General features: G+C 29.5%; 15 protein-coding genes across 29 annotated transcripts in view; 8 read left to right on the forward strand and 7 right to left on the reverse strand.

Moving 5' to 3' along the window:
- The first annotated feature begins 14,140 nt into the window (after positions 1-14,140).
- On the forward strand, positions 14,141-15,877 carry LOC105254054 (splicing factor 3A subunit 3). The gene is made up of 2 exons (XM_011262527.3): positions 14,141-14,353; positions 14,430-15,877. Exons 1-2 carry the CDS (start codon positions 14,141-14,143, stop codon positions 15,717-15,719), a joined length of 1,503 nt encoding a protein of 500 aa, XP_011260829.1. The 3' UTR covers positions 15,720-15,877.
- A 2,973-nt stretch (positions 15,878-18,850) lies between these two features.
- LOC105254053 (glycine, alanine and asparagine-rich protein) lies at positions 18,851-25,421 on the reverse strand. 2 transcript variants are annotated; one of them, XR_002192680.2, is made up of 5 exons: positions 25,139-25,421; positions 21,283-21,807; positions 20,680-21,186; positions 19,262-19,710; positions 18,851-18,961 (listed from the first exon to the last, which is right to left on the reverse strand). XR_002192680.2 is itself a non-coding variant. In XM_011262526.3 (4 exons), the coding sequence occupies exons 2-4, from the start codon at positions 21,666-21,668 to the stop codon at positions 19,410-19,412; spliced, it is 1,194 nt and encodes a 397-aa protein (XP_011260828.1). In that variant the 5' UTR covers positions 21,669-21,807; positions 25,139-25,421; the 3' UTR covers positions 19,051-19,409. The 2 variants fall into 2 exon arrangements, 1 of the variants encoding a protein (XP_011260828.1); XM_011262526.3 differs by lacking the exon at positions 18,851-18,961 and having other exon boundaries at positions 19,051-19,710.
- Positions 25,422-27,194: 1,773 nt separating this feature from the next.
- On the forward strand, positions 27,195-49,991 carry LOC105254052 (janus kinase and microtubule-interacting protein 3). 4 transcript variants are annotated; one of them, XM_025412258.1, is made up of 13 exons: positions 27,195-27,285; positions 28,488-28,677; positions 29,109-29,465; positions 29,701-29,980; positions 30,266-30,379; positions 33,552-33,641; positions 44,202-44,297; positions 44,521-44,643; positions 44,839-45,165; positions 45,405-45,629; positions 45,765-46,586; positions 47,906-48,440; positions 49,852-49,991. In XM_025412258.1, exons 2-12 carry the CDS (start codon positions 28,493-28,495, stop codon positions 48,152-48,154), a joined length of 2,868 nt encoding a protein of 955 aa, XP_025268043.1. In that variant the 5' UTR covers positions 27,195-27,285; positions 28,488-28,492; the 3' UTR covers positions 48,155-48,440; positions 49,852-49,991. The 4 variants fall into 4 exon arrangements, with proteins under 4 accessions (XP_025268043.1, XP_025268044.1, XP_025268042.1 ...); XM_025412259.1 differs by having other exon boundaries at positions 27,202-27,333; positions 47,906-48,500; XM_025412257.1 differs by having other exon boundaries at positions 27,202-27,333.
- A 5,009-nt stretch (positions 49,992-55,000) lies between these two features.
- Positions 55,001-57,665, forward strand: LOC105254050. The gene is made up of 6 exons (XM_011262517.3): positions 55,001-55,150; positions 55,257-55,396; positions 56,163-56,260; positions 56,854-57,128; positions 57,260-57,419; positions 57,489-57,665. Exons 1-6 carry the CDS (start codon positions 55,021-55,023, stop codon positions 57,538-57,540), a joined length of 855 nt encoding a protein of 284 aa, XP_011260819.2. The 5' UTR covers positions 55,001-55,020; the 3' UTR covers positions 57,541-57,665.
- Positions 57,373-59,096, reverse strand: LOC112639174. Its single transcript, XM_025412385.1, has 2 exons — positions 59,011-59,096; positions 57,373-58,832 (listed from the first exon to the last, which is right to left on the reverse strand). The coding sequence occupies exons 1-2, from the start codon at positions 59,089-59,091 to the stop codon at positions 57,723-57,725; spliced, it is 1,191 nt and encodes a 396-aa protein (XP_025268170.1). The 5' UTR covers positions 59,092-59,096; the 3' UTR covers positions 57,373-57,722.
- Positions 59,097-59,908: 812 nt separating this feature from the next.
- LOC105254049 (solute carrier organic anion transporter family member 4A1) lies at positions 59,909-81,834 on the reverse strand. 4 transcript variants are annotated; one of them, XM_025412333.1, is made up of 13 exons: positions 81,584-81,834; positions 76,456-76,508; positions 69,113-69,332; positions 67,576-67,744; positions 66,235-66,373; positions 65,715-65,892; positions 65,453-65,555; positions 62,917-63,038; positions 62,530-62,793; positions 61,750-61,951; positions 61,438-61,588; positions 60,938-61,320; positions 59,909-60,874 (listed from the first exon to the last, which is right to left on the reverse strand). In XM_025412333.1, exons 2-13 carry the CDS (start codon positions 76,498-76,500, stop codon positions 60,688-60,690), a joined length of 2,163 nt encoding a protein of 720 aa, XP_025268118.1. In that variant the 5' UTR covers positions 76,501-76,508; positions 81,584-81,834; the 3' UTR covers positions 59,909-60,687. The 4 variants fall into 4 exon arrangements, with proteins under 4 accessions (XP_025268118.1, XP_011260814.1, XP_011260813.1 ...); XM_011262512.3 differs by lacking the exons at positions 76,456-76,508; positions 81,584-81,834 and adding exons at positions 69,726-69,834; positions 70,483-70,898; XM_011262511.3 differs by lacking the exons at positions 76,456-76,508; positions 81,584-81,834 and adding exons at positions 69,726-69,834; positions 70,374-70,898.
- A 1,357-nt stretch (positions 81,835-83,191) lies between these two features.
- Positions 83,192-86,958, reverse strand: LOC105254062 (dynein assembly factor with WDR repeat domains 1). Its single transcript, XM_025412357.1, has 9 exons — positions 86,919-86,958; positions 86,224-86,296; positions 85,821-86,024; positions 85,440-85,562; positions 85,083-85,267; positions 84,403-84,532; positions 83,762-84,060; positions 83,465-83,676; positions 83,192-83,358 (listed from the first exon to the last, which is right to left on the reverse strand). Exons 1-8 carry the CDS (start codon positions 86,956-86,958, stop codon positions 83,480-83,482), a joined length of 1,251 nt encoding a protein of 416 aa, XP_025268142.1. The 3' UTR covers positions 83,192-83,358; positions 83,465-83,479.
- Positions 86,959-88,626: 1,668 nt separating this feature from the next.
- LOC105254048 (nucleoside diphosphate kinase 7) lies at positions 88,627-91,132 on the reverse strand. 5 transcript variants are annotated; one of them, XM_011262508.3, is made up of 11 exons: positions 91,054-91,132; positions 90,683-90,778; positions 90,455-90,587; positions 90,197-90,363; positions 89,955-90,113; positions 89,641-89,848; positions 89,445-89,562; positions 89,186-89,310; positions 89,000-89,113; positions 88,821-88,928; positions 88,627-88,755 (listed from the first exon to the last, which is right to left on the reverse strand). In XM_011262508.3, exons 3-11 carry the CDS (start codon positions 90,569-90,571, stop codon positions 88,723-88,725), a joined length of 1,149 nt encoding a protein of 382 aa, XP_011260810.1. In that variant the 5' UTR covers positions 90,572-90,587; positions 90,683-90,778; positions 91,054-91,132; the 3' UTR covers positions 88,627-88,722. The 5 variants fall into 5 exon arrangements, with proteins under 5 accessions (XP_011260810.1, XP_019883917.1, XP_025268138.1 ...); XM_020028358.2 differs by lacking the exon at positions 91,054-91,132 and adding an exon at positions 90,850-90,940; XM_025412353.1 differs by lacking the exon at positions 91,054-91,132 and having other exon boundaries at positions 90,455-90,571; positions 90,683-90,942.
- A 197-nt stretch (positions 91,133-91,329) lies between these two features.
- LOC105254047 lies at positions 91,330-101,166 on the forward strand. The gene is made up of 13 exons (XM_011262505.3): positions 91,330-91,416; positions 92,101-92,202; positions 93,301-93,509; positions 93,637-93,791; positions 94,036-94,250; positions 95,176-95,320; positions 96,869-97,099; positions 97,313-97,703; positions 97,947-98,127; positions 98,434-98,597; positions 98,833-99,036; positions 99,129-99,296; positions 100,275-101,166. The coding sequence occupies exons 3-13, from the start codon at positions 93,416-93,418 to the stop codon at positions 100,595-100,597; spliced, it is 2,271 nt and encodes a 756-aa protein (XP_011260807.1). The 5' UTR covers positions 91,330-91,416; positions 92,101-92,202; positions 93,301-93,415; the 3' UTR covers positions 100,598-101,166.
- An 881-nt stretch (positions 101,167-102,047) lies between these two features.
- Positions 102,048-103,942, forward strand: LOC105254046. The gene is made up of 4 exons (XM_011262504.3): positions 102,048-102,247; positions 102,375-102,524; positions 102,621-102,915; positions 103,342-103,942. The coding sequence occupies exons 1-4, from the start codon at positions 102,111-102,113 to the stop codon at positions 103,852-103,854; spliced, it is 1,095 nt and encodes a 364-aa protein (XP_011260806.1). The 5' UTR covers positions 102,048-102,110; the 3' UTR covers positions 103,855-103,942.
- A 1,128-nt stretch (positions 103,943-105,070) lies between these two features.
- Positions 105,071-106,567, forward strand: LOC105254061. The gene is made up of 4 exons (XM_020028340.2): positions 105,071-105,188; positions 105,474-105,636; positions 105,836-106,046; positions 106,127-106,567. Exons 1-4 carry the CDS (start codon positions 105,071-105,073, stop codon positions 106,415-106,417), a joined length of 783 nt encoding a protein of 260 aa, XP_019883899.2. The 3' UTR covers positions 106,418-106,567.
- Positions 106,568-107,550: 983 nt separating this feature from the next.
- LOC105254045 (transferrin) lies at positions 107,551-114,279 on the reverse strand. The gene is made up of 9 exons (XM_011262502.3): positions 114,094-114,279; positions 111,699-111,935; positions 110,877-111,173; positions 110,074-110,234; positions 109,799-109,908; positions 108,966-109,370; positions 108,368-108,834; positions 108,106-108,221; positions 107,551-107,967 (listed from the first exon to the last, which is right to left on the reverse strand). Exons 1-9 carry the CDS (start codon positions 114,152-114,154, stop codon positions 107,644-107,646), a joined length of 2,178 nt encoding a protein of 725 aa, XP_011260804.1. The 5' UTR covers positions 114,155-114,279; the 3' UTR covers positions 107,551-107,643.
- A 1,467-nt stretch (positions 114,280-115,746) lies between these two features.
- LOC105254044 (modular serine protease-like) lies at positions 115,747-120,735 on the forward strand. The gene is made up of 10 exons (XM_020028354.2): positions 115,747-115,771; positions 115,892-116,057; positions 116,428-116,624; positions 116,942-117,158; positions 117,262-117,381; positions 117,611-117,939; positions 118,350-118,472; positions 118,844-119,275; positions 119,791-120,095; positions 120,437-120,735. The coding sequence occupies exons 1-10, from the start codon at positions 115,747-115,749 to the stop codon at positions 120,539-120,541; spliced, it is 2,019 nt and encodes a 672-aa protein (XP_019883913.2). The 3' UTR covers positions 120,542-120,735.
- Positions 120,736-132,447: 11,712 nt separating this feature from the next.
- LOC105254059 (cilia- and flagella-associated protein 47-like) lies at positions 132,448-137,741 on the forward strand. Its single transcript, XM_020028339.2, has 8 exons — positions 132,448-132,804; positions 133,646-133,804; positions 133,987-134,200; positions 134,398-134,616; positions 135,184-135,380; positions 135,583-135,808; positions 136,071-136,232; positions 137,488-137,741. The coding sequence occupies exons 1-8, from the start codon at positions 132,448-132,450 to the stop codon at positions 137,628-137,630; spliced, it is 1,677 nt and encodes a 558-aa protein (XP_019883898.2). The 3' UTR covers positions 137,631-137,741.
- A 1,726-nt stretch (positions 137,742-139,467) lies between these two features.
- LOC105254042 (micronuclear linker histone polyprotein) overlaps positions 139,468-144,179 on the reverse strand; it is a 10,284-nt gene continuing 5,572 nt past the window's right edge. For 2 of the 4 annotated variants that reach the window (XM_011262495.3, XM_011262497.3), the window contains exons 10-15: positions 143,305-144,179; positions 142,001-142,507; positions 141,216-141,350; positions 140,536-140,721; positions 140,298-140,443; positions 139,468-140,200 (exon numbers count right to left, since the gene is read on the reverse strand). The exon at positions 143,305-144,179 is cut by the window's right edge and continues 38 nt beyond it. In XM_011262495.3, coding sequence (XP_011260797.1) covers positions 140,088-140,200; positions 140,298-140,443; positions 140,536-140,721; positions 141,216-141,350; positions 142,001-142,507; positions 143,305-144,179 — 1,962 coding nt within the window. In that variant the 3' untranslated portion in view covers positions 139,468-140,087. The remainder of the gene's footprint in view (positions 140,201-140,297; positions 140,444-140,535; positions 140,722-141,215; positions 141,351-142,000; positions 142,508-143,304) is intronic. The other 2 variants (XM_011262496.3, XM_011262498.3) reach the window with 2 other exon arrangements.

Raw genomic sequence — 144,179 nt, forward strand, 5'->3', positions numbered from 1 at the left:
CTGACCAATCCTGACCAATCCTGACCAATCCTGACCAATCCTGACCAATCCTGACCAATCCTGACCAATCCTGACCAATCCTGACCAATCCTGACCAATCCTGACCAATCCTGACCAATCCTGACCAATCCTGACCAATCCTGACCAATCCTGACCAATCCTGACCAATCCTGACCAATCCTGACCAATCCTGACCAATCCTGACCAATCCTGACCAATCCTGACCAATCCTGACCAATCCTGACCAATCCTGACCAATCCTGACCAATCCTGACCAATCCTGACCAATCCTGACCAATCCTGACCAATCCTGACCAATCCTGACCAATCCTGACCAATCCTGACCAATCCTGACCAATCCTGACCAATCCTGACCAATCCTGACCAATCCTGACCAATCCTGACCAATCCTGACCAATCCTGACCAATCCTGACCAATCCTGACCAATCCTGACCAATCCTGACCAATCCTGACCAATCCTGACCAATCCTGACCAATCCTGACCAATCCTGACCAATCCTGACCAATCCTGACCAATCCTGACCAATCCTGACCAATCCTGACCAATCCTGACCAATCCTGACCAATCCTGACCAATCCTGACCAATCCTGACCAATCCTGACCAATCCTGACCAATCCTGACCAATCCTGACCAATCCTGACCAATCCTGACCAATCCTGACCAATCCTGACCAATCCTGACCAATCCTGACCAATCCTGACCAATCCTGACCAATCCTGACCAATCCTGACCAATCCTGACCAATCCTGACCAATCCTGACCAATCCTGACCAATCCTGACCAATCCTGACCAATCCTGACCAATCCTGACCAATCCTGACCAATCCTGACCAATCCTGACCAATCCTGACCAATCCTGACCAATCCTGACCAATCCTGACCAATCCTGACCAATCCTGACCAATCCTGACCAATCCTGACCAATCCTGACCAATCCTGACCAATCCTGACCAATCCTGACCAATCCTGACCAATCCTGACCAATCCTGACCAATCCTGACCAATCCTGACCAATCCTGACCAATCCTGACCAATCCTGACCAATCCTGACCAATCCTGACCAATCCTGACCAATCCTGACCAATCCTGACCAATCCTGACCAATCCTGACCAATCCTGACCAATCCTGACCAATCCTGACCAATCCTGACCAATCCTGACCAATCCTGACCAATCCTGACCAATCCTGACCAATCCTGACCAATCCTGACCAATCCTGACCAATCCTGACCAATCCTGACCAATCCTGACCAATCCTGACCAATCCTGACCAATCCTGACCAATCCTGACCAATCCTGACCAATCCTGACCAATCCTGACCAATCCTGACCAATCCTGACCAATCCTGACCAATCCTGACCAATCCTGACCAATCCTGACCAATCCTGACCAATCCTGACCAATCCTGACCAATCCTGACCAATCCTGACCAATCCTGACCAATCCTGACCAATCCTGACCAATCCTGACCAATCCTGACCAATCCTGACCAATCCTGACCAATCCTGACCAATCCTGACCAATCCTGACCAATCCTGACCAATCCTGACCAATCCTGACCAATCCTGACCAATCCTGACCAATCCTGACCAATCCTGACCAATCCTGACCAATCCTGACCAATCCTGACCAATCCTGACCAATCCTGACCAATCCTGACCAATCCTGACCAATCCTGACCAATCCTGACCAATCCTGACCAATCCTGACCAATCCTGACCAATCCTGACCAATCCTGACCAATCCTGACCAATCCTGACCAATCCTGACCAATCCTGACCAATCCTGACCAATCCTGACCAATCCTGACCAATCCTGACCAATCCTGACCAATCCTGACCAATCCTGACCAATCCTGACCAATCCTGACCAATCCTGACCAATCCTGACCAATCCTGACCAATCCTGACCAATCCTGACCAATCCTGACCAATCCTGACCAATCCTGACCAATCCTGACCAATCCTGACCAATCCTGACCAATCCTGACCAATCCTGACCAATCCTGACCAATCCTGACCAATCCTGACCAATCCTGACAATCCTGACCAATCCTGACCAATCCTGACCAATCCTGACCAATCCTGACCAATCCTGACCGAATCCTGACCAATCCTGACCAATCCTGACCAATCCTGACCATCCTGACCAATCCTGACCAAAATCCTGACCAATCTGACCAATCCTGACCAATCCTGACCAATCCTGACCAATCCTGACCTAATCCTGACCAATCCTGACCAATCCTGACCAATCCTGACCAATCCTGACCAATCCCTGACCAATCCTGACCAATCCTGACCAATCCTGACCAATCTGACCAATCCTGACCAATCCTGACCAATCCTGACCAATCCTGACCAATCCTGACCAATCCTGACCAATCCTGACCAATCCTGACCAATCCTGACCAATCCTGACCAATCCTGACCAATCCTGACCAATCCTGACCAATCCTGACCAATCCTGACCAATCCTGACCAATCCTGACCATCCTGACCAATCCTGACCAATCCTGACCAATCCTGACCAATCCTGACCAATCCTGACCAATCCTGACCAATCCTGACCAATCCTGACCAATCCTGACCAATCCTGACCAATCCTGACCAATCCTGACCAATCCTGACCAATCCTGACCAATCCTGACCAATCCTGACCAATCCTGACCAATCCTGACCAATCCTGACCAATCCTGACCAATCCTGACCAATCCTGACCAATCCTGACCAATCCTGACCAATCCTGACCAATCCACGTGAGAAGGCTGGCGCGCACGAGCGAAGACTCCCAATCACTTGCGAAGACTGCCGCGCATGTGAGAAGACTTCCTATGACGCGCGAAGAGTATCATGCATGCGCGAAGACTCCCTATCACGTGCGAAGACAGTCGCGCATGAGCGTAGAATTCCAATCAGGTGCGAAGACTACAGCACATTCGGGAATGCTCGTAATGACGCGCGAAAGCTATCACGCATGCGCGAAGACACCCAATCACGTGCGTAGGCTACCAAACACGCGCGAAGGCACCCAAACATGTGCGAAAATTGTCGCGCGTGCGAGTAGTCTTCCAATGACGCGCGAAGGCTATCACGCATGCGCGGAGACTCTCAATCACGTACGTATGCTGCCGAACACGCGCGAAGACTCCCAATCACGTGCGAAGATTGCCGCGCATGCGAGAAAACTCCCAATGACACGCGAAGGCTATCACGTATGCGCGAAGACTCCCAATCACATTCGAAGACTGACGCGCATGCGAGAAGACTCCCAATGACGCGCGAATGCTATAACGTATGCGCGAAGACTCACAATCACGTGCAAAGACTGCCGCGCATACGAGAAGACTCCCAATCACGTGCGATGACTGCCGCGCATGTGAGAAGACTCCCAATCACGTACGAAGACTGCCGCGCATGCGAGAAGACTCCCAATCACGTGCGAAGGCTGCCGCGCATGCGTGAAGACTCCCAATCACTTGCGAAGACTGCAGCGCATACGAGAAGACTCCCAATCACTTGCGAAGACTGCCGCGCATGCGAGAAGACACCCAGTGACGCGCGAAGACTTCCGCGCACGCGCGAAGACACCCAATCACATGCGAAGACTGCCGCGCACGCGCGAAGACTCCCAATCACGTGCGAAAACTGCCGCGCACGCGCGATGACTCCCAATCACGTGAGAAGGTTGCCGCGCACGCCCGATGACGCCCAATCACGTGCGAAGACTGCCGCGCATGCAAGAAGACACCCAATGATGCGCGAAGACTTCCGCGCACGCGCGAAGACTCCCAATCACGTGCGAAGGCTATCTCACAAGCGCGAAGACTCCCAATCACGTGCGAAGACTGCACCGCACGCGCGATGACTCCCAATCACGTGCGAAGGCTATCTCGCATGCGCGAAGACTCCCAATCACGTGCGAAGACTGCACCGCACGCGCGATGACTCCCAATCACGTGCGAAGACTGCAGAGCATACGAGAAGACTCCCATTCACGTGCAAAGACTGCGGCGCACACTCGAAGTCTCCCAATCACGTGCGAAGACTGCCGCGCATGCGAGAATACACCCAGTGACGCGCGAAGACTTCCGCGCACGCGCGATTACTCACAATCACGTGCGATGACTGCAGCGAATACGAGAAGACCCCCATTCACGTGCCAAGACTGCGGCGCACGCGATAAGACTCCCAATCACGTGAGAAGGTTGCCGCGCATGCGAGAATACTACCAATCACGTGCGAAGACTGCCGCGCATGCGAGAATACTCCCAATCACGTGCGAAGACTGCTGCGCATACGAGAAGACTCCCATTCACGTGCAAAGATTGCCGCGCACGCGCGAAGACTCTCAATCAGATGAGTAGGTTACCGCGAACGCGGGAGAACTCCCAATCACGCGGGAAGGCTGCCGCGCACGCGCGAAGGCTCCCAATCACGTGCGAAGACTGCCGCATATGCGTGATAACTACCATTGATGTGTGAAGGCTACCACGCATGCGCGAAGACACGAAGGGTCCTCAAAGACCTTCGCGAAGAATCCTTCGCGGCTCCGCAGCGAAGGTCTTTAAGGACCCGAAGTTCGCGTTACTAACGATCACAGGAGAACCTTAATAACGTTTTCGCGTTATTAGCGATCACGGGAGAACGTTAATAACGTATTCGCGTTATCAGCGATCACGGGAGAACGTTAATAACGTTTTCGCGTTATGGGCGATCACGGAAGAACCTTAATAATGTTTTCGCGTATTAACGATCACGGGAGAACCTTAATAACGTTTTCGCGCTATTAGCCATCACGGGAGAACGTTAATAACGTTTTCGCGTTATTGGCGATCACAGGAGTACCTTAATAACGTTTTCGCAATATTAGCGATCACGGGAGAACTTTAATAACGTTTTCGCGTTATTAGCAATCACGGGAGAACGTTAATAACGTTTCCGCGTTATTAACGATCACGGGAGAACCTTTATAATGTTTTCGCGTTATTAGCGATCACTGGAGATCGTTAATAACGTTTTCGCATTATTAGCGATCACGGGAGAACGTTAATAACTTTTTTCGCGTTATTAGCAATCACGGGAAATCCTTAATAACGTTTCCGCGTTATTAGCGATCACGGGAGAACGTTAATAATGTTTTCGCGTTATTGGCGATCACGCGAGAACCTTAATAAAGTTTTCGCGTTATTAGCGGTCACGGGAGAACGTTAATAATGTTTTCGCGTTATTAGCTGTCACGAGAGAACGTTAATAACGTTTTCGCGTTATCAGCGATCACGGGAGAACGTTAATAATGTTTTCGCGCTACTAGCGATCACGGGAGAACGTTAATAACGTTTTCGCGTTATTAGCGATCACAGGAGTTCGTTAATAACGTTTTCGCGTTACTGGCGATCACGGGAGAACCTTAATAACGTTTTCGCCTTATTAGCGATCACGGGAGAACGATAATAACGTTTTCGCCTAATGAGCGATCACGGGAGATTCTTAATAACGTTTTCGCTTAATTAGCGATCACGGGAGAACCTAAATAACGTTTTCGCGTTATTAGCGATCACGGTAGAACCTTAATAACGTTTTCGCTTTACTAACGATCACGGGAGATACTTAATAACGTTTTCGCGTTATTGGCGATCACGGAAGAACCTTAATAACGTTTCCGCGTTATTAGCGATCACGGGAGAACGTTAATAATGTTTTCGCGTTATTAGCGATCACGGGAGAACGTTAATAACGTTTTCGCGTTATTGGCGATCACGGAAGAACCTTAATAACGTTTTCGCGTTATTAGCGATCACGGGAGGACGTTAATAACGTTTTCGCGTTATTGGCGATCGCGGGAGAACCTTAATAACGTTTTCGCGTTATTTGCGGACATGTTTGAACGTTAATAACGTTCTCGCCTTATTAACGATCACGGGAGAACGTTAATAACGCTTTCGCGTTAGTAGCGATCACGGGAGAACGTTAATAACGTTTTCGCGTTATTGGTGATCACGGAAGAACCTTAATAACGTTTTCGCGTTATTAGCGATCACGGGAGGACGTTAATAACGTTTTCGCGTTATTGGCGATCGCGGGAGAACCTTAATAACGTTTTCGCGTTATTTGCGGACATATTTGAACGTTAATAACGTTCTCGCCTTATTAACGATCACGGGAGAACGTTAATAACGCTTTCGCGTTATTAGCGATCACGGGAGGACGTTAATAACGTTTTCGCGTTATTGGCGATCGCGGGAGAACCTTAATAACGTTTTCGCGTTATTTGCGGACATGTTTGAACGTTAATAACGTTCTCGCCTTATTAACGATCACGGGAGAACGTTAATAACGCTTTCGCGTTATTAGCGATCACGGGAGAACGTTAATAACGTTTTCGCGTTATTGGTGATCACGGAAGAACCTTAATAACGTTTTCGCGTTATTGGCGATCACGGAAGAACCTTAATAACGTTTCCGCGTTATTAGCGATCACGGGAGAACGTTAATAACGTTTTCGCGTTATTAGCGATCACGGGAGAACGTTAATAACGTTTTCGCCTTATTAGGGATTACGCGAGAACCATAATAATGTTTTCGCCTTATTAGCGATCACGGGAGAACCTTAATAACGTTCTCGCCTTATTAACGATCACGGGAGAACGTTAATAACGCTTTCGCGTTATTAGCGATCACGGGAGAACGTTAATAACGTTTTCGCGTTATTGGCGATCACGGGAGAACGTTAATAACATATTCGCGTTATTAGCGATCACGGGAGAACCTTAAGAACGTTTTCGCGTTATTAGCGATCACGGGAGAACCTTAATAACGTTTTCGCGTTATTAGGGATCACGGGAGAACCTTAATAACGTTTTCGCGTTATTAGCGATCACGGGAGAACGTTAATAACGTTTTCGCGTCGTTAACGATCACGGGAGAACGTTAATAACGTTTTCGCGTCGTTAACGATCACGGGAGAACGTTAATAACGTTTTCGCGTTATTAGCGATTACGGGAGTACATTAATAACGTTTTCGCTTTATTAGCGATCACGGAAGAACGTTAATAACGTTTTCGCGTTATTGGCGATCACGAGAGAACCTTAATAACGTTTTCGAGTTATTAGCGACAACGGGAGATCCTAAATAACGTTATCGCGTTATTAGCGATCACGGGAGAACGTTAATAACGTTTTCGCGTTATTGGCGATCACGGGAAAAACTTAATAACGTTTTCGCGTTATGAGCGATCAAGGGAGAAACTTAATAACGTTTTCGCCTATTTAGCGAACACGGGAGAACCTTAATAACGTTTTCGCCTAATTAGCGAACACGGGAGAACCATAATAACGTTTCCGCTTTATTAGTGATCACGGGAGAACCTTAATAACGTTTCCGCCTTATTAGCGAACACGGGAAAACGATAATAACGTTTCCGCTTTATTAGCGATCACGGGAGAACCTTAATAACGTTTTCGCGTTATTAGTGATCACGGGAGTACTTTAATAACGTTTTCGCGTCATTAACGATCACGGGAGAACGTTAATAACGTTTTCGCGTTATTGTCGATCACGGGAGAACGATAATAACGTTTCCGCTTTATTAGCGATCACGGGAGAACCTTAATAACGTTTTCGCGTTATTAGCGATCACGGGAGTACTTTAATAACGTTTTCGCTTTATTAGCGATCACGGGAGAACGTTAATAACGTTTTCGCGTTATTGGCGATCACGGGAGAACGTTAATAACTTATTCGCGTTATTAGCGATCACGGGAGAACCTTAATAACGTTTTCGCGTTATTAGCGATCACAGGATAACATTAATAACGTTTTCGCGTTATTAGCGATCACGGGAGAACGTTAATAACGTTTTCGCGTCGTTAAAGATCACGGGAGAACGATAATAACGTTTTCGCGTTATTGGCGATCACGGGAGAACCTTAATAACGTTTTCGAGTTATTAGCGACAACGGGAGAACGTTAATAACGTTTTCGCGTCGTTAAAGATCACGGGAGAACGTTAATAACGTTTTCGCGTTATTAGGGAGCACGGGAGAACCTTAATATCGTATTCGCGTTATTAGCGATCACGGGATAACGTTAATAAGGTTTTCGTGTTATTAGCGTTCACGGCAGGACCTTAATAACGTTTTCGCGTTATTAGCGATCACGGGAAAACATTAATAACGTTTTCGCGTTATTAGCGATCACGGGAAAACGTTAATAACGTTTTCGCGTCGTTAAAGATCACGGGAGAACGTTAATAACGTTTTCGCGTTATTGGCGATCACGGGAGAGCCTTAATAACGTTTTCGAGTTATTAGCGACAACGGGAGATCCTTAATAACGTTATCGCGTTATTAGCGATCACGGGAGAACGTTAATAACGTTTTCGCGTTATTGGCGATCACGGGAGAAACTTAATAACGTTTTCGCGTTATGAGCGATCACGGGAGAACCTTAATAACGTTTTCGCCTAATTAGCGAACACGGGAAAACCTTAATAACGTTTCCGCTTTATTAGTGATCACGGGCGAACCTTAATAACGTTTTCGCGTTATTAGCGATCACGGGAGTACCTTAATAACGTTTTCGCCTTATTAACGATCACGGGAGAACGATAATAACGTTTTCGACTTATTAGTGATCACGGGAGAACCTTAATAACGTTTTCGCATTATTGGCGATCACGGGAGAATCTTAATAACGTTTACGCGTTATTAGCGATCACAGGAGAACGTTAATAACGTTTCCGCCTTATTAGCGAACACGGGAGAACGATAATAACGTTTCCGCTTTATTAGCGAACACGGGAGAACGATAATAACGTTTGCGCTTTATTAGCGATCACGGGAGAACCTTAATAATGTTTTCGCATTATAACGGGTCCCGGGAGAACCTTAATAAGGTTTTCGCCTTATTACGGGTCCCGGCAGAACCTTAATAAGGTTTTCGCCTTATTACGGGTCCCGGGTGAACCTTAATAAGGTTTTCCCCTTATTACGGGTCTCGGGAGAACCTTAATAAGGTTTTCGCCTTATTACGGGTCCCGGGAGAACCTTAATAAGGTTTCCGCCTTATTAAGGGTCTCGGGAGAACTTTAATAAGGTTTTCGCCTTATTAAGGGTCTCCGGAGAACCTTAATAAGGTTTTCGCTTTATTGAGGGTCTCGGGAGAACCTTAATAAGGTTTTCGCCTTATTAAGGGTCTCGGGAGAATCTTAATAAGATTTTCACCTTATTAAGGGCCTCGGGAGAACCTTAATAAGGTTTTCGCTTTATTAAGGATCTCGGTAGAACCTTAGTATGGTTTTCGATTTATTAAGGATCTCGGTAGAACCTTAGTAAGGTTTTCGATTTATTAAGGTTCTCGGGAGAACCTTAATGAGGTTTTCGCCTTATTAAGGGTCTCAGGAGAACCTTAGTAAGGTTTTCGCTTTATTAAGGGTCTCGGGCGAACCTTAATAAGGTTTTCGCTTTATTAAGGGTCTCGGGAGAACCTTAATAAGGTTTTCGCTTTATTAAGGGTCCCGGGAGAACCTTAATAAGGTTTTCGCTTTATTGCGGGTCCCGGGAGAACCTTAATAAAGTTTTCGCCTTATTGCGGGTCCCGGGAGAACCTATATAAATTTTTAGCCTTATTACGGGTCCCTGGAAAATCTTAATAAGGTTCTCGCTTTATTACGGGTCTCGGGAGAACCTTAATAAGGTTTTCGACTTATTACGGGTCTCGGGAGAACCTTAATAAGGTTTTCGTCTTATTAAGGTTCTCCCGAGACCCGTAATAAGGCGAGAACCTTATTAAGGTTCTCCCGGAAGCCGTAATAAAGCGAAAACTTTATTAAGGTTCTCCCGAGAACCGTAATAATGCGGAAACCTTCTTAAGATTCACCCGGGACCCATAATAAGGCGAAAACTTTATTATGGTTTTCCCGTGACCCGTAATAATGCGAAAACCTTATTAAGGTTCTCCCGGGAACCGTAATAAAGCAAAAACCTTATTAAGGTTCTCACGGGACCCGTAATAAAGCGAAAACCTTATTAAGGTTCTCCTGGGATCCGTAATAAGGCGAAAACCTTATTAAGGTTCTCCCGGGACCCGTAATAAGGGGAAAACCTTATTAAGGATCTCCCGGTACCCGTAATAAGGCGAAAACCTTATGAAGGTTCTCCAGGGACCCGTAACAAGGCGAAAACCTTATTAAGGTTCTCCTGGGATCCGTAATAAAGCAAAAACCTTATTAAGATTCTCACGGGACCCGTAATAAAGCGAAAACCTTATTAAGGTTCTCCTGGGATCCGTAATAAGGCGAAAACCTTATTAAGGTTCTCCCGGGACCCGTAATAAGGCGAAAACCTTATTAAGGTTTTCCCGGGACCCGTAATAATGCGAAAACATTAAGGTTCTCCAGAGACCATTAATAAAGTTTTAGCATTATTAAGGATCTCCCGAGACCCTTAATAAGGTTTTCGCTTTATTAAAGGTCTCGTGAGAACCTTAATAAAGTTTTAGCTTTATTGATGGTCTCGGGAGAACCTTAATAAGGTTTCCGCCTTATTAAGGGTCTCGGGAGAACTTTAATAAGGTTTTCGCTTTATTAAGGGTCTCCGGAGAATCTTAATAAGGTTTTCGCTTTATTGAGGGTCTCGGGAGAACTTTAATAAGGTTTCCGCCTTATTAAGGGTCTCGGGTGAACCTTCATAAGGTTTTCGCTTTATTAAGGGTCTCGGGAGAACCATAATAAGGTTTTCGCTTTATTGAGGGTCTCGGGAGAACCTTAGTAAGGTTTCCGCTTTATTAAGGGTCTCGGGAGAACCTTAATAAGATTTCGCTTTATTAAGGGTCTCAGGAGAACCTTAATGAGGTTTTCGCTTTATTGAGGGTCTCGGGAGAACCTTGATAAGATTTCCGCCTTATTAAGGGTCTCGGGAGAACCTTAATAAGGTTTTCGCCTTATTAAGGGTCTCGGGAGAACCTTAATAAGGTTTTCGCTTTATTAAGGGTCCCGGGAGAACCTTAGTAATCTTTTCGCTTTATTGCGGGTCCCGGGAGAACCTTAATAAGGTTTTCGCCTTATTGCGGATTCCGGGAGAACCTTAATAAAGTTTTCGCCTTATTATGGGTCTCGGGTGAACCTTAATAAGGTTCTCGCCTTATTACGGGTCCCTGGAAAATCTTAATAAGGTTCTCGCCTTATTACGGGTCTCGGGAGAACCTTAATAAGGTTTTCGCCTTATTACGGGTCTCAGGACGATCTTAATAAGGTTTTCGCATTATTAAGGTTCTCGCGAGACCCGTAATAAGGCGAAAACCTTATTAAGATTCTCCCGGGACCCGTAATAAGGCGAAAACCTTATTAAGATTTTCCCGGGACACGTAATAAGGCGAAAACCTTATTATGGTTCTCCCGGGACCCGTAATAAGGCGAAAACCTTATTAAGATTCTCCCGGGAACCGTAATAAAGCGAGAACCTTATTAAGATTCTCCCGGGAACCGTAATAAAGCGAGAACCTTATTAAGGTTCTCACGGGACCCGTAATAAGGCGGGAACCTTATTAAGGTTCTCACGGGACCCGTAATAAGGCGAAAACCTTATTAAGGTTCTTCCGGGACCCTTAATAAGGCGAAAACCTTATTAAGATTCTCCCGAGACCCGTAATAAGGCGAAAACCTTATTAAGGTTCTCCAGGGACCCGTAACAAGGCGAGAACCTTATTAAGGTTCTCCTGGGATCCGTAATAAGGCGAAAACCTTATTAAGGTTCTCCCGGGTCCCGTAATAAGGCGAAAACCTTATTAAGGTTTTCCTGGGATCCTTAATAAGGCGAAAACCTTATTAAAATTCTTCCGGGACCCGTAATAGGGCGAAAACCTTATTGAGGTTCTCACGGGACCCGTAATAATGCGAAAACCTTGTTAAGGTTCTCCCGGGATCCGTAATAAGGCGAAAACCTTATTAGGTTCTCCCGGGACCCGTAATAAGGCGAAAACTTTATTAAGGTTCTCCCGAGACCCTCAATAAAGCGAAAACCTTATTAAGGTTCTCCGGAGACCCTTAATAAGGCGAAAACCTTATTAAAGTTCTCCCGAGACCCGTAATAAGGCGAAAACCTTACTGAGGTTCTCCCGGGACCCGTAATAAGGCGAAAACCTTATTAAGGTTCTTCCGAGACTCTTAATAAGGCGAAAACTTTATTAAGGTTCTCCCGAGACTTTTAATAAGGCGAAAACCTTATTAAAGATCTCGGGAGAACCTTATTAAGGCAAAAACCTTATTAAGGGTACCGGGAGATCCTTAATAAGGCTAAAACCTTATTAATGGTCTCTGGAGAACCTTAATAAGGTTTTCGCCTTATTACGGGTCGCGGGAGAATCTTAATAAGGTTTTCACCTTATTAAGGATCTCGGGAGAACCTTAATAAGGTTTTCGCCTTATTAAGGGTTTCGGGAGAACCTTAATAAGGTTTTCGCCTTATTAAGAATCCCCCGGAGACCTTAATAAGGTTTTCGCTTTATTAAGGGTCTTCCAAAGACCTTAATAAGGGTCGCCGAAGGTCTTTAAAGACCTTAATAAAGTTTTCGCCTTATTAAGGTCTTTAAAGACCTTCCTTAACACTTCCCCCGCGTAAGCGTGATCGAAGTTATCCCACGCGTGCGTAAAAGTTTGCTCATGACCTAAAAGATTCCCGCACGTGTACTGAAATCTACATATTCTCAAAAGGACTCCCGCTCATGAGCAGAAATTTGCACAGGCACGTTAATTCTCACGATCGTACGCAGAAGATCGGGCATTCGTGAAAAGACTCCTGCGTGTACGCAGAATGTCGGGTATAATTTAGAAGACTTGCGCGTGCGCAGACGTATCCGCCACTCATTCGCCAATGCGCAGACAAATCCGTAAATTGTAAATGCGTTGCCTTTTATGCATGCGCATGTGTATTCGCATACTCATTTGCTCGCTTATACGTATGCGGATGCGCAGACGCTTGTGCATTCGCCAACTTTCGCGCATCTGTAAAGGCTCTCGTACAATGCTAAGAAACAAGCAATAATAAATAGAATAGTAGAAACTATTCATCTATATGTACGGAATAGAAAATATACGCCAACGGGATCAGATAATAGATATCAGGTAATAGATACTATTTCTGTTCTTATTGGCTATTGTTTAGCATTATGCAAGGGCCTTATACGTACGTGCATGCGCAGTCGTTTGCGCGTGTACCAACTCACGTACATGTGCAAGCTCACGCGGATTTGCAGATGTACACTGCGCGACAACGATTCGTTCCCTGGCCCCTCTCTCGCGGGGCAAGGGGAGTGTTGAAGTGACCAATCAACTGGCAGCGTGGCAATGGCTGATTGGTTAGAGGCTACGCTCCCCTTGCCTCGCGAGAGGGATCACGGAACGAATCGTTGGAGCGCAATGTACATGCAAACACATGTGCCATATATATATATTTGACGCATGCGCAAAAGTGTTACAGTCGGCTAACCGTGCGAGAGAGAAGCTCGTCTGCACCGTAATGCTTTTGCTCATATTCCTCCTAGAGAACTTGCAATATAGGAGTACTATATATATGACCGAGCGTCAAAGTTGAACTCAATCTAACTTTTGTGTTGGCTCATCGTATCGTCTTCCGCCGCGCGGCAAGTGTTGCCGCATCCTGTGTGCAGGAGCCCTCAGTAAATATCAGTCACAGCCTAGATTTTTCAATGTAATTCGACGCTGATTGGTCGAATCTGAAAGTAGAAACCAATCATATTTGATTGCTACGTAACGGTTGATTCTGCTAAATGCGGACTTTTACTTATCTAGGTTACGTTCCAAAACGCAACCTAGGAAAATTTTATTCGACGGCTGATTTGAACCAATCGGAAACGCTAAAAGAGTTTCGAAACGGCTATCGAAAAAAATTTTCCTCGGAGAGTACGTTTTGGAACGTACTCCTAGTGACTTTATATTCTGAGACGAAATATAGAAGTTAACTATCTATTTTCTTGCACTATCTATGGATTAAATTACTGTGGATACATATATATACATATTGTACAGTCACAGTATAAGAGTGCTGTAGTATGTTTGAGGCAACGTGAAAATAGATTAAATTTATAACAAAATAAAGATGGAAACGATATTGGAACAACAACGACGATATCACGAAGAGAGGGAACGATTGATGGATGCAATGGTGAAAGAGATGTTGCACAGAAAGACAGGTCATCGCGAAAATATCAATTCGGAACATCGTCTAAAAATGTTACTGGATCAATATATGGATAGTACAATGCATTTACAGGATTTATATGAGGATAAAGATGGACAAAGGAAAGAAGAGGTACGTTCATATAAAATTGTGTATATTTCTGCTTTCGATTAAATCATTCAAATATTTTATTAATCTGATGTTTTAGGTTCAAGCACTCTCTGGTCCAAATGAATTCTCAGAATTTTACTCGCGTTTAAAATCGATAAAGGAATTTTATCGGCGACATCCTAATGAAATCAGTGTCCCTATGTCTGTTGAATTTGAGGAATTAGCTAAGATGAGAGAAAACCCAACGGAAGAATTGTCCAATCTTGTTGAATTTACAGATGAAGAAGGTTATGGGAAATATCTTGATCTTCATGAATGTTACCAAAAATACATTAATCTTAAAGGAATAGAAAAAATAGATTATATAACTTATCTGTCAACCTTTGATCATCTATTTGATATTCCTAGAGAGAGAAAGAATGCCGAGTATCAAAGATATGTTGAATCTTTACTAGGATATTTGACAGATTACCTAAGCAGAGTGAGACCTCTGCTAGATATTAATACAGAGATTGCAGAAGCTAATAAAGATTTTCAGACTCATTGGGAAAAGAGCACATTCACTGGTTGGCCCAAGGAAGCTGGAAGTGCTTTGACTCATGTAGGAGCACACTTGGAGTTATCTGCATTCTCGTCATGGGAAGAATTAGCGTCTCTTGGTTTAGACAGATTAAAATCGGCTTTAATGGCTTTAGGACTGAAGTGTGGAGGTACACTTGAGGAACGAGCACAAAGACTTTTCAGTACGAAAGGTGAAGCCTCTTTAGATCCCAATTTATTAGCTAAGAATCGGAAGGGAAAGTCAGCTAAAACTAGAGATTCTGAAAAGCAAAAGGAAATTGCACGTTTTGAAGCTCATGTGTATAGACTCGCTGAACTAATATCTAGTCAACGAGTAGCCACAAAGGAAAATGTACAAAGAAAACAAGCAAGAACTGAGGGTGAAAGAGGTGATTCTGATGCAGAGGCAAGCGCGAGTGAATCAGAGGAAGAGGATGACAATGAGGTTCCGTATAATCCAAAAAATTTACCCTTGGGCTGGGATGGAAAACCTATTCCTTATTGGTTGTATAAACTGCATGGTTTAAATATCAGCTACAATTGTGAAATTTGTGGCAATTTCACATATAAAGGTCCAAAAGCATTTCAGAGACACTTTGCGGAATGGAGACATGCCCATGGCATGCGCTGTCTTGGCATTCCTAACACAGCACACTTTGCGAATGTCACTCAAATTGAAGATGCCCTTGCGTTGTGGGAAAAACTCAAAGCACAAAAACAAGCAGAGCGTTGGCAACCTGAACAGGAGGAAGAATTTGAAGACTCGCTTGGCAATGTAGTCAATCGTAAAACATATGAGGATCTTAAAAGACAAGGCCTGCTATAAAATAAAATATACAATAAATTTTATTACAATGTTTAATCATCTGTATCGCCAGTTTTTATAAAAACTTTTTTTTCATTAAAGTGTTTTTTGCCATAAAGACATTTTTTCATCCGTTTGTCTTGAAACCTATTAAATTATGTTAATATCACATTTGAAACTTTACGCATTACATACACTCATATATACATGTACTTTTCATTTTTTAATGTGCTTTGTGTTTTATGATCTTTATTTAATTTTAACATAATTATTCTTGATTTATGACTTTTCGAAATTTTAGGTAATAAAAGTTTGTTTCCTTAAAATCTAATATATAATATTAGATTCAAATTCTGATACTAAATTTTGATGTTACAAACAAGAAAAATTTATATGAATCTTTTTTTCTCGCATAATACGTTAAAACCAGTCAATTTTTTAATTATTTTGCACTTTTAATGGAATTAAATTGAAAAAATATATTTTTTTATCTTTTTTCTGTTTGTGTATTAATAAATAGCTAGTAAATTTTAATCGATATAAAATTTATTTTCATTGGAAATATACGATATTTGTAAATAAGCTGTGCATAAGGTGTGCAGAATGATAAAAGAAAAAGTTTTTGCTACACTCAATCAGTTCATATTATCGAATATGCATGAAAAATGTAATCAATTTTGACGTATATATTTCACATATATAAAAAAAATAATTCCAGCAATAAAACTCTTGATTTAATATGGCTAAAATAAGTAATAAATGGAAATGTTTAAAATAAGTTTAAGGAACGTTTAAAAGATATCTAATGCGTTAATATTTAATAGAGAAATATATATTATTAATTTACTATGTATAAAAGCCATCTATTTAATTAATACTTTAAAAGTGATACAAACTGTTAGAAAACATTTGATAAAAAGTTATATAACAATTTCTCAAAGTTTCACACAGCTTTCTTTTTTTTCTTGTCAGTTATTAATAATCGATAGAAATACATAACTAATTGTCATGCTTCTATCTATTTCATTTTCTTATTCATATTTTATCATAAAGATAAAGACAAGGTATGTGTATGGACACATGTAATATTTAATAAATCTTATTTATTCAATCTCTCTGCATTAAATAGTATTGCGATGAATATTATATGTGGAAGGAACATTTAATGTACATGAAAGCGCAATAATTATGATCGCACATTAATTTAAATATCCAAAATCACTTGTCTCATGATCATAGCACGTAATATAAGCTACTGTATTTCTGACAATACTGTATTTCTACAGTCAGAAAGTATAAAAGTAATTATTTCAAATTTACTATTTTTTCATACTGAACAATTAAGGATTTTTTAAGGAATACGTATCATAGAATTAAATATCTTTTATGCATATATTTCTAAATGTCAAAGTAAATTCCGGCATATCTCAAGCTCTTATAACATCTAAACGAAATATGATATGGAAATAAATGAAATTTTACAGAGTTAGTTTTTGCTCAATTGCGCATATCATTGTTTTATATTTCAAGTAGAACTTCTCGCGCATTGTGTCTCACATATGATCTTTATATACTATTCAAATGTTGTTAATACTAGTTCCATACTCAAAATGTAAAACATTGCAAAAAATTTTTGCTCTACAATTACTAAAATTTCATTGATACGTTTACACATATGTTCCATTAATTAAATTTTCTTCAATATGTATTTAATATAATAAGTGTGTAACAGAAAACACACGTTCTTTCAGTTTATGTTTATGCATTTTCTACGTATAATCATTGCTACAGAATCATATATCGCATTATTAAATAATGGGTTATTAAAATTAATCTCTAAATTTATATTCCACTAAATTGTTTAGTAACTGAATTTATGAGCGTCAAATTTTGAGTTTTTATTTAAAATTCTCATCTAAAATTTCGCGCAAAAATATATTTTGATATCGTAGATTAATATCGTAATTAATCATCACTTTTCATTATATTTCTAATTTCAAACGTTGTTTTAAACTAGCCAGTATAAACTAATATGGATAAAAAATATTCCTATCAATAATAAAAGATTTTATAATTAGTAGCGTTTAAAGAGTACATTCATGCAAAAATGTATACTTTCTATATTCCATTAAGAATATTCCCAAGTTGAATAATTCGTCAATAACGAATTTAATTACCCACATTATTCCATATTGATGTATATGTATTATATATATATATATATATATATATATATATATATATATATATGTGTGTGTGTGTGTATATTTACAGTTTGTTATATATAGTTTTATAAAAAAAAAATGCAATAACAAATATAAAAGCAGTTTTATATATCGACAAAATATCTAACGATATATTCTGTTAAATAACATCACAATATTTTGGAAATTGAAAAAAAGAGGAATATTTATTAATTAAGATGCTTATATATGTTTCCACACTTGAATGAACTTATATTTTGTATCTTAGATGCAGCTTTTAATGCACTAGTGCAAGATAATCAAGCATTTAAATTCGTTATAAAATATACATTGCATGCATGAATGTTTTGTATATAACTGATGAAACTGTCATTTTATACAAGAAGCTTTGGATACACGCATTACAGCAACATCAATGTTGCTTTAGAAGGGACGGATGTCTTATTTTAATTTCTTTAATTTTTAATATATATATATATATATATATATATATATATATATATATATATAGAGAGAGAGAGAGAGAGAGAGAGAGAGAGAGAGAGAAAGTCCCTGATTTGTTCTTGCAGCTGTATTAGATTCTAACATCAAATGTGGAATCATACCATATGATATGAAATCATATCATATACTGCAATATTTTATATAGAAATAATTTACTCTTGCAATATAGTTGTAATAAATTAGCTTTTTCACATGCTATTGTTTGTATTCGATAAAATAAGTTTGTGGAATATGCCGGATTCTTTCTTTGATTAAAAAAAAATAAATTAAAATTCCTATATCCTCACTGCAGTTATATTGGATTATGAAGAAATCATATGTTCATAATTCAATATGGTTATAATGAGGACATACAAGTTTTAATAGGTAGATGTAAATCTTAATTTTAATCTTAATTAATCATGAGATACTTATTTTCATTAGAAACATAGATTACATATAGACTAGATTACACAGCCATTTATTAATCCTCACATGATGGATACATGTTTTTGCTGAATGCCAAAGGATAAATCGTCATTTTAGCCTTTTCCTTCGTTGCCCCTTTCTAATTGCCTAAAAAATATAATTTATAAATGCCAAGGAGAGATAAAACTAGCGAATGTTTAAATAGTTCATATTCAGCAGTAAATAAATCCGGTGCATCCAAATAAATCCAGTATTTATTAGACAGAGGAAAGCTATAAGAAAAGTCTTCAATGTATTTTATTGTTTTTATCGAATACCATTAGGAGTATACAAAAAGAAACTAATTTATTTCAATGAATAGTGCAAGAAAAGATTCTCGTATAATCTTCCGCTGTAGATATCATAATAATTCAATAGTAACACTACTAATAATTTCCGAAGTCTTACAAATTAACGGTATCCTCCAAGATGCGATAGTATGGTGGGCCGTATCAATGAAGTGTCTTCTCGATAAAATACTATCGAAGAAAAAAGGACTTAGGCACGATAAATCGCATGTTGTCGAAGTTGCAAGAAACAATGACTTTTTTGTTTCTTATTCGACGCTGTCTACAACTGCATTGTCATCTAGAGTGTGAAGCCAATTGAAGATCATCATGTTCCTTTCGTACTTGGACAACTGATTTCCACGTTCTCTTTCAACATCCCGGACTGTCAATGCGTGATTTCGCTCCTTTCGCCCTATCAAAGAAGTATTAGGAATCCGCGCGGCTGTTCCGGGCACCAGTAAAGTAGTTCCATGAGAAGTTTGCGCCGCGGTAGCCGCTGCTTCTAATTGATCTAAATTAAATTCACTCTGCGAGAGACGTTCCAAAGCGCGATATGTGGTAAGTAATCTAAAATAATGCAAATAAAGCATCATTAATATATTATATTAAAATAAAGATGTAACAGCATAATTTTAAGAAACGCATTTCCAGTTATATTTATATCATTCAAATAAGTCAAATATACATGAAACCTCATAATAACAAATCTCGAAATGTAGCACGCAAAAACATTTCTATATATGCTAAGCTAAATTAGGTAAATATAAGATGCAGCGTGAATAGAAGTGCTCGATACAATCGCACAATATGCGCATTTGTGAGCGCTATTGGGTGCTTTTCATTTAGCGACACAAGTCGACATTCTTTTTTCAGTGAATAGCAAAAATAGAATGACACTTGGTGTCGACTTGTGTCGCTAAATGGAAAGCACCCATTGACATCTGACATCTGAATATATTATCTGAACACATTCAGATGTCAATGAGCGTATTAATAGGCTGATGGCAGAGAATGAGACGTAAGCACTTACATCTATCGCAGTCGTGGACGTAAAGTAAGACAAAGGAAAACGTATACGTAAATTGCATAAATATACGTTTTTCTCTGCCTTACTTTACGTCCATGACTACGACAGGCATAAGCGCTTCATCTCGTTTTCCGTCGTCAATCTTTTAATGTTATATTAAGTCCTTTCCCAGCGATGTGCGATTAGAAAGTAATGTATAAATGAGATCACAGACGATTCCTTGAATTTCATGATTTTGAAAGTAAAGTGAGAAATAAATTCACTTGTTACAACCCTGAACCGCGCGCTATTGAGAAGTTCCAAAATGTAATTTAATTAAAGAAACAGATAAGTTAATATAGTTTATCATAAATATAAAAGAATTAAAAAATTGTTAATAAATTTTAATTTTGCGTACTTGATAGAAAGCTCGCATGTATAAACATTTTATTTCCAAAAAATATAAATAAAAAGGTATACATATTTTGAACATAATAAAAGGAGAAGAAACAATATTATCAGTTACTAACCTTCGTCGTATATAATTTTGTCGGACTTTCTTATTGACGGACCTAACTAGATCCGCTCCTGTAAAGGGCACAGGTGGTGGCGGCGGTGCCGATGGTTGCGGCGGCAATTGCGATACCGATTGAGCGTTCGAGGAAGATTGTTGTTGCGCCTGTTGCGGTTGCGATAATTGCTGTTGCTGTTCTTGCGCAGCTCCACCATGTGGACTAGGAAGCTGAGATGTACTTGCTACAGGTTCACCTACAGCGACCCAAGTGCTGCAAGATCTTGAAGCATGATCAAGTCTAGCATGCTCCAGCAATAGCGTATTGCGCTGGACGGTGTCAAGAGCCAGAGCAGATACTGCCGTTCGAAGATTACCGGCTCCGGCGGCGTCTGGACTCGGAAGCTGCGATACATCGCTCGTGCTGAAGCTCTTGCGCAATCCCAATGCTGATGAAAGAACTCCACAACTACGTATTAGCTCGTTTTCTTCTTCGAACCAAAGAATTTCAGGAATATCCGCTGGTCTATCAGGATGCACATAGTTGAATAAACATGGAATAATCTCTTTCTGTGCGATAATAAAAGTATAATATAAAATAACACGTAAACATAGTACGAACCTGTTACCCTGAATCTGTCGAGAGTCCGGTTTCGGAGAGGGTCCTCGTGCGGCAAGCTGCGCGTCACTATAGGATTTAAAAGTGACCAATCTATTGGCACCGCGCAAATCGCTTGCGATTGACGAAACGCTGAAGAGTGACAAGTCAGTAGTAACGCTCTCATGACTCGGCGAGCGCAGCATTCGTGAAGTAACTTGCAAGGCTGAACATTGCGTAGTCATTAGACTATCGCTACCACTGCCGCTGCCGCCGCCACCGCCACCACTTCCTCCTCCTCCTCCTCCTCCTCCTTTTCCACTGCCACCGCTACTGCTACAGCATTGCGCGCACATAACTGTGGGTATTGGCGAAGCTGACTTTATTTCACTCTCGGACATTTCGTGCATTCGCTTCCCCGTTTCTATTTATTTCCGTTTCCGTTATGTGCGCTTCGATTATTCTAATTTCTTCCAATGCAGAATAGGTTACACTGACGAATTTGGGTCATGCTGAGCATCCAACGTTTCTTCTCCGTTTTCAGTGCAACTATTATACATGATATATATGATATTTTAGAAATAGAAGGATTAATCGAGATAAATGAAATTAATTCTTAAATGAGAAAAAGCTTTTCAAAGAAGTTTAACTTAAGATTTTTGTTTTATTGTGTTCTCAATATTTGATTATATAACGTCACAAGAAAGAAGTATTACAAATATTTTGTGATGTATTATACGAATAAATCAGTTTTTCACATATGTAAAAGAATAGATAGGTAAAATATAAATTTTAATTTTCATCAATAAATAATCATATTTCATTCAAGGATATCTTAAATTATCTATTTAATCTTATGATAATTGTGCTTAAAAGTTATAATTATTAATTTACGAAACGAAAAAGATATTGTAGCCTATGTCGCAAACTTATTCCATCAATCATAAATAACAAAAGGTGTGCTATCAAATTTATTTCGATATTCATTTAAAAAAATATGATATTGCTTCTTTCACACACGTTATTCACATGCAATATAATAAAGTATCAAAGTAAAACATATAATTCTTGTGAGAGACAATATATTTTGTGTAATTTTCTATTTTCCAAATATATATCTAATAGAGAAATAATTATGTTAAGTATAATTTATTGAGAAGGAAAGTGCATATGTAAAAATGAATGATACACAAAACTAAATATTAAAATATTAGACTTTATCAATTTCAATGATTTTAAAATATATTATAGAGGGAAGATAATTGTGAATATCTTTTAAATATCTCTACATGTCATTTACTTCTAGTATAGTTCTTTTGGAGAGAGAGAAAGAGAGAAAATTTAAATATCAAAATCCGTACTGCTCTGTGCTTCAGAAACAAGATATAAAAACAAGATATCATATTTTTATTTTATTTTCTGCACTAGATGATATGGACTTTACTTTGTAAAATTGTATTGTGTAAAAACTTATATAACTTATATAAAATTACATTTGTAAATTTCGTTTTACATCCGCAACAGCGATGTAAGAAGAATTTCATTTTATATGGACAATTGAAAATATATATGCAAAACTGTACATTTTTACTCGTACAACTCTAACAATAATTTTCAAGCATAATCCATTTTTTAAAAATACACTTTCAAAAAGGAATTAAGTAACTATATGTGTATTATATAAACTTATATATAAACTTTAAAGAATAATGCCAAAATATTTTGTTTTTAAGCTTAATTCATTAACTAAAATTTAAAATAAAAACGTACACATATATTTTTTTCTATATACAGCTTTCTGTCAGATTACAATAATAATATTGTTTTAAACTTTTGAGAGCAAGTAGATTTTTTATTAAAGGAATTTAAATTGAGATCACAAATCGATCTCTAAAAAATTGATATGTATGTTGTGTGTGTGTGTGTGTGTGTGTGCGTGTGCGTGTGCGTGTGTGTGCGTGTGTGTGTGTGTGTGTGTGTGTGCGTGTGTGTGTGCGCGCGCGCGTGCGTGTGCGTGCGTGTGCGTGCGTGTGTGTGTGCGCGTGCGTGCGCGCGCGCGCGCACGTGCATTAAAAAGCACACAAACAATAAAAATATGAAAAACTACAATAAATTATCATATTATACAAATTAAGTAAATTAAAAGTTATAAAAGTTATAAAAATACAGTTTTTATTTATTTTAACAGATTAATGTGCTTTGCAAATATTCTTTCTATTCTTTAAAATTAAAATATTTAACACGGAAAATTTAATATGAAAAATTGTTTATGCAAGACACATTGTTTATGCAAGACACATTTAAAATAGAAAGTAACGTAACAAATATAATTGAAAAATCAGATAATCACATATTCTTTAAATTAACTTCAGATTATATCAATGTATAAAACAGAGAATATATATATATATATATATATATATATATATATATATATATATTAGTCTACGAACATTCTAATCTAATCTTTTTAATTGTGCCGTGAGAAAAACAATATAAATAAAAACAAAAATAAAATCTTTTAAAATCTACTATGTAGAAAAAGTAATATTATGAAAAAAGCATTCACCATTAAATCAAAAGAAAAAAGCTTTCAAGAACTCGATAGAAATTTATCTTTTAAACAAGCAATAATAAATACACAGACAGCTTTTAATGATTAAACTGACTGAGAAGATATAAGTCAGTTCTGATAAAATGCAATATTTAATTGCTAAAAAATGGAGGTAAAAAATGATCAGTTTAATATGTCATGTTGATTTTGTTACCTTTGTTCTGTTATGGAATTAAAATTTAAATAGTAATTATTAAAATTGAATTATAATTATTAAAATATCAATATTCAATAATTTAGGAAATTGCAACAGATAATGATCTTGAAAATTTTTTCCTTTCTTTTAAGTTGTGAAATAGACTAATTCGTATAATAATGAAATATTATTGTAATCGGTATACAGACAATATGGATATGACTATGTAATCGAGAATTATGTATTCTCTGAAATCAAGGTTCAACTTTTCCTGAGATTGGCGTTTGCGCATCTCCTTCTTATATTTCAATCATTTTTTACTTTTTCAATCATTTAGTGTGTCACGCGTGACACGCAATTGAAATTGAATAAAATATCGCAAAATATTTTCTCTAATGTTAAATTAAGGATGTTCTGAAAATTAATATTCTTGAAAAAGTATTATGTAAAGAAAAATTATATGAAAAACAAGAATTATATTTAAAGCAAATATGAATAATAAAAGATATTCGGTATTCTTTGCGTTTTTTTAAATTTGCGAAAAAAATATCACATATTTAATAAAATATACAAATTACTAAAATCTTTTTACATTTTGACACAAAATTAAAAATGGAATTATTTAAATCTGATCCAGTATTCAAATGGATCTCTTTTTTTTCTTTTTTCTTAATACATTTTTATTAAATTATGTGAAGGGTGTTGGAAGTTTTTATATTTGTCTCTTTCCAATTTTTTTCGATTTTTTAATGATAGCTATATTAACTTCCACTTCATAATTAAATTTTATGATAACAATTAGTTGTCATTTGTTATCATTAATAAAAATATGCAAGTAATTATGCTTGCTTCCGTAATGATTTTTGTAAACATAACAATTAGAAATTAACTGGTGATAATCGCAATTAAAGTGTTACATTTAATTAAACCGGACTAACATGCATGACAATACATGCATTCAGTCAATTTATATTAACTGCGTCAGAAAGGTGCTTTTTTAAATTCTTTCTTATCGTAATATTATGAATATTGTCGCAAAATTATCGCCGCTGGCAGAAGATTCCGAGGTCATGTATGAAGCTGGAGCAGTTCTATAAATACGCACAAATATTTTAATATCACTTTCGCACCTAGTATATCTCGCATTGTCAGCCACATGATGACGCGTTTCGTCGTGCCAAAAATGCCGTTGCTACGAACGGCGTGTTCAACAACTGTTTACGTGGCCAATAGAGTCGAGGAAGATTCCTCGCTCGGAACGAAAGAAATACACTGGCAGAAGCACGTGAAAAGGAACAACACTGATAACACCGTCCTTATATTCGGTCGAAGGTAGACTACGACGGGACGATGCAATTGTTTCGCCTGGGCACTATGGTCGTTGATCGTAGCTCAGACTTGCTCACTGCACAGGCGTCGCTATCGATCGATAGCTTACTCTTCTCGAGTCTCGGAGTTTTGCCGCGCCCCAAACGACTTGGGGACATTTCTTTCATAAGCTATTAACGATTTACTACGTCCTTTTCTAATTTCTTATCAATAGTATTGGATGTAAATACGGACTTATATGTTTAGGCCTACGAATTTTTTGAATCGCTTGATTTGGCTGGCCACTTATGTAAAATCAATCTTCATTTTTTCTTTAATATGTATATACTTCTCTTTTGATATATACATACAGGAATGCTTTGACACATAAATTTAGGCGTAGGACTAAATACAAGGCATGTATGAGAGAAAATATATTTTCAATTAAATACATAAATTCATGTATTAAAATATTTCTATTCCAGTATGTATACAATTTATTTTTTACTTTATAGTGTTAACATCTAGTAACGTTTATTTAAAGAATGCTGATTAATATTAAAAAAAGAAATATTTTGTAGAAAAAATAGTCTATAATTACATCTGGAATGTGTTCACGCATACACGTGCGCACGCACGCACGCACGCAGGCACGCATGCATACGTTCAATTATAGAATTTATATTATATTTATTGTTATATTTATAACTAGAATTTTATAAAACACTATATTAGTAACTCTGGTTTTTCGTAACATTGTGTAAAGTGGACTAAGAAAAAGGTTTACAAATTTTTTTATCAATAATTCTAAATAAAATAAAAGATAATAGACTTTTTAAATAATTACTTTATTTAGATTCTTGGAATTCTTGGAAATTATGTATGCAATATATTGCTACACATAAACTACGCAATTGTGAACATGTTATTATAGAAGTGGTCGAATCTTCAAGCACAATTTATTTTTGAATATTCTTCATTAAGCGTGCAATTTATATATGGTCAAATTTTGACATATGTACCATATATCTGTCACTGAATCATACTCCTTAAATGCTGCAATTAATCTACAAATTATAATTTTGTTTGGCACGTTCTATCGATATTTCAGTTTTCTGAGAACTGTCGTAATTAAACATTGATAATATGTCTTTACAATAAATACATATTATTAAATCATACAGCTTTCAATTATCATCTTTTCACTATTGCACTTTTCAAATGTTGAATTATAATTGATAGAAACATGCTAATATAAAAATTGCAGGCACATAAAGTTGTAGACTTTTTTTATCTATCTCGTATATGCGTGAATATGTTTTAGAGTATTTTATTTGGCCTATATATATATTATTTTATATTCCTTGGCTATTATCAATATAAAATGGTTTTATCAATGCTTAAAGAAAAAAATGTTAATCTTAAAAAAAATTTTATCTTAACATCTCTAACATATCCTCGTATTTTGTTTCTCTTTAGTTTTAATTTCTTTCTTTTATTCAACGATGTTCACTGAGAGGTTTGATTGAAAATAGTAAATTTGCTTAATTTTTACCCGAGAATTTCAATGCGTATACTATTTATGCTACGAATGCTATATTCGTTATGACATATAGAGTACTACATAATAGATTATTTCCGTTCGTGTATCTATACATTAGCGAGAGAATTAACTTATGTTAAAATGTTATAAATTTTTCTTGTGATCGAGATACGTTGATAATGACTACGACTAAGTCTATGCAAATAAAAGCGGACGCGAATAAGCACTCAAACTTAGCGTAGATGAACAGTGAAGAGAGGGAAGAGATGAGAGTTAAATAGAGCCAAAGAGATGACGTAGTTGACATATATAGCAATTACAAGCTGTGGTGTAGCTTGGGCTCTCGGTCTCTTTTAGTTGGCGACAGTGTTCCTTCTGAGGAGGGTCTCCTTCACTCTGTCCATATTGGATTCAATAATATATCTCGTGAGTCCAACAGGTCGATTAAGATATTCTTACGTTCTTACAAAAACGGTAAATTTTTTTTTCATTGTGTATTCCTCATTCTTCAATTACGTATCTTTGACACTTTACAGTTCAATAAAAAAATTTTTCTCGAAAATTTTTCAACTCAAATTCCATAAACTATAACGTTTTGCCTACAAAACACTTTTTTTTTAATTTTCGTACGATTTTTTTTGACCGAGCTACATGACTTCGAAACCAACATTCTTCATTACGTAATTTTAAGGAACAAAAAACGATGTTCTTTTTTAAAGCACAGAACAAAGAAGGTAAAAAGATTAAAGAAATTAACGATAACGCGTTAGAGACAAAAAATAAAAAAAGCTTTAAAAAAGAATACACTATTCAGTTCTTTAAAATTATGTACTTTTAATACGCTGCAACATGATAAAAAAATTTTTCTCGAGAAATTTAATTCAAATTCCATAAACTACAACATTTTGCCTATAAAACGCTGTTTTTTAAATTTTCCTATGATTTTTTTTGACTGAATAATACGATTTTAAAAATAAACCAGTACTTTTTAGATATGACATAGTATTTCAAAATACTTTTTTTTGAAATTTCAAAATACTTTTTTTATTTTTTGTCTACGATGATTTTTCGCTGAATATTGACATCATATCTAAAAAGTACTGGTTTATTTTTTAAATCGTATTATTCAGTCAAAAAAAATCGTAGGAAAATTTAAAAAACAGCGTTTTATAGGCAAAATGTTGTAGTTTATGGAATTTGAATTAAATTTCTCGAGAAAAATTTTTTTATCATGTTGCAGCGTGTTAAAAGTACATAATTTTAAAGAACTGAACAGTGTATTCTTTTTTGAAGCGTAAAATAAGGAAGATGAAAAAATTTTTGAAAATCACCAACTTCATGTTAAAGTTGAAACTTCAAGCTTAAAATGCTTCTTTAATTTTTTGTCTACGATGATTTTTCGACAAGTTTTAGCGGTTTGGAAAATAGCCCAATTTTTAGGGTTCAAAAAGTGTTCCCTATTTTCTTTATTAGTGCATTTCATTTTTTTCATATAAATTAATCAATTACAAAATAAGAAATTTTTGTTGATCTATCCTATTATATATATATATATATATATATATATATATATATATATATACATGTATATAATAAATACTTTAATAAGTTTATAAATACGATTCCAGTGACGATGGCAAGCTCCTCAAAGGAACATACTGTCAAGCCAACAAACACGAACAAATTAACAACGACTGAAATTAATCTTCTTATATCCATGAAAGGTGTAAGAAAACGAAGACGATTAGAATCTCTGACAACGAACTCGGAAATCCCCAAGAAAACGCAACGACGCGACGAATCATGCAATTGCAATTTGTAAGAATATTTATCAAAATTTAACAGTTGTATGTATTATAAAAGAAGTACATATTCATTAGCAAAAAACTCAAAGATATAGTTAAAAAAATTTTCATTGCATTGTCATTTGAATATTTTCATATTTTAGAATTTGTTAATATACCTCCATAATCTTTTACACATTTGAAATATTTTTATGCAATGTATTCTATTTTAAATATCAAAAACATAATATTAATATAAGCAAAATAATAGTTTAACGATCAGTACAATATTTTTTTAATAATGCCCATTCAATTGATTTTGTAATTTAAAAAGGTGTAAAAAGAATGTAATATCTTAACTCCACCATCAGAAATATTATCTTGAATTATAACACATAACACACACACTCAATTATAATATACACATTCTAATACATAATTTAATTTATATTTTATCTGTCGCAGCGCGATACTGAAAGAAAAAAATATTGAAGGCATAGAAGATAGAAAAATCTCATCATTGCCATGTTTGAGAAAAAAATGTAATCAGACTGTGTCAGTGAACTCACAGGACACAAAAACATCACGGTCTTGCGAAATAGACGTGAAAAGAAGTGATGTTCCTAGATTGAGAAAAACAATACAATGGTTAGAGGAGGGAGCGCGAAATCTACGCGAAGATTTGGCGAATGTACGAACAGAGCTACATGAGCAACGAAAAGCAGCGAAAATTGCCAAGAGGGAATTCGAAGCAGCCCTCAGGGAAGCTAGAATCGCTGAGGCTGCCAAGTATCAATTTATCGTAACCGAACTGAAGACTAGGTAAGTACATTTTGAACAAAATACTTTATCTACAATGAAGATAAATATTTCTATATCTTAAATTTTTAATTTCTTATTTATCTTATTATTACTTATTTTCGAGAGTTTAAAACTCTAAAAAATTAAAGAATTGGAAATTTGTATCAAAATAATGAAATAATCAATTTGTAACTTAGAATTTTGAAGACTATTTAGAATAAAAATGTGTGTGCTGAAAGCAATATTTTTTATTCAGAATCGCTCATTTCGCGCCGCCATTTTCATCGCTGTTGCCGTTGCCGTTTAAATCGGATTCCGTGAAAGACGAGAATCATGTGCGTGAATTATCGATTCTAAGAAAAAACTTATCTGAAGCTGGAAGTACGATACAAAGATTCGAGTGGCAATTTATGAAATCACGAACGAACACCTCTCGCAAAGCCAATGATACTTCTTCCTACAACGATGTACGCCGTCTAGAAGTAAAAATACGAAATCTTCACGCCGAAAACGAAAAACTCGAAGAAAAATTGCGTGTAAGAAAATTCTCCATTAAATTCTTAAATTTAAAAATAATATATTTTATTATAGAAGATATAGGAATATCTGCAATTTTCCAATTTATTGATAAATGTGAGGGGTTTACTCTTCTTTATTAAAAAAATTTAATTGAATAAAGATTTCTTTTCGCTAAAAAAATTCTTATAATATCAAATAAATTCTCTTTAAGTATCACTTTTTTAAGATTTGTTAGTAATTTACTACGTTCACAATATATTAGATCGCATCTTGTTTTTTTTCAAAGTTATTTTTATATTTAGATTGCTCTAAATGCCGAAAAGATTCGTATTGTTGAAACACGAGTTCAACGAGAGAATCATGAAACAGAGCTTTCCGCACTACGAAAATTGCATCGCAACGAAACTATAAAAATGGTAAGTACATAATGTTTAAATATCAGAAATAACATCGTTAAACAATTTAATAGTTCCTCATAATTATGTGATCATAATGTTGCCTCAAGCAAAAGTAGTAATTTCGCTCTGGGAATAACCTATCTCTTAGGCATGTAAAAATATCCTTCTGAAACACGAGCATCAGCGCGAGACTGTTCCAAGATGCTTATAAAAAAATTATATCCTCCGATATTAGTCTACACAACTAGAAAAGAGCCTGTTTAGAATGCAATCTGATCTAGTCTCATAATGGACAAAAGTTTTACTAACACAGTGAATGTATTTAGCGTACAACATCGATGAAAAAGATGAATATCTTTGCCGTGAAATTACCCAAAATGATCATGATTTTCTCACGCTATTCGTGTGCTCTGGAATTTTGTGTGATTCATTCAGTTTGGAAATAGCAAAGCTCTCTATATGGATATAGGAAATTATCTCTCTTTTCTCAAAATATATTTTTCTCAAAATATATTAGTTTAAATAATTAATTTCTAATTCAATCTTTTCGATATCGCGAAGCGATTATCATTAACTATCAATTTTATATACATTTTTTACTTTATCTTTTTTTATTATATCACATTTTGTACTATATCTTAAGTAGAGTAGATAAATACACACACACACACACACACACACACACACACACACACAAAAGTAAACTCTAAATCTATTTAAGTTAACTCTTGTCTTTAATCTATTTCAACTTGTTGACTTAATTATATTCCAAGTGAACAAAAGAGATATAATGTATAATATACATATAAAGAATATTGCAAATTTCTCATATAAATATAATATAAGTTTACGTGGAGTAAAATTAATTAAATATAATTACGTATATTAATGGTAATTAAATATATGTATTACAATATATATAATTATTATGTAGAGTATTTAAATAATCATAAATAATCAAAAAAATAGAAGAAAAGGGACAAAATATCTAATATTATTTATGTTTACTATCTCATCATATATTATAAAGATTTCTTCTTTTTCGATATTTTCAAGATCATTTCGTATAATTTTATCTTGTATTTTTTCGTGTATTTACTTTTGCTCGTAAATTAGTTATATTATCAATTATTATCAATTCGATGCAGAAATAGTATTTACTTCCTAATAATTTATTTTAAATTATTTTTATTGCTTTTATGTTTACTCGCATCAGATTCTATATTTAATTCAAAATGCTTGTTCGCATTGATTGTGTGTAAAGTCGGTATGTAGAGTCTCAAGAGGTATAAGAAAGACTTTGCGCTTCTTAACATTACTACATTTACGATTGAAATCGTATAGTAAGTGTTCGACGAAATTATCTGCCACATTACCGACGTAAACTCATAGTCATCTTATTCTTTAGCAACGAGCCAAATGCCGAAGAAATGCTGTAACGAAAAAAGATTGAGCTGATTTAGTATATGGAGCAACCGAAAAAAATAAAATAGAATTTTCATGAATTTAATTTGTTGAATGAGATCTTAATGAGAATAAATTTAAATATCATTAGTTTAAACATTATTATAAAAGTATATAAGGTAAAAGATTATATTACTGACAGTATCCATATTACTTTGATCAAAATTTAAATTTTTGGTTTTTAAAATATGAAAATTATAATGTTATATAATTTTAACAAATTTCAATAAAATTTTTAACAAATATAATTATTGTTAACGTAAGTAAATAAAAATTAAATCCAAAATATTAAATCCATTTTTATTAAGAAAATAGGTAAAAGGTACCTACAAAGAGATCGATTAAAGGCAAATTTTATACTGTAAGTTTTACTAAAATGTATTTTTTTGTTAATATAAGATTAAAATTAAACAGGAAAAAATACAATATTAAATAATTTATTTAATGTATTTATGCTAATTATTAATGCTAATAATATGTTTTCGGTAATTATACGGTCTCTTTTGTTAGAAGTCTGTCTTCAGATAATATGATCTTCCGAAAAAATCAATATGGTGGATCAAAATACAATAGATCAAATACGCTTAAAGACACGTGTTGCAATATATTGTTGTCAATTGTAGTGTTCCTTAACTGTTTAATATTGCAATACGTGTCTTCAAACGTATTTGATTTATCATATTTTAACGTCTAGATGACGTTACTAACGTTGGTACAAATTCTAACAAGGGAGTTTACAAACACTGACCTCGATTTTATAAGATGATAAGGATGATGCTTCCCATTCTATTAAATTCTATTTATTGCTCTTTTGCAAAACCGAAAATGCGAATGTTGCTGATACTTGACCAAAGCTTTGCAAAATGCACATACTTTGAAACTCGATAGATCAGCTTCTAGACATAATAGAAAAGCGAAGAAATTTTCCGACTTAAAATTTATGTAATGACATCTTTTTACCTATCTCTGTTTTTTCCATAGAAGGCTATAAAGTTGTGAAATTTTTAAGATTTTTGCACAATCTGATTTTAGTCTTGGAAAAAGACAATTCGATGGGAAGTAAAATGTACCCTTTGAGGCACTTAAAAAAAAGTCGAAGTTTTATTTTTTAAAACGCACCTTTTAAAAACTGTCTTGTAATTAATTGTGACATGCAGTTTCTTAAAAATTAAAACTCGCAAATTTTAAAATTAATTGTATTAATGTAATTAATTAATTAATGTGTTTTGAGTAAAATATAGTGATAATTATTAGTTACAAGTAAACAATAATGTTATTAGTAAACAATAATGAAGAGCCGTTTTAAGAAATACTTTTTTCATTCACCTGTAAAAACAGCTATCACGAGCTTCGTGAAATCGCGCGATTTCTGTGATCGAAACGCAAAATGCATGCTCGTATACCGTTCATCGTATACGTATGAACATTCAAAAGATGGAAGCGCATGACTCGTAATGTGGCGTTTTTCTCATTTTACTTATACAGACAAGATAAAAGCAAAAGGCCCCTGAGGCCTAACAAGCCTGGCTTACACGATGAGACGAGGTGAGAGCTCGAAAGCGGTACGAAAGGGACCAATCGTTGCCCCTCCTCTCTTCATCATTGCTGTGTATCCCATTCTTCCTTATGATTGCCGGCAATGTTAATTTTTCTCATTGCAACTTTCGCCACACGTAGTCGCGCAAGAAATCTGCCGCATTCAAACGAGTTTTGTGAATTTTTGCAGATGGGTGAACTACGAAGCAAGAATCGGGAGATTGAAAAGTTGTCAAAACTCTTAAAACGTGAAAAGTTGACACCGATGGAGTACAATACGGTGAGTAATTATATTTATTAACATCTCTATTTCCGCAAAAAATGTTATATATATGTAAGATATAAAATTTTTAATGATGTTCTAAAGATATTCTTAATATTTTTGGCTTGAAATATATATATATATATATATATATATATATATATATATATTATAATACTTTTTCACTCAGAATATTAATAATGTTGTTTTGAATGTTTTAATAATTAAGTTGTTTCATTATTCAGTTACAACATTAAGAATTGTTTTAACTTTCTCCCTCCCCCCCCTCTCTCTCTCTCTCATTCTCTATCTATCTATCTATCTATCTATCTATCTATCGATTTATTTCCCTCTGTGTGTGCGCGCGCGCTCGTCATTGAATTACGCACGTTGAATGAAATAAAAAAATAATATCAATGCTTATCTCTTTGCTTCGCCGTTTTTCCCATATGTTTTGCTCTTAATTCTTCCTTATTTTCTTTGCTCTCAAATACCGGCGATGATAGTAAGCCGTCGTGCGAACAATTCAACGGTTCATCCTGGGGACCGTACCGGTGCATGGGATTATCATATCGTGCGACTTCCGGTGTAAGTTTACACAGTATATTTTCTTAGAAGTCATTTCAACGTTGAACTTGTTTAAAATTAAAATCAATGATTTACACTTATCTTTATCTCAAATTTAATACATTACATTAATCTTTACACTGAAAGTAATAATTTTTTTTAAGAACATATTTTTTTAATCAAAATTTTTCTATACAATCTTAATGGACGATTTCTTGATTATTAATTTTTTTAAATCAAGAATGTTTGATTTATCATGGTATTTCAGCAAGTTACAAAATTAATAGAAGCATTTGTTGTGTCTTTATTATATGTAAAAATAAATATGGTACTTATTGATATATAAAAGGTTAATAAACCACTTTGTTTTTGAAAAACGATATAACCTGAAATTGGTAAATATATTTTCGAAAAAAGTGTTTAATATTATGTGTAATATGTGTAAAGTTTCGTATATAAGATTGTAGCAAGGAGAGAGAGAGAGAGAGAGAGAGAGAGAGAGAGAAAGAGAGAGAGAGAGAGAGATTGAATTTATAGCTTTTACCAGATAATTTGTTATTTAATAACAATGTGTAAAGAGTATTCTTTATTAAAAATTTCTTTCTCATCAACTGCTTCAACTTTGCAAGATATTATGTTCTCTCTTATAATTCTTACCATATAGTTCTTACGCTTGATATTTTTCGTATTAATAAATGCTTTTTTTTGGAAACCAATAATGATTCTTATATAGACATTACTTTAATATATTAATATATCTCATTGAAAATATAAGTAGCTAAGTTTTTAACTATTTTAATCGTTGCTGATTTGTAATATAAACATTTAAAAACATAAGTGTCTAAATTAATGCGTTAAAATTTTCGTAGTTATTTTAGACACACACAAACATAAATATAATTTTCTAATCACTTTTTTTTTAAATAAGTATGTGTTTATTGAAAACTGAAATGCCTAATTACTAAAAAAATTACTAAAAAAAGTAGTAACCTAATTCATATAAGTCATAATTGAATCATTCATACAATGATAAATTTGCAATAAATTTCTACTTTTTATTTAATGTTTTCTCTTTATATCTTAAGATTGATATATTACATCCATTTTGCACAGGACGAGAAAATATTAATTAATATAATGCTTTTGATAGTAGTTATTTAGAAATATTTGAATTTCAAAGGCTACATATAAATAGTGAAAGAGAGAGAGAGAGAGAGAGAGAGAGAGAGAGGGAGAGAGAGAACGAAAGAGAAAATAATAATGTATACATACAATCCAAATATCGACTGTTTGAAGAAAAATAAAGACTCAGGAATAGGTGCGGGCGTATGTACACTTATTTTTATCTAAACGCTACTTTCTAAAGTGATATAGCTTTCTAAATTTTTTTAATTTGACTAAAATGTTTAAATTTTATTTTTAAAGCTTTAAACTCTCCAGAAAAATGCACTACAAAAATTAATTTTTTTAGTCCAAAAAATCAAAACCCGATTTAGATCGATAAGTTATATTCAAGATATTTTGAATGGTCGGACATGCTTCAAAAAATGCGCTGACAATTCGATTGGTGGTTTTTTAAACAGTACTTTCATCAAAACGTGTAACGATTCAAAGAAGCAATTACGAATCGTCGAAACCAATGGGCAGACACTTTCGACGAGCGCGTATCTTGACGATTTGCTTTTAGTCGAAGGTGTTCGGATAACGCGATATCACCGGGTTAATGTATCGAGCTACACCGTAAGACATGCCGCGCGGGCGCGCATTGCGCATTGCACGTCTTCGTCATCTCAAAGGAACTTAAAGGCCATGCGAGCGAACGAGCGGTCGCAGCTAAAAGGTTGTATGTAGTTACGTGCCGCATAATATAATTGCCACCCTTTCTCATTTTATCGCCGCTTAATCGAGCTAACGGTAATGCAGAGTCTACAGTAAAAGCGTGAAAATATCTCGTTCTCTGCCAACGGAGAACTTTTTCATAAACTCTGATCTAAAAAGAAGAAACACGAAAACTATTTCAGTTTTTCGCAAAGTTGTCCAATTTCTCGACATTAATTTCGATCACATACTAAGTATACTCTATATATACATAAATCTTTTTAAAAAAAAAAACATAAAAAATTATTATTGATAATTTTTGTGAAGAATCTATTTAAATATTGCTTTTATAATATAAAAAAATTTTTCAATAATAATAGTTCAATAATTAATTTGCTCTTTTTCACATTTATGATTTTAATATAAAGATGATAATATATTAACTCAAATACGGACCACATTGTGTCGCGTATAGGAATAGAAGGAAAAGCACAATCCTATTCTTAAATTTGTGTCTCAAATCTGATTGTAAATTTCTATCAGCTCAGCAGATTATAGATTCGTCCGTAACTTTCCGAATGGAATGAAAGGAACGGATCCGTTCACGATTCCACAGGCAAGTAGTGTGGAAGGCTTCACATTCGTTGAAAGTGCTCGCGCTTCAGTCTGGTCTAGACGTCGACCGTGTACGTACCGGCTCTGTCTGACGTGTTATGTGCTTTCCCGTGAATGCTCGAGTGTGATATATGATTAAAGTTATAAGATTCGTATCGTTACAGATATATGTATATATGATTTAATGATATACATATATTTCGCTTCTTTTTTTCTCATACTCCTTATATGAATTCTCAAAATCGATCCGTTTATGGGGTTCGTATGGAACGAGGTAAGGATGATGACATTATTATATAGAATTTATATACCATATATTTTATATAGAATTCTGGAAAATCCTTCTGTGATGCTGATTTTATCATGTTTATAATTGTGGCTCGCCAACTGTATGCATGATTACATTAAAGTATCATTTAAATGAAAAAATAAAGGATATTGATATATGTAATATGTATTATGTAATATGTATTATGTAATTATTATATAATTTTAAAAATTATATATTTATTATATAAGTGTAATGTTTAACTTTTTACTATAGTAGTTTACTGTAATATTTTTATCATACGTTTCTTAAACGGAGTATTAAAGAAGTATGTATTTCATTTCTTATGCATTATATACATATATATACATAACTTTTAACGACAGATTTTTCAGAATGTATTTGAAACAGATTTTAAAAAAATTAAATTTAAATTGATCAAAGACTATATTTTACATACATATATACGCATTTTTAAACAGCAAAATAAATTATAGAATTATTTTATTTTATTTAATTTTTGAAATATGTAATTTACTTTAAAAAAATATAATTTAAAATTTATATTAGTTATATATAAAAATACATACTAGTACTATAGATTCTGGACAACCGTAACAAGTGATGATCTCTAATTTTTTTGTTAAGAATCACTAAAAAAATTTTAGTAGTTTCTCTATCAATTTATAAAAATTTATGCAAAAATCTATGTAAATATCTATGCAGAAAAAGTTACGCTGAAAAATTTAATTGTGATACAGTTGTATAAATTTCAACTTTACATGAAGAAGAGAGTATAATTTTTCACAAAACATCATTCGTATAATAATATTGCCACTCGTCAGGAAGGTTAACCGACAGTTAATCTAAATACACATACACACGTGCGCATGTGTATCTTTTAGATTTTTATCATATTATTTTAATATATAGAGATTTCTTCATATTACTTTATTTCAGCTAAATAATTGATTATATAATAGCTCCCTCCCATTTATTTGCTTCGTTAGCTTTCAAAATTAAATATTCTCACGTATCTACTGTAATTTTATCGACGCCTTCTCTTGTCCCTGAATAGAGCGCGATGTTAAAGCGTGGAGTTGATCGTATTCTCTGGGAAATCGAGTTGCACGTCGTCGATGTACCGTGAGAACAATCTCGCTATACTACTGTGAAAAATATGACAAAAAATATGAATGTCATGCGAACGAATGCAACAATGCTTTCTGTAATTAATTTATTTTGTAAAATTATTATAAATGCGCATATAATAAAAATGGATTTAATTGTTGAGAATTTATCAAATATTGTTCAAATTTAAAGCTTTTTTTTTCAAATCACTGAATATGAAAATTATTTAATTATATTAAAATTATATAAAATTATAATTATATTAAAATTGGCAAGTTCAAAAATAATATAAAAGATACCAAAAAGATTCATAAATAACTCATATTTTTTCTTGGCTTCATTATTTATAAACTTCATTATTTGAAATTTATTATTTTTAACATCTTTGTACTAGACTAGAAAATCGTTAAGCTTAATTAAAAATAATTGAAAAGTATTTGTTAGAACTTTAATGGCTTAAGCCACAACTTTCTCACAGGAAATTCCATTATTTAATGAATTTCTTATTACTATAATAATTTATAATAAATTTCTTTTGAAAACTGAAAGTCTTAATAATATATGATTAATTATGATTAGAATAACAATTCTTCAATACGTTATATATTGTAATAATAACATAGCAAGTTATTTTAAGTAATATTTTACAAATTAATTTTTACAAATGAAAATAAATTGTAAAATAAAAATATAATTAGAAAGATTTTATCCATCGAGATTTTCGATGATTTTGAAATTTAAAAATTTGTGTTAGTACGGAGAATGTAACTGGAAATAGCTTTACAGGTTAAAGGTGAAGTAACAAAAGAGAATAAAATAACTAATCAACAAAAATAAATATACTAAGAGAATATATTTTAATTTTTTACGTTTTAACTTTTTTTCTATAACCGTGCTATATTTAAATTTGAAATAGCACGATCTCATATTAGCCAAATCGGCTGACAATAAGTAACAACATTAGGAACGGAATAATATATTAGCAATAAAAGGTATAATTGTAATTAAATATGAGACTACATATTAGTTTAATAAACATATATTAAATAATCCAGGACATTCTTATATAAGGATGTCTATGTGCGTATACATGCGTATGCACGAACTTGCATGGTATAGCATGCTCTCCCTACATTTTCGTAGCAGTTGTTAATTTGTTCATTACATAGATATGTATTAACTTCCATATTCACATATAGTACTTGTACCTGTAAAGCTATGTATATGGTGTCACTATGTATATCACTAAAATTTTTTATTGTACACATCAAAACATCAAGACATAGCAATTTATTTTATCGTTAAATTATTAACATAAATCTTAATCAATTTTTCATTAATTTATAAAATTGTATACAAATATGAATTGATTTATATGAAGTAAAATATATACATATAACATTATTATATTCTAAAATTTTCTGACAAAAATTTTTCCCTCAAGTAAATTAATATTTTGCTATTGCTTGGAGAAATAGCCCTTTTCAATCTAATTACGTTGAAAAGATTAAGATTAATTAAAATGGAAAAACGGTTTCACGAGATTGAAATAATAACGTTTGATTGATACTATTTTAGGACGAAGAAACAATAAGCAATTGATAATTAAAATTATAGATTCAAATACACATAAATTCATAGTAAATTTACTAATTACTTAGAAAATATATTTGTAAGTACGAGGGTGTATATCATAGAGGAATATCTGCATATATCGTGATATGCATATAGGCACAAACGGATACATAAGTATGCCTTAAGCATTTAACTTATCTTTCATTGTGTCCTCCTTCGAAGCAGTATTCGGGATGAATTTCAATGAACTCTACGGCGCGTGAAAGAAGGCGAAGAGAGAAAGGCGGCAGTAATCCTTTTAGAACTTTAAACGGAATTGTTATTTCGCCGGATGCGCTTCCTTTTCGTCTCGATTGCAAGTGGAACGGCCATACATTCTTCCTTCGATTCTATCTCGAGTTTTTCTTGAGGATCGATAGAACTTCAGGGATACAGCGCGCGACGTATCAGTAGCCAAGTACCCTCTCGACATATCATGACGCCACCGCTTTCGATGAGCTACTTCTTGAAAGAAAGTTCTCAATTTCACAATATAGAGATACGAATATGTATATGATATAAACGTACATATTAATGGGCAACATCAAAGTCATGGCCACGATATCAGATTGAATTAGCTTGCCAGAGAATCACTATTCGGTAATTTTTCTACATGTCTAACAATAGCTTCAATTTTGTTTCGTTTAGCCTTGGTTTATTGAACAGAAATTCCCGCAAATAGATTAGTAAATAAAATAATCGACATTATTTCGACGAATCTTTTATTTACGAAGCTATTTTTTATTTTACAAGAAACTATAATAAAAGCAAAGCATTCATAAAATTACATAGTTATATTTCGGTTAATTGATCTCTTCATGATGCCTCATATGTACATATATACATATAAATATGAGAAATATGCCAATAACTTATAACACATTTAGCTGCCCAATCTATATATTCTGCTCAATAGATGTGGTTCTTATGTCACTTTTAATATTGCTTTTAGCGATCTAGTATTATATATAAAAGTCTGTAAGTAATTATAAATAACCTTCAAAGTCCTATCTTACACTCTATTTGATAAAAATATAGCATTATGGATGTTTTTTTATCTTTATTACAAAAAATTATTGTTGTGTATGTATACACATATACACAACATATGTAGAACAAATATCACTGAAAGAAGAATGCATCACGCAGATCTTCAAGTTCATAATCAAGTCACATGATATGCCTCAGGCAACATCTCTATACAGGTACGAAACGCAGCTACCGCAGCTTTATGTGGGAGAATAATGCTTACGTAGTCACACGTCTTCCATCATGAGATGCTATATAATTTCAATCCAATCATTGCGGTTGCATTATTAATAATATGTGAGCAACGCGCGCGCGATAGACACGTATCACTAATTAATAATTTCTTTTTTTAGCGTAACGAGAATGAACAGAAAAAGAATAATCTTGTAGAAAGAATAATGTTATTTACGCGCTTTTATTATCTGACATGTTCTTTAGATATGCAAATATATTTTGATTTTATATGTTGAAATATATACAAACATATAAAAACTAATAATAAAAATAAAACTGACGCTTTAAGTGCGATAAACAGTATACAATAGTTCTGATTAATAATAAATAGTTCTGATTAATAAGAGACGAGTAATTGCTATTGACAATGCAAAATAATTGTTTTCCAGAAATTTTTTTTTCTATTCTTATTTTATGCATTCTCTAATTGTGCCACCTCTAAATTAATAAAATACAAAAGTTTTACTTATTATTTATATAAAAAATATTTTCAGCATTAGACCACGACTTAGATTCACATTTTCACATAGAAAAAAAATATATACGAAAAACAAATAAATATATATTGATAATTTAAATTTTTACAAAATTTAATTTTGATATTTTAATCAATATCACAGAGAGCTGATAATATCTATGTTGCTTTATTTCACTCCAATTAATTTTACCTTTAATAACATTTATTTACCTTTAATAACATTTATTAATAACATTTATACCAAAGTTAAAATATAGATGAATATTCAAAAGATTAATATCGAAAAAGGATATTCTCTCTTCTAATCTTTATTCCCTATTGTTTTAATCATATTAAAAAGCTGTTAATTCATATTTTACAATAAAAATATGAAACATGAATCTTTATCATAAATCAATTTAAAAATCGAAAAATATAATTGCATTCTTAAAGAAGTTTCACTGATTCTCAATAAATGATAGTATATTAGAAATACACGAGCCATTCGAGAAACGCACAGTCGCGATTGTTGAAGATTGTAAGCGGGGGCGAAAAACGATCGGTGAAAGTGAGACGAGAGACCACATACTGAGAATGGTATGGGTCAAGATGCCACATGTGCGAGACTCTTCAATGAAAAAGAGACATAATTTTTCAAAAATTTAATCTATAAATAGAAAAAATTATTAAATTTTATATAAATGGTAAAATCGCGGCGCAGATTCTAAATATAGACATGTTCGTGTCATCTTATAGATATATTATTCCTCTTAGAAATATCATATTTACAAGCTAAAGAGCACCTGTGCATAAAATTCTTAATAATAATTCTTGATTTAAAAAGAATTTTATGAGATCTTATGCATTATACATGGTGTGTGTCAAAAGTTGTCGAATATGAAATAATGATATAAATCAATAAAAATAACATATATAAAATGAATTATATATGTATATATATTTAATTATATATATATATATATATATATATATATATATATATATGTATATCTCGAATTGTTAATGGTAAAAAAGGGTAATTGAAAGCGTAAAATATAACGATTATCATAGTTTCCATAAAATATAAATAATATACCTATATATATATACATATATATATATATATATATATATATATAGGTATATTATTTATGGAAACTATGATATATATATATATATAAAATAATATATTATATATATAATTTATTATTTACATTTTATGGAAACTATGATATATGATCGTTATATTTTACGCTTTCAATTACACTTTTTTATTATTAACAATTCGATTTAGACAAAGAAAAAGTTGTTTGCATTCATCAATTATTCACTATCACAAACAAAAAATACTTTTCAAGAATTAAAATTTTTATAGTTAAAAAAATATGAAACAAATCTTTATTTAGGTAAGAGATAGAATTATCTAACATATGATACATAAAATACATATGATATACATATGATGTATGTAAGTGTGGGAGTATATATGTATATATGAATGGGTCATTATTGGAATTATATGTACTCTGTTACTATTATATTTTATATTTATGTGAAATTTCTCTTGTAGAATCCGAATATAATTTTTTTACGGGCATGTTTATTAGTAAAATTCATTTCACGCAGTTTTATCATTTTCGTAGTTTTGTAAAGTAGCCTTAAAATAATATTACTTTTGCGCTCACATTGAATTCGCTAATTATTTTTAGCGTCAATTCCAATAACTGTACAAATGTCAGATAAATATAAGATAACGTCGAGACACGCAAAATGAGATGAGATGAGCGGCGAAACACAGATAACGGTAATGCATGACGCGCTCGTTTCACCTGTCCTAATATGTCTTATATCCGATATAGTCAATCCGGCCCCGAAGAGAGGAGAAACTCTGATACAACGAGCACGTGTGTCCTACGATTTACATATATGGCGCAAAGTGCATCATCACGTGCAACGCGGCTAGCAAGTGTGTAAGGTGCAATCGTTTCTCGGCGCATCTCTTACGTACACATGCTACAGGTTGATATTACCTGAAGAGGAAGGAAGCTGAAAGAAAGAGAGGGAGAGAGTGAGAAACGAGAGGAGAAGAAAAAGACTATGGCTGTATGTCAGGGGGCCAAGTTAACGGTCCAGTCAGGCTTTTAAAACTCTCTCGTAACCCATTGCAGTATGCGATTCGTCTGCTTTTCTTTCCTCTCTCCTCTTACGGTCTTTTCCGTCTTGTTGCATACATCGCGTTGGATCATGATATTAACCCGGAAGACCGTAAATTGCTGAAACATTTACGATACATTTCTACTACTTCTGACAAAAATACTAAGAAGCGTCACATAAATTCAAAAGAAAATTATAATAAATTGTTTTTCTCTATAAATTTATTAATTACTTATTTGGCAAATTGTTTTATAAATGATTAAAATAATATTTTCATCATTAAACAAAACATTGAGAAATAATTATAATTGTTAAGGTAAGAAAATATGACCTTTCTTATCAATGTCACCAAATATTATTATTTTTTATTGATTGAATGATTTTTCGTCTGGAATATCTTGCGAAATTTAATTATGCAATTATACTTTTTATTTGAAGTTTGATGTATATTTATAACTATATATATATATATATTCTATAATATATATATATATATATATATATATATATATATATAGAATATATATATATATATATATATATATATATATTCTGTAAAAATTAATTTGTTCAGATTGTTTTTCAGATTCTTTATATAACGCAGAGAAATACAGAATATTTTTTCATTTGCAGAAGCAGTTATCGTATCAAAATGTCCTGTTAAGAATTAATTATTTTTATAATGTTACAGATGCGGAAATTACGGGAAAATGAAAGAAACCGACCAATACAATCGACCAATGCATCTTACATGAAAAAGAAAATTTTCCCAGACGATGGCCATACGGTATGAGATTGTCGTTAATAGGTATCATTTTTACAAGTAGTTTCTCTGATGTACGTACTTATGCAAAATTTATATTTGTAGCATCAATTATTTCTGTAAGATTGTTATTTTTATATTAATATTTCTAATATTATTTTTTAATGACTATTTACATATCTATTATTACAATAAAAATGTTTAATGACATAAACTACTAAGATATGGTATGTTATTTAATTGTAAGGTGGAGTCATATATTCGGGCAGTAGAATCTGATAAAGCCATAAATGAAATCGAAGTCGAACGTCTTCGTGAACTTGCACTTGAACAGCAGGAAATCATCGAAAAACTTAAACAGACAATTAAGGTAATGGATTTTTCTTAAGAGAGTTGATACAAATTAAAAATTTGAAGAAAATATTATTTTTGATTTATACAAAATAAGATTTTGAAAAAAAAGAAATAAATAAAATAGTTAATATTCACATAATTAAATAATGTCAGACATCTCTCTCGAAATAATGTTTGGAAAATATAAAAACCAAGTATTTTTTCTGTTAAGGAAAAAGAAAGAAAATTAGAGCAATTATCAAACAAGAAAAAGAAGGAGGAGTTTTATAAACAATGGCTTGAATTGGAACCAGTTGCCGAAGTCGATGACGAAGAAGATCATGAAGATGACGACAGTGCTTTGTCCAGTGCCCCATCTTCGATGTCACCGCAGCCTGGAGGCTACGGTCAATGGCAGAATAATGGTATTACTAAAGAAGCATACGAGGCCATTCTTGTCGAGATCGAAGAGTTACAGTCAAAATTTCTTAAAGAGCAACGGGAATTTTCGTATGCCAAGATTCAAATTTGTGACTTGGAGAAAGCACTCTTACAAGAGGTACAAATTATTTAAATACATCATATCTTTTTAGTTATTTGCTTTTAAGATCATAATACATGATTAATTATTACCCGAGAACATGTTAAATATTTTCTCTTCAGTAACACAAATTGTTAGAAATTGATTCTTATTATTACTTCTACGTTTGTTCAATTTGTATCATTGCGCGTAGATTAAATAGTTGCTATATCTGAAAGGTTCTTGTAAAAAAAATCTGTATTCTTTTTTTTTTACAGAGATGTGTTGATCGTAATAAGGAGGTGAGCGAGCTGAATGATAAACTTCGAGCTGCTGAGGAACGAGAAGCAACACTTTTAGTAGAGCTTTCAGAAATACGAGAGCAAAATGAGCTCTTGGAATTTCGATTGCTCGAATTAGAAGAAACATCTGTGCGTAAAGATAGTCTTGATCACGCAGTGGACAGCGGCATCATTTCGCCGGAACCTGTTCACGCAAACAAAGTAAGTTTGAGCGAAAGTTTGTTTCGAGTTATCTGAAAAATTTAAATTAATTAATATAAATCATACAATAATTAGGTATTTAAATAGAATATTTATAGCTTATTGCAAAATTTTTTGTATTTTTTACAATTTCAGACTCATCTAACAAACCAACAGAGAAATCGCGCTGTGGCGACTGTAATACCTTATACAAACAACACTACATTAGTGAACTCTGTGAAATCCGCGTCACCCGTGTTACCGTGCAAGCCTCCACTTACTCTTCAGGAGAGCGGTATTTTTGAGGAAGAGGAACATGAAGACGAAAAAAGCTTACTCGAAGTTGAGTTTACCGATCGTAGCACTCAAACGAATGTACCATCCGGCGAACTTCTTCAGGAAGTGCAGCGTCTCCAGGAGTTAAGAGCTCGAATTCAGGAACGTGCGGCTAAGATTACAACATCGATTTTTCATCCAATTGATTCATCTAAGATCTATTTCGATGTATCGGCAGTGGATTCAATAGTTCAGTTGACTTCCTATCAGGAACGCATTCGCGACCTCGAAGAGAGACTTGAGATTTACAAGAAAACCGAAATGGATGGAGAAAGAGAGAAGCAACTGTCGAAACAAAGAGAAGAGGAGTTGCTGGATGAAAATTATAGACTTACAGAAAAGATATATTGGTTGGAGAATGAGTTACGAAACATCGCGAAGTCTAAGTTCAGGGAAAATGGACATAAAGATGGAAAACCTATTACGGAACAAATAAAAAATATGGAGCATAATAGATATCAAATTCCAGAAACTTTAGAGAATTTGGAAGATGTACAAAATCGGCTGAAAAATATAAATTGCACGCGATCTACTCAAACCGTAGAAACATGGATGAATATGATTGTGTCTCGATGCCAAGATCAGGATAACGTGGATAATTTCGATCAGCGGAGTGTCTTGGGAGCGCAGTGCAATGTCACGGTATGTAATTTACATCAATTCTATATTTAACTCGATTGTATAATTCTTTTTTGATTCCTCGAAAATTAACGTTTTTATTTAAATAATTTTCGTGAGATTTTTCAATTCTATGTGCCAATCTGCTAAATTTAACACATTGCCGATTGTTCAGGTAGATCTATTCGTTTTATGGCGCATCACTGAATGACAAGTTTAAAATATATTTTTCGCACCTTAATCCGCAATAAGCACTTAATATAAACATGATAAGCGTCAAGATTTTATTATTTAATCTCTATCATTCTATATTTGCAATTATCAATTTACACATATCTGGATACCATCATTAGCTGCCAATGAGCGAAGAGGCATATTTGATTTCCTACATAAAGAGGACAAGTTAGCAAATCACTGATAATTTTCATAATCGTATTACTTTCTTCGACACCTAATTGTCTATGAGAATAACCTCTCAAAGTGAGGATTATCCTCGATCAAGCCGCTTGAGCATATCATCCTTGATTTTGGATTGTTTGTCCTGGTGAATGTCTGTGGGGGTGCGATTTTCAGTCAAGCATGTTTAGGTATCGCAGCCGGAGTCCCACTTCCCTCAGTCCAGGAAAGCAGCCTCAAAGAGAGCGGTTTGGACTTTAGTAGTTTCCCTCTCTCTCTGAAGCTGCTTTTTACTCGTATAGCAATGTCCAGCCACTCGACTATATTTAACTCGGGTTTTGGATCGGTCTCTAATTGAGCCCGAGTTTGATTCTTCCGGTCGTTCGCTCTTCTAGAGAAGCCACGCCCTGGAGTACTTTATTTAAATCAGAGCTTTTGGTTTTTATTTTTCTTTCGATCGTGTCTATGTTAATCCCACAAGTACCGCGGATGTGTGTTCTCACCCAGCGAATGTCGCGAATAGCTGGAGCTTGGCCATATACACCCGGAAGATGCCCGATATCCGAGGGGACATTCGCGATGCAGCATCTCCTGCGCCACGCAGTCGTCGGCATGATCACAAATACTTTAGCTTAGGAGATCTCTCTCTTCGTTTGTCACACTCAATACCATCTCTGAACGAGTGGCTCCGATGCGATCCTAAGTCCCTCCACCACGCCAAGACGGAGATCCTTTTGAATTTTCATATTATAAGAGTTATACAAATTTAAATTCATGTCAGATATGTTTTGCACCGGCTTTTGTGTTTAATCAGGCGTAATTCGAACAGTTGGCAAAGTGTTATTTATATATATATATATATATATATATATATATATAACGAAGAATAGACTGTTTAATTTAAAATAAGTAATAAATAAATTGTATATATTGTATTTGTCTTGTAGCTTGTATCCCTAGAAAAGAAGAAGAAAGAAGATAAAGTGAAATTACCTGAAATCGAAGAACCGATCGTTATTGATTCCGAATCGCTTACCAAAAACGATTCGGAAAAGAAGGTTAGACGAAGGCGAATTAAAAATAATGAAATACGACCCGCGAAAACAGCGAGAATGACAAATGTCAGATTTACTCGTGATGTTTCTTTCGAACGAAAAAGTTATCCGTTAGTCTTATATCAAGAAATTTGCGTGTAACTGTTATGGCCGTGTTGTGTCGAATTTTTAATAATGAACTATAATAAAATGGGCATGATTTAGAAAATTCGATAATGTTTAGTGAGTTTTTACTGTAATTTCATTTTCACATTGAAAAAAGTTAGGCTTGCGTTGTAAATGAAAACTAGTGCTTGCCCGAATTGATGTATAGTTTTGAAGAGAAGATGGAAACTTTTTCGCGCGATAGAGGAACAACGGCTCCCAGAAAATAATGTCAAACATGAAGAAGACCGAGGTCGTGGAAAAAAGTGTGGATGATGAGGAGGTGAGGGGAAGAAGGAGAAGAAAAGTTAACCAACCATATATCTACTTTACGTCTTTGAACGTACATATATATATATATACACACACACATATGAGACAGACGACCAATGAATTTATTTGTATTCGATTCGAAAATGTCGAAAAGAGTATGTGTGTATGTATATGTGTATGTATGTATGTATGTATGTGTGTATGTATGTATGTATGTGTGTATGTATGTATGTATGTATGTATGTATGTATGTATGTATGTATGTATGTATGTATGTATATATTCATTGATTTGTGAAAATTCTGAACAGTGCGAGGATTATGCTGTATTAAAGTAATATAATTATATTATGTTAAAACGTGATTATTACTCGACAAACTTTTTATTTAATTATGATGTCTATAGTTAAATAAAGAATAATAAAGTAAAGTAAAGAATAATAAAGTAAAATAAAGTAATATTATATTTTTAAAGCTTTATATTTTTATCTTAAAAATCAAGTTCTATAACATTAATATTCTCAAAAATAAAACGATAATAATTATGATTATTTTCAAAATTATTAAGTTTAATATGCTTTTTACAATCTTTTGTGTATCTAGTTTATCGAAACTTTTAAAATTATTTAAAAATTATCAATTTATATTTAAAATTATTAATTATTTGGATTATAATAGTACTGTATACATGTTTCTGTTTATATGATATTATATATTGTACGCTTAATATTAGTTGGTGATGGTAATGATTATGCTTCTCTTCTCCTATTTTTTTCATCTATCTCATGCGGAATTGATCGTTATGGCATGGATATGTTTACGGAAAAGTAATAGTATTAATAGTCGATAATAATATAGTGTTAATAATCGATATTAATTTTGTTTTGAATTAAAATTGCATTGCTTTGCTTTGAGAAAAGAATATGCATCAAAGTTTAACATTTAATGGTATTGTTTAATCTTTTCATTACATTTGGTCATAATACATTAGTATTGTATTGCAAATTCCAATTAAAAACACCAGTTTTATAGCAATTATGATTGTTTTTAATGTAGATATAATATAATGAATATATATATATATATATATATATATAATGAATATTTAAGAATATGTACAATCTATCTCTTTAATACAACAAAAGAGTTAAGATCCATACAACACAAAAAGATTCCAAAAAACATTATAAAAATATTTTATTGTAAGATTGCGCAATGTATTACATTATATGTCTACAATATTTTTAAAATATTTCTGCAACATTATTACAATCTCGTTGAGATTTTGCAATTTCATGCTTTTACAATGTTTCTTCAGCATATATATTATACTATACAAAATTACTATAATATAGTTATAGGTAAAAGATCTTATGTTGTACGGGAAACAAAATATCGTTTCATCATATGTATATTTTACAGCAAGTGATCTACTTTCGTTGGAGATAAAAATGAGAAAAAGCTTTCCTTCGTCTTTCATCGTTCCAAATTCCGTTTATTTATCCGACGAGTTCCACGGAAGAAACAATAAACCCATAGATATGCCCTCGTGGCACGAATGAGGTAAATTAAATCTTTTAAATATTTATTAAAATGTTAATAAAGCCCAAATTGTGTAATTAGTTTTGTTGGCATTTTGAAATACGGACTTTAAATAAATTTGAATAATAATGTCAATTTAAATGCAATAATATCTAGAATAATATGAATTTAAATCTATAAAGCGATATCACATTTATAAATAAAATAAAGGCATGTAGAATAAGAAGCATGTTATTTATTATATTATAGTATACATAATTGATATTACTGATCTAATAATTTTTCAATTCTTATTATTTACAACTATAGTTTATCGCGGTGTATTTCCATGTCAAAGATTTTTTTCTTATTTTTAGGACAATACGGCTGGCGCTGCTTGGTGTGCCCAAGTAACGATCAGAAATGGTACGTTCTAAAAAGAAACAAGGGCGCTTGCGAATGATCCTCGGTTTGACGTATTTCATCCCCTCATATATCACGATCAACAGTTTTGTACAAGCTGTGAAATCAAGTGCCAAATAAGCCGTAGATTACTCTCTTCCACGCGAGCGTAAATTAAAGCATTTTTGCGAAATAATCTTACACGTTTCAAAATATATGTAATAATAAAAAATCATATTCATAATAGAGATACGCCAAGAGAAGAATCAGATTGACAATAAATACTCTAAACAGATATGTTCTTGTGTCGATGTATCTCTAAATATGTAATTTATTTTTTACATATTAAAGTTTAAATATGCGTCTCTCGATGCAAATTTAAATTTAAAATGACAAAAAATATATTATGTAGGAACAAGTACAAAATGACATATACTGCAATATATTACAAATTAATACGCAATTAATAATCCGATTAATACGTATTGAGCAATCAACAAAAACATGTCTGTGTCATTTGCACTGAAAATTCTGTTTTATCTATAGTCTATATATCTTAAGAATCTATATATCAAAAATTATATATCAAAGAATTGTTTAATTAGTCGTATAATTATGTATATATCACAGAGAATATATTTTCTCAACAAATTAGTTTACTTTCCTTGATATCTTTTTTTAATTATTTTCTAAAATTGTCTCACCAATATATAATGAAAAATATAAAATATATATATCGAATATAGCGGAATAATCATAAAACCATTGAAATTATCGAATGTCGTGAATTTTAATGAAATCTTATAAAATTATGTTCAGTTTGCGTGTGTCTTTATATGTATAAAAAAATATGTATATGTGCCTGTTTATATATTTAACTTATATTTAATTATATATGTATATATATATATATATATATATATATATATATACATAAGTATGCATAATAGGTCATCATGCCTCAGCAATTTTTTCATCCAATATTTTAAGTATGTAGGGGATTGTTGTTTTGAATAATTTGAGTAGACTCGCACATATACATATTCTTCAAACAGGATTATACACACATACTACACACATACACACACACACACACACACACACACACACACACTATATATATATATATATATATATATTGTATATATATAATTGCGATATATATAATAAAACGTGTCTCTAGTCTTCTATTTTTTTGTTAAATCGTTAAACATATTACGTGTTTCAACATATGACCGTAGACAAGTTTAATGTTTTATAAGATATATATATATATATATATATATATATATATATATGCGCGCTTACTGTATTTAAATCCGTAATCTGTAAATTTTTAAAGTGGAAATGATTTCGAGTCTGATCAAGCGCTATGATTCACTTCTTTCAGGATCGTTATATCATAAAATTGATTTTATCTCTCATACGTGTGTCTCTAAGAAACATAATCTCAAATAAAATTGTTTATTTGTTTTTACGTCCATTCCCTTTCTTATTATTAAAAATTATTAATCTTTAAAGTAATTATATAAATTAAATATTGTTTTTATATATATGCAAGCGAAGAAGTTTTAATAATCCGACAAAATAAAGTGCATATATAACGAAAGATATAAATAATTATATATAAAATGTTTTTTTTCTCTTATATAATCTCTCTGTGTATATATGAGAAGGATAAATTTTTATATAATATATATGAACAAAAATTATATTCTTATTTTTTTATACATATGTACAGATATTATAGAGACATAAAAAAAGAAGATATGTATATGGATATATTTTTCATAATTTTACATATATATATATATATATATATATATATATTCACATTTGATTATACATTATATACAGATCTTTTTTGTGGGAGTGTGGATGTATAGACAAAAAATATACCATGAAATTAGATGTTGTTATATTATATACGTTGTTAGAAAAAACTGATATATGTAAACGATAATATGAATTTAAATATGTTTTGACGAAAGATATTAATCCAACGTCCATTTAGTGTTGTTTATTTTGAATCAAAAGCACCTCTTCTCGTTTCGAGACAGATGTTGTCCTCCCGCGAAATAGAATCGAAATGGACGAAATATTACCTACTAATATAGCAGCGTCAAATAGTAATGAAGCAATTGACTCGATATTCGGACGCAGGGAGAATCTTCTCGAATTTATATATGACGGGAATTCGAAATCGCACTCTCACACTGCAATTTATCGGAAGAGTCCTTTACTCAGAAAATTTGGGAGATTATTACCTCGAATCGGATCGACTACGGCTATCCTCTCTGACCACCATATTTTTCGATAGTTCGCAATAAAGATTTATTTCTCATTATTTACGTTAGAATTATACTCTTGCTTTTCTACCTGACCATCCCACGTGGATCACTGTTTACAATATATATGTGAAAAATTATATGGTAAAATGAAAATAATATAAATTTTAGTTGACTATGTTATTATTATGGCATTTATATGTACTTACATACATATATGCTACTAGATTTATATTTCGTTTTAGGCAAATGTGTTACTTGCTTCCTTTTTATTACCAGTTCCTTTTTATTTACAGTTGTCTCGTTCTCTGTAATGCTTTGTTAAACTATTAAGTTTTTTGAGCGGTGGATTTGGACGTGTTTTCAAGGATTCTCGATTGTTCATCGAAAATTTTTCGTTTACTATAAACGGCAGATGCAGCGGCGCTCACTAATAAAAATGGCAACGTACATTCTATGAAACGTATTCTTTCGACGAGTGCGCTGCGTTTTCTCTCCAATGACGCGTTTCTTTTTTCGTAGCTTTTTAACATTTGCTTCCAATAACTCATTTTATTAGATTTATTAATTTTATTCGCAGATATATTTACATCGCTTCTTATTGTAGCAACTACTTGTTTTTGTGAGAAATCAGTCATGATTTACAAAGATTTTGAAATTGAGACTAGGTTAATAATAATGTAAATAATCATATTATGAAATTTGCCACTAACGTCGAAAATGAAACTCGACGAGTTTCAAATTTCATGCTGACACAACTGGAAAGAATTGGTATCAAAAACATGACATAATATGAAATTGTACAAAAATGGCTCGATGTTATCAGGAATCATCACTGATCACTGTTCCTTTGAAAGCAAACTACCATATATATTATGCCGCTATTATTTCAGATTAGGTTGTATTTACATCAGATTATAAGAACGATGGAAATGACACATGTGTGTGATGTTGCAAAAGATATCGCAAGGCATAATTCTTTCATGATTGGAATTCCATCAAAACAAAACATTATGCTGATGAATCATGATTCAGCAACGGATTCGTTATCTAAAATACAATTTTGTCCTGCATATCGCTTTTGCAGAGAATTAGATAGACCTTATTGTTTATCTAATATTTTAGATGACAATCATGTTCAAGTAGGTGACATTTTCTTGTATGTACATATACAAATATTTCCAATATATATACATACAGATTTCCAATATAAAATATTATTAAGTTGTTTGTACAAAACTTCTTCCTAACTTTTATATATTAATTTAAAAAAACATATTACAGTTATTATTAAACACTAGTTTAATAATTATAAAATATTGTTATAGAAAGATGACAATGTAAATATATATTAAGTTTGCTTCAAATGTACAAATTTGTAAATTGTTTTAATGAAAAAATATGTCTTTCACATTTTCTGTATACAATTAATATATAACTCCTTTTATCGTTATAACATGTCAAATAATAAAGAATTAAAGTTATTATATTAAGTATGTAAGTTAACATAAATAATGACTACTTTTTGAACATTAAAAATTATATAATGTTATTAAAAATAATAATATTGTAAAAAATCTTTTTTTTAATATTCCTATAGGACAATATTTGTGCCAATTTTTGCGTATTAATAAGTATTACATAAAATGATAATTAGTTTTTTATTATTTAATTGTTTAATTGTATTATTTAATTTATTTAATATTTAATTTATAATATTACTTGATATTACCCTGCATTAAAGGAAAATAATAAATTGCTAACATAGATTACGATATTTCACGACTTACTGCAAACAGTTAAGAAATCCACGATAAGATTGATACAGTTGATCGTAAATGATATAGAGGAACGATGGAAGAGAGGTTCTCAAATGCGCTATCCCGAATCAGAGCAATACAAAGGAAGTGATCAAGTAATGAATGCTTTATTCTAAAATACATCTGTGTGTGCTACATGCGCGACAAAGATAGAATATAATTGAAAGAAATCAATAATAATTAAAAATAATTATTATTAGCAACGGAATAAATCAAAATTAAACCTCGCGACCACACCCTCCTCGGTTTGTGCACTTTGTGGCGTTGCGCTTCACCTAAAGAATTCTTTAGAAGAATCGGAAGAGTTTGATAGAAAAAGAAAAGACTATCATAATTGCGATTATAACATCACGTTAAAGGCATTTAATAATACGTTTCTTAAAATAGCCCCCTATAAAGCTACTTTGTCTGCTGAAAAAGAAAAAAGTAGTGTAATAATTTCTTTATAACTTCTTCTTGAAAATATTTTTGAAACTATTTTTCTTCCAAAAAAATTAAGTAATATAATAACATTCATAAAAGGACATCAAGAAATTATTTCGAAAACCCAATCGATTGATATGGATCGGAGCGGATTAAAATCAAAATTATTGTTTATAAGACGAATTTCTTCTGACCAAACCACTTGTCCAATATGTCAAACTGAATCTCAAAGGCATGATAATATAACTCAAGTGCTAAAACATGTTGGTAAGTTAAAAAAATAGACTTTACTTTATAAGTGATAAAATATCAACAGACTATCAATCAATATAATAGATTTATCCCTGATTTATGACTGTTATACTCAATATAGATAGTAAACGTGAACATAATGTCAGCAAGATGTTAAAATCAACAAAGTTAACACAGCAAAATTCGAGAACTACAACGCCCAATCCTTCTCAATCCACAATTTCTTTTACTCAAAATGCATCGACGCTTACTCGCGAAATGGTAATCTTAATTTATTATTCGTTATGCTAAGAAAAACGTTCGAGAAAATAATGCTTAACTGTTGTTTTTTAACATTAATGAAAATTAGATAAGATATAATAAAATTATATTTTAATAAAATATAATTTTATGATATATATATATGTGTGTGTGTGTGTGTGTGTGTGTGTGTGTGTGTGTGTGTGTGTGTGTGTGTGTGTGTGTGTGTGTGTGTGTGTGTGTGTGTGTGTGTACACACACACATAAATATATATGTATATATGTATATTGTAATATACTGTGATAAGTGCTGATTTTTTAAAGCCATAGTATTAAGTTAATTATTTCTCGCTCTCTCTTTTTGGCATATATTTAATGTTAAATATTGTTAATTAGTTAATAGTGTTAATTAAAGTCCTTGAATTATGTAATTGTCAAGAAGAAGAAAAATAATGCGTTATTTATATTATATATTTGCCGTTAAAAAATAATAATAAAAGCGTAATAATAGCTTAAATAATAACATAAAGCTTAAATAATTTGTAAAAGCTCTTTATTCGTAAAAAATATTGGTGACTCAATTCACTTTGATAAAAGAAAATATAATCGAAAATAGTAGAGACTTAAAAATAGTCAAAAGTCACTATAAAAGTGAAATATATAGATATAGTATAAAAAATCTTTTGTGAAACTTATATTGCATATTGCATATATCAGTCTAGATAAAGCGCAAGAAATAGTTATAGGAAAACAAAATTCCGTATAATTATATGAAATTATTTATCAGTTCTGCCCATGCGCATGCGGATTGCTTGTGAAAGACGAAACCAAAAGCGAAGTCTCCATGATATCATTGCCTATAGAGAAAGAAAAGCATACCAAAAGGTATTAAAAATATTGTTTAAATATAGAAATTTTATTCTTTTTATTAAGTCAAGCCTTAACATAAATATCAATATTTTCAATTTTAAGCCAACAAGCACTATGTATTATTTTTGCCCAGTTATTATTGTCCAAATTGTTATAAAATTATGTCAAAACATAACTATTTATTTTTGTAAAATGACAGTCATAATGAACATATTTATTTAATTGCATTTTATCATATAATTATATAATTTTAATTATATCATATATAAATATGAATTTTCCAATGAATGTAATTTTCCAATGAATTTTTAAAGATGATGCAAACATATAAAAATTTTCATTTCCTCATAGAGAGAAGAATATGACAGTTGTAAAATATATTATATATGTATATACATATCAAATGTATATTACACATACACACATGAGTATATACATAAATATATATATATATATATATATATATATATATAATACTTAACTACTTAATATAGTGCCTGTAAAATTATTATGTAGCATAAAGCATTCATCGATATTCTTATAATATATTTTTAAAATAAACGGCTACAATTACCCAAAAAGACATTTACATTGCACATATTTTCCAGTAAACTCGAAGAACTAAGTTTCTATTTGAATTCAAATCAGACGATGCATAAGAAGATACATGACGACGATATCCAAGATTTGAAAAAAGAAAATATTGAACGCTGGAGGGAAGAAGTCATACAACTACAGTTGCAAGCGCAAGTTAAGGAATTGCAAAAAAATATTCAATTTTTCAAACAAGAGAATGAATATATTCGATATCTTATAGAAAAATGTCGCTGTTCGTTGAAAACAAAATTTTGGCAAGAATTACTAACAATCACTACATATTCTGGTGAGAATTTAATCTAGAATATTAACTTTGTAATTCTTCCGTAGTTTCTTTCTTTCTGTAATTTTATAATTTCGTATATATCATTTTTAGAACGTGTATTGTATTTATATAATATAAATAATTACTTTTAGAACTCACTTCAGCGATTAAACGCTTACAAACAAAATATTACAATAAAAATGGAATAATGACTACATTAATTAAAATATTTCGAGGTTCAATAAACATTCAGCAAATTGCAGGGAAATTTTTAACACCATTCATAAATCATTGGCATCAGAATTCAAGCAGGTGATGCATCAATAATAACATCAGTAATATAACGTAATTAAATTTTTCATATGAAATAATTTCTTTCAGCATAGTAACAACTCGTTTGCCATCTGCTTTAAGAGATGAAAATTCTTTTTGAATCGCCCCGAATTCCAACATTCAATATTTGTTAGATCACTTTTAGGTATTAAAATAAATCGCAAACAATATATTATTAACGCACACACATCAGACGAATACAATACACAATTTATTTTGCAACGCAGTAAAGCAATTTAAACTTCTTTCACATATAACATTTTAAATATGAAGATTGAGTAATTAACGGTGCATCGATTTAATGTTTGCGCGCGGGATATAAAAAAATTTTCGGCGATCGACCAAATCCTCTAAAGTATTCAGATCGGGCAGTATAGATGGAATTTCGAAAAAATTAGGGTGCACGATTATCGGTGGCGTCTGGTTGGAAAGACGAACGCTATTGACCTTATTACTATTGCTGGGTGTGTAATATGCCTCAGTAGACGTCGGTTCTTTGGGATAGTAGGGATCGTATTCCAATTCATTTGGCACTAACGGCTTTAAGGAGAGCGTTAAAGCATGTACGGGTATTTCCGTGGTGGACTTTATATTGAGCGTATGAGCGTTAGCCTGGATCGACCTCAAAGTTTCTGAATATGGATGATAGTCACTATTGTAATTCAAGGAAGAAGATTCTTTATGCAGAACAGACAAAGGCTGATTAGCTTCTGATATCATTTTCACGAGCGAAGAATTAGCGATCGAGTCGAACGAACGATACGCGGTACTTTTGTCTCGCGCGAAAGCGCGAGTCTCCGATAACGATAAAGGTAATGACTGTCTTGGCGGAATTGATTTATCGTTACGTGAATTCCAAGAATTAATCTGTTCTGTAAGCGATCGAGAAGTGGAAATTATCATGCGATTCTTCGAATTAGTATTGCATGTTGTACAAGTATCGGTGATTTGTTCAGTTTGATTTTGTATCTTATCTCTTAAGAATAGACTTGCACTGAACACAAAGCCAGATTGGGCTTTATTTATTTCAGATTTCATTTTATCCGGTTGTTGAATTACTCTGAAGGAACGTGAAAATGAGTGTCGATGATTATCAAGCGAATCGATTGGTGATCTTGTCAAATGCATCGTGTGCGCATTTTCCTTATCGGCGTTTTCATTTTGAAGTTGTGTTGACAGATAAGTGATTGCTCGGCAATCAACGAGATGAACGTGGTCACATATTAAGGCGTCCTGGCGAAAAGCCGTTTCTTCGGGACATCGGTAACTAAATTTATTTCCATGATCATCGCACGTGTGATATACTTTGCAATTTGCTTCGACGTCGGCATAAAATCCCATAGGCCGATTAAAACAAGAAAAATTCGTTGAAACATTTGACAGTATGGTTTTCTGTGAACAATAATAATTGAATTATACATTTTGAAAAAAGTATGTTTCATAATTTTTGAAAATTAAGATAACGTAATATATTCCATAAATTTATATAGTTTCTCGTTTCTGATGTCATTGATATATAAAAAAATCAGATCTAAATATTGCGTAATAATATTTAAGTTTTCTTACTTACAGAAATTTCTTCAGTATAAACACTGACGACCAATAGTGTGCATAATAGAAAATAAGATTGCAAAAGCCAATAAAATGCCATTTTTAGTAAAATAGTCGAATTGCTAAAGAATATTCAAATTCGATTGTATGTTTCTTCCGTAAAATGTATAAGAGTACCGTTCTCAGAGTCTAGAAGATCTCTATATGGCGATAGAAGGAGTTCAAGTGAAAGTACCGTGAAGACGAGTCTATGGTTTCTCTAGATCTCCCTTCTCTTTTTCCTGTCATTCTTTAACTCCCTCTCTTTATCTTTTTGCCTAACAATCAATGATATGTGATATATCCTACGCATCCTGTTCTATTAACTATTGCTATATGCAAATATACGTGCACGCGATCAAGCCATGTTGCAAATTGGAACCGATAAGAAATCGAATTATTGCGATTATATGTCAACACACATACACACACGCACACAACTCAATATGCACGATATATTTATCTTAAACTTTAAAAAATTTAAAATCTGATATTAAACCTCTTTCTCTCTCAAATATTGCGCAAATTAGTTAATTATTTCAAAATTTCGGAGACACTGGTAATTCTATTATTATATTATATTATGCAATGTGTGTTAATTTTATTTTCATTATTTGTTATGTACTATCCAATTTACTCGTGAGAAATACATATCTTTGATGGGAAACTAATATGTTTTTAATATTTATATAATATTTAGTAATTTCAATTCAGAATTACAAGTTTTTTTTTTAAGAACATTCGTAGAAAAAGAAAAAGTGAAATTCTTACACGCGCGCGCGCTCGCGCACACACGCACATTGCACACGCACACATACACACACACACACACATATATATATATAAAATAAAAATTAATCTATATAATACATCTCAATAGTTTTTTATTTATTAATGTATAAATACTCTAGGCATATTGGCATTTCTTCCATTTAACAAAAATAATTATAGTAAAAAATTTGTTATTAAATCGATGATATAAGACAACCACCAAAGCATTGATATATTGGCAGAAATGTCTCTTCGAAATTTATGTAAATTGCGCTTTCTTTTTTGAATATTTATCCATATTTATTATCAATATTTGTTATTATAGGGAATATAAGGCTAACTAACTAGTTTTTAATTGTGCGGCAAACGTTACGATTATAAAAATTTATTATAAATAAGGCTCGGAAGTTTTTTTTAGCTGCATAAATTGTAATTGATAAATAGCAATTGCATTTCTATGCGCTTATGAAAAGTACAGCGATTTTATTCGTTATAGAAAAGGAAAATGTAAAATTTTGGATTTTGTAGGATTTTTATCACGATAATTAGGATATAGGATTTTAATATCTTTTGATTGACTTCCAAACCTTAAGTATGAAATATTATCAAAAATTTGTTACATTTTTAACGCAGAGAAATATCTATACTTCCATTCTTTTGTGCACTTTATCATATAAGCATTTATCTCATCTTAATATTTGTTAATGCATTTGTGATAACATTTGTTGTACATTGGAATTATTTTATGACTCAGAGTTTGTCTTACTAGAAACAGATATGTTGAGACATTTCTTTGTCCATGTAATATAATTGCAATTATGTCTATCATTTTTATAAAGTAATAGTTCTAAGAGAATAATTTCCTACGAAACAAAGTAACCCGAATTTATGCTATAGTGGTTGATACTATTTGAACTTCTTGAGATGTGTTGCTTAGTGTTAAAGTAGCGGTAGCTTGCTGTCGGGAATTTTGACCGATGCCTCTACTTCCTGGTGGGATATATGTCCACCATGCTAAAAAAAAGAAAAGAAGCGAAGCTGCCTTTCCTATAAATGCCAGGGCAAGCATGTATCTGAAAAATATATGTATGTGAGCACACAAATCAAACAAGTTACCATCTATATAATTTGCTTACCTGCTCATATAATAATTGTCGTATACGAGACATGCTCCTCTACCGTCGCACGTTTCGTTCCACAAGATACAAGTATCATCTATAAGAGCGCCAAATACCATCGGTGCTGGTATTGTTCCCAAAATTCGAACTTTAATCCATTGTATGCCTAAAGCAAATGATCTCTGATCGTCTCGCACGACTCGCAGTGTAGACGAAAGTGCTGGCATCGTGCATAAAAAGGTCATAAACATATTGCAAAATGCCAAAACGATAAATAACCATAGGTACGAGCACGTGCTTTCACAAGTGGTATTAATAGCTTGATAACGAACAATATCACCACTATCATCGGTTGTTAAATTCATCGCCGGTGAATCTATACAACTACAATCCGTGTATATCTATATGTAGAAAAATAAATGCCATAAAATTTATTTTTACAAAGAAGTAAGATAACATCCATTCGCGAAATATAAATGTAATAATTAATTTAGAAAAATAAAATTCAATACACTAACTTTAACATCGTTTATCGGTGTTTCACGATAACATCCAGCATGGCAAGGTGAATAATATGTGATTCCATCAACGCCGCATATAGGATCGAATTGCAATCTGGAGCAACCACAACCATTATTGCAGACGTTCTCCAAAGATAATGAAATTTTTCTGCAATAAGATATTCACAATTCGTGTAATAAAAAATGCAATCAAATAGGTCTCATTCTGATAATGATTCACGATTCAACAATGATGATGTATCTCTAACTGTTATTATATAAACATTATATAAATAAATTGATATCGATAAATCTATCAATTGTACAAACCTCGTGATATTTTGATAAGGAACGGTTAATCCAGCAAAATCTATGTTTGGACAGTTTAGAGCAAAACATAATGTAAAAATTATGCAGGCAGCCGTAGTTGACAAACAAAATTTCAAAATGCCAGAACAGGACAAATTGAAACGTTTTATCAAATAACCACCAAGAAAAGTACCGCCGCCTCCTGCTGGTACAGTTACTAATCCTAAAAATCAGAGCAACATCGTTTCATTATATGAGTTTTTTCTTTATATCACGCATCTTCAAATCTTTCAAAAGATTTATACAAAAAAATACTATGCGATTTGAATGTTTCGATCACAGCCGATCTAAACTCTCTTCATTAAATGAGGTTAATTTAACAGAAAATTAACATAGCAGAGAAGCTAATCTTAAACTTTTTATATTATTGAAGGAACTCTAGACCGAAATGTTTATACTGTATAATATTTTTTTGCATACAAATCTTATTACTTATACATTTTGTATAAATCTTAAATTAATAACATGGCACACAAGAAACTAGCGATTAAGAGTTACCGCGGATGGTAATGCGTAAATTTTCCTTAAAGATTAATTATTTGCGAAAATTTAACGTGCACAAGGCATATGGATATATTTTACTTGGTGTATTTACCAAGATATAGATTCTCATTTTTGAGAATTCTATAAATCCCTCATTCTTTATCAATTCCTTAAATTAATATACATACATTATACAAACAATCTGATCTCTTCTGCTAGTCATTCTTTTATTATCTAATTGAATTGTATATTATTTACCCATCAACAATGCAGCCGAACTAGCATTGACGCTGAATTGATTTTCCATTAATTTTGGCAGAAATGCAGCAAATCCGGCAATTAACAGTCCTTCACTGGCACCTGCTAAATTCAGCATAAAAAATGCTGGATTTCCGAGCAATTCAGTTAGAGCACGCGGCAGCTCTCGTATTTTGGAAAATACTTTTCTGGTTTCCGCAGTGGGAGATCGGGTCGATTTTTCATGTGCCTCTGATATCTTATCCTTAGCTAACTCCTCTGATCCTAGTCATTCATTTTTGAAAATAAAATTTAATAACATCAAATATTAGATTTTACAGATACTTAAATTAATTTCCAAATTGTTTTATATCTAAAAAATATTATAGCAAATATAATTATAAATACCTGGTAAAGCTGCTGGAAATGCTAAAACGGGTATAGCGATGATAAAGCAAATAACAGCTGCCACCAAAAAACCAATCCACCATGCACCAATCCAGACATTATTATCAGGAGTTAGTCCAATTCTAAAATTTAACAATTTCAGGATAGAGATTTAGGAAATATTGGAAAATCTTATGTCTTTGGAAATAAATTTAAAATTCGTTCTTTTTATACACATATACATGAAAAATCTCTGATATATTTTTTCTCTATATTATTCTGATTCAATCTTCTAAGAGTAACAGATATAAATATGTAAAAACAAAGCTAGATTATCGATTAATTCTCCCGATATTTATCTTGATAAATATGAGTTAATAAATATGAGTTAATAAAAGAACATTTGACAACAATATTTGACGAACTTTTTTAACTAAAAAAAGATAAATAATAATACGAGAGAAAAAAGTACATCTAAGATATTATCTAAGATATTATATTTTTTATGTTGTGAATTTATTATTTATACGTATTATAATTTAATTTCTCGTCTGGCAATGACTTAATTTTGCCAAAGTAAATTGACATATTACATTAAATATACGAACAAATTTGCAATGCATCGATCGATCATAGCAAAAATAGTGAAAGAAAAATATTCTTTCCCTATAGGAGAAAGAGATATCTATTTTTTGCTAAAGAGACATATATTATATATATACAGTTTGAATTCTTTTACAATGTAAGAGATAAAAATTTTATCATATTGTAAATCAATTAATAAATTCTTATAAATGTATCTTTCAATCTCAAAGTGTATACTGAAAAAAAAACAAGAATATACCAAATTGATAATTTACAGATATATTTAAGAAAAAATCGATATCTGATTCGCTGGAACGATATATATGTATAATACTCTATTCCTTTGCTAGAAAAGTGTGACACGCGACAATGAAACTTATCGTAAAAAGAAACTCGAAAGTAAGAAAGCGGAAAACTAGGAAAAATATACGTAGAGGAGTCGTTCACCTCCTCACCAGCTTGGGACTATAACTGCATCTGCCGCTGCTTCTCCGGCAAAACTTTTCATTTACCTGTGAAATTAAACGCGGCACATGTAACGACTTTCACGAGCAACAGTAGGAGGACAATACCCTACGCGAATAACTTCGCGTACTTACTTTTGTGTTCTTTTTCTCGAGAATCGTATTTCTTGTAAAAAAAGGAATGATTGCAGCCGTAAAAATGTCATTTTGTGTATGACATGTAAAATTGTATCGAGATTTACTTTCATTATATTTTTATTATATATTATTAAAATATATTATTAAGTGGCGTAAAATTTTTGAATAAGTTCCAATACAACAATTTTGGAAAGTAAATACTTTTTTTTGGATAATAATTTATACTTAATAAAACGACAAGTTTCCTTTAAAATTATCTTCAAAAAATCGAGATTTCGAAACTTGATTTGCTGGCGGATAGCAGGTGTATATTATAAAAAAAATCGTCGCTTTGATAACGATTAATATAATTCTCGCGCGGTACAGTGACTCAACAGTTGATGAAGGGTAGTATGAGTAGTAGGGGAGAAAATCCATGGGGAGACGCGTAGATAAATGGAACTTGATTGTATCCTAAGTACCGGGGGATGAACCGACAGTTTTGAAGAGTAACATCGGCGTCATCGTCAAATATTGGTTCACCGCTTGACATTTTCTCTATATATTATATATCAATGAAGTTACACGCGCTATTAATCTCGGCCCATTATACGCTCTAATGATCTTGCGGAATATTTTTAACGACATCAATGCATTAGACAAAGCACGTGTCTCTACGTTTTTTATATTCCTTGAATAAATTTTTCTTTTAAATATTTTTCATATAAATACATAAAAATATGATGAAAGTTAGAGCATTACATCGCTTGATTCGATAATCATCTTAGAACTCGAAGCAATTGATTGTCAAATTTTATCATTTTACTCGCGTTAATTAACAGATGTTTTATATTACTGGGAATATTTCTCCACTGATATCAAAGCTTCTACGAATGACCATTATATGTACGTCTCTCGAATTCTAGTTGGAAAATGACAAATATGCGCATTTGCATACCATCATATCAGTGAGTTATTCTGCATGTCGATACACATGTAATCATATCCGTACATACGATCATATATGTACACACGTATGTGCCGTCAGACAGATTGGCGCAAACAGCCAATAAATCCTCGCTAGAATTTAATAAAGTTGCGCTGACGCGCGACTAAACGTGTGTTCTAGCGTGTTAGTAGGAAAAAAGTAGAAAATACGTTTATATCGAAACGATAAAAAAAACAAGAAATTCCGATGGCTGACTGTTACACGTTTATCCTGTTTTTTTCCAACCATCCTGTACAAATATTATAGAATATTTATTCTTTTTTTCACATCTCATAATTTTCTTTCTATTCAAAATAAATCTAATTTATTTTTAAAAAGGATAACAATATCATATATAGATATATAAATCTATTTATCTTTATTTTAATATTGAAATACTTACATCGTGGAATCCACCGTAAGAAAATCCGTGTAAATTTTCAGTAATTCACCACCGATAACGTAACCTAATGCAGGTCCTATTATGGCCATAGTATAATAAATACCTAACAATATATTTCACATGTTGAAATTGATCAATTAAAAAAATTGATACGACGTGTGTGTGTGTGTGTGTGTGTGTGTGTGTGTGTGTGTGTGTGTGTGTGTGTGTGTGTGTGTGTGTGTGTGTAACATTGTAATATATGCGCTAGATCACGTCTTACCTAAATACACTGAGGACATTTTTTTTGAAACATTTTCGTCTAAATATGTCACTCCGAGTGTATAAAAAGGCGCCGCGCCGGCACCATGCAACAGCTGAGCTACCAGAAATATGGTTAAGTACATGCCACTGTAAGGCTCTAGCTCCGCTTGAACGGTAGATTGATCCGTGCAGGATATCTGAGTGGCCGAAATAATGATAAATCTGGCGTCGTCGGTTAGGTAAACTACATGAATAAAAGTGGAAATCGAGAAAAGCACGAAATTACAAACAAGTTTCGATCAGTCACGTATACTTTAATTATGCATTGTGTTTATTATCGTATGATGAGAATTTGGTTTGAAATTTAATGAGAATTTAATATGTATATATTCCGTGTATATATAAATGTTTTAAAGAGTATTAATCTCTTCTCGATTGTATCAAACTTATCGCGCTATTTAATATAATAATTAAACTCGATATGTAAATAAAGAATTTGAATACGTGCTGTAATGATTTAGAATACTCAACTCGCTTACCGAATGGCTTGACGTATTAGTGACACTTTGGCATACGTTTTCTGTTTGTTGACCTCCTCTATATGGTCCAGCAAGATAATGTGGAGATGCAAACAGCAAGCTTCCAATACCTAGGATTACAATTCCTACGCCGATATACCTATGACATTTCAGAATGCATATCACGAACTGAATTAATTAAAGATTTGTAGTATAATACGAGATAAGTATCTTTAAAGTAAATCGCAAACAAAAGTGAAAAATTGCGTTGCTATATATATCCAAAAGTTTTATAGCCTTCTTTTTTGACAAATTATATAAGCTAAGTATCGATAATATTTTTAATAATATACGTTATTTTATATGTTTGTAATTTTTTAATTTCGAAATCTTAGTTTTATTGCTTCTTTACTTTTCTCACAATGCGCGATTAAAAAAATTCGATTAGATCTTTTGTAAATGGATATAGATTATGGATATAAATTTGTACATATAATCTATCTAATATATATTTGTGTTTTTAAGTATTAATTTAAAATATGTAAAAACTAATTAGCCCCCTCCCCCCTATATAACTTATGCAGAAAAATGTTTTGCATTAAAAATTTTTATCTTAAAAATATATAACTCGAATGCGTTTTAATAAAATTTAAAAAATTAATTAAATGTAAATGATAAAAAGAAAAAATTTAAAAATTGATAATTTGTATAAATAAATAAGTAAAAATATTGTATTTTTATTATAAAGTATCGATAAATTTATACATATAATTTAATAATTTATTCCACTATTTTTCTATACTTTTCTATACTTTTCTATACTTTCTATACTTTTATATGAATATGTTAATTTTGGAAATCAATTTTTCTCAGATTTCAATTTTTGATTGCTTTTAAGAAAAAAGTTTGGATAAAAAATGTAAAATAATATTATTAAGATTGTGATATTACTTTATAGAGTTTCTTTTCTCTAGTATATGTTTATATATATACAATTTTATTCTGAAATTTTAGCTTGTGATTAAAAACATAATGTATAGGTTTTATATGTATTTTTTCTTTATTAATTTTTAGTGTATTATTTCTAAATTTTAGTGTATTATTTCTTTAAATTGAGAGTAATTTTATAAAAGGTCAATGTTGGTCGACCGTCGAAGTTTAAAATCTTCATACAACTATCGATTGTCGATTATAACAAAAGTTTGGAGGTAGGTCGTTGTAACCAAAAAACAGAATAGAAATTAACGTCGACAATATCGGACAGACTGACATTAAGATTAATACATATTTATGAGAATCATAGCATAGAAGCGGGATATCGGTATTAATATTAATGCATAAGACAATGGCATGCATGCCTACCTCGGTTTCGATGCTTTCGTACGGCCACCGAGATAGCTTACTGGTACGAGAAGAAGGAAACTAGCAATGTCATATCCACCCGCTATCAACCCAGACTCCGATGATTTTAATCCAAATCTTCTTTCTATCGTTGTTATGACAACATTTACAAATCCATTCACAACCATTCCTGAAATAACCAAGGTACAAATAATGAACAAACCAATTGCTCATTTGCGACGTATATAAAATCAACTTTGCAATATTCACTATTCAAAAAAGATTATTTTGATTTAAAGATTATATATATATGCATAATTTTATAATTGCTGAATAAAATCTTATTAATAATTATAAATTATATTGTATATGTATAGTTGTCATAAATAATATTTTAAACTTATTTTATATACATATATAATTTATATAATTTATGCGTTAATATATGGAAACTTGATAATATTATAATGTATTATGACTATATTAGTCATATTAGAAGTATTGAATAAATAGCTCTTTTAGGACGTATTTAATATTATTTATTATAAATCCAAAGAGAGAAATAATCTGTTTGATAAATCCATCCAAACATCCGTTTGTTGAAAATTTTAACATGTTCGTTGCTAACTACGAGTATACTCGTATAATAGTATATGAACTTCACAAGCCAACTATGAATATATTCGAATTCGGACCAACCTCATATGCCAAACGCGAGTTAATTCATAGTATAAGCATATTAATTTGCCATAGGAGGTCGGTAATCGACATTCGAATATCGAAAATTCGTAGTTGGCTTGTAAAGCTCAAATACCAACTACGAGTATATTCGTAGTTAGCAGCGAACATGTTAATATACAATAATATTTTAACAATAATAATTTTTTACAAAATAAAAATTTTATAAAGAATAATAAGAAAGTAATGTTAATAATAATAAAAATAACAATAATAATGCCTTACGTTGGCAAATTATCTATAATTATATGTTGCTTAATTGATGAAATCTTTTATGTGATTGTTTCGCTTTAACAAACATATATACTATTTCTATATTATTTCTGTAAATTTTCATATCGACAGGATAAATTCAATTTTCTGTTATCATTTTTTTACACCTATCTTTACAGTACCTATAAAAATTTGAAATTACAATCGAACATATGACTATTAATGTCTGTCAATATTATATAGCTTCATATCAAATATTGTTATCAAAAAATTATGTTAACAAAGCTGCGATTTATTAGATTTCCTTATAAATATTATCGTCGATATTTGAGATAATGAAGAAGAAAATCTCGAATAATCGAAAAAATTTAATCATTTACGTACAAATTCTAATAACAAAGTTAAAGGAATGAATTAAAAAATGTTAATTGCGACTAATGTTTTTATTTCGTTATTATTGATGATATTTTCATTTTTATTGATGATATTATTGATGATATTTTCATTTTTATATGGCGCAAATATAGAATCCATTGACACATTTTTTCACTGAGATCCACACTAATTCATACTAATTTGACACGAAAAATTAAGCTATAGTACATACCTTGCATAGCTCCTGCCCAACATAACCAGAAAAGTGCCCATTTTGCGGTGCGAAATTTCTGCAAATAAATTGGTCTGAACCAGTACCAGCCGCACTTCAGATTGTCCGTGGTCCTATCTGTCTCCTTCAGAATTTCTGGCTTTATTTCCGGTTTTCTCGGGCCATCTCCAAACTGTTCCGGAAAACTAGAGAGGCTCTCATGCATATCCGGAACTCCCGACTATAAATTACGTGACTGAGTATTTATTTTTATTATATAAATAATTTTGTATATTGTCTTATTAACAACGTATATCAATATTTTCTTCAAAAGAACTTTATAAATTGATGTAGAAATGTGATGATAAAGTAGCAAAGTGATAAAGCGCACTGAATTTTCAGTGTGCACGAAATGACATGATTGGCTTTAACATAAGAGAAAATGCTACAATCTCTATGACCTATGATCTCGAATTGTCTACGCGCGCTTTACATTATATATTTCTATATATTGATGATCATAAATTAAATATTGACTAGAAATTTGTATCCTTTTTTTATTTTTCCTGTCAATTATAACAACTCTATGGAAAATATAATTGATTATAAAATATATACATAAATAAATACTCACACTAAATGTAAATTTATCCCTCATAATTATTAACAATTTCCAAGATGTACGATAAAAATTTAAATATCTCCCCCGCCCCCACTTAACTTTCACTAATCACTTTTTTAAACTTTTTAGCGATAGTTGATTATTTCATATGTGCAAAAATTTAATAAATATTTATTAGTGTATGAGTAAAAATATTTTATTACAAAATATTTTATTAATATATAATCGAACATGGATTACATTTGCATTTAATCAATTAAAGATTATGACATTTGTTTTGCAAAAACAAGTTGACTCGGATAAGAGAACGCGTCTTTTCATATAACTTGAATTTATTACTTATTAAAGACAAATACAAAAAATATATACGATATTTTTATTGCGCTATCTCGACTTATCAAAGTAGGAAGAGATTTGTTTTTCATTTTTTTATACGAACGATTATTATTTGCAAAGCGCTCTTATTTTCTTTATCTATGTTACACACACACACACTCTCTCTCGCTCTCTCTTTCTCTCTCTCTCTCTCTCTCTCTCTCTCTCTCTCTCTCTCTCTCTCTCTCTCTCTCTCTCTTTATACGATATTTATTGTGAAAAACTTTAATATTTTCGGTCAAAAGGGACTCACTAATAAGACATAAATAAGTCATCAAATTATACCACGAAAATCATGCTTCATTTGTTTGATTTCGTTAATTTCGATACGATCCAAAAAGTTGCGTAGCGCTCTCACTGCATTATTGCTATGATTCTTGCATGTATCACTCACATCGTATTTTATTGTTGCAATATGCAGTTTTCAGTTTATCTTTTGCCAACTCACTAATCCCGATTATAACTCAAATTGTGTCCGTATTGTACAAATTTATTACAATATATCCATATAATCCATTATAATTCATTCGCTGAAGATTCGAAAATATTAATAACTCATACAATAAATCAATTCTACATGCACATTACAATATGGCAATATTCATTTTTATATTAATTCATTTTCAGTTGAATCGGAAACAGTCGACGCGAATATTACGGATCGTGGCAACCGGGAGCGTATGTCGCACGCGACTGAAGTCCGCACCCGCGCTTCAAGCTCGCGTTCGCACTCCTACAGTTTTCCCCGTGAGCTTAAACGCGGTGTGTACACTACTACCACTAATATCAACAGCGACGCTCTTACACTACATTGTAGACATACCCTTTCTCCTTCCGTTCTTCATTCTCTTCTCCTCCTCCCCCCTCTCTTTCTCTTTCTCTCTGTCTCACATATACATTTTCCACTTCCCTCTCTTACTCTCTTCTATCATTACCTCCCACTCTAGGCTCTTCTTCCTACTCTTCTTCGACTCACTATAAACCACCCCTACTAGCTGTTGCTTCACTGTCAAGACGAACGAGCCACCCGATTCCACCCGTCATTTAAATGCGATCAAGTTTATTAGCTTTTGCAAGAATTTATGCATCTCATGTAATATAAAGTGTAATATGTAAGGTTTCTTATACAAGCCGTCTAACAAACGTTTCCTATATTCGCAGGATCAACTTCCTAATGTCTTAGTCGTTAGTTACCGAACACTCGTTATCAATTTTTCTGATCGATCTTTAAAAAAAAAATACTTCTTTTATAGTATGGCATTATTATCGCAAATATTAATTATCGTAAAAAATAGATAAAAGATAAAATTAGCGATGTACTTGCGCAATATATGTTCGCTTATTCAATTTAAACTATCAATTTAATGAGTATTGTAACATTATTAAATATAGAATTAACTAGGACCTTTTTTGTTGAAATTTTATGTAGCTTTATTTAAATTTTTACAAATTTTCAGAACGAGAGAAAAAAGAGAGAAAGGAAAGACAGACAGAGATAGATAGATAGATAGATAGATAGATAGGTAGATAGATAGATAGAGAGAAAAAGAGAGAGAGAGAGAGGAAATAGGAGAAACAGAGAGAGAGGCAGAAAGCAATCAATAAGATTTATGAAATTGATAATTATATTAATGAAGTTGAAGTATTTTACATTCGTATACAAAAAAAAAACACAATACAGATTGAAATAAAAAATATGTCTCAGTTATTATATCATTGAATGAACTTTATTTCGAAGATACCAATTATATTTTCTTTACTACGAAATTCTAGTGCAAATATTTGATGATTGGATATTGTGAGTAAGATTTCTTTGATTTCTAAAAAAGACAAAAAATAAACTCAAATGTTAAATTATTACACAGATAAAAATAGATGACGAAATAGAATTATACATTAATGCAGCATTACATACATAGAGAAAGCGGTATAATTCGTCAAGCGATGAATCTGTGAGAATAATACAAAGAAATGAATGACATTGACTAGGGAAGTTTCATTATTTGCACGGAAATGTCAAAACTTCTAAAATGTGTGGAAGATGGAAATTGGAAGACAAGCGAATAGGTCAGGTCAGGTCAGATATATCAAACATATCGTGGACATGCCTGAATTTATGATAGTAATAACGCCAGCACGTAGAGGCAAAAAGATCAGAAATAAATCACTGATAATATCACTTTTTAAAAAGACCGGCACGAAATACAGATCATCGAGCGATGCATCGTGCATCTTTCTATGTATTCGCATATAAAATTGGTAAATTTTTACTTTCTACTTCACACATATATTTTGTAAAGTAGAAAACAATCGTAGAATATGAGGATACATCGTAGATATTGAGGAAACAATACGTATACAATATTTGACAATACGTATACAATATTTGACAAAATTACAAATGCAAATATAATTTTCAATAATAAATTATACGAACATAAAAATGAAAAATATATCTCCGCCTATGTGAAGACAGTTATTTATCGTATCGGATTAAATATCATGTCCATTTTTGCCTTGCGTACAATTTTCGCGATTATTCGTTTGACGAGAGCAGTGCGTCCGAAAATAAAAAAAAAGTCACATTATAACGCATGATATACATGCATATGTATGTGCTGCGTGGCGTGTTACACAATATAAATAGCCAAAAAGTAAATCAAAGATCGCGCAACATTGCACGAGAAAGGGGAGCACGGGAGGAATAAATACTTTTTTTAGGGACCATAGAAAGCAACGCACGTTTCACGAGCCACGCGACCGCTTCGACATTTTCGTGGATTTAATAAAGATTCATGGCTTCCGTTTGCAGAGAGCGACTGCCGTGTACGGGTATGGGTTCGCTCGACGAAAAGACAAGCGAACGGACGTCGTCTCTTACGTGATCGTTTTATCCCATAGGCGTCGAATGTTTTTTTTTTCAAAATCTATGTATCGCGCTGTAACGCAGTTCATTTTTCATTATTCAAATAACTTTACAGAAATTTTTTTAAAGTTTCAGAAATTCTTAATCAAATAACTAATTTTTCGATTTCCATGCTTGAAATATTATCCAATGACGGATATACAATTTTTGTAGAACAAAATAAATTTTAAAATTTTCGTGTAGCTTTTGATTTCTGCAGAACGTATATCGCGCGGCGCCAATGATGGTAGACAAACAACGGCTCGTGTCGATGCTAAAGGGCGTGGGTGAGCTCAAACGAATTTTATGGAGAAAGACTAAGAGGAAGCTTTTAATATTTTTTTTATTTATTTTGGAAAAGCACATTGCAATTTTTATTGCAATAAATAAATATAAATCAAAAAAGTAAAAAAGAATTACATTCGATTTAACTAATCTTTTAAAATTTTGATATTACATATATATGTACATGAAATCTTGTTGCGAATAAAAGTTATTCGTCTTGTTGCTTTTACGCATGCGAAAATCTTTTGTTGAATTCCTTAATACATACATTGTGCTCTTTAATCTCTCTATTCCGATGCAAGTCACGGCATATGACCTATACATTGACATATATGATAAAATGATTTATTTATACATCACTTTCCTTCGTATCGTTCATATAATAACTGACATTAGTCACGATTTATAATCGGTTCTTTTCAAATAAAAGCTCTTTATATGTAGTAAAATGTTTTCTACTCGCACAATAGTTATCTACCGATCGAGAAAAGCAATAAACACATAGCGATATTCGTGTATAATAAAATACACTTTTATAATGTCCCTTTTCAATCTTTCCTCTTTCAAAGTGAAAACGAAAGTCTCGAAATCTTTGTGCGCGTCTTTCCAGCATGACATTTTTTTCTTTTATGCTGACACGTTTCCCCAAGTTCTGTGAGAATTTCTCAGCAGATACGAGCCAATAGAGAGGCTGTTTATAACATAAAAGATAATGCTGTTTGTCATTTGAATTCTTCCCTTTCATATTTTTTTTTAATTAGAAATGCAAATATATACACAGACAACTACCTATGCATAGACAACTACCTATATATAAAAACATACAAACATATCTACTGTTGATTTATATACTATAATGTCGGTTAGATAGGAACATACTTAACGCATTAAATCTTTACAATAATAATCTATTATGATAATGCAATGATAAATCTATTGATGAATAATTATCCATATTACATATGTAGCTATATGTGACATTTTTAAAAAGCATGAGAGATAGAAAGTTAGTAGAAAAGTCATCCATCCAATCGGGGAAATAACTTTCGTCGGATAATGTTTATACAGCACTCGTGACTAATATATTCCTAATAACTACATTCAGGAATAACTCGATTTATAGATTTATGGTGAGTGAATATGCCAAGCAGCTTGTTAATGCAAATTGGCTAAATGGCATTTAGCTGACAAAAAATCATTTCATGAAATAGATGTCAAGTATTTTGTTTCCTGTCTTTATCTATTTTTTCGATATTCACGCGCAGTATTACTACAAACGTTATAATGTAATGGAAACCTAATGGCAATTTTGTAACATAGTATACACTTAGTATATTATATATATAATTATATTTTTGCAAATGTTAGTACTTGTAGCGAATTATGATAATAATTCGATGTTACAGTAATAAGGTAAATATAAGTTGTAAGAGTAATTTCATTTAATATATATACATTTGTATCTAAATACATTCGTCATTCTGCAAAAATCATTAAATAAAAGAGAAAAATGTGAAAAGCGAAAAAAACCAATATTAAATTGGAATAAGAATCATTTCTTCATATTATCTACATAAATTGACTAATTATTCAATTACACCATAGCAGTATGTCTTTTTCTCTCTTTTTCTTTCCCCTCTCTTCCTCCCTCCCTCTCCCTCCCTTACTCTCTCTCTCTCTCTCTCTCTCTCTCTCTCTCTCTCTCTCTCTCCCTCTCTTTCTTTCTTTCTTTCTCTCTCGTTCTTTCTTTTTCTCTTTTTGTCCTTTTTTACAATTCTTCGAGCTTTCGAGTACGGCCCATTAATTGAGACAATGTCGGAGTACGCCGCTCCGCGGTCTCCTTTTCCATCATTATTTTTCTCTTCGACATTTTGTCATAACGCGCGACGTTACTTCTCATAATTGCGGCGCAATCACGCTCGGTTCGCTTTTCTGGGTTTTTTAAGCCAGCACAAAACTGTCTCGCTTGTACGAGCGATGTTATTTGAAATAAGCATTACAATAGGAACGAAAAATGAAACCGAGTTTTCATCTTATTCAAGAGCTTTGGAGTTTCTCGAATTAAAAAAGACAGATAAGAGAGAGAAAGAGAGAGAGAGACACTTTAATATATTTTAATTGTTATTTTCAACTATTGCATTAACAAATGTTTTATTATAAAAAATTCTATAAATAAATACACATCTTATATAAATAAATCTGTCTTGTATTTATTTTTGAAATTAACTATTCGATCAGACAAGTCCGCAGGCATTAATCGCAAAAACCAAACCCAATGAAATTAGATATCCCGAAGCCAATCAACCCATGAAAAATGGCTATAGAAATAGTATCACGAATACAAATATAAATTTAACAGAGATAGTTTTGTTTTCGCAAAAATACATATTCAACAATTTATTAAAAAAACAAAAACAATTAATTTATTATAAATTTTTAATAAATGCAACTGTCGAATTAGAGCGAATGTTTGAATTGGTATTAAAATCGTCAAAGTCGCCATTAACTGTTTCGATCTATTAAATGCTTCTATAAAAGCATAAAAATAAAAAAAATACGATGGTGATAATTTATTTTATATATTTATCCGAAGAAAGGCGCTACAATATCTCGAATCTGCCAGCAGCTTCGTCTTATATATACTCATGCAAATTTTCAAAGTGCGCGGATGCAAATTTTCTCGCGAACGCAAGCATCGTTGGAACAAGTAAAATACGTTGGGTTATGCGATAGTTGTTTATTCTTTTGAGAATATCGCGCGAAAAAATACGATGATAAACTCTTGATCGTTCATGAAATTAAAATAAAATTTAAGTTTGCAAAAAAGGGTACCGCGATACCTTCACTTTTGTCAATACATATAATTCTCATCAGCACTATATATCTTTTATTAAGTACTTCATATTAGTGGCAGAATCATCCATTCTTCAATATTGACTGAGTCTTACAAATCATCACTTTGTTTAACAATTAAATTTAAATTATTAAATAAAACTTTATTTCTTTTAAAGTTTAAAACATATAAAATGACATTATTATGTATATCACACTTATATCTTCATGTTTATGAATTATAAATATTTTATATATATTTTATATGTATTTATCATATAATTATTATTTAATAATTTTAATAATTTTTGACTTATCATTTTTACTTAATAATTTTTGACTTACCATTGGCTCGATGTCATCATAGCCTAGATTATTTATTCCAGTCATGATGTAATCTGTAAAACATAATAATTATATAAATTATTGTAAATGTAATTAATGTATTATTGTAAAATGTAATTAATGTATTAAATTAATATATTATTATAATTTATAAAATAATTGTATTTCTTAATAATAAACATATCATGGCTTTTAATAAGACTTTGATAAGAACTATTATTTTTACTTATCTTTGAAAATATCTACGATAAATAATACTGTATATATAAATGGCATATATAATCCAGGTAGCACACGTTCGTTTTATATACGTTTCTTAAACCTCCAATGTTTTTTAACCGTAAACCATTAATAAGAAACTATAGAAACGTTTCTATATGACTATATGATTTTAAAAACGTTTCTGATGACGTTCGTGATGATTTTAAAAACGTTTCTATAGAAACGTTTTTAAAATCATATAGTTAAAGAAAAGTATTTTTCACGTTTCTATAGACAAAATAAAAATTAATTTTTAATTAATTTCAAATTAATTTCAAATTATATACTATACATATACATATACATACATATACATATACATATACATACATACATATATAGTATATAATTTGAAATTAATTTGAAATTAGTTAAAAATTAATTTATATATATATATATATATATATATATATATATATATATATTATCAGAAAAGGAACGTATCTCTTAACGTTTTTCAAGTAAACATTTTAATGACTCAGAAACATTTTTAAGAGAGAGTCGTTATGAAGAGTGGTTATGAAACGTTTCGAAGAAACAATTATAAAACGTTTTTGAAATGAATATATGCCTGGGAAAAATACATATACGTATTTATGTAAAGTATACATTTTATATAATATATTTTTATAATATAATTTTATATAATATATTTTTATATAATATACATATTTTAATATACTTTTTTTATATAATATACATATTTGTATAAACACTTATACATTTATAATAATAATAATATAAGATATCACTAAAATATATTACAAATATTGTCTTATTAAAAATATTAATTGTATTAATTATATTAAAAATATTAATTATATTATATTGCTATAACAGTTTGTAGTCTTATTTTCTTAAACAAAATCTTATTATTTATATACAAAGAATCAATTTTTGCTTTAACAAAATTTTCTTTTTTATTAATTTGATTTTTTTGGAAAAAATTTTGAGAAAAAGATTTATTCTTTTGTGTTTTGACTTGATTAAATTATTTTCATATTTATTGTAAGATAACACATGAATGAAAAAGAAGTTTTATATATTTTCTTATACTTTTACTCTATTAACTTTTAATTCAATATAATCCAATTTCAACCGTCAACAATTAGATTATAGCCTTAGATAAAAATTTATATCCATCTTAAAAAATTATATGTTCATCATATAATGTTTCATGTAAAAAACTATGAAAAATTTGATATTAAAAGATATTTATTGATTTTTTTTTATTCAAATAAATCTCTAACATATGTGTGTATACATGCGTGCATATGCACAAGTATGTATAAATGTACATTAATATAACTTATATCCAATGAATCTTTTATTATCAATTTATCTTTAAACTTCATTTCAAATTATCTAATTGTAAGGTAAATTTAGTAAGATTGAATTTCATTTAAAATTAAATTAGAGATTGGATTAGTAAATTTATGGGATAAAAATACAGACAGAAAAGCAAAGTTCTTGCTCTGTCCACGCACTTATTTCAATAAATATACAAATATTTATAACTCAGAGAATTTAAAATTTATATTCGATGGAACGCAAGTTGTTGCATTTAACACTCATTTGCATGTTTCACTTTATATATTTAACTTTTATACGTTTATACGTTTTACTTTTTAATAAACAATGAATTACAGTTAAAATTTTTTAAATAACGGTATTACATCAATTTAATAATATATGTATAGTATATTTTGATAATATATGTATAGTAAAAGTAATAAATCAAATATTATACTATTTAAAAAAAATATATGTGTGTGTATGTGTGTATGTTTGTGTGTGTTTAATTTAAACGTTGAGAAAATATCAATCATACATTTATGAACATCATTGTTAGATCTTATTGTTAGTAAGACGATCGTTGATAGGTGTGAATAAAGCGTAATAGCGTTCAGAAGAGTCAAAGTAATAAGATAATAGACATCACGGTTAAATTATTATGCACCCTGTACGAAATGTATGTTTAGATTTATCTTTATATGAATTAAATTCAATGTTCTCATATAATAGGTTATCCCTTGAAAAATATTCAATTCTATTATATATATTTTATCGAAAATTTTTAAATATATTATATGTACATGAACATAAACTCACAATTTAATTGATTTATATATATATATATATATATATATATATATATATATATATGATTATAAGCTCGGCGGCTATTTTACATTTTTCCAGTTCTCTATTATCTTATGATAAGGGTCACGCTTTTCTTATTTTAAATGTACATAATGAATACATCCAGAAGCACAACCGCTCACTGAGCGATTACAGTTAGCCGCTCAATACCGCTCAATGAACGCTTTTTGATGTATTTTAGGATATATATTCAATCTAGTTACGCGCCATTTACGTGTTTAGATATGTTGTTGCTAGAGTTAATAACTTTAATTTTCTTCGCTGAGTTTATTATTGATTCGCGGTTGGAATTTTCAAAATCGAAGGAAGGAAAGGTGATTAGTGATATAGACGAAGTTTGAGAACTGATATTTATTAATCCACGATTATTAAACAATTGAACTTGTCGGCAAACACACCGAAATCGAATAGAATTGAAAATCATGAGAGATGTATGCGTGTGAGTACAGAGTGAATGTGTTTGTATGACCGTATGTGTCTTACATCGAGATAAACGTCGAAAAACTCAGTGATGTGTTTTTGGCGGTTGAAAGCGAATTTAAACTAGAGTATAAACAATTAGACATAATTTTCACAGAAAATATTATGAATAACAAACAATGAAAAAGTGATTAGTAAAAATTTTAAAATTAAGAAAGAAGTCGAGAATAGTTAGAATTTGTCGTTAACAATATGACACATAAATATATATAGTAGTTAAAGGGGAATAATTGTATACTGTTTTAAATAATATAATTTAATTCTTTATTTTAAATTTTAAATTTATAATTTATTTTTTTCTAAATATTATAATTTTTATAATGCAAGATAATTTATAATGCAAGGTATAATGCAAATTATAATGCAAAGACATATTGTTATGATGATTTGGAGAAATAAAAGTGAAGGTGATAATATTATGTAAATTGTTGTGAGAATGATTTAGAAGATGTGAAGATATTTTATAAATAATAAAGTTTTGCATATTCGTAATAAAAATTATTTTAAAATTCTTATAATACAATACAAAGATGGATAAAATCTTCAAAATATACTGCTCTCATTTATGGTTATGCTTAAGCAATCTAACTTGTTTAAAAAATTTATAAGTGTAAAATGATCTTACTCTGTAAGGAATATTATCTATTGCTCAAGATTTTAACTATAGTATAGGGATATTGAATTGACGCGTAAAGTGAGCGGAGTGAGCGATGGAAAACTACGCTGACAAAAATGGCGATCACTCACTGAGCAGCTTAGAAAGCATTTGCATCTAGTAGATAGATCTAGGGTATTCATTGAGCGCTCAGTAAACGTTTAGTGAGCGATTGTACTTATGGATACACTCAATGCGCTTCATTATGATTGATATTAATTAAGTAAAATAAGAAAAACATGAAAAATTAACAAAAAACAAAAAATTTACGAATGCATAAAAATGCATATTAATAACAAAAAATTTACGAATGCATGATTGATTGAATATTAATATATCAAATATAAGAGAAACACTCAAAACATTTAGAGATTTTCAATTTTAATACAATTTTCCCATTAAATCTTTTCTTTTCTTAATTATTTTCCCAATAATCATCACTTTTTGCAATTATCATATGATCGTATAATACGCCAATTATAATCTTTAGTAGTCGTTTTGTTCAGTTTGTTCTTTTAATAATATTCTACTTGATACTTTGAGATGTTAAATTATACAAAAGTCATAAAATCTTTTATGTAAGTACGCAAATAAAATTCGATAAACGTATCTTTATTAAGACGTAATATTATTTTTCATAGCACTATCATTCAACAATTATGATTATTCGTAAATATTAGATATTTAGACATGCCACGATTCAGGGATCAAAGAAAGCATATACACATTGTTTGTATAATGTTTTTCGTGATACTTTTGTTGAATAAAAACACTAGAACGAAATATCACAACTTGGTCGCTTTTTTATCTCAAATTTATTATATTTAAAAGAAAAGTCACACGGAAATTACATATTTTATTGCAAATATTTAATGGCATTCCTTTCTATCCGTTATATCGTTATAATAATATTACCGGATAAGATTTTTATTTTTATTTAACTTTTCTTCTCCTTTTTCTCTCGAATTTAAAGTAATATACGTGCGACATGGAAGATATTGATGCGGAAAAAGCATTGGAAAAATTGTCGTAAGTTGCGCGCCGTACCGCAACGGTTCCGACTCGGTGATACTAATTATATGACTCTTTATGGACACTGGCGCTTCCGTTAATTAATTTACATCTGTCTGTCTCTTTCACATCGTTATATAATTAATTAATATAACCGTAGGTTTAGAAGAAAAGGACGAGAAAAAGATGAGAAGTAATTATACCTATATTCTAGGTAGAATAAAATGCGACACATGGTCGTCCTTCTTCCGCTGTTAGTACATTTGTAAAAACTTACTAAAATTATTATAATTATATAATATACAATATCTAATAATGCTATATTATTATAAATATTATGTTAACAATTAGTAATTTATTTGATAACTTTATTTACATAACTCATACTATTATAACTTTATACACGTATCTTTAATATATATATATATATATATATATATATATATATATATATATATATAGTTAAATTAATATATAATATTAAAACAATTAAAATGTATTTGTGATATTAAAATATGTATTGTTATATTTACTATTATATGATCTTATATTACTTACGTATTTAAAAATATGTAGAGATGAATCTTGATTCTGATGCCTTATAAATAAAATTTTATAATCCATATCGATGCGATATAACACATGATTATGTTACAGAAATTCTGTTATAACAGATGATATCTATTATAATAGAATCTATTTTTAACAATTAAAAAACTTGCAATCACGCATGACATTTTATCTTACAAACAGTGAGAGCGAGATCACGAGTTCGAAACGATTGCCTTGGGCAATCGTTGACTAACTGAACATTGTGTAGTCTGAAGTCGGTGACTTGAGTTCTGAGAGTGGGGTTTATGCTATGTATATAGCTATATACACTTTCAACATTTTCGATATGCATATCTGTCTCATACGTGACCCGAATGAATACATGTATACCATATAAATACCACAATGTGTTTATATTTATAAGACATAAATATATATAAATTTTGTGATAATCAAATACATACATACATCTCTCGTGCATTTATTTTAAACAATTTTTGTACAACATTCTTTTATACCAGATTTATTGCAACATTCTATGAAAGATTTTCCTTATTTTCATTATTCCTTAATTTAATTATCTAACTTTAATCATAATTTTTAATTTTTAGTTGAATAATTATTTTGCTATAAAACAAACATTTATTTTTTTGTTAATTATATATTTATAATATATATTTATTATTAATAATATAACTAGTTGATTTACTGCATTCTAAAATATCTAAAATTACAACTACTACTGCTACATATATATGTGTGTGTAAATATGTGTGTGTATGTATATATAAATTACTTGCGTCATTAGTGAGATGATTCAACATGTATGCGTTTCTGATTTGAGTTTTGAGAAACTGATAACATTAGAAAAGTTATCGATAAAAATATATATATATATATATATATATATATATATATATATAAAATGAAAATTTTCCATTTTATCTGTTTTACTAATGTTGATGTATAATTGCAAAATGATTTGCAATTTTACATTTTTATCATATCAAAGTGTCTATATACAAATGTGTATAAAGTTAACGCATACATGTTGAATCATCTCACTAGTGACGCAAGTAATTTTTAATAAGGCACATGAATTAATTGTGCAATTTAATAATAAATAATTATTAGAATATTTTTAAGATAACGCACTTATATATATGTAATTTAATATAACGCTTTATACTTTACTAATCCTAAAAATTATGAAGTAAATATATTTTAAAATAAACACGATTATGAAGTAAATCTAAGGTAAATTTAAAGATAAATAATTTATTTTAAATATTTTTAAATATTTAAATATTTTATTTTAAATATTTCTTTTTTTTACAGAAAGAAAATCTGCTGATACGACGTGTATTAATATTTTGTCGATTATTATATGGACAAAAAAAATTTATTAAGAATATTAAATATTTATTTGTTAAAAATAACTTTCATAAATCTATAGAAACATTATTTTGTTATTTTGTTATAATAATAAGTTCATTTTGTCTTGTGTCGCCGTTAAAAAAATCATAGTTTTGTTATAACCAAAAAATAAATTGATCAAAAGTAAATAATTTTATTTTAGCAAATTTTTACGTTATGATAAAACGTTGGTTGATTTCATATCAAACATACAATAATAGCGCAGCAAATATTTTTTCTCTTGATGATATATTTGAATGATTTTCTCTTTCATTCTCTTAATGATGTTTCTTAATGATCCTTTTGTTATTATTAAAATTTTGATATCAATAGTGAAATACAGATTGATATCGTCATCTGTTCGCCTGTTTATCGGAAATATAATAGATTACATGCATCAAAAATTTAAATAACATAAAAATATATAACATAAACAATAAACAGAACGATAAGCGAAAACTAAACACATACTTGAAACCAATCGAATCATCTCCAAATCGTGCAAGTATTGTCTTTGCTAGCGGTAATTATACTATCTCCTGTGTACGAAAATGCACAAGCAAAGACATCATCGGTATGTCCCTTCAATTGTTGAAAGCAAGAACCGTCATCTGTGGACCATAGCCTAGCTGTTTTATCCAAGGAGGCAGTTAAAAGTTGATGGCCATTTGGACTGAAACAAACTATAAATATATTCGTGAGAATTTGAAGTACATTGAAATGGATGTGAGATAATCGTGAGATATCTATTTGCAATAAAAAATTTACCTTGTGAAACTTCTTCTCGATGACCTTTCATTAGTGCTAATTGTTGGAAATTGTTGCTTATATCCCAAATTCGCGCGGTAGTGTCGCTGCTAGCTGTTGCCAATTTTTTGTCATTATTCCCGAAAGCGAGATCCAAAACTTCGTCGTCATGTCCCAGCAAGGTAGCTAAGCAAGAATTCATTCTTACATCCCATATCTTCGCGCTTTTATCCATCGAAGATGATGCGATTAACGAGCAGTCGAAATTATAAATACAATTGGACAATTCCGCGTGATGTCCAATCAATACACTCGTTCGTCTAATTATTAGTAAAAATATTTTTATTTTCGATCAACTTTAACGTATGATATGATATGAAAAAAAGTATTATTTTAAGAAAATATAATTTTATGTGTAAATAACACTTGTAATTATAGTAACTAATAACAATGATACTAGCTTGTATATATTAGATAACAACTGATACGTACTGATTCCATAAAAATCTCTCTCTCTCTTTTAAGCAGTTATGTACTATATTTCTTGATATTGACAATTATTTTATGACAATAAATTTTAAGGCAAATCACGCGTTACGTTTAAGGCCTAGCATTAAGATAAGATATGTAATATAAGATAAGAAAGAGAACTCAATACTCACGCGAAAATTCTTGTATCCCAAATGTTCACTGTCCCATCGAAAGAACCTGATATAATCTGATTTCCATCATTGTTATAATGCAATGCAATAACTTCCGCCGTATGGCCCTTCAACGTACCCAACTCTTGACCTGTCGAATAGAAATCTGTTTGTGTTTCTTATATAAAATAATATGACATACTAGTATAGCATTACTTTATTTTAAAAAAAAGTACGTATCTTGGATAAACTTTACTTAATTAACAAATGATTAAATAGTAAAATCAAGATGCTTGGTTAATCCAATTTGTTTATTTAAAAACAGAAAATAAAATTTAATTATTTCATGGAAGTTATAAAATGATTCCAAGATCAATAGTAATTAATATTTTATTAATATTCTAAATTATGTAATAGTAAATTACCTTTAAATTACATCTTAGGGATGAATAAAATTTTGGAAATTTTTCGCAACAATTTAATCTTAATGTAAGATGGTTTAATTAGAATATCAGGCTATCATTGTGATAACATAAGCCAATAATAGTTAAACACAATAAGCAACAGTACATTAATTGCTTCCGCAATGTTCGCACATCGAGAAATAGAGATTCGATAGTAGTCGATCGCGTTGAATCGATTACAAACCATATGTCGGCGCGTATTTATTATGTAAGATAACACTGCAATATTTTCAATACCAGTTTCTATATGGAATATTTTTGATGTCGCGTCGATGGAGCCAGTCGCGAGCTTGCATTGCGTCGGTGAGAATTTAGTTACCACCACCTCCGCATCGTGACCCCACATAGTCATGAGGCAGTGACCTGTCCGCGAGCACCAGACTTTTGCCGTTTTGTCAAAAGATCCAGTCACAATTTTGTCTCTGAAACGATAAAGATAACCTAACGATAATAAATTTAATTCAATTATTACCGCATTACAACATGTGGTAGAAAGCACGTAAAAAGAATAACTTAGCCACTAAGTTATAATGTCATCTTACTTTCAACCTGGATCAATGTTGTTGCAAACTAACTTTGATTATCGTGACTTACGAAGTTGGATTGTTGAAGGAGACGGCGTAGACCACGTTCTTATGGCCTTCGAGAGTAAAAAGCTCCGTTCCACTGTCAATGTCCCAAACTTTACAAGTTCGGTCATAGCTGCCTGTCAAGCATCTGTCAAATGTATCGATTATATATTTTATTTCAATAAAGTACGATTATATATTTTATTTCAATAAAGTACGTGATGCACAATATTTATTTATTCTTAATATTAAATCACTCTTATATCCTCTTTCAATTACAATGGCTTTAAATCGATTTAGCAACTATCATATGCATTGGAATATATAAATAACATAAAAAATATGTTGAAATTTTATGAATTATAAATTTTATAAACAATTAAGCAACAGTATTAATGTGAAGTACCTTTTACCTAGTTTATCAAATGCTATATTAGTGACTGGCAAAAGATGGGTCTGTAAGGTTTTATATTTGTAGTAGCGTTTGGCGTTTGTATCGCAAACTTTAGTCTGTAGTTTCTGCAGAGTTTCGACTAACTGGTCCATTACACTTTCGGTTATTACAGGTTCAGCTGCTTTTATGCTCTCCGCTAATGCTCTTATGTCCGTTCTGGAAAGTAAATCGTATAATTTCTCGCTTTACTCCGAAAGCACGTATCAAATGTGCATATAGTTCGATGTTTAAATATAATAAAAACAAAAACGAAAATGAAATAACGATGGTAAATAAAACTTTAGTTTCTTTTTTCATTGCCTTTTACTTAAAAATTATGAATAATAAAAGTTATAATAAAAGTATATTCTATTACCCAGCGGATAAATCTAACAAATCGATCATTTTTGTTTTGATATCACCGCCTTGTGTGTACTCTAACGCGAGACCTAGAAAAAAAGAACATTTAAAATTAATGTCGAAAATATTAAATTAATTCAATTTTGATTATATTTTAAATTTGATTTCTGCATTTTTTCTTATTAATATAAATTAGTATTAAGAAATTTTTATTATATAACTAATTTAATAAAATATATTAAAAAGTAAAAATTGCACAATATCGATTTCGTGCATGAATTAAATAATATATTTGCACGATTTTATTAAAATTTTTAATTGACATTGTAAATAATTCTTGTACAATCGAGTGCATTAATATTATCAAGTACTTTTGAAATCACAAGGATACTTTTTTTAATTAATGTACAATGCAAATTAAAAATTTTAATAAAAATCAAATGCAAGTATATTATTTTTAGTTCATTCATGAAATCGGCATTGTGCAATTTTTACTTTTTAATATATTTTATTAAATTAGTTACATAATAAAAATTTCTTAGTACTAATTTAATAATATATTAATATTTAATATATATATATATATATATATATATATATATAAAATATTAATATATTATTAATATTTACTTTCTAAATATTACAAAGAAATTCGAATTTTGACTATAAACGAACAACATTAACGCATTCGATAATATGTCATCTACTTACCTGGTGGAAAGTAACGAAGTAAGAATTTTAACAACCTCATGGAAATTCCAATTAAAATACGTTTCAAACAGAGTTGCAGATCACTATCCGATGAGAGAGGTACCCGATTCAATTATAAAATGTAATCACGAGTCAAGAATTACAATCTATCACGAAAACGCGTTTTCTCTGTATCAACCAAATCAATCAGAACTGTCAAAATCGCATTTCTTTCATCTTTCACGCATGCATGCGTGCGTGCATGCCAGTCAAGCCTCAAGTGTGTTGTCTTGTAAAAATGTTCATACGTTGCTTAGAGATCCAAGATTGGTTGTCAAGGTTCGCTTGATCAATCTTAAACATTAAATGTACATACATACTAAAACTAGAACATTACAAGAATATTAAATTGATTATTTAGAACTGACAGGATAATTAAAAATTTATTCGTAGAATTTATTATTGTCTACTTGAAAAATACAAAAAATAAAAGTTTAATTTCCATGTAAATATATATCTTGAATTTTTTAATAAATTAAATTAAATTATTTTTACAATATATGGTATTATATATATATATATATATATATATATATATATATATATATATATGATACTATTTATTTAATTATGTTGAATCAATCGTTTATTATGTGAGATATAACTACGATATAACTACGATAAGGGGAGATTTCATTAGCACACATTTCGATAATACACATCCTTATATTATCTGATATCTATAGATTTATTGTCAGTCTAAAATAACCAACGTGGTTGATCAATCAGAAGGTTCTAGTGTTCAATTGGCAATTGGAATATCGGGTTTTGCTCAATATAACATATGTTACACATATATTACATTTATGAGATACATTAATAATTACTTATTATTTATATATCTATAATATCACAGTAAGCAAAATGTGCGCAATATTAATTATTATTCTATTGTTATCATTTATCATTATATAATTAAATAATTTGAAATTTGGCTCAAATAATAATTATAATAGTAATTAATGATTAAATAATAACAATTAATAATTAAATAATAATAATTAAATAAAAATTAAATTGAAATTGGCAAATAGTTACAACGCGGTAATTGGAGTGCAGAGAAGAAATAACATTTCCTTCTTTCTTTCTTATTTTTCATTTATTTTCATTTATTTAATAAAAATAATTATATTAATAACAAACGAGCGTTTTGGATCATTTTTTGATCACTCTGGATGCTTTGAAGCTTTTGATAGATCAATTAGGTTAAAATAATCTTTACTCCTTTTGATCCTGATTGGTAAATCAAACGCTCCAAAGCATCCGGAGTGTCTTCCTGACACAGACATTTGTCTGTGCTTCTTGATCGCAACCAAAGACTCAAAACTTATTTCTCAAGATTGGTTATCCTCAGGCTGGAATTTCGCGCGGGATCTTTAGAATCAATTCGATTTTAATTCATCATTTTTAATTACTCGTTTTCATGGAAAATCAGATTGATTGGTTACAGTATTTCTATCACGTAACGCGTGTGTTATAAGAATTTCTAATAAAAATATACACATTTTTTTTTATCTTCTGAATAGATTTTACACATGTTCGTGGAGGAAGCAAGATAAATATGCTACATAGCGATAAAATAAATTACATCTTTTTAAAAGAAACACATTTATTTTGTTACAAGTACAAAAAGTACATATAAACATGTTTTTAAAAAAATAATTTGTTTAATAATTGTTAAATTTTAAAATGAATATTTTTTATTAATAATTTATATGATGCAAAAAATGTAGCATATTCGAATATTTAATCACTCAAATTGCTTTTATCCCTCAAGTATCTTAAAGAAATATTCAACCTGAAAATATTTAATATATATAAATAATACAAGATATGTGGAAAAATGATTAAAGTTTTTATTACCTCTAATACACCATCTTCCGGCAAGTCGGAACAATGTACAGCATTTTGTACTTTTGTTTTTCCATATTTTGCTCTAAGCGTATTTGGTTTGATTTGCCGTGCAATATCCTACATCAAATAAATATCTATAATAAATATCTATAACATCAAACAAAGTAATTAAAGTAATATATACTTACTGGATCCATTGGACCGCAAAAATTCCTAAAATCAGCAACAATATTGGAGTCCTCGTTTTTACGACTTATTTCTATAACAACGCATGGACCAGATTGTAACTCGGCTACCATTGCCTATAATAAATATTTATGAGTGTTTTCTTTTTCAGAAATTATTTGTAAAATAAATATGAAATGAAAACATACAGTATACTCAGGAAGCACGCCTTTATAAATTTCCAAAAATTCCTCGGAATTAATTACATTAATATGAAATTGTTGTATAGCTGTAATTATATAGTCTGCCTTTTGAATATCATCAATAATGGCACCTATTATAAGAATTAATTTAATGAAATATATATAATGTCAGATAAAGTAAAAGATGCTACAGAATAATATGTGAGAATTCCATTATTTAGATATTATACTTCACAATGATATATTAATAAAATGTTCAATTTACCAACAAGCCTTGCTTGTACAGCATGTGGTTTGATAATGCAACAGGTGCAATTTTGCAGAATTGCAGTAGTTTTTAGCCCTTTTTTATTTCTTAAATTGGGAAAGAAATGTTGCAACTCCTGAAAATATGATATCAGATATTAGATCGAAATGCTACGTTAAACATTAAGTTAAAAATTATATATTAAAATTCGTACTTGCATTGCTATTTCGATATTCTTAGATCCATATATAGAATTATATATTTCATCTTTTCCACAACAAGCTCTTAATGAAGATGTAGCTGTGGGATAAACGTGTTTACAATTTTCTGGATCTACTAATTCTTGCCATCTTGATATACCATTTTCTCCTAATAGTTCCAAACCAACAACAGGGCCAGAGGTAAGATAATTTATCATAGACCTAAATAAACTTGTCATTATAGTATTTCAAATTTATTGAATAATAGTAATAGTTCATACTTTCAGAGCTCTTTCAGAGCACTGTTATAATCCAAGATTCATCTTACACCTTATCAGTTGCATCTTTTATAAAATAACATTCTGCAATTTCAGTGGGAGTTAATTGCATCATTTTCATATTTGTAATATGAAAATCGTGATTTGTAATAATTTTAAATATTTCACCCATTTTATCAATAACATCTGGTTTCAAAAGTACAAAAAATCTGGGAAAATAAAATTACCTCGATGCAGCGAGAAATTTTATATGATAAATCATAAAAGATATAAAATAAATTCTTTGCGTTACTTTTGCAGTTGTGTTTCTAACTTGATTTTAGTATAATTATCTGCATAATCCATAATTTTTATGCATCTGGAAAATATTATTACTATAGCACCAATATAAAAATCTTTAGCTTTAATGCCTTCACATATGGTCCTTTTTAGAAAGGTCTTCTTTGTTTTTAAATCAAACTGAAATATAAAGATTATATAAACAATTTTCTTTTCTGCAATATGAATTTGTACTAAACTATTGTACTAAAAATACTAACTTGATACATACCAATTCGATAGTATTGTTAGATGGATAATAATACAGATAAAATTTTTTCATTATGCAAGCAACTTTGTCGTACCATTCAGCTTTAAATACATATCTGTTGCTGTAATCTGTAGACATCTTAAGACGACTTATGCTGATGATATATTGTTGTTCAAAAATAATAACATTAAAAATCTTAAAAGCATTTCACTGAAAAAAATCACGAACGAATTATAAATTGTTACTTACATTATGAACAATATCAACAATATCTGATTAAAGGATAATAAAATTTTATTTATTCCATATATATATTGATATCGCGTTCAAGAGAATACCTGGAACCTGGAACAAAATCAGAAGTAGAGGAAGCTTTATAATGAAATAACAGATCAATTGTTAACATAACATAATACATGCTCAAGTGACAAATCGACACAACTCGATTTTTATGATCATTTCGATCAAATTGCGATTAATTTAATTATTGACTTATTAACTTGTAAAATAATTACAAAATTCTTAATGAATTATCATTAAAATAATATAATCGTATAATTGTATATGCATGCAATCGTATTTACGATATAAAAAAAAATCAAGGAAATATTGTTAGTCACATTAAAAATTGACGTTTCATCACAAATTAGACCATATCGAAATAATAATTTTTGATTGGCACTACCGTCTACCGTCACATGCCGTAAGAGGACATTTGTTCGAAAATCTACCGTCAAGATAAAGTAACCTTTGATTGACCAATCAGGACAAAAGACATTTTTACTCTGCTTTACTTTGACGATTAGCCTTTCGAACACAACCTCATAAGATTTATGCACTTTATATATACATATATTATATAACTTATTAATATTTTTCTGTGAAAATGAGCTGTTGTGCAATATTTAATATAATTATACATAATATAATGGTTAATTATTTCCAGTTTTTGCAATACTGTAAATTGTCATTCAGCTAGCCAGGTTGGTTTTATCGAAATATTTTGATTATTATTTTGATTATTATTTTGTTTATTATTTATTCATCAAACACAATAATTCCGTTCTGACTAACATGATATCGTCGCTTTAGATAGTTACTATATCTACTTTAAAGAACTATATAGCATCTATCGCAAATAATAACGGCACATTGATGCGTGTCAAGGATTTAGTCGATAATTTGTTCGCAATGAGAACCATTCTCATCGCATTAAATCAAAGAAAAAACAAGAAACAAAGAAAGAAAAAAAGATTTAGTATGCTTTGTAATGTTTTAGCTCAATTTATTATAAAGAAGGATTAAAAAATTTATCACAAAGAGCGCGATTTATTTAAAAAATTATATAATATCAAATTTATCATATGTAATGTATCATATTAACATTAAAAACAGTTGTTCAAATGCCAAAAATAACATTGTAAATGTACGTGCAAAATGTACTCACAAGTCCCATAAGTCACTGCGGAATCTAAATAATAAATTATACATACATAAATTTGTAATAATTTAAAATTGTATTTCGTGTGTACTTACTACTTTGAAGTTAAATTATTAGATTATTATTTGTTAGACAATTGTTACACAGCAAATTTGTGAAGTCGTGCTGTTGCATTTAGAAAGGATTAATCTGTTGGATTATATGCGCGCTGTTTCTCTCTTCACAGTTCGTCACTGATTTATCCTGAGGTGTCAGTATTGCGCTTGACATCACATCGTACGGATTAGATTTCCTTCTACGGTATTCAATATTAACACTTAAAAAGAAGGTACGCAATTTTTCTCTCGCTTTTCAATTTTTTTTCTATTCGAGGAATTATGCTATACTTTTAATATAGTTTTTTACAAGTAGTATGCTTCAAATATTTTTATCTTAAGAATTGAAATTAACATAAAACAATTTATAATTTGCCACAAAAGGTTTTCAAAATAGAAATTTATTTATAATTTCATGTACTGCATATTCTCTAATGTATGTGCATTTTGAAATGTATTTTATATAGGTATATAGTTTACTTCTTCAAATGTGTGTGTGTGTTTGCTATATTATAAAATTTTAATGTATAGATGATTATTAATGGATATGTGAGACTTATAAATTTTATCAAACATATTTTCAAAAGATCGCGATTTATTTTAGATAATTTATAATTTAAAAGTACATTCTCTTGAATAATATATTAGAAAAACAATAATATTCGCCTTCTTCCACACAGTCGGCTAAAATATATGTTATGCAATTAAAACAAGAATGGTCTTTGCTTTCAACATCGGTAATGACTAACAATTATAATAATAAGTATTTTTCGCGCATATATATATATATATATATATATATATATATATAAGTTACAATATAGATAAAGCAATATGATAATATTCTTTAACAATGCGACTATGGTTACAACTGAAAAAATAATAGTATCAATTAAATAATAAATTTTTAATAACAAATTTTTAAATATTTATCTTTTAAAGTATTATCTTTTAAATATTATCTTTTATAATGAATCAAATACATTACGAATTTTCTTGATATTAAACATTATGTTCAATTATAGTTAAAATAAATGTTTTTTACAAACTTATTTTAACGAGAATAAATTGATATGTATGTACAAAGTAGAATGTATTGTGAAACCGTTATGTAAAAGACATGACATTCATGTCGATGCAGTATTTGCTATAGTATATGTCATAATTATTGCATATATTTCTATAGGAAAGAGAGAAATTATAAATTATCGTTCACATTATTTATAAAAGTGTTATTTTATAATTAAGCAAAAATTGCATTATGCATAAAATCAATTTATAAAAAATTATTTTAAGAAATATCGCGAATGCTCTTTTTCAATGGTAAACAGGAAGAATGAGAATGCACACGTGAAGTACAAAAGAAATATGCACAATACAAACTGATTACTTCAGTTAGATTAATTGATTTCAATCGAAATTCAAAAACATACAAAATACGTTAAAATGATGCTGAAGACTTTCTTCGGAAGGATAAGCAAAGATTTCCATCAAAAAGAGTTGATGCCATTAAAATTAATATTTTTTGTGCAAGCATCCAGTAAGTAATTTACTAAAGAGTTTTTCATTACATTTAATAACATGCATCTTTTTTTTTCTTTCTTATTGCTTATGTACAATAAAATAATTTAATAAAATTAATAACGAATTCTATTTAATTTCTTCAGCTATTTATGTGTTGTATCCATATTTAACTATTCACATGAGAGAATTGGGAATAAACGTAGAAGAAACGGCAATAATGAGTGCCATCACTCCTCTTGTAGCTATAGTTATGCCGCCGCTTGCCGGTATGTTAGCCGATCGAATAGGAAATTTCAGAGTAAGTTAAATAATTTTCTAACAACTACTAAGTATGTCAATACATATACAATTAAGAAACTCTATTTAACACAGATTACAAATCGGTATAAAGTAAAATTATTTGAATCTGTGCTGTGCTATTATTACCGTTGTACATTTACTCGCATTATTTCATATCTTTTTTAACATATGTACTACATACACATACATATACAGAGAATATGAAACATTAATAAAATCTTTTCGGCAATTTTTTCGGGCAGATTTTACTGTCGGTATTTTCCATATTCGGAGGCTTAGCGGCGTTGTTATTACTACTAGTGCCAACCGGCAGAACGATAGTGAATTTTCCTGAGAATATAATCATGGAGCTCGGTTGTCAAGGTAAAAGTGGTTCGCTATTATATGCAATGAGCCAGACTCATCCTTGCGAGATGAAATTAGATTCGGAAATCACTATAAGGATAGAAAGTTGTGGGTAAGTTAAAAAATGTAGTTAGGCGTCAAATTTAGCTAATATTTTATTGTGAAAATTTCAATAACGTTTCGAATTGCATTGTTATATAATGTGAAACATGTAATATATTTAAAAAAATAATGATAAAAATAATCTTTTAATTATTTTTTTCGCATCAAGCAACATGTTTTTTTGTTCTCTAAATTTTTAATCATGTTTTGTTCTACAGATCTTTCTATTATTATCGATATGATTCATCACGAATCGTAAAGTAGTAAAAATGATTAATGGTTTTGGCTTATAACTTTTAAACAGCCACAAAAGTATTAATTAAGTATTATTTTTCAAGAAGATAATTTACAATCCCATCATATTATATTTTTAATTCTGTGGAAATATTAAGACATATTAAAGATGCCTAAAAGTGTCTAAATTTCTTTTAGGATTGCGAGTCATTTGAATTCAAATTACACCACAAATGCAACGCATAAAAAGTAATATCACAAGTAGTAATCTTCTACCATCACGACAAAAACTTTAATATAGTAATCATAAACACATAATGTAAATACAAGTGTTCTGTCTTCCTGTTTGTTTCACTTTAACAACTTAATTTCAAGTAAAACAAATGTTGAATTCTTATGAATCTTGCTAATGACATTTTAATAATATTCACATTTAAGAGAATTATTTACCAAATTTGAATGACATTTTAATTGATTTCTTTCAAGCCATTTTTACCTAAAATTACCTAAAATGTTGTACAAACATTTAAACATTAATATATATTTTTTTGCGCATAATACAGATTCATGTGTCAGAGAATTATTTACCAAATTTGAATGACATTTTAATTGATTTCTTTCAAGCCATTTTTACCTAAAATTACCTAAAATGTTGTACAAACATTTAAACATTAATATATATTTTTTTGCGCATAATACAGATTCATGTGTCACGTGGAAACAGACAACGAAACAGATCATAATTTGATTTTAAAATCGAGACTTTATACGGTCAGACATTTTAATTTTCAAACTGATGAAAGTACTTTGTACAAATACATTCCTGCGCAAAATAACTTGTCAATGGTATGTTACATTGAACGTATATTAACAAGTTGTCTTTTAACGAATGAAAATTTGATATTTAATATCAAAAAAATAAGTGGTGAATTAAATATTGCATGCTAGTTATTATAAAAGCGCTCGCGTGATATGCATATTATTATATATTATATATTTAATTTTCTAATTAAAAATATTTCAAGACTAAAAAAGCATATACATATAATATTATTTACTGTTCTATTAAAAAATATTTGAAGAAGAAGTTTTTTATTACATTAAGAAAAATATCGAATTCACTTATTTGTATAATATATAATAACAATAACGTATATGACTTATAGAATTTTTATAATTATCTTATTATTTTAATTGTAATAATTAATTTTATTGTAAATTTTATTGTATCTATTGTAAATTTTTGTACAGTTTTTAATGTGCACCAGTATATATTGGTGTATTGATCAAATTCGCTATTAGCGTCCAAATTTAATTTTCTAGATATTTATTGTTTCACAACAAAATATGATGAACTTTTACATTAATGTAGTCTCTTATTAATCATCTTGACGTTGATATATATATATATATATATATATATATATATATATATATAAATTGTCAAGATTGCAATTTATGAATATATAAATATATTTTTTGAAAAATTATAACCGTAATTCATTGTTTATAAAAGTATTAATAAATTAAGTTAAGTTTGTTAACAAATAAAGATGCAAAGCGAGATTTGAAAGTAAATTGACATAAAAAATTTCAATATTGGATACATATTATATAAACATTATTATACATATATGTACATTATAATAGCACTTGCATATTATTATATAAACATCAAAAATGTCAAAAATTTAAGAAATGGATATATTGACGAGGTGAAACTTCAATTTTTCGCGAGTTTAAATTTGTAGTTTTCCGTACAAGTCCACTTTACTTCATTCATCAATAGTTCTTTGGATGTAAAGCGAGAAATCTACAATTAAAATTTATCTACATTATTCGATGTTTTCAGTGCAAAATGAGATTTATAAAAATCATGTATATGTACTTACAACTTTTCGCGTAAAGTCACGTAATTTCTAGCCCGATGTATGAGTGTATATATGAGTATATATGTGTGTGCTTTCGAACATTTAGAGATAACATAAAAGAGGATCGTTTTAGTATTAGAGAATGTCGTAGAATAATAGAACCTTGTGTCTAAAAATTTATATATGAAATTATATAATTATAGATTTTGTTTTGCATTAAAGATATTGGATAACATATAGTGGACCTTTGCATACATACATAATTGCATATCTATTTGGCACCGTACAAATTATAAATCTTGTCAGTTTTTATTTTTTTTTCTTTCTATCCTTTAAGAATATTTAATAATAAATAGCCGAACATTTAATCAAAATCGTGACTTTTATAATGTAAAACCTTTATAATGTGAAAATCATTGGAAAACTAAGGAGGAGAAAGAGATACATTAATGAAAAAGTTTATCCAAAATAATCCAATTATATTAGGACATATCATTTTTTGTGTGTATTTTAAAATTTGCAGAGTTCTAATCAGCAGGAAAATATAGAAGAGCATCGACAATTAAAAAATGATGAATTTTTTAAAACTGCCATTCGACGGATTTCAAAAACTTATTATTACTTTCCAACTGATCAGCTACTTTCATTTTCATGTATCTCGAAATGCATGCAAGATTTTGATAATTTTACTGAAATGTTGTATGAATGCAAAAATCATACGTTGTGTGCTTTCGATTATTTAATCAAACCAAAGGTATAGGAAAAATAATAGATAGGTTCGCGTAGCGACATTTGTATATATCTAAAAATATTCAAAGATATGAATGATATTATAAACATTATCTTCATGTTCACGTATTTCACATATTGTAATTTTTTTAAGTTTTTTTTTACAATAAATGTTAAGATTGTATGTAAATCTAAAAAAAACATAAACATTAAAATCATGCAAAATTATGTTTTTTAGAATAATAACAACCAAACAATAAATTATCATTTGTACAAATCAAAAATTAAAAGTTTAAAATCAGATGAAGAAGATTTACAACAAGAACGACAAAGATACTTGGCAGAGGAAATAGCCTGGGCAAAGGAAGATTTTCAAAAAGTTACTTGTGATGATTCAGATAATAATAATTATAATAATTATATAAATGATCAAGTCACAGTAGATGTGTATCTTTATGATTACGATGCCAATTTAAAAACAACTAAGCAAATTCTAAGCACGAATAAATGCAATAAAAAATGTATAGTTATTGTACCTCGCAAATCAATGTGTTCTAACATGAATATAGAAGTTGAATATAATGTAAGTTTGACATTCTGGCTTTATCTCATCATTAGAGTATTCATAGGTTAGTACAAATTTCAAGTCACAATTTCAAGTCACAAGTCACAATTTCTCTCTCTCTCTTTCTTTCTCTCTCTCTCCCCCCCTTCTCTCTAAATAATTGTAATAAAACGTCTTTAATTATTATAGTTACCACAATATTGTTTAAATATTATAAAATTGTAGCTGTAAATATATAAACTCTAAATATTAAAGAATAAGAATATACAAAATATTAAAGAATTAAGATATACAATTTTTATTTCAGGTATTATTGGTGGTACAACGTTTGCTATGTTTGAAGGTGCTGTTATAGCGATATTACGAGAGCAGAAAGCAGATTATGGTCTTCAAAGAATTTATGGTAGTATAGGAGGCATGATTTCTTCACCTTTATCAGGTTTTCTTATAGATTATGCCAGTAAAGATAAAGGATATACTGATTTTAGGTGAGTAAATTTATTATAATGCACAAGATAAATCTCGTAATTGCTGATACAATTGACAAGGAAATAATTTTATATGCAAAAATAAATCGAAAATATTTTGTGTGTGAATAAAATTTTTTTTATATATAATAAACTTTTTGTTTTCAAAATGTTCTATATAATATATATGTGATTTTTATTTATAATAATTTATAATAATTTATAATAAATTGTTACAAATCGCATATATATCTTATTTATAATAAATTTTATTGAGTCTAATATAAAAAAATGAATCTAAAATAAGAAATTTTATGAATATTTCAGGCCTGCATTCTATTTATACGCAGCATTGAAATTAATATCAGGTGTTTTTATGTTGCTGATTAATTTAGAATTTAAAGCACCTGCTAGTAATGTTGTACATGACGTCTTTATTGTTCTGAAAAACATTGAAACTGCCGCACTCTTTCTTGCTTGCTTTGTTCTTGGTAGATTATCAAATTATAATATAATGTACTAGGTTCAACTTAAACGTAGACTGAGACTTTTATAAAATAATGACTTTTATAAAATAATGATTTTTATAAATAATTCTTAGTCTATGTTTCAATTGAACGTATCATGTAGTTTGAGTTTCTTTTTTTTTATTAAGATATTCGAGACATATAACTTAAACAAAAGACAACAACAATGATATAAAAACAATAAAAAATATTTTAATAGGTACTGCTTGGGGATACATCGAATCGTTCCTCTTCTGGTTGATACAAGATTTAGGAGGATCTAATTCACTTATGGGTATTACTGTGACCGTCGGTGGTATCGCTGGTATACCATTATTAGCGCTTTCGGGACCAATAATATCAAAAATTGGTCACGCGAATGTGCTTTTCATAGGATTTGTGTTTTATGCTATCAGACTTTATGGTAAGTATTAATAATGATTCGAAATAATTGATAAAATAAACACAAAGATACATACATTTAGAAGAATAATAAAAAAATACTCTATTGTACAGGTTATTCCTTAGTTTATAATCCTTGGTTAACTTTAATCTTCGAGGCATTGGAATCAGTTACGTCATCTCTTAGTTTCACTGCAGCCGTTACTTACGCGGCGAAATTATCGTCTATATCTACCGATAGCTCGATACAAGGATTGCTTGGCGGTGTTTATTACGGAGTTGGTATGTAGATTCATTCAATTATTGAAATTTTTTGATAATATAACGAACACGATTTAATATAATAAAATTTCAGTAAATATTGCGAAAAGATTACATCTCACCGATTTTGACTTTCACATATAGAGCATTTCAATAAAGATAACAATTTCTCGTAAGCATGTATGTAGAGCTGGTAAAAATAACTCCTATAAATTTTTTTTCTATAATGTTTCTTCTATCATCATCATTTTATTATCATCCTCACTTATTTTCTATCGATCAAATACATTTTTTTTGAAAACAATTTTGACGAAATGAAACAAGAGTCACTTTTTTTTAAAGATGATGGAGAATCTACAAATATATTTAAAAATATATATATAATCTATTGGTTTTGTAAAAATTAAAGTATTTGTAAATTAAAAGGCTTATATAGATAATTTATTCCTGGTTCTTTGTTGATGGCATCAAGAAATCTATCACTCTATTACTATATTTTTAAAGATCTTTATTTAACATAAAATATAATTACAAATTATTAAAATCCACATATGATATTAAAGTTATTTAAGAAAAATGCTCCAATTTTAACTTTAAAGACAAATATCTTGGTAAAGATAAGTTCTAAAAAATGTTTTATAAGAATTTATGGGATTATTTTTCTCGCTCTATATATTTACGAGAAATTATTTTTAATGAAACACTTTGTATATACTTTTACCAAAACATCCTGTATATTATAGACTAAAATGATAAATCACATACACATTGAATTACGAGGCAGATGAAATGAATGATCGATAAATAATTTTTTCGCTATTTTATCGAAATTTTACTAATTTTTATTATTTTATTATTTTTATTATAATGTTTATTATAATTTTTATTATAATTTATTATTTTTATTAACTTATTTATTAAGTTATTTTTATTAACTTATTTACTATTTATTGATAAATTTTATTATATTTATTAATTTATTGATTTTGATATTTATAGGCAAAGGTTCTGGAAGCTTGATCGGTGGTTATCTAATGAAAACTTTTGGTACTAGACCGACCTATCAGATATTCGCTATGATAACTTTAGTGACTGGCATAATATATTTTATATTTAATATGACTTATCTAAAAAAGCAGCCTCAGTTCGAAGGCAACGATATTGTAAAAAAAAAATCGAAAAATATTGATGCACACAGTAGTTTTGATAAGCATGCAAATGATATTAATCTCGATGAAAAACCACAAGATGAACGAATAAAGAAGGACAAAAATATTTTGATGGAAAATAATGGTTTAGATAATCAAGGATTTTTATTTTAATCAGGATAAAGGATATACACGAAAAATAAAAGATATACATACAAAATAATAAATTGTCCAAAAAAGCAAATGAATAACAAATTGATGCGCCTTATTAGCTCTTACTTGTTAATTTTTTTAAATTGTTGTTATTTGAGAGTCCATTTTTTAGTATAATCCAGTTAAAATTTTTTCGTGATAGGGGGGAAGAGGCGAAACTTTTCTTCCGTCCACACATTCATTTAAATATGCAAATATACAATAAATGGAATTTATGTTCATAATTTTATTAAATTTAGAATTTTTTTTATGTGCGTGTGCATAACATAATGCGTGTGGATGTATAATATAATGATGATACACACATACTCTGTTATTTAATATTAAATTTTTTGTGATCAATTTTTGTTAGAATCTTGATTTGTATGAGACTTTATTTGTCAATAAATTTTAAATAAACAATAAGCGACGCTGAAAGTTTTCGAAGAATACTCAGGATGATGATCTTGACATCATATATGTCAAAAAATCAAGATCTTGGAACTAAATCTTCTTTTATACATATTTACCAATATATTTTTGATGAATGTTATATGTATTACTTCTTTGCATTAAAATAAATGATCAAATATCCTTTTAAACTTATATATTATTATAAAAATACAAATAAAACATATAGGGTGTTTCTTAATAAGTGCGAAAAATTTTAAGAGATGATTTTTTGTCGAAAATTAAAGGGGATTTTTCATATAAACATATACTCTTACAGCCTTCCCTGTGGAGTTACATTTTTTCAAAAATGGTGATAGAAATTAGGTTTTTATTATAATTTTGTTTTTGTTTCAATTTTTCCAACATTTACTTTAATTTTATTTTAATTTTAAAATTTAACTTCTCGTAATTCGAAACCTAGGTTATTTAGCATCGTGCTGTGCATGATAACGTATTTTTTTTCTTGAAAATTACTGATTTTATGTAAAAATAAAAGAAATAAAAAAGTTTCTAAATAAATTGAACGTTTTAATACATATTTTTAGATAATCATATTCCGGCCCGTTAAAAAGTTTTATTATTCGTAGAAATATATTGAGATTATTTTCTCTTTTTTGACATTGAGACAATTCATTGATTCGTAATATACAAATGCGAATACTTATAACGGAGCGTTAAGCGATTTGTAAATTAAATTAGAGTGATTTTGTCAAGCGTCGTTTCTCCTGTTTAGCGCGATTGCACTGGCTGGATAAGTTTTGTCTGTAAGAATGACTATATACATACAGTAAAAAATATCAATATTGTGCAATCTTGCATCAATTTGACTTGCATCAATTTCACTATGAACGAGAATAAAATGGAATGACAAAGATATTAAACAACTTATAACAATAATAAAACGATTTAAATGTTGTCTGCTACAACTAAATGCACGTAGACAATACATTTACGATTGTACAAATAATAATTACAGTTATAAGTCTATATAGAGGATACTCGCTTCAAGACCACAGTCATTCATTTTCAACAATCAGCAAGCATGTTACGTATTTTATCTTTGATTTTCTTCGTACACTTGTCTTCTGTCATAGCGTCAGAAGTATTATCATACGCAAAAGTATCAAAGAACGGACAGTTAGCAAGAAGTTCTCACGATTCTCTTTCGTGGATAACTAGGTACGCATATCGAGATTAATTTCAACACTATTACTGACAGCTAAATACAATTAGATATATTTTGTGATATTTTATTTTTAAAAAATCAAATATATATACTGATTGTGAGCAATATTTGTGCATCTAGGCATTCGATGAAAAACAATACGAGCCTGATGAACGAAAATAAAGGGAGGAGTATAGCCGATGTCGTTATCACAGTATCACCTGTTTACGTGCCATCCAGAACTCCAAAATTAAAGAAAGGAGAAGCAGTGGATTATCCAATCACTCCGAAGTAAAAAAGCTCAAGTATTGATATATACAAATATAAAGTAGTAAAAACGTATTGATAATTTATTTGTTATTAATAGACTATTATGTTTATGTCTAGATATTCCACGTTAGATAATGACATGATAGCCAAACTCGATGCTACGGTGAGCAAAAAATTGATTCAACATCGATTTCATCCACCTGCAATTTTTGAGCATAACGTCGCGTACGCAAACAGAAAACCGTCAAAAGGAAACTCAAATGCAGAAAGCTCCTTAAACACAAATTCATCTACTTTTCTCGGTCCAATCTTTCCTAATATGTACGAATATAGTCCGACAAAATTTCTCGACGATGAATCACTGATGTCCGAACCAATGATAAGCAAATATCCATCTACGGACGATAAAAAAGTATGTAAATATAATATTTCATAACAATATTTATCATTATTAGTTCTTAATAGATAAATCAGTAAGTTTGCTTATTCTTTTTACTGTCTATCTCTATTACAGTTAATTTTTCTTATTATGACGGGATCAAACAATCTCTCCCTTTTTTCACAAGTTTCGGTTTTTTCTCCTAGTTTTTATTTTTATTCTAATAACAATACGCATTATACACATAATAAAAATGTTTTTTAGTCAAGTGTGGCTAAGTAACAAATATAAAATAAGAAACAGAGCAAAAAATGTCATAATATGGACATTAACAGTTATACAAATATTGAAAATGAACGTTAAGAAATGTTAAGAATAAATATGTTAATAATACAGAGATTCTATCAAATACACTCCTTATAATATATTCAAATGTCTAATTTGAATTTCATTGAATAGATTCCGGATTCCTATAAATCACCGCCAAACAAATATAATACCGAACATGAAACTGACTACCTTACTTACGGCGTGGCTCCTTCATATGCAAATGACGAGCTTGAATCAAAGCCCATGAAATTTGCCAACTATTATGAACATCCGCCCTCATTCATGGAGCATGATCCGTATGCACATGATGTTCATCACGACATAATATATGATAATATACCTGAATATCATCATCATGAAACTACAACGGAGGAGCCGGAAATGAATGATCAGCGACTCGACAAAAGGCCATACTCGTATTACTTTATAGGAAAAAAGCTTTGGTACATACCTCTGTACTTTAGTATTTATTTTATCATATACATAGCCGCGCTTGTCTTAAAAAGTGTCGCCAGGCATAAGATCAACTTTCCGGTACAACTAGCAGAGGCTGCAACGCAGGGAAGAAGCGATTCGAATGAAGGATGGTGGTCTTTTACCGAAAAAATACTTGAAGGAGTGGAACGATTTGCCGAAATATAAAAATTCGAAAAATTGATAATATCATATTCAACGATGAGTTATCAGTGAAAAAATCCTACAAAAATATCAATGCATGTAAATAATTGCTTTTCTCTTCCTGTTAAAAAAAATATATTTGTAATTTTTAGTAAGCGAAACCGATAGAAGAACAAAATAAAAATAAATTTGTAAAACGTATCGTTAATAAAAATAAATTTGTAAAACGTGTCGTTAAGATGTCATTTATCATAAAAATATGTAATAATTTTGTTAATATATATTTTATACATATTCATATAATTTATAATGTCTTGGATTAACTATATGTTAATCAATGATCATTATTTAAATGTCAAATTATTTTTATTGTTTAGTTTTAAGTTAATACTTGTTTTGAAATAAATTGCAGAGAGAGACAGAGAGAGACAAAAAGAGAGAGAAAGAGAAAATTGTACTTGTAGTTACAATTGTATTTATTATTTCTATACCTATTTTTTTGTTACAGTTGATTTATTGTCTACTCATTTAATCATTTATTTATAAATAAACAAGATATTAATAATTTTGCACTTGATAATTAATTTTTTATTATTGTAATAATGCATTTCAGATTCTTAAATCTTCTATCTCTAGAAGGATTCTTATTTTAAAAAGAAGCTGTTAAGTAATCTAATGATTTAAATTGCGATATTATATAGTTCTTGATTGTTTAAATTTCTTAAAATCACGGAATTCTCGATTCTTTAAGCGCATATAATATAATACTACATGAAATATTCCAATATGTTGCTAAATAAATTGTTATAAACAATATGCAGATAAAATAAATAATTGTTAATAAAGGGACAAGATTTAGAATATCATTTCAACAAAATCAAAACTAAGAATATGCTAAAAAGAAAGATTTGAAATAAAATAAATATTTCTCTATTTAGCCGCTTGTACGCGTAATAATATAACTTAATCTATTCCTTGACATACTTCATTGATATTTTAAAATTGAAATTGATAAGTATTTAGCAAGTTTTAGATATACACGTTACATGTAGCAGCGTGTAATAATAAAAAATAATAATTGATAATATATGATTTTAAGAATCTTGCGGCTTATAAACAACATCACCAACATTATTTGGAAGCTATGATCAATCAAACTCGATGCTGCTGAATGTATTGACGTATTCTACCTCTAAGCGACGATGCATAAGATCCGTAACAATTAGAGCTATTAGCGCTTATGGATTTACTTAACGTTACCGTCGATACAGTTATCGGTTCGCGAATACCGAACAAAGTTGGTATTGAAACTAAGTCCACGAATCGTTTAGTTTCTCGACAGACTTTGATAGCTAAAGGTTTTTCTCTTTGAAGCTTTGCATTGTGTATTACTTCTAACTAATAAGAATTCCATATGTAACAGAGTGCATTGTTAAAGTGGGATGGTGCCCATTGTGTATATAAGAAAGCGAAACAATAAGGGTACAATAAAGAGTACAATATATATATTTTAAAAATTAACATGAGTTAGTATTTCATTTGCTGTAAGAAAAAATATTAATTAATTTATTAGTATATTTTAATATATTTATTGTAAGTTATATATATATTTTTATTATATGGATAATATCTTAATTCCTCAGATTCAGTAAGCAACAGATTACTTTGTAAATTTGTTTTGCTATTAATTTGCATCTATTACACATTTGCTGAATCGAGCGAAATTAAGAATATGAAAGAATTGACTTCGAAAACAGGAACATCTAAAGAAAGTTTTGATCTAGTTACAATTGCGCAGCCTATCAGGTAAACATATGATTTAAATTTTATTATTCTTAACATCATTTACTTCAATTTATAATTATATTAATCGAACGTAGTTGAATCTTTAATATGTAGGAAGAAATGTAAAATAAAAATTAAACAATACATGCGAGTTCATAATAGTTGACGGTTAATGATTTGTTGTTCTAAATTAATATCATATAATACATTTTGTCTACAGACAAAGCAAAGCTTATAGACAGGATTATAATACTAGAGGAGACAATACCGACTATCAAGATCATGGCGATGATACCATGATGATGAATGACGATGACGAGGACGATCACAATCACATGAAGGCGATCAGTCAACCTAAAGTTGATTATTGGGCCGGCTATTATGACTTTCTAATAAACGAAGGCAGTTATAAATTCTGGGCCGTTTTTCAAGTAATTTTAAATTTATCCGCTTTAATTTTTCTTTATAATCATTCGAGTTTGTTTGAATAACATGCTATCGCTTGCATCAGCTCGCGACTGCGGCTTTGTTAATTTATAGCGGTTTTGCGGCAATTTACTATGCCAAAGTGAATCCACCAACCACGGATGATTATTTTGACGATCTATTTCGCCGACGACGACGGAGAAGACGTTCGCTTCCGCGTGTGCTCGCGGCTCCTGACAGATCTTTCGCTGGTCTTGATGCCAACACATTTCAAAGGATAATCGAAGCTGTTGACACTGAACGAACGTTGATGCATTTATGTTTTAATCATTCTTTTAATGTGACAAAAAAGGACAATGCAGTAAATAAAAAGTAGACAATAAGGGATCGATGATAAGGAACAATTTTGATAAGATGAGATTTTGAGGAAACAAATTAAAACGAAACAAGAATGAACTTGTGTATGAAATACGTCAACACAAATTAGAACGAAACAAGAATGAACTTGTGTATGAGATACGTCAATACCAACGATACACAATCGACTATTTGTTTTTTATAAAAGTTTAATTACTTTTAATTATTACAAAATTAGAGAAGATATACAATATAATTTGTATTTATAAAATATACAATTGATTTTGATATTTATAAAATGAATAGTGTATATAGGTCTATATGTGTGTCTTTATTTGTGTGTGTGTGTGTGTGTGTGTGTGTGTGTGTGTGTACTGTTTCTATTTAAATAGTAGCTTTGAAATAGATAGGCTTATATCTTTGAATAAATTAAAATATATTAAAAAATAAGACATGTACAATTAAACAAGGATAAAATAATTATAAAAATTAAACGAAGAGTTGAAACAATTTGAAAAAATAATAATAAAAACAAAGGCATAAATGAATTACATAGTAAGAGTTAATCGTTTTTTAAAAAATAATCAAAGATAAATAAAAAGTAATTTTAAAAATAATTGAAAATAAGTAATTTTAGTAATTTGAATATCATGCACTTTTGATGGCATTGGCTGAGAGAAGAGCTGATTCAATTACGATCTCTCTTAGTAGTAAATGTATGTGTGACAATCAAAACTTTCAAAAAAATTTGATTGATAAATCAAACGGCAATCACAAATTGAATTGTCATTTAATATAATGAAAATACTGCCGATATCATGCTTCTATTTGCACACACGTATATGCATATATATATATATATATATATATATATATACATATATATATTTTTTATATGTAACTGTATAAATATATATATATATATATATATATATATATATAAATTAAATATATAATATTAAGCCAAAAATAAATTCTCTTGTCCAACGTAACAATGTCTTTAAACGATAAAAAATTATTACATGTATATTCATATGTATATTAAAAAATTAAGAAAAAATAAATGGAAATTTCGATGAATAGAAAAGTAATAATGTTTGTTTTTATTTTCTATTTTATAATATAAAGGAAAATAGTGGTGACACTTTTATCTTTTAAATGGTATAAAAGTTGGTCAATGTTAAATAATTATAATTGAAAATACATAGTGATAGTCGGGTATAAAGTTAAATTAATAATATATAATTAATTATGGCTGAAAAAAAAATGATAAAGAGTAATTAGAATAACAAGGACGAAATTAGTAGTGGCTGCAAAAGAACCAGTCGAGCACTGATCTACGTGACTAAAAAGCTCTTTATAAGCAAGCACTGATTTCTTCATCGATGATGTAGAAACTAAACCAGACGTGGAATCTTTGAAAAGGAGATTAAACGTCCCATTGAATGGACCATAAATGTGAATTGATCTCCGAGGGCTTACGCGGTATCCTAACCAATTTTCTAACTTCAATAAAGCCAGAAAAGTATCGGTTCTAAAAATTTGCGTATCGTCTTTGCGACCAACAAGCTGAAAGAAACATTGCAATTTATTTGATTTTATACACTGCACAACAGATATATAGATGTACGCGTGCGCCCACACACAGACATTAAATATATGTATATATGTATATAAATTAAATAATTTTAAAAAAATTATACCTACTTCGCTATCAATTGTTACTGATAATGCACAAAATTCGTCAAATTTGAATCCTGGAGTTTCAGCCAAACTTCCATTTTTACACAAGATACGGTACATATTCGAATCAATGGTTTTCTCTAAAATAATAATTAGTTGTAAATATTTTAAACTTATATATATAAATGTTTTCAATCTTTTTTATTGTATCTGTAGAGCTAGATAATCTTTTACCGATTATATATTTATAATATATTATATATTTAAAAATTATGTTGTTTGATACCGATAATATTTGCCGCCTTAACGAATGCAATATCACCGGCGCCTTCGCTAAGACATCTCATGGCTCCTTCATCACTATAATAGCGATTAGTTTCGTTTACTGCACAAGAGGTATTATTTTGATATCGACATGCTGAACAAAACTTTGATGATACATCTGAAGAAATAGGAGTGCGCGTATGATCGGTGTCTTCTACCCCAGGACTACAAGCGCCAGACAACAGTTTGGACACCAATAATGGATAATCACAAGACTTGGATGAAATAATGCCATTCGATCTTGCAACATTGATAAAATTTAACCAACCAATTCCACCGTATTCTGGAAAACATGCTTTTCGATTTTTTAGATCGTGAAAATTTTTTATTGGATAATTGTTATCCTTAGGTTCGCGGACTACCGAAATTATCACACTATTTTTGTCCGTTTCAGTTTCACTATACAGAATCGTTGATAGGCCGTAAACGCTGTATACATGTAAAGAAGAATATTAAATAATGTGTAATAAATTTTTTTATAAATGTTCTACTTAACGTTTTATTATATATATATATATATATATATATATATATATATATATATTAAAATTTTTGCTTACGTTCGCGCCAGGTAACCATAGTTAGAATCGATAGTGATTATGTCTGCTCGATTTTCAGCTATATCGCGAAAACATTCGAATGTGGAATTTGATTTGCTACAAGAAATGTTTGGTTGTACATCGAGTGCTCTCGCTGCTCTCGCCACCCATCTGCATTTATTAGTCTCCAAATCACCAATTGTGCACCAACGAATAGTTTTGCCGCAGGTCTCAATGTTTGAGATATCTATTTCCCTTCCTTTACTTAAGTACGTAGCCAAAGACATTTCCGTAAGATTAAAAGCTCGGCTATCATCTTGTATAATTTTATTTAAAGCAATTTCCCAATCATTTTCTTTAAATCCAAATGGTAATGATGGTTTCAGCCACTTCCACAAATCAATTTTAAGATCTTTTGCAATTTCCCTAAAAAGTAAAAAGATTTTTAAACAAAGCGTAATTAAGCAGATTATTAAAAAAAAGATATATTATTTATATAAAATAATTTTCAGTAAAAGTCGCATCGCATTAATTTTCCCCTTGATATAAATATAAGTATCTCTAAATATTTTCTAAGTAAATATAAGTACTATTATATTGTGTAAAAAATAAATCTATTAAAGTATAAATTAAAAAAGAATTTATATTTTTACGAAAAATGTATTTAATTATCGATATCATAAGTTGTTTTCAAGTTTTAAATCTTTCTTGTGTATTTCTTTCTAAATCTTGCATACACATATAACTTAAAAAGCTAAATACTAGATGAAAAAAATTACTTTAAAATATTCTTTTTCTCCTAATTCCTTTTGTGTACATTAATACAAATTACAAAGATATCGTTGTTCGCTTACTTTCTAGCTGCGACGACGCTCCATGGTTGTTTAAGCCATGCACAAGGAGTTTCGGTTTTTAAAGGAAGAATATTACCATTTGGACATAAAAATTGAAACGTCGCATTTGTCTGAAACATATGTAGAATAATGTTTGAATAACAATAAAAAAATTTATTATAATTACAAAGAATAAACACAAATATAAATAAATTAATACAGTGACTCTTATGTCAAATAATTTCAAAAACTGAGATGAAATACATCCGTTTCCTGAAAATAGATCTTTCACTTACTTTGAAATATTCACGAACATAGTTGAGCGCTACATATGCGACTTTACCATCATGACGAGCTAGGCATTCCATTGCTCCGAAATGTCCATGTTTTTCCTTATTGTTGTAACTACAAGTTGCTTGATTATCACAAAGAGCGCATAATTCTGGATACTTATTTTCTGCGAAGAGAGAAATAATAAATATAATTACATTTACTCATGCGCGTTAATTTTTTGAAAACTATTAACAAAACTTTAAAAAATTTATAATTAAAAGCATTAATTATTCAAAAGACATAATACAATAATTAAAAAACGATTTCTTGTGCAAAAATAAATACAATATTAATCAATGAAAAAAGAGATAGTTTTGTTAAATTAACATAATTCAGTTTGACACATTATTTATATTTAATAATAATATTTAATAATAACTCGTAATAATAATTTTTTTCTACTTTATTACTTACGTTATTGTAAAAAAATTCTATGTGAAAGTCTTTAATGTGCATCAATACATAAATTCAATTAAATTCACTATAATTTTTGCTAGTATTTTATAAAAAATAAAGGCAGTATATATGTAAATTCTACAAATTACGGTACATTTCGTGGGTGTTACATTTTAAAATAATAGATCTCAGAAATATCTTTCAAAAGCAACTTCCAGTAATTCAAAGCAAATATAATTGAATTTCAATTTTCTCTCTCTCTTTCTCTCTCCTCTCTCAATATGTCAAAATTATATTAATCTTTATAATATGTAAATGTTGTAATATCGATTTACTTAAATTTTTTTTTAATATAAATCTCTTGACTTACTTAATTCTTGATCGATAGAACTGTCAGCAGCCCATTCACCTGGTCTACAAGCTTTTCCGAAGAAATCTCTAAGACTTCTGATCTCATTTTCGATGACAGTTACATTATCTTGGCAATGCGGAGAAATTACCGTCCTTTCAAAATGTTTGAGAATGTAATCATTCCACCATTGAGATTTACTAAAACCAGGATGGCAAAAGCCACCATTTTTTAATTGTTTGAGGCGTTCATCAGGGCTAACGGCCTTTTGCGTTAAATCTGCGGGAACCACTGCCACCGTTTGGAATTCAAATTCCTCTGTGAAAGTTAGGTTATATATTTAAAAAAAAGATAAAAAATTATTGAAGTTTGCACAAGGAAAAAATATTTTTAAAGAATTTTGATTTATTTTATAGTAATAATTCACATCATATATATATATATATATATATATATATATTCTATATATATATATATATATATATATATATATATTCTACCTAAAATGATATTTACACACATTCAAAATATCGCTAAAATATAGTAAAATATAAGTAAAATAATAATAAACCATTAAATCCGCACGTTCTATAATATCAGTATATTATAACATTATTAAGTTAAGAATATGTATTTGAAAAAACATTAATGATCTTAAAATCACTTTGAAGATGACAAATTGTTCGTACATTATACTTATTTCTTTAAATGGTGCAATTATTTTCTTACTTTTATTTGGTTTTCATTTGCGCGGATAATTAAAACATATAATAGCATTGCACTAAGAAATAATTAAATACAATCTTCTTTTTGTCGCAAAAACTTTTTAAAACTTTGTATTACCTTCCTGCCTTTCCCTATGTCTCAACTGAAAAATAGGGGAGATATCCAACGGATAAAATTGATATGCCAACAAGAGTTCTTCTGCATTGAAAACGCCGAAATCGGCCTTTCCTTGAGCTAAGCGAATAGCGCATTCAGCGCTATCAGTTACACGAAAACATGATACTTTACTTTCTCCTCGTTGTAAAGCATAACACGCGTCATCACTTATTGTATCTATAGGCGCGCAGAATTTATCTGAAAAACCATGAATTGATCGGTGTAAATTGAATTATTGACGAATCTTCTTGGTATTCGTAAAACTAAAAGTAGAAGATTTTATGTATTTTTGAGTATGTATTTTTAATATATAAGCTAATAAAATGCTATGAAAGCTGAAAAATAATAAAAGTTGAATAAAAAAGATAATTATAATAAGATTTATATATATATATATATATATATATATATATATATATATATAAATTCAAATTTTTAAATTAATATGTATAATTGATAGTAAATTAATCTCCCTCTTTAAAAAAAACTATGATGTTATATGGAAGTAAAATAAAGGTTGTCTGACTTCTTAACTTATAAAAAATTATAATAAACGCCCTTTTTTCTCTAATGTCTATTTAGTGAAATATCATTTGATTTTTACTCAAAATATATTTGATTTTTGTTAAAAAATCAATATTACACCATTGTTTTATTAATTTTTACTGCTACATTTACAATTATTTATTTATATACATATATATTTAATATTTATTTATACATATATTTATTTATATAACTGTTACAAGTAATGGACAATAAATTTCAAATTTTTACATGACAGTAATAAATTAAAACAATTGAGTGTAAAATTACATAAAATTAACTTTGTAATATATATGATATTTCTAATATTTATTTATACTAATAATTGATTTGTAATACGACTACAATATCATTTATATTTAAAATGATAATTTTTATTTTTCAATATTTTAATACACTTTCCTTTGTGATCTGATTGACATGTGCTTCATATTCCCTTTCTTTCAAAAATTCTTTTATCAAATTTTTATCATAACAATTTTACGTGTTCATCGCGTTATGTATAATAATATTAAAATTGACATAAATATATATTCTCATTGATATAAAAATGCATTACACAATTATTAAAAACGTATTCATCATATAAAAAATAAACGTAATGCACACTCGATGAGATTATATCAATTTCATTGAAATTATCATTTAATCATTATCAAGGTATCTATTTATCTAATGCTTGATAGTGTCTAATAATATAAAAGGAATATGCTCCTCCATAAATGTTCATAAATATCATAAATTTCTTATTCAAACTTTTTAAAATTTAATCATATATCTCAAATAATAACTTTCAATATAATGAAACAAAAATCTATTATTTAATGTATACATATATATATATATACATATTTTTTAAATTTATTTTCTTTTTCTTCTATTACAAGAAAATAATTAATACATTTCTCCCACAAAATATCTTTTAGAAATTATTTTTTATTTTTGCATACCCATATAAAAATATATAATTTTTAGCGTTACATATACAGTGTTTTTATTTCTTTTTCAATTTTCCTTTACACAAATACTATGATATATTATGTCAATTATATTTGACATTATGCTTAGAATTTTTATTTATCCATATTTGAATATTGAAAAAGAAAATAATAAGAATATTGAAAAAGAAAATAGATTTAAAGTGATTTAAAAATAGTGATTTTTTCTATTATATGATATATTTTTAGCATAAATTATTTAGAGTGTTACACATTTTTTTATAATTTTCTAATGCTATAATATATGTTATGAGCAATACTATAGCGATTTCCTTATCAATATATAATGAATCAGACTTTGCTATCCGATATAAAATTTATGATACGCAAAGCAACTGATTTATTTTCAGAAAAACATGATAAAAATTAAATGCAAATATATTTAATATTATTTTATATGCATTTATTATCAAATAACTATTATAAATATTATATAATATATTTTTAAAAGTTTATTAAATTAGCTGGTATATATAGAAATCACACGTGTGAGATATATGTGTGTGTGTGTGTGTGTGTGTGTGTGTGTGTGTGTGTGTGTGTGTGTGTGTATGTGTGTGTGCACATACAATATTTATTTTTTAAGACAATATATAATATACATTACAACATTTATTATTTAATTTTAATTTATTATATAGTTGTTAGATTATATTTTTAGAGTTTACATGGAATTTATAGATTATTATCATAGACTCGAGCCCTACAAAATATGTAAAGATGTAGCAAATCTCATAACTTTTTAGTAGATACATAATTTTAGTAAAAGAGCAAAAATAGATAATATGTATTAGCAAATTAAGTTGACTTACATTCCTGTTGCGCATATGCGACTCCAAGAAGGAGACTAATCCAAACGATATTTTTCATCATCGATCTGAAGGCAATCCAGCAACAGTTTGATACAAACTGCCACAGCAATTGAATCTTCTTTCTAACGTGGATAGCAGAAGCGGAACTAGGTGTGCCGCATATGTCTCTTCACACGAACCGAATGATAAGAAGATTCCGATAACGAACGCACACGCCCTGTATATACATGCACTGTTATGTGATTTTGCAATCGCATTGCCCTATCCTTCAAGGACTGTTGACGCAAAATGTGAATCAACGATCGTGGGAACAATATGGTACATTCACAAATCCATTACAAATAATTTATAATGTGAAACTCACAAGACACGAATTTTCGACAGAATTTTGCAATGTATAAAATTCTATATACAATTTCATTTATGTCATATAAGAAGAATTCTAAAAAAATACTAATTAATTTTAATTTTATATAATTTTCTTCTAATTTTTCATGTAATTTTGCACCTTGAATTATAATTGCAAATAAGGAAAAACTCTCATATCATATTAATTAATAAGTTCAAGTTGTAATTATAATTATGCGTAATTCTAGGCATGTTCATAATTTAATTAAATTAAATCATGTTTTCACATTGACTTTTTATTTTTAAATCTCCTTCTATCATTGTGTTTTACTTTCTCGCCAAAATTTGCAATAAACATCTTTGGAATTTTATCGTATACGCATTAGCTTTAATTACGTTATGACACAAGATGCTGATTCGTGTGACATGATACTGTATTATAAGATACGCAAGTATAGTACATATTATCCGCTTATCAAATGACGATAACTTTCCACGAAAGCAGTTAATATGTTGATGACTAAATGCGGATATTTCTTCGAAAGAATAACGTTCATTAATTGAATTTAAATCTGTACATTTTGCTTCAGATTGGCAATCTAAACAAGATAAATACTAATATCCGTTTCTGTTAAGATGCATTTATAAGTATGTATACAAAAATTTGGCCAACAAGATTATCAATGTAAACAATTTTTTACAATTATAATAATAAGATATTGAGGGTGATTTTATTTGATTAAATACAAAAGAAAGAGATAATTGATTAAATCCGTATCATATGTATATAATAAAATATAAAATACAAAAGTTTTAACAATTGAGAAAAAACGTGATTAAAGATAAAAACTATATAAAACTATATATTTATAAAATTTATTAAACAAATTGCATTTATAAGATAAATTATTCAAATTATAAATTTACTCTATCCCATTTCGAATCTTTCAATTATTGCCCGACAAAGATAATAGAAAAAAAATAATAATATATAAAGATATCTTTATGAATTACAAATAAGCATAATATTATGCGTATGTTTTATAACCTACACGTTTTTGTTCTTGATAGTAACAAGATAACATTCATGCAGTGTCTCATTATTATTAGATGAACAAAAGAACTCAATTTTTCATACTGCTATAAAAATTATGCATAGACGAGTATCAGAATAATTACTAGGTATAATTACAAGTATATATAGAAACGATGGCTTACACATTTTCGCATAAATGTTCTCCTCTACGAGGAGAATAAGTTTATAATTTTTACAAATATTAATAATTCTTAAATATGATCGCATTAATGATATCGATTATAGTGATTTTTGGTATAGTTACATGTAATAAAGTAGATGTAGTATGACTAAATGCATCATAACAGTACCATTAAAAATATCCTTAATATATGCTGTGATATAATTATGACAATCGTTAACTTTCGCAAATAGGATTTAACAGAATATGCGTTATTATGGAAGAAAATGGCCAAATATATTCATCATTGACATTTATTTGCGTGGATGCTACTGTAATATCATTAATGAATACTTGCGATGGAATTCCTCATTGCCCTGATTCTTCGGATGAAGTTGCTACACTGTGTCGTCATGTTGTGTAAGAAGATACATTAATTTTTTCATTAATATTATCATATAATAAAGGATAGTGCAAAGTGACCTTTTTTATTAAAGATAAAATTAAAAAATGTGTTTTCCCTATAGTTTTTTTAAAATAGTATGTAATAAATCATATTCCATCGTTCAATCATATTTATTATTCAGTATTTAATTCTGTGACTAATTGTGTATGTGTATGCGCGCGCATATGTTTTGAACTTTCATTAATATCGAAGAAAATATCAAATCTATATTTATATCATATTTTCTCGTTATAATACGATTAACAAAATATATTGATAATGTTCTAAAGTCAATGCACTTTGAAAGTATTTTATATGTCATAGAAAATTCTCTCTTTTCTTCAGATGTCCCATGAATATGTACAGATGCAGTTATGGCGCTTGCGTAAATCGTACATCGCGATGCAACGGTTTGGTAGATTGCGTGGATGCTAGCGATGAGATCACTTGCAATCGAAATCCTAACGATATTTGTTCCGATAAAGAGTTTCAATGTTCTACCATTCAACGAGAGTGCATATCTCTCGACGATGTGTGCAACGGTCTGTATTTGTCATCGATTTCAACAATATCCTATTCCAGCTTGGAGAAAGTATTAAATTTTAATATCTTTTAATGATTACAAGACAATTCGTATGAAAAATAGTATGCGTTATAAATTAGAATAGATATAATCTAGATTTTTGATTGATTTAATTTAATCAACCGAGCATAAAATTGATATTTTCGAGTTCTCTAATTTGCGATAAAAGATTATAAAAATTGGATATAAAAATTAGAAATGAATTTATTATATAAATATATCCTGATAGAAATATATATATATATATATATATATATATATATATATTTCTATCAGGATATAAAGATTGCTCGGATGAAAGCGATGAAAACGCAACAATTTGTCGCGAGTACCCATGTCCTGAATATACATTCCGTTGTTTATATGGAGGTTGTATTTATCAAGAAGTGATTTGCGACGGTATCAAAGATTGCATCGACGGCACCGACGAAGATTCAAATATGTGTGCGACTATTAATTGCGAAGGTGAAAAATGCTCACAATATAAATGCCGGTTGGTTAATTAATTGATTTATTGATGTTTTATTAATTTAATTATATTGGCACATATATATATATATGTCAAAATTCAAATTATTCATTTTCTATTTGCGTAGAGACGAAGAATTTGCATGTGAAAATAGACAGCAGTGCCTACCAATAGCTAAAATATGCGATGGTATTCGACATTGTGCAGATGCATCTGATGAGAATTCAAAAATGTGTAAAATACGTGAGTACGTATTTCAAAAAGATTCGATTTAAATTCAATATCACTTTTCAATTTCCTGCTTATAAATTTTAGAATCTGTTCTTAGGAACAATTACTTTATAAAAAGAATCAAATTTTTATATATGTATTATTGTGTATGGAAATAAAAGAGTTTGTCAGTAAAACATTTTCGTTTAGAATGTGGAAACTATTCATATTAAAAGGCAAAACAGATTCATTAAAATTTTCTATAGATGTCCTGAAAATTGGTTTCGTTGCGCTTACGGCGGATGTATTCGACCGGAATTGAAATGTAATTCTCGGTTAAATTGTTACGACTGGAGTGACGAGGACGAGTCTTTATGCGCGATAACGCTGCCTGAAGGTGCTTGCCGATTGCCCGCTGCAAAAGCAGGAACGCATTATAATGTGAGCGGATGTTCAAGATGTCGACCAGGCGATATTGTTCCAGAACTTACATGGCTCGACTATACTTGCGACATTGAAAGTTCTTTGCAAGGTGCTAATAGAATTTATTGCCAAAGTAACCAGTGGTTTCCCAGTATTCCAAATTGTGCTGTTAGTAAGTAATTTTATTTTTTATATAATTGGCATCAAAATAATTTTCATTTATAATATAGATAACATTTTATAAAAAGACATATATGTATATATATATATAATAGAAATTGTATATTGTATTTAATAAAAATTATGGCACAATGAAAAAATATGTTTTCGTAAAAAAAAGCGAATAAAAAGTACAAAATAAATATTGTTACTTATAATACATATTTTAAAGGAAACAATATAGTTGTATAGTATAGTTACTCCATTATATTTATATGTATAGTTATTTCATTATATTTACTTGATTTTACTATACTGTGATCTAAATATGCCAATTAAAATATTTTTTAATAACTATCTAACGATACTTATTTATTGCTTACGGTTCACTATATTTGGCCATATGTAATATGCATTTTTCAGAAAACGAAATCGAAGAAATAACATGCCCGCCGCCGTTTGAAGCATACGGTACGATTAAACGATGTAAAGCGATGTGGGGTCCTCACGAAGGATGGTTACCTTGCGATCAAGCCCTTCCAGTCGGTACGCGAGTTTTTCTCGAATGTCCAGCATTCTATGAACGTCGCAGAGGATCGGCTAGCGTTATATGCCTTCATGACGGCACGTGGAGCCAATCATTTTTAAGTTGTATTCCTATCTGCGGGATAAGAGATTCCACAGGTTCGGCAATCGATATACCAGAAAGTTTAATAAAAAAGTATTTTTTTCGTTTCGCAAAAAATCATTTCCTTGTAGTTTCTTTGATGCTCAGTATAATTCCGATTTTTAAAATGCCTTATCAAGTTACAATTTTGGAAAATTTAAAATTAAAAATACGTAATTGTATTTATTATTGTCATTGTATGTAATTATTAGAATATTTATTGTATTTATACGTATACAAAAAAATTTAGCGGCACCATTGATCGTAAAAGGATGGCGCGTCGAAAAAGAAGAAACACTACCTTGGCAAGCTACCCTCTTCTCGCACGAAAATGGTCAATGGAGGTTCTTTTGCGGTGGTACGTTGATAGGAGAACGCATTGTGTTAACTGCCGGTCACTGCGTTTGGAAGACCTCGGCAGACACAGTGCGCGTTGCTTTCGGGATCCTTTCGAGTGATTTAAATCAAGCAGGGGAAAACGCGCAGGTGATCGACGTAGAAAATATTAAATTACAGAGTGCGTATCAAGATCACGAGAGTAACTATGGCTCAGACATCGCATTGCTAATCTTGAAGGAAACTGTGACCATTAACTCGATTGTTAGGCCCGTTTGTATTCCTTGGCGCTCGGATGCAACATTGACGGAATACCAAGAAGCTGGTAGATTTGGATTGGTAGCTGGTAAATTTAAATTTTGCTTAAAAAATCTAGTAGATGTAATTTAAAAAATATATATAATCTTATATATTTTTCTTGATAAATAACAAAACTTAATGGATAATGTAGATCCATTTTTAAAAGTCTAAATGTGAAAATTATACATATTTAATTATTATTTAATTATTATAATCTCTACTTTTTGATTTGTTAAATATATAATGATAATTATATTTTAATAATTAAATTTTAATAAATTAATAATATTTATATTTTGTCTAAAACTGGATGGAAAAATAAAAAAAAAAACAAAATTTGTCTTAAAAGAGTCTAAAATAAGTTTCCTTTAATAATATTAAAAATTGAATAAATAATTAGATTAATGACAATTTATCTCAATTATTTAATTATTTGTATGATAGCTTATGTTTAATTATTTATTTGTATTATATTATAATTGATTCTCATAACTATTTGCACTGATTATTTACATATACAGTTTTTACCTGACAATTTCTAGAATCTTAAAAGTATTTTAGGAATGGGATTGACTGAGAACGATACATTTAGTCCAGTTTTAAGAATAACTACAATGAAAATTATTTCCGATGATAAATGTCGTCAAAATCAGAATAGAGATTTTTGGAAATATTTGACTTACACATCCTTTTGCGCCGGATGGGCAAATGGCACTGGCGTATGCAACGGAGATAGCGGCGGAGGATTGGTACTTCTTCAACGATTGAATTCTAGCATTTGGGAAGTTCACGGAATCGTCTCTGTGAGCCCACGAAGATTGGGCACTAGCATATGCAATCCCAATTTCTATACTGTTTTCACTAAGGTATGCTAAATATAGAGTTGCAAACATCATTAACAAATATGAATGAAATTTATATCAAGAATATATATACTTTAATTATCCGTAAATTGTTTCCTTTAGCAATATTTGATATCTTTTATAAATCTTCAGTTCTTAGTATCTTATTATTATTCTTATGACTGTTCATTTATTATTATTTACATATAATTATTAAGGAAGATAACAATTAAACAATTAAATACAACTGCTCAAACTATTGTTATATATTTTTTATACTATAATTATTGAGCAATAATTAGTGCTCAATACATACACACATATAATGTTAATATGTTAAATTATTTTCTTTATTTGATATATAGGTTTCGATATATATCGATTGGATCAACACGATCATCGAGAATATATCAATAATTGGCCCACCTGATCGAGATCGGCAACCAAACAGAGATGATATCATTGTTTAAAAACAGTGATAAGTTAATATTGCGCGTACCTTTATAAATTCGAAAAAGCTTTTCAATCAAAGAAATCAATATCCACCCACACACACACACACACACACACACACACACACACACACACACACACACACACACACACACACACATATATGATTCTTTTATAAGTTCATTTAATTTGCGCAGTATCTCTCTAAAAATACAGGATGTTTAAAAATATATATCGATTAATTAAATATTGTTTTCATTGATCCTATCTTTATTTTTTTTCCTAGAAAACAAAAGAATATTTCCCTAAAAGTCCTTTATAGTAAATATTAATAATATGTCAAAACAGAAATATAGAAAAGAGAATTTAATTAAGAATATATCAATTTCAAACATCATTCTATAATTTGCCTGATCATAAATATATTGCAATAGATAATATAATTTTATACATTTAAACATCAATATGAAAAATTGTTCACTAATAGCTGTAAGTATATTAAAAATATTAAAAAATATTTTGACAAGCTAGATACAAATTATAAACATTAATAATGGAAATAAAATCCAAAGAATTTATCGAAAAAGTGCAAATGTCTTATCTCGTTAATATTCTTAGATCAACTTTAGAAAAAAAAGAAATCTTTTTGAAAATATATAAATTATTTAATATATATTTGTATGTACATTACATTTATCTTTAATATCCTTTGTCAAGGAATTTATGAGATAAATAAAAAATGTATTTTATGTTTCTTTACATTTTTAACAAGAAATCACTTTTTATTTTGGATACACTATTTATTAAATAAATTCGATATACATTATATATAATATATTATGATTGATACATAAAATCAATTATTGAAATATTCTATATTTATGCGTGTGCGTAAGACACACACACATATATCGAAACATAAACTCTTATTAATAAATCCATATGTATAAGAATTTATAATTAAAATTTAGATATACAGGATATTAATTTTATATGATTCTTGCACAATACTTTTACGCTTATATCGGAAATATTATTACACATTTGTGTTATAAAAGTATTATGTTTACAATTAGAGTAAACCAATCTTGACGCAAAAAAAAGAAAAAATACACACAGTACTTGCTACAAATAAATCAGCAACTGGTGTAAAATATGATGATGTGTATATTACACCAAGTTATATAAAATTTGACGAAGCTTTTGAAGGAGTTACATATCGACAACGTATTATTATCAAAAACATTGGAAATAGACCTGCGTTTATCAGAATTCGTCAATCAAATTCCTTAGTAAACTTCTTCTAATTTAAATAAATATATTATTAATTCAAATAAATTATAATTTATTCTTTTCAAAATAAAAACCTATTATTAAAATAAAGCTCTTTTTAATAGGCTTTTCAAGTGAAAACTTTGACTAATAGTATGCGAGTGAGCCCAGGATTAAGCATAACAACATATGTGACTTACACTTTTAAAAGACCATCTGTATTACATACAATAATTCCAATCGAGATCAACGGAAAAGTTTTTGATTATCGTGCGATATGTACACTCGCTATTGGACATATCAGTATCGAACCAAAGTTGGTAGACTTTGGTACCATTGACATTGGCTATTCCTCTGGCTTAAAAATATTAACAATCCACAATGAAGGAAGTAAAAGTATCAGGTATACGTATTATTTCTGAAAAATGTTTAAACATTAGAAATAAAATCATATTTCGCGTAAAATAATAATTTTTGCCTTATTGTTAGCTCAATTTATTTATTAGAGATATACTGCCAACCCATAACATATAATTTTTGATAAAAATATAAATATATATACATAATTACATAAACATCGAAGAAAACTTAAGTGAAATGTTTTCATTAATTAACACGTACACAAATTTTATTATATTATAATATTTATATAACAGAAAAATATCAATTTCATTTATTTCTAACAAATTCGGACTGTAGATACACTAATTTTTTCATTTATTAATTATAAAATGACTTAATTGCAAATTATGGCAATAATTTATGTTATATTAATAAATATAAATTAAATCTTTTTATTAATAAATGTAAATAAATGTAAATTAAATCTTTAAGAGAACAATAATCCTAGTAAAATTTTTATTATCTATAATAAATATAGGGTAATACCGATAAATTTTTAAAGAATATATATTTGATATATCTATTTTTCTTCAGTCAATAATTTATATCAATTATTTTTTTAAATCAAATCACAATATTTATCTGCGAGTATATTTTTCTCTTCTCAGCTTATTTAATCTTTGTGGAATAAACTTAGAGATTTTTCGAAAATACTATGACTTAAATAAAAACCTATTTTATGTAAATGTATTTTATAAATTTGGAAATAAATATTAACACAGATTTTCGATTGATCTCGGACGAAATGATCTAGACATAATAGTTCAGCCTCTTTATGGAAGAATCAAACCACACAAAGAATTGAAACTTCGAATCAAATTAATGGGCGTAAACGAGGGTGTCTTTTACAGCGAATTCTGGTAAGACATTCGCAATGAACGTCACTTAATGTTTGCCATTGAAGAAAGATTTAAACAAATTTTCCTAGGATTAAATCTACTCCAAACATACGTGTTCCTATAAAAGTGCGTGTCATCACACCAGGATTAGTAGTTTATCATCCAAATACGACTGGAAATATTACCCTCATCGATTTTCCACTCACGATAGAAAACACCAGTAGATGCGATACTTTTGTCTTACGAAATATTTCGTCTCAAGCCTGTAATTATGTTGTTTTCGGCGAGCTCGATAACGAAATGAAATGCATTCGGGTACAGAATACAAATTTTATTCAAATAAATTAGAAATTTCAATTAATAAATTACTAAAATAGAATTTAAAATGTCTAAGATTCCCCTATATTTAGAAATTATAAAGAATAAAATTGTTTAAATAAAAATTAGGAAGCTCTTCGCTTGATAAGCTGAAATAAATTTGTTATAGAATTATTTCAATTTCTATTTAAATATTGCTTTTATTTAAGATTATCAAATATATGGAATATATAAATATGTAAGCGAAAAAAATATCAATCAAAAATGATAGAAATTAGTACAGTTAGCCAGATATATCTATATATGTAGTCAAGTAAAAAAATATTAATGTGCCTTTCTTAATTTTAAGCTAGCTTATTATTAATATTATTAAAAAAGAGTTCGGTAATGATTCCGATTTCTGAGTCATCTGCACTCGATGTAAAAGCAAAAATTTAGAAATAGAATTATAGAACTGAGAATTTCTGAATTTTTAAGAATATAAATTAAAATTATAAATTAATTTAAATTTATAAATCTGATATAAAAATTTTAAAAATCAAAATGCAGATAGAAGATTACCTTCATTTTTTGTTACTTATTCGATATTTTTTATCAATTGACTTAATAGATATACCTACATTATATATTAATAGAGTTATATTACTTTTGTAGGACATCGATCGCAAACATAATCCCATTTTTAGTGTCTTTGAAATTTATCCATTTGAAGGGCGAATGAATCCATTTCAAGGTATCATCTTCGAAGTCAAGTGAGTGCAGTTATCGCATTGTCACAAATATAAAGTTACATATATTATAAAAGAATACATTGCCATTTATAAAAATAATATATATGTATAATACATATAATTGTAGATTTTCGCCAATAATTGTGTTATCGGAATGGAGACAGAAAAAACAACAAAAAGATTTTGGATGTCAAAATCAAAAGAATAGAAATTTTATGGCATTTATTAGAATAATGAGAGTACATTGTACAGAGAGAGAATTAGAAGATAACATCAGTACGTTTATTTGTTCTTTTATCTTGTCTTATTACTTATAATTTTTGATATCCTCCTAGTTATAAAAAATGTTCCGCATATCTATGATACATTTTTAAATCATAACAATGTATAATATATGTATTTTAAATTACATAAAAAACACTACATACATGTGGATACATGTAATTATATATATTAGAATTATATTTTTTGGATATAATGCACAAATAAAAAATTAATAGAGATTAATAAAGATTTATAATATATATATATATATATATATATATATATATATATATATACATAAATAATGCTATTATTATATTTTAGAATTAATATGAAAAGAAATATAGTATTTTATTTTTTATAATTAATTATTATTTCTTTTTCTATCTATATCTTAATTTAATAAAATTTTAATTTAAAGCTTAATTAAAATTGATAATAAAATATTTAGTGTTAATAATGAGGAACTTGTGATAAACACATTAATAATTATAACAATAATATTAATAATATAATAAAGAATTAATTAACAGGTGAGAAATATTAAAATGTATATATTATAATAAAAAATTAACTATCTAAATAATGTTTTACAGAGATTGATCCTGTAAAAAATTCTGTCACGGAAAATCCTTTATCACAGAGAATTTATATACGTGAGTGATTAACATCTATCAATTTATGTGTGTTAAAAGAAATATATTTTTAATACAGTTCAAATTTTTTCTGTATAAAATATTTATTAATTTAAAAATTACTTCTAAATTATACATAATTATATCATAAGAAATTATTCAATTAATTATTCAATTAATTATATCATAAGAAATTATTCAATTAATTATTTAACTGTTTATTACGCATTTTAAAAAGAACCAATAATGGAAACTTCTTCTTTGTCAACATCCTGCGCATCAAATATTAATTCAGGAACCGGCGACATAATACGACTCTGTCTTTATGGTGAAGCAGAAACGGTACAATTGCATATTGAACCTGATAGCCTCTATTTTGGCGATTTAATAGTCGGCCAACTATCACAACGCGTACTTCGCTTGACAAATCTTTCTATTATGGCACCGATATATCTGGAATGTGTGTCGAATGCAGCTGTACGCTGTTGTCCGAATCGAATAAAACTTAAATCGAACACATCTAACGAAATTCTTATTAAAGTTCGCGGCAAAGAAAGCAGTAATTATTATATTTTCCTTAATATTAAATTTTAAATGTAATAAATATTCAAGTCTCATCTCATATAATGCAATAATGCAATGAAGTGATACTTATGTTAGCGGAAAATTTTTTGCTATCATTAAATTTGTCACTTTAAACATGTTTTTATTTTGTCCCATCTTATTTTATTTTCTTTTAATAAAATAGAAAAAATAAGAAGAGCGAATAAAATATTTTTTTTATAGTTCAATCTCCGTTCAAATTGTTTCTCAATGTCACGGCGGATTCTTACGATTCGACTACATCGAGAAGATGCCTTAAAAGAATAAAAGTTGGAAGTTACTCCGTTAAATGTACAGTGAATATTATTTTCAAATCCAAAAATAATCTTCTGAGTAAGCACATATTTAATTATTTGACTGATATGCAAGTTTTTGAATTGTTTAATATTTAAAAAATCGACTTTTCGGTAAAGATGAAACAAGTTTGTTAACATGTACACATACTAAGGCAAATGACGATGAAGAAATTATGAAACGCCTTCTTTTTTCGCCTAAGTGGAAATTGCTCTATAAAAACTATTCGAAAATAATCGATAAATTTACGAGATGTTTAAGCGGATGTCCGCTTAAAAAATCAATTTCCATCTCAATCAAGGCAGCTGTATTAATACCCTTATCACCCTTACAAATATATAACGTCCACATTTTTCCAACTATCTTCGCTTTTGGCATGGTAAATAATCAAACAAGAGCAGCGATTCCAACAAAATGTTCATTAAGTCATTTTGATCATGGACACTGAGTAATTGATAGGTAGCACAGAATAGCATCAATTATCAGCACTTGGTTGTAAAAAATATGAATAATATTCCAGTGATGATACGATTAATGAGTATTTCAACCAAGTGCATCCGTTTTCCGGAAGGTAATTTAATGATTTTGCAACCAAACTCGATGATAACAAGACTCGTCGAGTATCTTGCAGATAATGATCTTGGCAAGTTTAACGGATACATCAATTATATAATTAACGATAATCACTCCTTCGAGCTTAGCATTACTGCTGATGTTGTTCGCAAACAGCTATACATTGACAAAACAGAGATTGAACTTGGAAAAGAATGGTCAAATGAGGAAACTTACCGACCAATGGCCTCTATTATTCGAATTACAAACAAACTAGGAGCAGAGATATTTTTTAGGTAAAAATGTATTCTTTTTTTTCATGTGTAATAAATGATCTTTCCTCTAAAAGGATATTTATTTTAAATTAATTAAAGATGTATATATATGTGAAAGTAATATGTCAATAAAGAAACGTTTTTATATGTTTGCTTGCAATTTTGAAGAGCTATGCGAATATATTGTTGAACATGTATTTCAAAATGTAACGCAAATTACAAAATTTCTTACAGATGGGAAATACCGGCGACTTCTGGCTTCTACATAGAACCGAGATCGGGTTTTGTACGCGGGAATGCTACTTTACACGCTTATGCGCATTATGAGTCTGATAACGCTAAAACTAATCATGTTCAAGCGATAATGAAATGCGAAAGTGGAAGTTGCTTGTCCTTGAGGCTCAATATACCACAATTTGTACCGAAGGTTAAATTCATAAACGATAGTGCGAATCTTGGTGAGATACCTCTTAATTTGCCAACCAAAGTGATCGCCGTTCTTCAAAATTTTGAATTTAATGAAATGGCATATGTGATAGATAGCGTATCATTGATACGTGGCTGCGATGTTAATCCATTACGAGGGAAAATATCGCCGCGTGGTATTGCAATTCTTGAGGTATGTTTTTTGTATGCTAACAAATTTAAACATACATATACGCATACATGTATGTATGTATATGTATATGTATAGACAGGATGGTCTCTACATATACATAAACATATGTTGGAACATTGATCAAAAGAATTTATAATTTTAGGTGTATCTTAAGGTCGATGTTTGTTGTCGTTTTTCTATCACAATCGCTGTCACAATTCAAAGATGTCTACGATTACTATATAGGATAAATGGCAATGTGTCATTCCCACGATTAAATATTCTGCCGCAACGAATAGATATAAAACGCGTCAGCATCGATGCTGTTCAGATTCATCAGATAACAGCCACAAATATCGGCACAACAACATTAAATCTGCAAATTTTATTAGAAGAATATCCTGAATTTCGCGTTCTTCTGACGGCAAACGATAAAAATTCGGAGATAGGTAAATAATCTTTAGTATTTTAAAGTCATAGAAGAAAAAATAATATATATATATATATATATATATTTTTTTTATATATATATATTATATATATATATATATATATATATATAAAATGATCTTTCATATATATATATATATATTATATATATATATATATATAAAATGATCTTTCATATATATATATATATATATATATATATATATATATATGAAAGATCGTTTTTATGAATATATATATTTATGAAAGATCGTTTTTATGAATATATATGTATATATATATATATAAAAAACGATCTTTCATATATATATATATATGAAAGATCGTTTTTTTTCCTTCTTTCTGATACCTTTATAATTTATAACTACTTTAATATTTTTAGTAGCATAGATTTGTAACTTAATAATTTTGATTAGAAAATTTAAAATAACAAATTAAATGTTGTTTTCAATTTTCTAAGTATTTTATAAATAAAAAGGTACGGAAGGAATAATCATCGCTCCGGGTGCTAGCCAAAAGCTCTATTTACACTTTCAACCTGTCGATCTGACTAGCTACGCTTTCTATTTGCCGATTATGATAAATCAGCTGCTTGGTTCGGTGTCGACGTTGAATTCTAAGAATATCAGATCGTTGCAGCTTCTAAAATCGCGTAAAACTCATTACGAACATTTATCGGGTTTTATCATGACATCGTTACCCGATAAGCTCTCTCTGCCCACGATCTTTATCGATGGTACCGTTACTAATCGTGTCGTTTTCTTTAACAAGCTTATGTTTCAATTCAACTCTGCAACTAACAAAGTAAGACATATATTGATAAAACACGAAAAAGATCGAATATATAAAAAAATTAGAACATTTTTCAAAAAAGAGCGAAGAAACTTTTATCTCTTAAATAAAATTATTTTTTCTCAATTAGTTATTACATTTAAGATTAATCCTTATATAAGTATCTTTAAGTACTATAATCATATAATATACTATAATTGTTAACTTATTATAGAACAATAATTCGAGATATTTTTTTCAACAAAACAATTATTTGATTGATTCTATAAAAACATGTTAATATGATGATAAAAAATGTTTAAATTAAATTATAATAAAATTTCATTTATTGATTGAGCATTTTTCAAAGATAAGATTAACTTTTCGTTTAAATATATATTTTCTTAGTATTTTTCTGATAAAATTTTCTTCTACTAACTTGAAATATTAATTTCTAATATTATAATTTGAAATTTGATCTATTTAAATAATTTAAAAAAGTGAAACAAAAAAGAAAAGCTATGTAAAGCGATGGAAAATATTTTTATAGAACTAAATGGAATATTTTTGTTTCTTTTAAGCTAATTACATCAGTTTACAATTTTAGACTGCATGGCATTTAAAAATTAAATGCAATTTTATGTTTTTTATTACATATATAATTGTAATAATCGTATATTTCTTTTTTCTTTTGTTTTTCACTACTAGGTATCTGAAGAATTTTCTATAGAGAATCGAATAACGCCAAGAGACGTAGAGGTGTCAATAAATATTGAGAAATTTAACGAAGAGGATTGCCCGTTTACCATCGAGTGGTCTCACGGCGTGGAAATTAAACGAACATTCGATTCAATCGATTGTATCTTATATCCTAGCGGTAGTGTCTTCTTTGTTCTGGAGTTTAAATCGAAGAAACGAGGCAGTTTTAGTGTCGAGGCGCCGATATATGTTCGCGGTGAGCTCTACGACGGCATGTTCAATAAATTACATCTGGACGGCGAATTTCCCGCCAGTTCGATCGACATCGAGCCAACGAAGATATATTTCACACCTATTCCTCTTGGTACAGCGATAGAAGAAAAGTTCAAAATTCGAGCAAGGCACTTTGATAATGCGACGTTTATAAGATTTAACTTCGCGATGACGCCACAATGTAGTAGTAATTATAAAAATGAGTTGTTACGCATCGAATTCCCAGACGGCAATTTTATTTCTCCCCAACCGTAAGTTACATTATTATATTTAATTATATTTAATTTTATATATATATATATACATATATTATACATATTATATATATATATATATATATATATATACATATAAAATTTAAAATATGTTTTTGTTGCACAAAGATGCGTGGAACTTGAAGGAAGAATAATATTCAAAAGTAATCAACCGATATCGTTTCGTTCAACAATTGAATTTTGTGACAATGAAGCGCTTGCTGCATGCTTTTTAACAATATATGCAACAACGGACAACAATTTACTAACGACATATTTATATGATATGAAATCATTTATCTTTGATGAGACATGTACGACAACTAAATATTTGGAAGAGCATATTTTGTATCCATTGTATAGCACAACAGACGAGAATGATTATAATGATGGAGAAATACCTCCTACACGTAAATCCGTGTGTTTTTATTTTTTTACTCTTTTGTTTATGTTACATAAAAGATATTTTACAATAAAATTGACACAATTTTGCACAAGCTTTTAAATTTAGATTTGTATTTATAAAATAATCTCTACTTACATTATTGAATAAATGTAATCTCGCCAATTGCTATATAAGATCCCTTTTTATATATTTGTAACATCAGTCTTTGAATTCTTTAAAATTATATCAGTTTTATTCTTTGTCTTCTAGAATTGACAATAGCTTTATTTTCTGATAAGTAAAAACAAGACCATTTACTCTATGTTATATTTGCTTAAAATTTAGAGTGAATTTTTCGGACCAAGATCCAGCGTTATTTCTCATTTTGATAATCAAAGTAAAAGTTTCGTTAAAAAAATAATAAACACAAAGTTGCATAGATACGAAGAAATAAACACTAGTAATGATAGAATGAATAATTTGCAAGCAAATGGAAAACGGGCAATAGATGATAATGAGAGATGTGATGAAGAAATATCAATTCATAAAAGACATTCTGCGTTTCCTATCGACTTCGGAGCGAGTAAAATCAAGGATCCCGAAGGATTATCGCATCTTCATTATCCCATCAACGATCAAAATAAGTAAATTTCGAAAAGTACAAAGATTATATTCACATCTACACATTTTGAGAACTTAAAACAAACTAAATTATAATTAGAGTAACTTGTTTAACTTAAAAGCTTATAAATGAAATTTTAAAATTTTTTTCTCAAGCTTAAGTGCAATAAAATTAAATTTACTTACTCTAATGATTAAAAACCAAAAGAATTAATTACTAATTAATTTTAATACAATTATTTGAAATTATTTAGTAAGAAAAATATTAATGCACAGAATAAGATAATGAAGAGTAAATAAATAGTTTATTCTGTTTTACTATTTTTATAGTATATATATATATATATATATATATATATATATATATATAATATATATTTGTAATATATATAGTATTTATAGCATATATGTATATTTATATGTATATTTGAATTTCTCTTTTTTATATATTTCTGGTAATATTCTAAAAATCATTAATTTAAAGTCTTTTAAAATTCTTATGAAAATTCTTACGAGATGAATTCAACATATTTGTTTAAATAAAATATCATGATATTAAAATAAAACAACATGTTTCATAAATATCTCGTATAAGATATTTATATTTAAATTTATTTATTTTAGTGATTGCGAAAAATATATACAGGAAATAATGACAATTGTAGAGGAATGGCTATATTCAGGCCCATTAAAATTTCATTTCTATCCAAACATCTCTCATGGGATTACGGCAGCTTTTTCAAACTTTTGCTTTAAAAAAATATCATGTATGAGACGTTCTAAATGGAAAAGTAACACAACTATACCGTCATTTATCAACATACTCGAATTACTCGCAGGATCAGACGTTCGCAATTATTTGGGAGAATTGTAATGCAGCAATATATATATATATATATATATATATATATATATATATATATATATATACGGTATTCGATGCATATGCATATTTTCTCAGATATATTATTGTACTTTCTTATTCAAGATTGAATCAACCGTTACCTGAAAATGACATCGAGAGAATAAATCATATCCTCCAGTTGTATGATAAAATGCTCGATTTTCTTCTATCTCGAGGAGCGTATTTAATTCATGTCTCGGCCCAATATCTCCTAAATTACAACGATTACATAATTAGCATTGACATTATACAAAGTAATGTGAGTAAACTCTTTATCCAGTATATATTTATATATATCTTTATTTATATATACTTTAATAGTACATATTTATATTATTATGATAAAATTTAACCCATTATTATATTATAATCATGATAAAATTTTATCATTAAAAGAATATATGTAAAGATTTATTTAAAATTGTTTCTATTATATATGAAAAGCTGTGCAATTAACTGTACTATATATTACATAATAATACATTACAGATACATAGAAGGAAATCTTCCGATACGAATCATACTGAAATACAATGCGAACAATTATCTCGACAATTATTTGAATCACGAAACAAGCAATATTGGTTGGACGTAATTTTACAAACATATAAATGTTTTGTATTTCGCGGAATACACGATCATAAATTCTGCAAGTTATCGTTCTTTGCAACGCGTTCCTCAAAAAGGCCCACAATAAATTGGGAATCAATAGTATCATCTACATCCAGGTTCATTATCTTACGTTACACTTTCATGTATAATAATTTACAATTATTTCTAATCATGTTTATCTACAACTTGTCGGAACAATACGAACTTCATAAAAAAATCATATGGAATATCGTGAATTTGCCGAGTAGTAAACCTACGTTAAATAATCGTTGTCCGGAAGAAAGGTTTCTATTGTCTTGGCTGCAATATCATTACGAGCAACAACGTATGCGAGATTGGATGACCGATCGGCGTGTAATCTTGAATCCGCAAGAGAAGCAGGATATAGCCGAATACCGCGTGATCCAAAATTTTCATCGTGATTTATCAGATAGCTTAGTGCTAATCGCCGTTACCGCAACCTACTGTCCATTTCTAATCAACGAATACTTTGGTAATATATATATTTGTCCGAGGGACAAAAGAGAGGTAATTAATAAATAATGATCGCTTTAAATTTGATGATAACAACAGCATATATTGTTAAACTTAAAAAATTTTTTAAAATTATATTTTTATAATTCTCTTAAATTTTTTTACTGTATATTTAATGTTATTTTATTAGTTTTTTATTTTGTATTACAAAAATTGAGCAAAACTACGAGTTTCGTAAATCTTTAAAATAAAAATCTATAAATAATTAACTGGATTAACTTTCTGGATTATTTATGTTTATTGTCTTCTAGAATGTCTAAATCTTCCAGAGAAATGCTACATAGATTGCATGAACAAATAATATTTATCGTCATCTGATTTTAAAAAGCTTTGCTTTATTATAGATATGTTATATAATTGTGTGTGTAGAAATGTGAATATCTCTAAAAATTTAAATTATGTATTGAAAATATGTATAACTTTGCTTCTGATGCAAGTCTTGCAATGTCTACGCCCAAGCACGACTCAAAATTTCTAGCACATTTATTATTTAATTTCAATTAGCTAAAACATTACTAGGACGTCAATTTTATTTTACGGATAAAATCATACATTATATTATATTTAACATTAATTATTATATATCAAATATAACATATTTAGGACAAACATCAATAATTCAGAAAAAAAGCATTTGCGAACCTATATTTTATTTTGAATTTTTATTCTAAAGGGAAACATGTTAATATTCATGGTTTTGTCCATTACAATTAAGGTTGAACAATCTTCAGTCTTTAATCAATCTTTAATTATAACATAATCTTATATGTATATATGTATATATGTACATATTATATGATTTTTATGAAATTTCATATGTATATATTTTTCATAGGCATTACACAATGCTATTTGTTTGATTACTGCTTGGAGAAAAATACGCCTTGGGTTTATGATTACTCCGATGCAACTAGTTAATCCGAATCAAGTGCAAATGTTAATGCTGGTCGTTTATCTTTTTCAAATACTACCAACATATATGCCTCGTGCCAAGGTTTTATATACACATATAATTCATAGTAATAATTAATTTAATATATTATTTTATACCTCGATACTTTTCAAATATGAGAGATTTTTAAATATTGAAATGTATACAGTCTCATATATATATAAAACTACTACTAAAGCATCGCAACTGTTATACTTGCTTGTGTCATTATCATTTTATTACAGATTAAATTTAACTGTTCACTATCCCACACCGTAACGAAACGGTTCAATATTTCGAATCCAACAGACAACACTGTAAATTATTTACTTTCGTTTGTAAACAATATCAATCATTTTTTCACCATTTTAAAGCCCGTGTCAATTTTACGTTTGAACGCGCACGGTAGTGGTCAAATACAGATACAATTTCACGCCAGAAAAATAAAAAAATGTAGAGGTAAAACATAAATTTTTTAAATAATGTTTGTATCTAATTCTTTTAGGGATTACAGAATACGTGCGTTTTATTAATTAAATCATCTAAATATCTTTTGCTTTTGACATTCAGCTAACTTGAACAAAATATTTATTATCGATCGAATCTGCAAATTATCTAAAATTGATTTAGAAAGATATTTAAATTTTCACATATAGCGTACTTGTTATTTTGTGGATATGGTGTTGGACCATATTTCGGAAGAAATCAAACTATTATTTTAGAGGGTTATATCGATAATTTAGAAATTTCTAACAAATACACTATACAAAGTAAGCTCTATGAAATTATTGATACAAGTTTGAAAATCAATATACCCTATCGGAATGCAGCAGAATACGATATATGGATGACAGAAGAACGACCAAGTCATCTCTGTAAGATAATAAGAATCCTTGAATATTATCATCAAAGATTTTCAAAGTTTACTTTGTGATTATCGTGTATGTATATATATATATATATATATATATATATATATATATATAATATGAAATATATTATCAAAATTTCTCTAGTTCAAAAACTTGTCTTATGTGTGTGCAAATTTATTTCAAATTTTTACAATATTTAATACGTAATAATAATACCTAAAAGTTCCTATAGACATGCTTTATAGCATCAACTGCTTTGAAAAAGTAAAAAAAATTGTCAAAATAAATTTTAAACAATGCAAATAAATAAAATTTTACCCTATAATTAATTTTAATTATACTTTACCGTAAAAAGATTATAATATAATATGACAACTATTATTTGATTCTGAATTGCAAAAGAAAATAACAATTCTCTAATTTGAATTAATCAAGATTTATTTAGTGTCATATATATAATTTTGTAATACTTCTATGATTGTCATATCTCAAATTGATTTATTATATTTTTATTTTATATAAAATTATATATGTAGCTATTCATCATAATCAAAAATTGAATATTTTTAGCAATCCTAAAAATGGTACAGTGGTGTGAATTGCGTGCTAAAAAAATACCGAGAAGGCTTTTCTTGAATCAGAAATCGATAATCGTCGCTGAAGGTATATCAGAAGTGCTTTTATCGATCAGTGTAGCGTGCATTGTGCCTGAACAACGAACATTTTGGTTGATTTTTCAAGCAAAGACTGGTGACTTCATTATTCAAGTAAGTGTTCAAAAAATATGATTAATTATAAATCGCATATTATGATAAAAATTAAATAAATTGTCTGTAAATATCAACAAATCAAAATTTATTATATAAGCTATAGATTAAATATAAATATATTTGATATTTCATAATCAAAATGAATTAAAAACTCGATCAATGCCTTATAAAATTATCCGCAAGTCATTAATTATCACAGATAAATTCAGTTTGGCAAGCATCAATCAACGATAACATCGTTGTCGAGTGGATGAATCAAGGAGAATGTGTTTGCTCAAGTCAGCAAAGTTACATAAAAGATATTTGTCCGTTTAACATTAACATACTTATACCATCGCGAAACATTCAGCTCTGGAAATGTGTTGCTGAAATGTTTCAAAAAACTCTTGAATCAAAAGAATGTCAATTCTGGTCTAAATACTTAGGTATGCTATACTAATATAAATCATATAATACATAATATTTAAAAGATCTTAAAACACATATTTGATGGATCTTTATATTTTTTATACATATATTTATTCTCAGATATCATTTGTGTTCCTAATAGACGTTTAAAAACTTAAGCACGTGTTGTCATCCTTTAGACGTCTTTGTCTTCTTTGTGTTGTATTTACATCTGCAACTGTATCGCATATTATCACATTCTTATTATTGTTACATTTTTTTCTTCCTTTTGTCGATCAGGTACATATATCGAACTACATTTAATACGATGGTTGATGGGAAATGATATCGATTCTGCGACTTTGGAATTTATTCATATCTTTAATACCGCAGTCACATATAAAGTCACAATTTCAGACAAATCGAGTCCTCTTGTTGTACCAGAATTTTTCACTATACAAGGTAAGATTTAACATTTTAGTTGTATTCTTTATATTGTGCACCAGATTATACATCTAAAAAAAAGATATATGTACCTAATTGTATTGGTTATTTTTAAAAATATGAAAATTAAACGAGCGATAGCGTCGCGATGCCAAGTACATAAAAATTAAAAGTCATTACATAATCAAGCCAAGACGCTATCATAGCTTGTCCAGAACTTTTGATTAAAATATTTATTTAATCTAATTTCGATTATATTAAATATTGTTAAAACTATTATTAAAAATCTAATATTTTTGTATATGATGCGTTATATATAATTCTGGGCTATACATCTCATAATCTAATCGCAAATTTTTTTAAAAAACACAAGCAAAGGAAACAGTTAATTTCTTCATTACATTTTCATCAATCTATAAACAATGATACGCGTATGTATGTTTGTCTATATAGTTATAATTATATATATACCCAGATAGCCAAATGCAATGAGGTTGCTGTCATGTTGCCAATAATTATTGAAGCAACTAATTTTAACAAACTAGAGACAAGGTGAGACAGCATTATGTCTGTTACGTGGAATTCACGTGAATTCATGTGCTAATAACAACAAATTAATTGCAACGTGTCAACATATTGCTGACATGTTGTAGACAACGTAATATACCAATATTGCAGACCATTTGCTTCGTTAATTATTTGCATACAGAAGCAGACATATAGCTGCATTCGTAACGTATTCTATGTCAGCAAGTATATTGCAAATATATAATAATACATGCGATGCATTTGTTTGCTGAATATGTCATATCAAGCTTGGCTATCTGGGTATATATAAAATTATAACTATATAGACAAACATATATATATATATATATATATATATATATATATATATAGTTATTAACAAAATTTAATTATTTAAGATAATATAAAATTTTTATATTATCTTAAATAATTAAATTTTGTTAATAACTATATAATTCCAAAATAAACAAAAGTTTTAAACGGGATTAAATTATTCTAAATTTATTAAATTTAAAAAATATTTATTTTTATCTGCATTAAGGAATATTTAAAGAATTAAAAAACTTTATATTATATAATATCATAAATAGTAAAAATTCTATGTATATAGCTTTCTAATATACATATACATATGTGTGTGTGTGTGTGTGTGTGTGTGTATATATATATATATATATATATATATATATACACACACATATATACATACACATATGTATACACACACACACATACAAATTTATAGATGTAAGACCATCCTATCAGCAAGTTCCGATGAGCATACATGTTCTGCCAACGATGTCTCCAATGTATGAAACAACTATTTCTCTTACATCTCTAGATGGCAAAGAATTTCGAATATATACCATTGTATGCTTACAATCATAAAGGCAAGTCATCGTTAATATATAATTGTGTATCGATTGAATAGAAACAAATAAGAAAACGGGCTGACAGTCAAGAAACAGAACTGAAGAATCATTTCAAAAAATTTCTTTATCTAGATATGTATTTGATCTTTTTTTGGATAATTTTTAGTAACTATTAATAAATTATTATATGATATACAAACGAGTAGATGTGTGTCACGAGAATAACTAATAACGAAAATACAATAACATTACAAATACACAAAAGCTTCTGGAACTTTTGTTTCTAATAGAATAGATAGAAAAGTTGCCATATTTTGCTGCAAAAACGAATATTTTTTAATATTATGTATTTTTATTGATAATTATTCTTGTAATGTTATCTATTCTCTTGTACGATATAATCATTTATTGACAATTATTTTAAAGTGAATTTGAAGAGCTCGGAACGTATATATATGAATAATCAAAGAAATATTTTAAAAATAATTATTATTAGATTATTAGGTTCTTCTATCTTCTATATCTTGGCTCTTGTTAATTTATTAATCCGTTTTTATTATTGTTTATTAGAGCTTTTTTCGATTTTTATATATAAATTAATGAAGAATAATTTATTCAGTTATATTTTTGAATTCACTTTTCAATATAAAAAATTTAGAATTGTGTTTATAAAGAAAGAATAAGAAAAATATGAATTAAGAAGCAATATAAATCATAATTACAATATAACATAGATATAACTTCAACTTAAAACACACACTAACTTAATAAATATATCAAAAATCGTATATATACATGTGCATATATACATTTTAATATATCTTTCTTAAGATAATAAAAATAATTATACAGACATATATGTATACATATATTTGTTTAATTAAAAGGTAACATTAACAAAATCCTATTTATACAAAAAAAAAGTTAATGACTGAAATAAGAGTAAAACTTGAATTGTTTTATTTTTATTTAAAAAAATTTATTTTTAATCAATCTTCAAATATGATAAAGCCGTGTAATTAATCAAACCATAAATTTTTATGCATGTACACATGCAATGTACATTATAATATATATATATATATATATATATATATATATATATATATATAAAATTATATATATTATGCTTTATTATATATATTATATATATTATGCTTTATTTAAATACGATTTTATAAGATATTTCAAAATTAAAAACAGATTTTCCGATAAAAATAAAATAATTTAATGAAATAATCTTTAGTTAAAAAAACTTAAAAAATTTTTCATAATAAACAGAGTGTTATTAATAAGAGTATTTATTAATATTTTTTAATTAAATTTTCATGCATATGTACACAACTATTATGGTCTCTCAGTTTAATAGATGTATATTAAAAATCATATATTATATAATTATGATGTTCGCTGATTAACTTACATTTCATTTCTACACTTTCTTTATAAACACTTTTATTTTCTTAAAAAAAATCTGTTTTTAATCGACATGTAAAAGTAAAAAAGAAGAAATTGAGTCTTAAATATATAAAACTATATTTTTTAACATAAAAATTCTGTCACTGAATATATTACAAACTTAGATGCGTAAAATTTAATGTATTATCTAGTTCTCCTATTTATTATCATTTAATTGAATAAAAAATTGAGTCACGACTGAATAAATGGCAAACTATAATTCTGATATGCATAATGATGATATTTTAATTAATTTTTGGATAATAAAAAGAAGGATGAAAAAATAAACATAATGCATATATAACGATGCAGTATTCCATGCTTGAAATGATTACAAAATACATCGACTATAAGACAAGCAATATATAAATAATTTCAGTATAAAAGTCAAAGAATTTATAAAAAAATATTCTAGCTGTGAATTTTTTAATTTTCATAAAGATATTACCATTACTGCAAGTTCAAAGTAAATTTATTTTTGATATAAATCCATTCCTCTTTTATCAATCATACTTTTGACTTGAAAGATATTATTTATCTACATTAAGGCAAGTAGTGCCTTTCATCGTATCATTACATTTGCTAGGAACATGTGGACACTAGTCAAGTCAATTTGAATTTGATTATTCTTATCAAGCTTATCATACTTGCTAAATTCAATTATCTTACATATTTTCGATCAACCAGATTTTATTTATAATCGAAATATAATCACAGGAAAACTGATAAGTCATGGTTTCTTTCGAAAAATTGGATAAGATTCGGATAAAACCGAGGTAACAAATATTCCGCGCATTTACAATAAAAAATTCAAACCAAATCTTTCGATCGGCCGGATATTTGTGTATTTCTAATATTTTCTATTTCTTATGGTAAAAGGACAGCGGTAGAATGCACTGTTTCATGTGCATGTCTGTATAAATAAAAATGTCTCTTTTCCTTTGATATATTTCAATAATTCATTTATATACTATCTCATTTAAGTTATATTTATAACTATTAGACAGTACATATGTCAAACTTTTCTTTTCCGCAGTTTAGCTTTTGCTTCCTCCAAAAGAAAATCGAAAGTGTCTTCTTCATTTGCTTGAGATGATTTGCTAATAGGTGAGCTACTTGCTGTATCATCTATATAAAAAAAAGTATATTCACTATAATTTTTAAGTTAAAGATAATAAAACATCTATATAGGTGTGCATATATGCATATGTATTTTTTTTCTTACCAAGATCTGAATATTTGTACTTGCAAAATGCCCTACGACCACCAAAGCTTAAATCATATGTAGGTAGAGATGGATCATCATTACCGTGCTCTATAGCCGCATATGCATCATTTTTGTATACAAAAGTGACGAAACCATAATTATCGCTGAAATATAATGTATAATATATAATAATATATAACACATTCGAGAAAGTATTATTATAAAAAAATATAAAAACCGATTAATAAATACATACCCATGCTCACGGAAATGTACACTGATATCTGCAACAGGTCCAAAAACCTCAAATCTTCTGCGCAAATCAGCTTTGGTAATATTTTCATCTAAACGTCCCACATATATCACTCTTCGTTCCTCCACTTGTTTCTGCTTTTCTCTATTGTACCAATTGTAGGATTTACAGTAAGAGTGTACAGGCGATCTATAATAACAAATCATAAGTCTTTAATCAAACAAAATTGTCTGATTATTTCCTTACCTATATGTATTCGCATTGCTATAATAATATTAGGTTTTAAATTTGCACGATTATTCATTAGTGTCACATATTAATTATTTTCACTGAATTATACATAATCGAAATAATTACTAGCTACATAAAATCTTCTAAAATGCATGTATGCTAATATTCTACATTTTCATAATCTAGCTTTGAAAAAGATATTTAAAAAAATTTTAGAAGTTATTTTTTTTAAATATGTTTTTATTTTCAATTTTTTGAAATGGAATAGTTTGGAAATAGTTTAAAAATAAACTTTTCAACACTACAGTAACGCTTCTAATCAAATATGATTTATAAAATAAATAATGATGTAAAAAATATGCTAAATTAATATTCTATTATTATAAATATTACAATACGAATATTCTAGATTTTCATTTTTAAATCTACTTATCTCAAAAAACGTATTTTACCTCCAATTTTTGTAATTACGACGGTTATCGAAGGAATGTCTTTTATATCTATCATAACTTCTTTCGCGATCACTGCTGCCTTTCCTCCGATAATTAGACCATCTACTTCTTCCATAATTCGTGTAAGAGGAAGACCTATCAATAACATTTTTTTTGAAAATTTTAAATATTATTCCCTTGACCTAATCTAATCTATTTGCGAGCTAAATATATTTACATTTCAGTTTTGTATTATACAATTTTGTCTGGCACATGTAATAACTAAAGAATATTTAGCTTACACAAATTTCTCCTACTTTAATTTTAATAAGAGATTTTTATGAATTTAATAAGAGCCGAAATTTTATCTCTCTCTCTCTCTCTCTCTCTCTCTCTCTATGTATATGTGTATATATATATATATATATATATATATAATGTACAAAAATATATAATATATACATATAATGTACAAAAATGATATTAGAACTACAAATGAAAAAATTCTTGCAAATAAAACCGTAGAGAGGCAAATAAATAACAAATTAAATTCTTCAGCTTAAATTTTCAGGAGAAAAGTTTTGTTTTAACAAAATTTTGATTTAAAGTTTTTCGTTTTCATTTTCATGATACACAATATTAACGAATCAAATTCATTAAATCTATCTGTCATTAAAATTAAAAATATAAATGAGAAATTGTGTAAAATAATTGTGAATAAATAGTGCAGTTTTTAGATATTTAAAAATCGTTCTAATAATAGACTAAATAAATTAATCCGCATCACATTATGTACTTCTTCTCACCTTGAACAGCTAGAATCTCGCGAAAAAGATCTAGATCTAGATCGGGATCGGGATGATCTGGAACGCGAGCGAGAGTATCGTGATCTGGTAGATGTCGTATATGAGCGTGACTGTGACGACCAACTGCTGGTTGAGCTAACGGAACTGCGTCGACGGGATCGAATTCTTCGTTGGCTGCATCTGCGAGATCTACTCCTGCTTCTGCTTCTACTGTCATTTTTCATACTCTTGTTTCTATTTTGACTCCTATTTCTACTTCTACTTCTGCTTCGGCTCCTGTTCCTACTTCTACTTCTACTTTTGCTTCTTCTACTCCTGCTTCTGTTTCGGCTTTCGCTCCTACTTCTGTTTCTGTTTCTGCTTCTACTCCGTCTTCTACGGTTCCTACTTCTACTCCGGCTTCTGCTTCTGCTTAGCTTTCTACTTTTCGATCTGGATCGACTCGATCTCCTACGAAATTCATTCTTTCTATAGGATCTTTGTTTTACGTCCTTTATATTTTGTTCTCTGTAATGTGATATTGCACATCAGAAGGAAGTTTAAAAGGTTTTACAATAAGCTGTTTTACAAAATGATAAAAAAAAAGAAATATACACATATTAAGATTGATTAATTTTCAAAAAGTCTTTTCCAAAAGGCACATATAATTATTATTGCTTATATTATCATCTAATTATCTATATTCTAATATCTTATATTATCATCTAATTATCTATATTCTATAAAATATTTTTTACAGTTTTAATTAGCAATATTTTTTACAGTTTTAATTAGCAAAACTACTAATCTTTAATCAGGTTGAACTGTATTAATAAGTTTATTATTATTATTATTATTATTATTATTATTATTATTATTATTATTATTATTATTGTTACAGAAATTCATTTAAACAATTCATAGTGAAAAATATTTGAAATATCGTAACTATGAAGTGTTATATAATAATAAATTGTATTAATAAATTTATTATTATATAACACTTCATAGTTACAAAAGTATAAGACTAGTCATTTTCTATATGTATGATTATGATCTTGATTTTCAAATTGCTTTACAATACAAATTTTGAAAAACTTGCAGTTAAAGTTGCAAAAAAATGCTATTTTAATGAATTTTGTCATATTTGTTGTATTTGCAACTTTAATTGCAAATTTCTCAAAACTGCATCGTAATTTATAATATCAGAAAAATTTGGAAGCCAAAATTATAGCATTAAAAAAGCTACGAGAAGTGAGCTTGTATGCATAGATTTTTATTTGTTCCTTATGGAACCGTGTAATAAATGATATTTGATGTATTACCTCTTATCATTTTTCTCTGCAGAATCCACCAATGATCTTTTAGTAAATTCAAACACCGTTTCATATGTCTGTATTTCTATATCGCACATAAGTGGTTTTGATTTGTTTTTCTCTTCATTTATATCCGACTTAGGTTTCAATATTGAAACAATTTCCCTTTCTGACCAAATTGGATCTCCAGAATCATTTTTAATTGGTTCTGTTGTAGTGGAAGCGTGGTGAACATACAACAATGTCATGGGCTGTATTGGAGAACTTGTTCTACTATTGTCGCTACGATTTTGATCTCTCCTATTTCGATATTCCGCCAAATTTAATTTTTTACGAAACGGTGGTTTCTTCGCTTGTTCGCCTGAAGCTAAATCTTGAGTATTTTGTACAATTACATTCTGTATCTCATTATTTAAACTGTTTATAGTAGTCACTATATTTTCATCAGAATTACTTTTTAATAGTGATTGTGCATTTGGTGGTTTCTTTAATACGGAAATCATTTGCATTGGAGCACTCAATGGCAAAGTATTCTTAGACAAATCATTTCTCGATCGTAAAATATTTTGAGCTAAAACCGAGCGAATTAAATACACAGGAGAATCTTTATCAGAAGATTTGCTTGAAACTTTCGCACTCTTAGGTTTATTGGCCAATGAATCATTTGAGACACAAGACTGTTCCAAACAAATCTTCTCTTGACAGTCCTTTTGATCACTTTCGAGTCTATTTTCATTAATTTTATGTGTTTGTCCATTCAATAAAGTAAAACCTGCTAGTTTATTTGTATCACATATATCAGCCGATTCCAAATTGTTGTCTTTCTTCGAGTTACTATTGTTATGACATTCTATGATTTTGCCACATTTTGTCATTTCCTTATT

The sequence above is a fragment of the Camponotus floridanus genome, unplaced genomic scaffold, assembly GCF_003227725.1.
Source record: "Camponotus floridanus strain SB8 unplaced genomic scaffold, Cflo_v7.5 scaffold5, whole genome shotgun sequence".
Taxonomy (NCBI): Eukaryota; Metazoa; Arthropoda; class Insecta; order Hymenoptera; family Formicidae; genus Camponotus; species Camponotus floridanus.

Coding starts and splice junctions, on each gene's coding strand:
- LOC105254053 (XM_011262526.3), bottom strand. CDS start 21,668: ATGCACGAAATGTCCGAGAGTGAAATAAAGTCAGCTTCGCCAATACCC. Junction 21,187..21,282: donor CGACAGATTCAGGGTAACAG/GTTCGTACTATG, acceptor GCATCCTGATAG/ACCAGCGGATATTCCTGAAA. Junction 19,711..20,679: donor CAAAATTATATACGACGAAG/GTTAGTAACTGA, acceptor GCATTATTTTAG/ATTACTTACCACATATCGCG.
- LOC105254054 (XM_011262527.3), top strand. CDS start 14,141: ATGGAAACGATATTGGAACAACAACGACGATATCACGAAGAGAGGGAA. Junction 14,354..14,429: donor ATGGACAAAGGAAAGAAGAG/GTACGTTCATAT, acceptor CTGATGTTTTAG/GTTCAAGCACTCTCTGGTCC.
- LOC105254052 (XM_025412258.1), top strand. CDS start 28,493: ATGGCAAGCTCCTCAAAGGAACATACTGTCAAGCCAACAAACACGAAC. Junction 29,981..30,265: donor AACTCGAAGAAAAATTGCGT/GTAAGAAAATTC, acceptor TTTTATATTTAG/ATTGCTCTAAATGCCGAAAA. Junction 44,298..44,520: donor TCCCAGACGATGGCCATACG/GTATGAGATTGT, acceptor TTTAATTGTAAG/GTGGAGTCATATATTCGGGC.
- LOC105254062 (XM_025412357.1), bottom strand. CDS start 86,958: ATGAGGTTGTTAAAATTCTTACTTCGTTACTTTCCACCAG. Junction 86,297..86,918: donor ACTTCGTTACTTTCCACCAG/GTAAGTAGATGA, acceptor CTTTTTTTCTAG/GTCTCGCGTTAGAGTACACA. Junction 83,677..83,761: donor TCGAGAAGAAGTTTCACAAG/GTAAATTTTTTA, acceptor ATATATTTATAG/TTTGTTTCAGTCCAAATGGC.
- LOC105254049 (XM_025412333.1), bottom strand. CDS start 76,500: ATGACTGGAATAAATAATCTAGGCTATGATGACATCGAGCCAATG. Junction 66,374..67,575: donor ACGAAAGCATCGAAACCGAG/GTAGGCATGCAT, acceptor GAAATGTCATAG/GTATATCGGCGTAGGAATTG. Junction 65,556..65,714: donor AATGTCCTCAGTGTATTTAG/GTAAGACGTGAT, acceptor ATATATTGTTAG/GTATTTATTATACTATGGCC.
- LOC105254046 (XM_011262504.3), top strand. CDS start 102,111: ATGTTACGTATTTTATCTTTGATTTTCTTCGTACACTTGTCTTCTGTC. Junction 102,525..102,620: donor GATTATCCAATCACTCCGAA/GTAAAAAAGCTC, acceptor GTTTATGTCTAG/ATATTCCACGTTAGATAATG. Junction 102,916..103,341: donor CATCTACGGACGATAAAAAA/GTATGTAAATAT, acceptor TTCATTGAATAG/ATTCCGGATTCCTATAAATC.
- LOC105254044 (XM_020028354.2), top strand. CDS start 115,747: ATGATATCGATTATAGTGATTTTTG. Junction 116,625..116,941: donor TCTCGACGATGTGTGCAACG/GTCTGTATTTGT, acceptor TATTTCTATCAG/GATATAAAGATTGCTCGGAT. Junction 117,382..117,610: donor AAAATGTGTAAAATACGTGA/GTACGTATTTCA, acceptor AATTTTCTATAG/ATGTCCTGAAAATTGGTTTC.
- LOC105254061 (XM_020028340.2), top strand. CDS start 105,071: ATGGATTTACTTAACGTTACCGTCGATACAGTTATCGGTTCGCGAATA. Junction 105,189..105,473: donor ACAGACTTTGATAGCTAAAG/GTTTTTCTCTTT, acceptor TTAATTCCTCAG/ATTCAGTAAGCAACAGATTA. Junction 105,637..105,835: donor ACAATTGCGCAGCCTATCAG/GTAAACATATGA, acceptor TTTTGTCTACAG/ACAAAGCAAAGCTTATAGAC.
- LOC105254045 (XM_011262502.3), bottom strand. CDS start 114,154: ATGATGAAAAATATCGTTTGGATTAGTCTCCTTCTTGGAGTCGCATAT. Junction 108,222..108,367: donor TAAGGCGGCAAATATTATCG/GTATCAAACAAC, acceptor TTATTATTTTAG/AGAAAACCATTGATTCGAAT. Junction 107,968..108,105: donor CAGTAACAATTGATAGCGAA/GTAGGTATAATT, acceptor TGTTTCTTTCAG/CTTGTTGGTCGCAAAGACGA.
- LOC105254050 (XM_011262517.3), top strand. CDS start 55,021: ATGGATCGGAGCGGATTAAAATCAAAATTATTGTTTATAAGACGAATT. Junction 55,151..55,256: donor TCAAGTGCTAAAACATGTTG/GTAAGTTAAAAA, acceptor TACTCAATATAG/ATAGTAAACGTGAACATAAT. Junction 55,397..56,162: donor CGACGCTTACTCGCGAAATG/GTAATCTTAATT, acceptor ATTATTTATCAG/TTCTGCCCATGCGCATGCGG.
- LOC105254047 (XM_011262505.3), top strand. CDS start 93,416: ATGATGCTGAAGACTTTCTTCGGAAGGATAAGCAAAGATTTCCATCAA. Junction 93,792..94,035: donor ATCGAATAGGAAATTTCAGA/GTAAGTTAAATA, acceptor TTTTTCGGGCAG/ATTTTACTGTCGGTATTTTC. Junction 94,251..95,175: donor ATAAGGATAGAAAGTTGTGG/GTAAGTTAAAAA, acceptor CGCATAATACAG/ATTCATGTGTCACGTGGAAA.
- LOC105254048 (XM_011262508.3), bottom strand. CDS start 90,571: ATGTCTACAGATTACAGCAACAGATATGTATTTAAAGCTGAATGGTAC. Junction 89,563..89,640: donor ATATCGAAATAGCAATGCAA/GTACGAATTTTA, acceptor TCATATTTTCAG/GAGTTGCAACATTTCTTTCC. Junction 89,114..89,185: donor GCGTGCTTCCTGAGTATACT/GTATGTTTTCAT, acceptor TATTTATTATAG/GCAATGGTAGCCGAGTTACA.
- LOC105254059 (XM_020028339.2), top strand. CDS start 132,448: ATGTTTATCTACAACTTGTCGGAACAATACGAACTTCATAAAAAAATC. Junction 135,381..135,582: donor CTGGTGACTTCATTATTCAA/GTAAGTGTTCAA, acceptor TAATTATCACAG/ATAAATTCAGTTTGGCAAGC. Junction 136,233..137,487: donor AGAATTTTTCACTATACAAG/GTAAGATTTAAC, acceptor ACAAATTTATAG/ATGTAAGACCATCCTATCAG.
- LOC112639174 (XM_025412385.1), bottom strand. CDS start 59,091: ATGGCATTTTATTGGCTTTTGCAATCTTATTTTCTATTATGCACACTA. Junction 58,833..59,010: donor TTTATACTGAAGAAATTTCT/GTAAGTAAGAAA, acceptor TATTGTTCACAG/AAAACCATACTGTCAAATGT.